The sequence below is a fragment of the Molossus molossus genome, unplaced genomic scaffold, assembly GCF_014108415.1.
Source record: "Molossus molossus isolate mMolMol1 unplaced genomic scaffold, mMolMol1.p scaffold_m16_p_2, whole genome shotgun sequence".
In the NCBI taxonomy this organism is placed as follows: Eukaryota; Metazoa; Chordata; class Mammalia; order Chiroptera; family Molossidae; genus Molossus; species Molossus molossus.
In genome coordinates this window covers 88,426,789-88,570,967 of record NW_023425355.1, presented here as the reverse complement: position 1 = coordinate 88,570,967, position 144,179 = coordinate 88,426,789, and the positions used below count along the sequence as shown (strand labels likewise).

Genomic DNA, 144,179 nt, shown 5'->3' with positions numbered 1-144,179 from the left:
CAGACATATAGATTAATGGAAAAGAACAGTGATCCCAGAAAAGGACCCAAGACAATATGCTCAATTAATATTTGACAAAGGTGGCAAGCACATGCAATGGAGTAAAGACAGCATCTTCAATAAATAGTGTTGGGAAAATTGGACAGCTACATGTAAAAAAAAATGAAGCTAGACCACCAACTTACACCATACACAAGAATACATACACAAAAAATACTCAAAATGGATAAAAGACTTAAATGTGACACATGAATCCATAAAAGTCCTAGATATGTAGGCAACAAAATTTCAGACATCTCATCCAGCGGAATTTTCACTAATACAACACCTAAGGCAAAAGAAACACTGGATAAAATGAATACATGGGACTACATCAAACTAAAAAGCTTCTGCACAGCAAGAGAAACAACCATCAAAATGGAAAGGGAACCTACTATAGTGGAGAGCATAACTGCTAATGATACATCAGATAAGGGATTAATTTCCAAAATATACAGAGTACTCATACAACTCAACACAAGGAACCAAAGAATCCAGTTAACAAATGGGCAGAGGGCCTAAATAGACATCTCTCCATACAGGACATACAGATGGCCAAGAGACACATGACAAAATGCTCAACATCATTAATGATCAGAGAGATGCAAATTAAAATGGCTATGAGGTATCACCTGCCTGAATGGCTGCCATCAACAACTTATCAAACAACAAATGCTGGCCAGGGTGTGGAGTAAAAGGGACTCTTGAAAACTTCTGGTAGGAATGCAGACTGGTACAGCCACTATGGAAAACAATATGATGTTACCTCAAAAAATTAAAAATTGAAGTGCCATTTGACCCACTGATCCCACTTCTAGGAACATACCCTGAGGAGCCTGAAACAGTAATCAGAAATAATATATGTACTCTTATGTCCATAGCAGCACTATTTACAATTGCTAAGATCTGGAAACAGCCCAAGTGTCCATCAATAGATGAGTGGATAAAAATCTGTGGTACATATACACAATGGAAGACTATGCAGTTGTTAGAACGAAAGATATCTTATCCTTTGAGACCACATGGAGGGACCTAAAGAGTATTATCCTAAGCGAAACAAACCAATCAGGAAAAGGCCAATATCACATGATTTCACTTTTTTGTGGAATGTATCTAATAACAAGCTGATGAACAAAATAGACCCAGAGACATGGAAGTAGGATACAGACTGACAAACCTCAGAAGAGGGGGACAGGGTGGGGGGAAGGAAGAGATAAAACACAGAACTTATATGCATGTATGCGTAACCATGGACATAGACAACAATGCAGATGGGGGGCACGATTGGGAGGAGCATTAAATTAGGGGGAAATGAGAAACATCTGTAGCACAAATAAACAATAAATAAATAAAAGAAGATAAGAGGAATTCTAAAACATGCTAAGAGTAAAAAAATTTTTTAAATAATTTTATTTATTTATTTATTATTTATTAGAGAGAGAGAGAGAGAGAGAGAGAGAGAGAGAGAGAGAGAAACATCAATGGGCTGCCTCCTGCATGCCCCCTACTGGGAATGGAGCTTGAAATCCGAGCATGTGCCCTGATTTGAAATCAAACCAGAACCTCTCAGTTCATGGGATGATGCTCAATACACTGTGCCACACCAGCTGGCAGAAGTTTTTTTTTTAATGCAACTTAATGTGAAAATGAATGAAGAAAGCCTCATTTGAAATGGAGTTGGGAAGACATAGAGGGGAGCTCTCATGTACTGCTCCTCCTTATTCACAGACCTCAGCAGGAAGAAGCTTGCTTTACTGCCCCAGCAGAAGGAAGGAGGTTTTTCTCCTTGCCCAGCAACAACCCAGTCAATGAGAAGCCACAATAACCTCCAACTCTCTCTCTCATCAAATGGACTTTCATTTGAAAGCACTCTCCCAACCCCTTCCTTTCTTCTATGAAACTAAGCCCCTCTCCTTTGTTCTCCAAACTTGTGTGTGGTTTTGCCATAGTTGCAATTCCCAAGTTACAGGTCCTCTGATATTTGCAAATAAACTCATTTTGCTGGTAAAAACCACCACAACAATAACAAAAACCACTGCTTTGAATTCTTTATCTGAAAAACTGCTTGCCTCCATTTTACATAGTTCCTTTTTTGTGATTCCTGCTTTTCTTTCATTTGTGGGTTATTTGTCTTGCCATTTTAGCAGTCTGGTAGTTCAGAGTCTGGTGGGGCATGTGGGGATACATAGGCAGGTCAGTGTGTATCAGATAAGACTGCTATGCCTTCCAGTGTTGGTGGGGTTGCCTTCTTGTGTGACCCAGTGGAGTAATCTTCTTGATTTTCTGAGCTGGGTGCTCTAGGAATGACCCTTACATGGGTTATGTGGGCTCTCCTGTTGAATATGGGTTGATTACTGTTGTCCATTTGTGGGTGAGCTCAGCCCTCAGGGTTGTTAACTGTGAGTCTTAACCCTGGTCCTCTTGACTCTGTCATGCCAACTTTTATATAGGTGTTGAGAGAACAAAGCAAAGCAAAAACAGATCAAACCAAAAGAACCCCACAAAAATCTATCAGCATCAACAATAATAAAATCAACCACCTCAACAAAAGATCATAAGACACACAAACAAAATACACACACACACACACACAGAATAGGTGTGAGTCCAAAAGAATTAGAAGAGGGAAAAACAAAATGAAGGTAAAGAAGGCAAGGCATCCCAGCCAGAGTGGCTCAGTGTTTGAGTGTAGGCCCATGTACCAAGAGGCTGCCAGTTCAATTCCTGGTCAGGGTACATGATCAGTTTGTTGGCTTTGTCCTTGGAGAGGGTGTGTAGGAGGCAGCAATTGATGGTTCTCTCACATTGATGTTTCTATCTGTTTTTCTTTCTCTCTCTCTAAAAAATCAATAAAAATATAAAAAAAGAAAGCAAGGCAATACCAAACCAAATCTAAAAGAACCCGGGGGAAAATATATCAGCATCAACAATGATAAAAGCACCAGCCTCAACAGAAAGATTAAAAGACAAACAAACTGCAAACTCATACCCACACCCATACCCACATGCACACACACAGGTCCAAAGAATACTAGAAGTTGTGAGACCAAAAGAATTAGAAGAGGAAGAAAAAAACTGTGTATGCAAGTAACAAAGGCAAGGCAAAACCAGACCAAACCAAAAAACACCTAAAAAAATTATCAGCATCACACACACACACACACACACACACACACACAGAGAGAGAGAGAGAGAGAGAGAGAGAAAGAATACTAGAAGGTGTGAGACCAAAAGATTTAGGAGAGGGGTGAAAGAATAAACAAAAGAATATAAAAGCAAAGAAGACAGAGACCAGAAATAGGGTAAGTATAGAAAACAACTGGTAGAAAATAATGACTGAAATAATATTAATAATTTCAAAAAGTAATTATGCTAAATTGTATAAAATACAAAATAAGAAAGTAACAATGGGAAATGAAAAGAAGAAAAAATTAAATTAAAAATAAAGCTTATGAGAATTCACACACCAAAACAACCATCACAACAACAAAAAACCTTGGATCTGCGGAGCTCACTGGAGTTTGCTCTGATGTTGTTGGATCTGGCCCATTGATGTGTGCTTCCCTGGCCTTCTTTGGCAGTTCTCTGGTGCAGGCTAATGTGAATCTGTCCCTGCCTGGCCCTAGGCCTCCTGGTTGAAGCCTTGCAGGGCAGGATCCCAGGTAGTCCTACAGGCGGGGCTCCCCTAGACCAGAAGCAGGGTCGCTTTCGCCTTTGGGGCTGGCCACTTGTATGTGTTTGTTCTGGGCTGCTTTACCTTCCTGCAAAGAACTGGGATCTGTGGAATATCAGGTCCAGTCAGGGTGGTTTAAACAGATTTGTGTTGTGGGTGGTGCCTGTAGCTTTCAGGAGGGGCAGGCAATCACTTTCTCTTCTTCCAATACCTCAGCTCTGCCTGGGTTGCTGTCAACCCCTGGTCACCACCCTAAGCAGCAGCGGATAGAAAAAAAAATGAGAAAAGAAGAAAAAAAAAACATCCTGCTTGGCTCTCTGATCTTTCAGCATGGCTGGCTTTCGCTGGGCGGGGCTTCTGCCCAGGCTCGACCTGGCTAGATGTCTGAATCCCAGGCAACAGCTGCCTGGGTGCTAATTTGCAGTCCAGAGCTGTTCCACAGGTAGGGAAGGGATGCCTTTTCTTCACTGGAGGTGCGGAGAAACACACCTCTTTCCTTGGGCACTCTGGCTAGCCCCCACAAAAGTTCTTTCAGCAAATACCTGACTCCTCAGATTCATAGCTGTGTGATCTACTCAGACCCCTCCCCAGGTCTTCCATTCTGCTTTGTGGCCTCTTCCAGCACCCAGAATCAGGGCAAGCTTCCCAGGCTGATGTTGTAACCAAACACTCACTTTAAGCCTGGGATAGAGCTGAGTCCCCCTGGTGGACCAAATCACCTCTGATTCCCACTGTCCACTGTCTGATGCTACATGGGGTCCCATTCCCTTCTCTGTTGCTGTTGTTTGGGATCACTTTTGGAGGCTGAGTGCCCCTGCTTCCAGGGGGCAGGAGCTGCTCTGCAACACCTTCCCAGCCATGCTATACATCTGTGTGAGTTCTCTCACCCACTTCGCATCTTTTCGTGTCCCCATTCCATGCTCCTCACTTGCAGTATTTCCAATCAGCTATTTTCAGGTGTTTTTTTTTTAAGTTGAATGTTCTGCAGTTTAGCCTCAAGTCTGGTCTTGTGCTTGGATCAAGCAGACGAACTTCCTTAGGCTTCAACCATCTTGCTCAGCACCTTCCTGAGTTTGGGGGTTGATTTTTAGTTATTGGTGTTGACGTTACATGTTTTTCTGTTTGTTTAAAGATTTGAGGTTATAGATCATATATCTCTTAGTTGTTAAACATCCAGTTTCCCCTATTATTAATATAGTATATTTGTCACAATTAATGAACCAGTATTGATATACTAATGTGAACTAATGTTCAAATTCTATTAATATTTTTTCAAGATTTTATTATGAAGATTTTAAATATTAATAAAAGTTGAAATAATTTTACAGTAAATACCATCTACCCACTTACTAAATGTTACAATTACATTGTACTATTCATCCATAAATTTAAAAAAATTATTAATTTATTTATTTTGGTTACAGATGGTTCTCCTTTTTCCCCATGGATTCCCCCCTCCCTTTCCCTCCCCAATCTATCCCCAGCTTTGTTGTCCATGTCCATTGTTCATGCATACATGCATATAAGTTCGGTGGTTTATCTCTCTCCCACAACACCCTCTTCTGGGGATTGTCAGTCTGTACCCCAATTCCATGTCTCTGGGACTACCCCATTCCTCAGACTGTTATGTTCATCATATTCCACAAATAAGAAAGATCATATGATACTTGTCGTTCTCTGTTCAGCTTGTTTCACTTAGGATAATACTTTCCAGGTCCCTCCACATCATCTCAAAGAATAAGAGATCTTTCTTTCTTACAGCTGCAGAGTACTCCATTGTGTATATGTACCACAGCTTTTTTATCCATCCATCTACTGATGGACACTTGGGCTGTTTCCAGATCTTAGCTATTGTAAATAGTGCCACTATGAACATGGGGGTACATAGATTCTTTCTGATTGGTGTTTCAGGCTTCTAAAGGTATATTCCTAGAAGTGGAATCACTGGGTCAAATGGGAGTTCAATTTTTAATTTTTTGAGGTAACACCATAGTGTTTTCCATACTGGCTACACCAGTCTGCATTCCAACCAGCAGTGTACTAGAGTCCCCTTTTCTCCACACCCTCACCAACACTGGTTGTTTGATGATGTGTTGATGATAGTCATTTTGACAGGTGTGAGGTGATACCTCATTGTTGTTTTAATTTGCATCTCTCTGATGATTAGTGATGTTGAGCATTTCTTCATATGTCTCTTAGCCATTTGTATATCCTGTTTGGAGAGGTGTCTGTTTAGCTCCTCTGCCCATTTTTAAACTGGGTTCTTTGTCTTCCTTTTGTTGAGTTGTATGAGTACTCTATATATTTTGTAAATTAACCCCTTATTTGATGTATCATTGGCAATGATGTTCTCCCATAGAGTGGGTTGCCTTTCCATTTTGATGGTTGTTTCTTTTGCTGTGCAGAAGCTTTGAGTTTGATGTAGTCTTGTGTGATCATTTTCTCCTTTGTTTCTATTGCCTTAGGTGATGTATCTGTGAAAATTCTGCTGTGTATAATGTCCGAAATTTTGTTGCCTACATTTTCTTCTAGAATTTTTATGGATTCACAGGTCACATTTAAGTCTTCTATCCATTTTGAGTTTATTTTTGTGTATGGTGTAAGTTGATGGTTTAGTTTCATTTTTTTGCATGTAGATGTTCAATTTTCCCAACACCATTTATTAAAGAGGATGTCTTTACTCCACTGTATGCTCTTGCCACCTTTGTCAAATATTAATTGAGCATACTGGCTTACCAGGCTGTTTTGATTATGGTCGCTTTGTAGTATAACCTGATATCTGGTATTGTGATCCCACCTACTTTGTCCTTCTTTTTCAAAATTGCTGTGGCTATTTGGGGTCTTTTCTGGTTGTATATGAACTTTTGAAGTATTTGTTCTAGTTTTGTGAAATATGTCATTATTTTTATGGGGATTGCATTAAATCAATAGATTGCTTTGGGTAATATGGACATTTTAATGACATTAATTTTTCCAACCCATGAACAAGGTATGTGCTTCCACTTTTTATATCTTCCTCTATTTCTTTTTTCAATGACCTGTAGTTTTCTGCAAATAGGTCCTTTACTTCTTTGGTTAAGTTTATTCCTAGGTATCGTAATTTTTTTGCTGTGATAGTAAATGGGATTGTTTTTTCAGTTTCTCTTTCTGTGAGTTCATCATTGGTGTATAAAAATGCCGTCGATTTCTTGACGTTAATTTTGTATCCTGCTACTTTGCCAAATTCATTTATTAAGTCTAGTAGATTTTTGATGGAGTCTTTAGAGTTTTCTATGTATAATATCATGTCATCTGCAAATAATGACAGTTTGACTTCCTCCTTTCCAATTTGGATCCCTTTTATTTTTTCTTCCTGTCTGCTGTGGTTCAGACATCCAGGACTACCTTAAATAAGAGTGGTGAAAGTGAACATCCTTGTCTTGTTCCTGTTCTTAAGGGAAATGTTTTTAATTCCTGCCCATTGAGTATGATGTTGTCTGTAGGTCTTTCATATATGGCCTTTATTATCTCGAGATATGATCCCTCTATTCCCACATTGCTGAGCGTTTTTATCATAAATGGATGCTGGATTTTGTCGAATGCTTTTTCAGCATCTATTGATAAGATGATGTGGTTTTTATTCATTTTGTTTATGTGGTGTATCACATTTATCGATTTGCGAATATTGCACCAGCCTTGCATCACTAGGATAAATCCCATTTGGTCATGGTGAATAATTTTTTTGATGTATTGCTGGATTTGATTTGCTAGTATTTTGTTCAGGATTTTGGCGTCTATGTTCATCAGGGATATTGACCTGTAGTTGTCTTTCTTTGTAGTGTCTTTTTCTGGTTTTGGAATTAGAATTATACTGGCCTCATAAAACAAGTTTGGAAGTCTTCCTTCTTCTTGAATTTTTTGAAATAGTTTGAGGAGAATGGTGTTAGTTCATTTTTGAATGTTCAGTATAACTCCCCCATGAAGCCATCTGGGCCTGGGCTTTTGTTTGCTGGGAGAGTCTTAGTTGTTATTGGTCTGTTCAAGTTTTCTATCTCTTCCCGGTCCAGTTTTGGGAGACTGTGTGTTTCTAGAAATTTGTTCATTTCACTTTGATTGTCGAATTTGTTGCCATATAATTGTTCATAGTAGCTGTTAATGATCTTTTGTATTTCTGTGAGTATTTTGTATTTTAATAGATTTTTCCAAAATGAATTTACCATTATATACTCCTACTGACGTTGTTATAAGAGTACCTTTTATCTCAGACCCGTACCACTACCAGATTTTACTAGTGAAAAACATTTTACCAATATGATGGACAAAATAACGTATTGGTTATTATACATATCCTTGATTATACTAACATGAAGAATTATTTTATATATTTATTGACCATTTATATTTTCTTCTTTGGTGAATTGTTTGTTCATATTCTTTTCCATTTTTCTGTTGGGTTGTTTATCCTTTTTTTTTTTTTTTTTTTTTTTGTTATGGGTTTGTGGGATCCCTTTGCATATTCTGAATTGAGAAAAGCAGGACCTCTGTAGCCAGATTTCCTGTGTCTGAATCCTGCCTCTGCCACTTATAAACTATCACCTTTGGTATGTCACCTGACTTCTCTGCTCCCCTGTTTCCTCATGTATTACATGAGGCTAATAATAAGCCCTACCTCCTAGGATTATTGCAAGGATTAGATGAGCTAGCCCATGTTATGTACTCTGCACAGGACTTGATATTTGGTAAGTGTTCAGTAAGCATATGTTATTATTGATGTTCTTTGACTGATTTGATTGGAATAACTGGGTCTCTAGTGTAAGAGTCAAGCATACATGAGGCATGTTTACCTACTTAAGTTGATCAACAGACTCAATGCAATTCCTGTCCAAATCCCAGCTAGAATTTTGCAGAAATAGACAAGCTGATCCTAAATTTAAAGGACCAAGAATTACTAAAAATAAATCTTTCAAGGGAAGAAAAAGTTAGAGGAGTCACACTTCTCAATTTCAGAACTTACTATAAATCTGAAATAATCAAGCAGGATGGTACTGGCATAAAGATAGGCATAGAGCTCAATGGAATGGAATTGAGAATCTAGAAAGAAACCATTGTATCTGTGACAATTTGATTTTTGACAAAGGTGCCAAAATTATTCAATGGGGGAAAGAATAATCTCTTCCATAAATGATGCTGGGAGAACTAGCTAGCCACATGCATAAGAACAAAGTTAGACCCCTGCCTCACACCTTATACAAAAATTAGTTCAAAATGGGTCATAATACCTAAAACTATATATCTCTTAGAAGTTCATTTTTATGTATGCTGTGAAGCAAGATCTTAGGGTATTCTCAGGTCTTTGGTGAGCATGCACATAGTCCTATACATCCAGGTAGCCTTTTAGATTCCTAGGAAAGTAAATATACCTAATTTATTAACAGTGATGGTTTTTAATGAAATTGTTAATATCTCCAAAAATAAACATGACTTAAAACAATACAAAACAGAAAATTTGTTAAGTATAAACAGACCACCAATTAGTAAATTTATTAACTTCCTGATGGAGGGCTTTTAAATATTTACATCACTTTTTTAGTCTTGTGTCTGTCCATTTGATCTTACTCATCAGCACCCATCAGCTGGTGTGTCTGGGACCCATAGGACCACCAGTACATGATGTCTTTGGCTAAATGATATCCTTTAAGATCATATCACTCTGCCATCCTTTTTTTTTTTCTTCCTATTTTAGCTTTACACTTTATGCAACTAAAATTTCAAAACTATAGGTCTGTCCATCTCTCCTTGGCTCAATTACTTTTCTGGTAGACAATGTTCTTATTTGTATACTGTACATTTCTTTCTTTAAAAATCCTTGAACCACCTAGGTAAAGTTGTTATAAAAGACTTTTAATCATCCATTAAATGATGTTTATTAAGTGCTTGCTTGCTGCCAGGCACTATTCCAGGAGTTGGGCTTACCATGTGACCTAGGTCAGTTTCCTCATGAAGTTATTTTTTTCTGGAAGGACACAGGCAGTATATAAAACAATTTCAGCTATTGAATAATCTGGAGTGAATACAGCAGGGTGATGGGACAGGGAGGGCCCAAGGATAAAGTTTATGGTAAAGAACTCTCTGATGAAAGTTGATATGCATGGAGCTGGAAAAGACCCTTAAAAACCAAGGTATTAGGTAAAATAACCCTGTGGTAGAGAAGAACTGGGTTGGCTCTATGGCTTGGAAGGTATCATATGTGGCTAGAAGTGTGGAGAATGTTAGAAAAAAGGCAGAGAAATTAGCGGGGGATTGATCATAATAAGTCTCATAGGGCATAGTGGCACTTTATTCTAAGTGCAAGGGGAAGCTCCTGGAGTATATTTTAAAACAGCTTTATTGACATATAATTCACATACTATACAATTTACCCATTTATAGTATACAAGTCAATGATTTTTAGTTCACAAGGTTGTGCAACCATCACTACACTCTATTTTTTAAAAATTCTGTCATGATATTATACATAGAAAACCCCAAAGATTCCATCAAAAATATGCTAGATTTAATAAACAAATTTGGCAAAGTAGCAGGATACAAAATTAACGTCAAGAAATCAATGGCATTCTTGTACTCTGATAATGAACTCACAAAAAGAGAAACAAAAAAAGCAATCCCATTTATAATTGCAGCAAAAAAATTAAGATTCCTAGAAATAAACTTAACCAAAGAAGTAAAGGACCTATTTGCAGAAAACTACAGGACATTGAAAAAAGAAATAGAGGAAGATATAAAAAAGTGGAAGCACATACCTTGTTCATGGATTGGAAGAACAACATTATTAAAATGTCCATACTACCCAGAGCAATCTATAGACTCAATGCAACCCCTCCCCCCTCACAATACCAACCGCATACTTCACAGAAATAGAACAAATACTTCAAAAGTTTATATGGAACCAAAAAAAGACCCTGAATACCCATAGCAACATCGAAAAAGAAACACAAAGTAGGTGAGATCACAGTACCGTATATCAGGTTATACTACAAAGCTACTATAATCAAAACAGCCTGGTACTGGCACAAGAAGAGACATATAGATCAATGGAATAAAACAGAGAACCCAGAAATTGACCCAAGACATTATGCTCAATTTATATTTGACAAAGGTGGCAAGAGCATACTGTGGAGTAAAGACAGCCTCTTTAATAAATGGTGTTGGGAAAATTAAACAACTACATGCAAAAAAAAATGAAACTAGACCATCAACTTACACCATACACAAGAATAAACTCAAAATGGATAAAAGACTAAAATGTGACTCGAGAATTCATAAAAATCCTAGAAGAAAATGTAGGCAACAAAATTCTAGACATCATACACAGCAGAATTTTTATTGATACATCACCTAAGGCAATAGAGACAAAGGAAAAAAGGAACACACGGGACTACATCAAACTAAAAAGCATCTGCACAGCAAAAGAAACAACCACCAAAATGGAAAGGGAACCCACTATATAGAAGAGCATAATTGCCAATGATTCATCAGATAAGGGGTTCATTTCCAAAATATATAAAGTGCTCATACAACTCAACAAGAGGAAGACAAAGAACCAAATAAAAAATGGGCAGAGGAGCTAAATAGACACCCCTCCAAGCAGGACATACAAATGGCTGAGAGACATAAGAAGAAATGCTCAACATCACTAATCATCAGAGATATGCAAATTAAAACAACTATGAGGTATCACCTCACACCTGTCAGAATGGCTGCCATCAACAAATCATCATCAGACTTCTTCTGGTCAAGATGGCGGCATAGGTAAATGTGGTATTGAGTCCTCTCACAACCACATCAAAATTACAACTAAACTACAGAACAACCATCATGCAGAACCACCCGAAATCAAGCTGAATGGAAGTCCTACAACTACAGAATTAAAGAAGCAGCTGCATCGAGACTGGTAGGAAGGGCCAAGGCGGACAGGCTGGTCCCATACTCATGTGTGGCAGATAAAAATCAGGAGGATACCTCATCTGGGAATGTCCTCTCTGAGGACTGAGGGGTCCCAGTCCCACACCAGGCACCCTGCTCAGGGTTCCAGTGCCAGGAATAAAAGTCCCCACAACTTCTGGCTGGAAAAACCAGCGGGAACTGAGGCTCAGGTGGCTGGATCCCCAGGCAGCTCCTCTTAAAGGGCCCGCACATTATGAACTTATCAGACTCACTCCCTCTAAGCTTGCAGGGGAGGCAGCTCAAGGGGCGCCAGAGACATACAAGGAAGAACTGAGCTGTTTGGCTTTGGAGTGTGGGCTGGAGAGGGGGCTTTCTCTGGAACAAACGTGCTGTCAGAGGCCTTTGTTTTTTTGGTGAGACCTTCCATGGGGTGGCAGACAGCTGCCATATCTGGGACTCCAGCAACCTGGCTCAAGCTGTTTGACCTCCCTGGTAATTCCCTGAGTCCCTGCCCTACCCAACTTTCAGGCCCACCCAATTGTTGGCAGTTGCTTAACCATAGGATTGGCCTGTCTTGGATCCTGCTTCAGGTATTCCTAAATTCTTTCCAACAAGCAGCATCTGGTCTCAGGTAGCCCATACCTCTTGTGAAGTAATACATAGAAACAAACATAGGGAGGCAGCCAAAATGAGGAGACAAAGAAACAGGTCCGAAATGTAAGTATAAAAAAAAAATCTCCAATAAAAGAACTAAGAAAATGGAGATAAGCAACCTGACAGATGCTGAGTTCAAAATACTGCTTATAAGGAGGATGCTCAATGAACTTAGTGAGAACCTCAGCAAACTTAGTGAGGGCCTCAAGAGCATAAAAAAGGACCAGTCAGAAATGCAGGCGGCGCTAACTGAAATAAAGAATAATTTACACAGATTCAATAGTAGAGTATGTAAAGCCAAGAAGCAAAATGTTGATTTGGAATATAAGGAGGAGAAGCCAAAAACACCTATTCAGAACAGGAAAAAGAAAAAAGTAATCCAAAAAAATGAGTATAATGTAAGGAGCCTCTGGGACATCCTCAAGCATGCCAACATTTGCATCTTGGGGGGGAGGGGCAGAACAAGAAGAGAGAGAACAAGAAATTAAAAGACTATTTGAAACAATAATGGCAGAAAACTTTCCTAACTTGGTGAAGGAAACAGACATACAAGTCCAGGAAGCACAGAGAGTCCCAAACAAGATGAACCCCAAGAGGCCCACACCAAGACACATCATCAAAATGCAAAAGGTTCAAGACAAAGAGGGAATCTTAAAAGCAGCAAGAGAAAAGCAGTTAGTTACCTACAAGGGAGTTCCCATAAGACCGTTAGCTGATTTTTCAAAAGAAACTTGGCAGGCCAGTAGGAAGTGGCAAGAAATATTCAGAGTGATGAAAAGCAAGAACCTACAACCAAGATCACTCTATCTTGCAAAGCTGTCATTAAAATCAATGGCCATATAAAGAGTTTCCCAGACAAGGAAAAGTTAAAGGAGTTCATCACTACTAAACTATTATTATATGAAATGTTGAAGGGTCTTTTTGAAGAAAAAGGTAAAAAATATGAACAAACAAAATTGCAATAAATACATATCTATTGACAATGGAATCTACAAACAAAATAAACAGGCAGAACAGAAACATTCTCATATATACAGAGAATATTTTGTTGGTCGCCAGATCGGAGGGCGGTTGGGGGAATGGGTGTAAAAGGTGAAGGGATTAAGAAGTACAAAATGGTTGCTAGACTGACAAATCTCAAAGAGAAGGGGGTTGGAGGGTGGGAAGAAATAAACCAAAGAACTTATATGCATAATCAATGGACACAGACAACAGTGTGGAAAAAGGCAGGAGGGGGTAGAAGTGGGGAGGAGGGGATCAATGGGGGAAAAATAAGGAACATCTATAATATATTCAACAATAAAGGTTAAAAAGGGGGGGAAAATCATCAAACAACAAGTGCTGGTGAGGATGTGGAGAAAAACGGACTCTAGTACACTGCTAGTGGGAATGCAGACTGGTGCAGCCATTATGGAAAACACAATGTGTTGCCTCAAAAGATTAAAATTGAATTGACATTTGACCCAGTTATCTCACTTCTAAGAATATATCCTAGGAAACCTGAAACACCAATCAGAAAAAAATATATGTACCCCTATATTCATAGCATCACTATTTACAATCAGTAATATACAGAAACAGCCCAAATGTCCAGAAATAGATGAGTGGATAAAAAAGTTGTGGTACATATATACAATGTAATACTATACAGCTGTAAGAACAAAAGATCTCTTACCCTTTGAGACAACATGGAGGGACCTCGAGAGTATATGCTAAATGAAATAAGCCAATCAGAGAAAGACAAATACCACTTGATCTCACTTATTTGTGGAATATAATGAACAAGGTGGGCTGATGAACAAAATAGACCCAGAGATATAGAAAGGAGCGTGGTTCAGACTGACAAACCTCAGAGGAGGGGGCGGGGGGTATGAATGAGATGAACCAAAGAACTTATATGCATGTATGCATGACCAATGTACATAGACAACAATGCTAGGAGGGTTGGGGGGTAGGATGGGGAGGAAGTCTAGGGGGGAAAATGGAAACATATCTGTAACAAAAATAAAGCAATAAAAATTGGAGGAAAAAAAAGCAAATTGAAAATGAAAAAAAAAAAAAAACTATTGGTCACAAAATGAAAAACAAACAAACTTCTGTCATCTCAAAAAACACAAAACAAAAAACTGTATCCTTTACTATCACTCCTGATCTCTGATTCTTCCTTACCGCCTAGCCCCTGGAACTCACTGATCTTCCTTATGTCTCTTTGGATTTCCTATTCTAGTCATTTCATATCAGTGGAGTAATAATAATATGTGGACTTTATATTTAACTTCTTTCACTTAACATGTTTTCAAGGTTCATCCATGTTGTTTTCAGAACTTTGCTCCTCCCTCTCTCCCTTTCTCTCTCCCTTCACTCTCTCTTTCCCTCTCTCTTTCCTTCTCTCTCCATCTCTTCTCTGCTCCTCTTCTATCCCTCCATCTCTCTCTTTTTCACCATGTGTAACCATTTCACAGGGGAATTCACTTCTGTTGTTTTCAAATAAAGCTTTGTATGAATGTTTCCATTTCCTTGGGATACCATGGGTAACATCATTAAGCCAGGCCTGGGAGAACCTGACCAGTTTTATTTACTGTTTTACTGTAGCACATATTTTAAAGAATCACTTCTGGTAGGAATGTCATATTTCTGACAACATTTGCTGACCAGCAAATAATTCTTTCTAAGTTCATTTTGAAAAAGGCTTTGATGAAATTTACCTACTCTTCTAATTCCTTGTAAAGTAGCTAGACTTTCCACATCTTACTTATAGACAATAATAAACCCCATTTAAAGGCTAACAACAAGAAAATCTGTAGTTAATAATATCTTAAATAGTACACAGATTTGACATTTTTTTGCTGGAAGATGGAGGCAGGCAGGCAGGACTGGAGTGAGGGTGAGTTTGTGAGAGAGTGAGCAAGTGTGACAGAGAGTGTGAGTGAATGTGAGTGTGGACGACCAACCTCAAGCAGTGCATAAATGCGGGGCAAAAGGTTCCTGTGCTGTGGACAGAAAGCAGACAACTACCATGGTAAGCAGCTCATCAGCGAGCTTCTCCCTGTGAGGGCAGGAGGCCCCTCCATTTTGCAAGATCCCTGGTCTTCTCTGGGAGGAGGAAGCAGGAAGCAGCTAGGGCTGAGCTACCTGACTCCATCAGAGTGCCTTGCATCATTTGTCCAGTGGACCCTGCTGTGTCAATGTGGACCAGTGCACAGTAGCGGCACTATCAAGGTTCTTGCTGCAGTAGCCAAAACAAGCTGGGAGCCGAGCACCATCTCCCACAACAGAAGCATGATTAGAGCTCAGCACCTTCCCTTACAGCAGCAGTGACTGGGCGGGAGTGAAGCCCCACCCCCAACAGCAGCTGAGGTTCGGGAGCAAACATCCATCCCCAGGCAGCAACATCACAGATTGGCAACTAAGACCCATCCCCAGTGGCATCAGCTGAAACTCATCAGGAGTGGTGCCTCAGCCCAAGCAGCAGCAAGACTCGGGTAGCCAAGACCTGCATGACAGACCAGTACCAGCTGCCAGTTGTTAGTCTTTCAGGACGCAGAGCAGGAAAGAGGCACCATACATCAAAACAGTCTGGGAGGCACAGCAGCCTCATTTGATACATTCCAACACATTCTAACATCCCTTACTGGGCCTATTATTACCAGATTGCTAAAATGGTGAAACAAAGGAACAACACCCAAATGAAAGAAAAAGAGGAATCATCAGAAAAGGATCTACAGAAAATGGAAGAAATCAACTTGTCAGATAAAGAATTCAAAGCAATGATTTTAAGGGTGCTCAAACAATTTGGTGAGAACTATAAGCAACTTAATAAAAATTATGAAGAGCTCAGTGGGAACTACATCAGCTTAAATAAAGAGGTAGAAGCTATGCATAAAAATCAAGAGGAAATAATGAATGACATAGCTGTTATGAAAAATACCTTAGAACGATTCAATAGTAGATTAGAAGAAGCTGAAGACCGAATCAGTGACTTAGAAGACAAGGTAGAAAAAATAGAGCAGCAAATGGGGGAAAAATTAAAAAGCAGGAGGAGAGTTTAAGGGAGTTTTGGGACAATACAAAACATAACAACATTCGCATTATAGGGGTACTGGAAGGAGAAGAATCAGAGAAATGAATAAGAGAATGTGAAGAAATAATGACAGAAAACTTCCCTAAACTGGTGAAGAAAATTGTCACACAAGTCCAGGAAACACAGAGAGTCCCAAGCAAGATGAACATCAAAAGACCCACAGCTAGACACATCACAATAAAATTGGCAAACATTAAATACAAAGAAAGAATCTTAAAGGAAGCAAGAGAGAGACAGAAAGTAATCTACAGGGAGCTCCCATTAGACTGTCAGCTGATTTCTCAATAGAGACAATGCAGGCCAGAAGGGAATGGCGAGAAGTATACAAAGTAATGAAAAGCAAGGGTCTGAATCCAGGACTACTCTTCCAGCAAGGCTATCATTCAAAATTGAAGGAGAAGTAAAGAACTTTACAGACAAAAAAACAAAAAACAAAAAAAAACCTAATAAAATTTACCACCACCAAACCAGCACTGCAAGAAATGCTAAAGGTACTGTTGTAAGAAGAAACAGAGAGAGTAAGAGAGGAGCACAGGCACAAAATAAAAATGGCAACTAATAACTATCTATCAATAATAACCTTAAATGTAATTGGCTTAAATCCTCCAATAAAAAGACAAAGGGTAGCTGATTGGATAAGAAAACATGACCCATATATATGCTGTCTACAAGAGACCCACCCCACAACAAAACACTCATACAGGATGACAAGTTAAAGGATGGAAAAATTTTTTTCAACCAAATGGAATAAAAAAAAAGCTGGTGTAGCAATACTCATATCTGATAAGATATACTTCAAAACGAGGACCATAATAAAAGACAAGGTCACTACATATTATTAAAAGGATCAATTCAACAAGAGGATAAAACCCTGGTAAACATATATGCACCAAACACAGGAGGACCAAAATATATTTAAAAAATTGTGGAGGACTTCAAGGGAGAGATCAATAACAATACAATCATAGTGGGAGACTTTAATATCCCACTGACACCACTTGATAGATCTAAAGAAAAACTTAACAAGGACACAGAGTCCTTAAATGACAAACTATATCAGTTGGACTTAACAGATATTTACAGAGCATTTCACCCCAAAGCTGAAGAATATACGTTCTTCTCAAGTGCACACGAGACATTTTCAAAGATAGACCACATATTAGAACACAAAGTAAATCTCTACAAATTCAAGAACATTGAAATAATATCAAGCATCTTCTCAGATCACAATTGCATAAAACTAGAACTCAATTACAACAAAAACACACAAAAAGATTCAAACATTTGGAGGATATATAGCATGTTATCAAACAATGAATGGGTTATCAAAGAGATCAAGGAAGAAATTTAAAAATTTCTGGAAACCAATGAAAATGAACACGCAACAACACAAAATCTATGGGACACAGCAAAAGCAGTCCTGAGAGGCAAGTTCATAGCACTACAGGCCTACCTCAAGAAACAAGAAAAAATTCTAATTAACTTTCTAACCCTACAACTTAAGGAACTAGAAAGTAAACAACAACAAAACCCAGAGGAAGTAGAAGAAAAAAAAAAGTATGTCAGAGCAGAAATAAATGACATAGAGACTTAAAAAAAATTCAAAAGATCAATAAAAAGAAGAGCTGGTACTTTGAAAAGATAAACAAGATTGAGAGAACTTTAGCCAGATTCATCAAGAAACAAAACAGGGGACCCCCCAAAAAAACAAAATCAGAATGAAAGAGAAGTAACAACTGACACCACAGAAATACAACAAATCCTCAAAATATACTATGAACAATTATACACCAACAAATTGGACAATCTAGGAGAAATGAACAATGTTCTAGAAACACATAGTCTCCCAAAACTGAACCAAAAAGATATAGAAAACTTAAACAGACCAATAACAACAAAGAAAATTGAAGATGTAATTCAGAAACTACCAGCAAACAAAAGCCCAGGCTTGATGGCTTCACAGGGGAGTTTTACCGAACATTCAAAGATTTAATACCCATTCTCCTCAAACTACTCCAAAAATCCAAGGCAGAAGACTTCCAAAATAATTTTATGAGGTCAGCATAATCCTAATTCCAAAACCAAATAAAGACACAACAATGAAAGAAAACTACAGACCAATATCCCTGATGAACACAGATACCAAAATCCTTAACAAATCTAAGCAAATCAGATCCAGCAATATATTAAACAAATCATTCATCATGACCAAGTGGGATTCATCCCAGGGATGCAAGGATGGTACAAACTCACAAATCAATAAATGTGGTAAACTACATACCCAAAATGAAAGATAAAAACTATGTGATCTTTTCAACAGATGTTGAAAAAGCATTCAACAAAATCCAGCACACATTTCTGATAAAAACACTCAGCAATGTAGAAATAGAAGGATCATGTCTTGACATAATAAAGGCCATATATTAAAAACCTACAGCCAACATCATACTCAATGGGCAAAAACTAAAAGCATTTCCCTTAAGAACAAGAAGAAGACAGGGATGCCCGCTTTGACCACTCTTATTTAACATAGTACTAGAAGTCTTAGCCATAGCAATTAGACATAAAGAAAAAATGAAAAGGATCCAAATTGGAAAGGAGGAAGTGAAACTGTCATTATTTGCAGATGACATGATATTGTACACAGAAAACCCTAAAGACTCCATCAAAACTCTACTAGATTTAATAAATAAATTTGACAACATAATAGGATGCAAAATTAACATCAGGAGATTGATGGCATTCTTATACACCATTAATGCACTCACAGAAAAATAAACTAAAAAACAATCCCAACTACAATTGTGGCAAAAAAATTAAGATACCTAGAAATAAACTTAACCAAAGAAGTAAAGGACCTATTCACAGAAAACTACAGGTCATTGAAAAAAGAAATAGAGGAAGATATAAAAAGTGAAGCCTATACCTTGTTCATGGATTGGGAGAATTAACATAATTAAAATGTCCATATTACCCGAAGCAATCTATAGATTCAATGAAATCCCCATCAAAACATCAATGACATATTTCACAGGACTAGAACAAATACTCCAAACGTTTATATGGAACCAAAAAAGACCTCTAGTAGCCATAACAATCTTGTAAAAGAAGAAAAAAGTAGGAGGGATCACAATACCAGATATCACATTATACTACAAAGCTACTATAATCAAAAGAGTCTAGTACTGGCACAAGAACAGGCAGATAGGTCAAGGAAACAAAATAGAGAACCCAGAAATTGACCCAAGAAAACATGCTCAGTTAATATTTGACAAAGGTGGCAAGAACATACAGTGGAGTCAAGACAGCTTCTTCAATAAATGGTGTTGGAAAAATTGGACAGCTACATGCAAAAAAATGAAGCTAGACCACCAACTTACACCATGCACATGAATAAACTCAAAATGGATAAAAGATTTAAATGTGACTTGTGAATCCATAAAAATCCTAGAAGAAAATGTAGGCAACAAAATTTTGGACATCATACACAGCAGAATTTTCACTGATACAACGTGTAAGGCAAGAGAAACAAATGAAAAAATGAACACATGGGATTATATCAAACTCAAAAGCTTCTGCACAGCAAAAGAAACAACCATCAAAATGCAAAGGGAACCCACTATATGAAAGAGCAGCACTGCCAACGATACATCAGATAAAAGGTTAATTTCCAAAATATATAGAGTACTCATACACCTCAACAAAAGGAAGACAATAAACCCAATTAAAAAATGGACAGAGGAACTAAATAGACACCTCTTCAAACAGGACATACGAATGGCCAAGATACATATGAAAAACTGCTCAACGTCACTAATCATCAGAGAGATGCAAATTAAAATAACAATGAGGTATCACCTCACATCTGCCAGAATGGCTGCCATAAACAAATCATCCAACAACAAGTGTTGGCGAGGGTGTGGAGAAAAGGGGACTCTAGTGCACTGCTGGTGGGAATGCAGACTGGTGCAGGCACTATGGAAAACACTATGGTGTTACCTCAAAAAGTTGAACTGCCATTTGACCCAGTGATCCCACTTCTAAGAATATACCCTAAGAAGCCTGAAACACCAATCAGAAAGAGTATATGTACCCCCATGTTCATAGCAGCACTATTTACAATAGCTAAGATCTGGAAACAGCCCAAGTGTCCATCAGTAGACAAATGGATAAAAAAGATGTGGTGTAATATACACAATGGAGTACTATGTAGCTGTAAGAAAGAAAGATCTCTTATTCTTTGAGACGACATGGAGGGACCTGGAGAGTATTATCCTAAGCGAAACAAGCCAAGCAGAGAAAGACAAATATCACATGATATCACTTATTTGTGGAATATAATGAACAAAACGAAGTGATGAACAAAGTAGACCCAAAGACATAGAAATAGGGTACAGAACGACAAACCTCAGAAGAGGGGGTGGGTGAGCGAAAAGATAAACTACAGAACTTATATGCATCTATGTGTGACCAATGGACATAGACAACAAAGCTGGGGATGGGTGGGGGAGGCAATGAGAGGAGGGTGTCAATGGTTGAAAAGGAGAAACATCTGTAACAAAAATAAATGAATAAAAATAATTTTTTAAAAAAAGTACACAGATCCAAACTCATGTTTCACATCACCGCAGGTTCAGGCTCTGACAGAACAACTGGTTCCACATGTATGTAAAGAGCACTCTCTCTTGGGATGACACTGCTCATAGTAGGACAGAACTCCCCAAAGCTACAGTAATCAAGACTGTGTGATTCTGACATAAAAATAGACATGTAGATCAATCAAACAGAATATAGAGTCCAAAAATAAACTTTTACATCTACTGCCATTTGATTTTTTAACTAGAAATGCAAGTATTTTTACACGAGATGTTTGTCATACAGATTTTAAGCTAAAATTACATAGTAATGGTTTTAGTAACATGATGCCATGAGTGAAGATAAAATATCACATTTAAATAAATTGTGCTCTTTGGCCTAAAAACAATCATAATTCATGTATTTCCCAACCTTGGTTCTTAGATACATAGACTCAACTATAGTTTTGGAGTGTATTTCTGAAATACTGTTATTTGTTATATATTTTTTCTCGAGAAACCATTTCTGCTGGCCTTATAAGAACCCCATATTTTGTCTGTAGGTAGTAGTGACAGTCTCTTGTCAACAGCTTGCATCTGTCATCTCACCACCCACTTTCCTATTAAATCCCTGTTGAGTTTACTGGCTGGTGGCTTGCTCAGGCTAGATAAGCTACTGGCTCTCCCTTTTCACTTGCCACTGAGATTGCCACATTAACTGACAATGCTGCAAGTTACATGGGTCCCCTTTAAAAGCCTCTTTACAGTTGCTGGTTTTTATGGCCTCTTCACTCCTCCGTAGTTGAACTAGTCTAGGGGAAGGGAAAATGAGAGCAATCGGGCAAAAAGATCACAGGCTCCAGCTGTTCTCACTGTTTCCTGAAATGGCTGTCTTTGATTGTCCAGGGTTAGAGTTGCTATTTGAGGAGATGATTTATTGAATTCCGCATTCCCTCATGCCAGAAATCCTCCCCTTTAGTATCTTTTAGAATCTGGAATGTTCTTTCTCTTTGCCTCCCTCAAGCCCAGGTCCATGTCATCTCTGCTTGGGTCATTACCTTCTTAATTGGTCTCCTGGATGCAGTTTGTCCTCCATGCAATGGCCAGATAGAGCCATCAGGAACATGAAAGTGATCTTGTCAGACCTCTGCTTAAAACTATTGTGTAATAATGAAAAGATAGCCCAGTTAAAAAATGAGCATAAGATTTGAACAGGAACTTCATAAAGGAAGTTACATGGATATGCTCAAATAATTTTTCATTAAGGGAATGCTGATTAAAACTACAATGAGATAATCACAACACACCCATAAGAATGGCTAAAATTAGACTGACAATACCAAATGTTGGTCTAGATATAGAGCAACTGAAACTCTCATATGTTGTTGATGGAAATGTAAAGTTTCTTATAAAACTGCACATAGTCCTATCCAGTGACCCAGATATTTCACATATAGTCAGGAGAAATGAGAGCTTATGTCTAAAAAAGACCTGTTAAAAATGCTCATGGAAATTATTTATATAAACAAAACAAAAACAAACAACTGGGAGCAATCCAAGTATCATTTGGAGAATTTGTGGATAGATAATTTATGATATACACTCATATAATGGAATGAATTACTGATACACATAAAAACATAGATAAATGTCAAAACATTATGCTGAGTGAAAGAAGTCAAAGGAAAAAAGAGTACAAACTTAATGAGCCCAAACATACGAAGTTGTAGTACTTGCAAGCTGATCTGTTACATTAAAAATGAGCCACATGGCTGCCAGGGCTGGGATGTGGACAGGAAATGAGTGGTCAGGGACATTAGAGAACTTTCCTGGGTGAGGGTAACATTCTTTAGTTTAGTGGGGGTATGGGTTTTGCCAATACATTCATCTACCAAGACTTATCAAATGGTATATGTAAGATTTGTATAGTAAACTTTACCTTAAAAAGGAATCATAAGAAAATGTGGAACTCTAAATATGTTTAGAGGTGAGTGTATTGATATCTGCGAGTTACTTTGAAATGCAACACAAAAATATACAAAAGGGATGGATGGACATATGATAAATCAAATAATACAAAGTGTTCATTATAGAATCCAGATGGTGAATATGAGCATGTACGCTCTATAGTGCTTTCAGCTCTCTTGAATGTTTGAAAATTTTCTTAATTAAATTTTGGGGAAATTTTTTTTAAAGAAGCAAAAAGGTATCTTTTGGTTCCCCTCTGCCTACAAGATAAGTTGAAGTCCCTTAGCCTGCTGCCCTATCTTTCTGCCCTGGACCACCAGGTTTCTTTCATCTCCAAATGTACAAATGAACTGGTAGTACATATCTTTGTGCCTTCACATTCTGTTTCTCTGTCTAAAATGCCTTGCTTCCACCAGATGAATCCCCATTCATTCCCCAGGAGTGCTAAGCTACCCACCCTTCAAGAGAGACTTCAGAGATCACTTCTTCTGTAGTGGCTCCTCCCCTATATGGCCCTATTTCCCCTACCATAAATTGGCCCTGAGCGCAACATACATCTCCTGCCTCTGTGTTCTCCTAGAACCTCTTCTTCCTGCTGGTACAGGATAGCACTTACCACACCAATTCACACTAGAGACATGTATATTTTTTTCAATCCTCTTAGATTTGGCTTCCTGAAGGCAGGCACCTTTTTTCTTGTGTACTCTTGATGCCCCCAATAAATGTGCTGAAATGGGAGGATTGAGATGGAACAAACACCTGGCTTTGCTCTCTACCCTGTTGTGCACACCTCCCCTTGAAGGAAAGAGTGAAACATTTGATTCGCTAGGCTGATGACCCTCTGAGCCACATTAGTGATGGAGTAATAGCATGAAATGCTTTTTCCTGGATCCTAAAGGGAGTGAAGGAGCCTTGGGTAATCCATGTAGTTGTCTGACTACGTGTGCACACTGGTCTATAAACTCAGCTCCGCCCCCCCACAGGTAACCTCTAAGGTGATTTTGTTAATTTTTTGTTTGTTAATCTTCACCTGAGGATATTTTTCTATTGATTTCTAGATAGAGTGGAAGGTGGAAGGGAGGGAGGAAGGAAGGGAGAGAGAGAGAAACATTGATGTGAGAGAGACATATTGACTGGCTGCCTCCCACATGACCCTGACAGGGGCTGGGGATTGAACCTGCAACCAAGGTATGTGCCATTGACCAGGAATCAAACCCGCGACCCTTAGGTCCACCAGCCGACGCTCTAACTGCGAAGCCAAACTGTCCAGGGCTCTAAGGTGATTTTGTGAGAGGGGGGAGAAATAGTAGGAAACATCCATCTGACTTCAGATCATGTTTTCTAATACGGTACACAAAAGCCCTGACCTTGAGGGTGCTGCTGTACTTGTCTAACCCCTTCATAAGGTACATGCCTTACTTGATCTTCCTCTGGCTCCTTGCACCTGTTCTCAATTGGTGAAGGACCTGGAGGGGAAGAGAGGTGTTAGCAGCACCCTCATATTACCACCCCATTGGCACGTTGGTCAGAAAACTCTTAATAAGTTGACCCACAAAATCATTTGGGGAGAAGAGGGGGGCTGGGCTGTGGTGAGAGAGTGGGTCAGGAGGGAGCAGAACAAGAAAAGCCATTGCTCAGGTTTTTCTTTCTCCAAGGCAACAGCCTTTCTGTCCTCAGGGAGAGTCCTCCGGCCCTCCTTAAAGATCATTCTGGGATAGCAGTTATTCATTGCTCTGGTTGGATATTTTATCCCCTGCTTGTTCTCTCAGGACCTTCCCTAATTTCTGGGTCTGCTCAAAGCTAGCATTTGGGTGATTGGCTTGTTTGTGGTAGTCATTGGAGCCTTGGATCATAAGGGATGGGTGTCTTCAGGGAGGACCTTTCATCTGCTTCAATCACAAATAAAGAGAGGATCCTCACCTGAAACTTTTTCTTAGAGGTCTAAAGATGAAACTTGGTGTGCATCATCCAGCGCTCCACTATGCTGATGCCTTTCTTTGTGTCAACATCTTCTGCTACTGGGTCTACCAGCCTACAGGCTAGGTTCACTCTCTTATATGCTACTTGTTTGTAACTACTTTGGGCTTCTGGGGCAGAAAATACTACACCTTTTTTTAGTCAGAAAAGAAATTTTAATGTTAGAATCAAATTAAGTGACTTTTCACTCCCAGATGACAATTTTTAAGGCCTAAAGCATGTAGTTCTTCAAAACCCATGCAAAAATCAAAACCCATACTTATTTTTTAATCCTCACCTGAGGAGATTTTTTACATTTATTTTAGAGAGAAGAAGGGTGGGGGGAGAGAGAGAGAGAGAAACATCAATGTGAGAGAGAAACATTCCCAGCTGGGGATTAAACGTCGCAACCTAGGTATGTGCCCTGACTGATAATCAAACCTGTAACCTTTTGGTGTATGGGACAACACTCTAACCAACCAAGCCACCTGTCCAGGGCAAAACCCATACTTTTAAAGAGATACAATCATTCTCTTACAGATGTGTCTGGGTCATACATATTGTCTGTCTGAAGATGTGTCTTAGTGTGAAGCATGAATGACGTTACCTTTAGTTCCCAGGATTAAATGAGAAGATGGTCTTGGCTGTTGTCAGTTAATTGACTTTAACTTTAAGTGCTATCTCCCTTGAAATGCAACCATTTTGGTTGTCAGGAGAAACCTGCAGGAGTCTCCATGTTTGATTTCCTTGCAGGGCTTTTCCTAAACAGCTGCTCCTGCTCTCCCCACTCACCTAGCAGTTACCTAAACTCAGAAGACTACTTCCTGCCTTTGAATTTTTTTTTAATTTCTCTTATACTACCACACATGGGAAGACTTGCTTAGTCCTCTGTGTATGTTCCCTGCCTGGAACCTCCAATGTTCTGGAGTTTTTCAGGCCTCCAGATTTTCTTTCTGTTTTTTTAAGGAATTTTTTATTGATTTATTGGGGTTATTGTGGTAAGAAATACATAAAATTTAAGATTTTAACCATTTTAAGTGTACATTTCAGTGGCATTAAGTACATCTGGAATACTGTACAATCATCACCATCATCTATCAATTAAGCAATTATGCCTCATTCTCTCCCTCTAGTCCCTAGTAGCCACCGTTCTACTTTCTGTCTCTGAATTTGACTACATTAGGTACTTCATATAAGTGGAATCATGCAGTATTTGTCTTTTTGTGGTTTTTTTTTTCACTTAGCATAACGTTGTCAAGGTTTATCCATGTTATAGCATGGATCAGTACTTTATTTCTTTTTATGACAATAATATTCCATTGTTTGTATAGACCACATCACGTTTATCCATCCTTCCTACTTGTCCTTTGAAGAAAACATTTTTCTTCCATTTTTCTGTATTCACAGTCACTCTCTCAAGGTATCTGTGTCCTCTCATGATCCCTCACAAGCCATTAAGTTAATCTTATGTAACAGGAAACTGAGTCTTTCTGGGAACATAATCATGGCAAAATAGCTTACATGGAAGAGCTTACCCCAGAAATATTGGCTAAAACCCATCAGACATCCACTGGATATTTGGTGACCACTGACTCTCTCAGTTGGTCTGCCCAGACTAAGCACAATGAGTACAGTTGTAGCCTTCCATCAGAAGCTAAAAAGTAAGGGATTTTCTCCCAGACAGCCCAGGTTCCATCTGAACACCCCTTTCTAGATCTCTCATCTATGTCTCTCTAACTTCTTCTTTGCATTCATTTCATATTTTTTTCAGCGGTTGTAATGTGAAGAAATAGGTTGTTTCAGATGTGAGGATCAGCTCTCTGGTTCCAGTGTTTTAGAGTGTAAAGAGACCCGCTAGCTCCCTGAGAGCTCCTGCCCCTGAAAACACATATGCATGTGGATATATGTGCATGCATGCAGGCACACACACATATACACACACACACCCACAAACCCAGGAAGGTAGTGTGGACACAGATGTTTTCTCCAAGATAACCCCTTTAGTATCTTGAGAGCTTAACATAGGAAGGTGGGGTTTCAGAGCTCTGTGTCAGATTGGGACAGGGCACCTGTCATGTTATCTAGAGGGTGAGCATTTTCATCCCTGAAGTGGAAGGTGGAGGAAATCCTGGCTTTGAGACTTTCTGAAACAGTGAGGAATGGCATCACCAGTAGTTAGCCTAGGCAGCCATGTTCAGGCTGATTTTGTCAATTTGATTTGATTTTGTAACAGTGGGTCATTTGAAACAAGTAAAATACATTTATTTTTTATTTTGCATTTGCTGCAATATATATATATAGAGAGAGGAAGGAAAAGAGAGATAGAAACATTGATGTGATAGTGAAACATTGTGGAGATCAAGCCCACAACCTGGGCATGTGCCCTGACTGGGAATCAAACCAGCAACCCTTCAGTGCACAGGAGGACAGCCAACCAACTGAGCCACACTAACCAGGGCATGCTGCCCCTTTTTTTAAATAATGAAAATCAATTTTAAAAATGTGAAAGTCCCAAATGTGGCTCTTAGAAGTCTAGAATACTTATAAAATCCTTAAGTATTTGAATATTCCCCCTACTAGTTCTAGAAATAATATTTCCATGTTACATGTTATTCTCTATGTCTTTGGCAAATCAGATGTGTCAGGAATTCACTGTGAGCTCAGAGTAGTACTGTTGTTAGAGAAGGCAAAGCATGTGCATTGTGTCCTTGCCTCCCAGGGATGTGGCTGTGTAGGACTCAAGACTGACGTGTGTGTACGTGTGCATTATTGTCTTTTTGAATTTGAAGATGCTGAAGATATATAACACTTCTGTTGACCACAGGGCATATTTATGACTTCCTTACTGAGGTAATGCCTTCTATTCAATAGCATTCACTGTAGCCACAGTGGTCACTATAGCTATAGGAGTCCTTATAGCTATGATGGGCACTATAGCTGTGGGAGCTTACTATACCTATGGTGGTTGCTATAGCTACCGCGGTTGCTATAGCTATAGCAGTCAATATATCTATGGCAGTCTCTGTAAGGACAGAAAACAGCCCTTTCTTTTCTTTATTGTGACTTTCCCACAATTTATGAGAAGCACCTGGTAATTAAACATGAAGATTACTGGCTTTTCTGATTCAAGCTGCCACTCTATTCAAACAGCAGGACAGATAAGGGCTGAGCTCAAGGCTGCATTCCCCCTCATCCCCTCCTCCCTGCTATTTTATCAACTCTAGGATGATTCACACCAAAGAGTTTCTAATATACAGTTCCCTTGCCCTGGCTGATTTGGCTCACTGGTTAGAGCACTGGTCCGCAGACCAGAGAGTCCCGGGTTCAGTTCCTGCTAAGGGAGCATACCTCGGTTGCAGTTTGTACCCGCCCCCCCCCCCCCGGGGTTGTGTGGGTGACAGCCAGTCAATGTGTCTCTCTCACATTGATGTTTCTCTCTCTCTCTTCTTCTCTCTCTCTCCCTCCTGCTCTCTCTGAAGATAAATGCAAAAATGTCCTCAGGTGAGGATAAAAAAACAAAGAAAAAATAGATAGTTCCCTTCCAGCTTCCCTTCAGACAAGCCTCTACCTTTTGAACTCTTTGTGACTTTTGCTCTAAGCATGTTTTACAGGCTAGAGAAATGTTGATAAAGACACCTTCTTAGCACATCTGCCAGACTGTCTCCTGGAAAGCAAACAAACCTTAAATTCTCAAGACAACCCCCAGCATCTGGGCATCTGGTAAATTTCAACACAATCCCCCTCCCTGCCTCAGCTGCTGTTTACTCTCTAAACTCCCACAATAAAAGAGCAACTCTCCCTATCTTTGTTGCCCCTATACTCCCTATCAGTACAATTGGCCCTTTCCTTATTTAGGAAGGTAAAATAAAATTTCCTCTCTTCCTTTCTTCTCTTAGTTGTGAATTCTTTAACAAGCCCACATCATTGGTCAGACCCTAACAGTCACCATAGTTTCAGGGGTCCCTATTAGCTACAGTGTAGTTTCTATAGCTATGATAGTCACTATTGCTACAACAGTGATCCCTAGAGCTACAGTATTCCATATAACTATGTGTATAGGTTTATATACTCAAAGCAAATTGCAGTATGAGATATGTTGTATAGGTGAATTTCTAGTAAAATAGAGGGCTACTTCATTCTTTTTAGTATATAATTGTGGTATATAGAGGTAGGGACACAAAACACTGTTCTTGAAAACAGAGATTCTGCCAGTGACCTGTGAAAGAGTCTCTTTAAGCTGTCTTTCCACTCGTGGAAACAATGCAGGTGGATAGAGTTGCATGGCACTTGCATATTTTAAACATTGCATAAATTATATGAAAAATATTGTTTCAACATCTAGGAAGAATCAGCAGTAATACAATGGAATATATACTTGCAGTACTTTATGCATAAATATACATTGTAAATATTTGTGTTTATTTTCATAAAATGGGATTATGTTACCTTTAAAAAATACTTTTTATTTAATACTATTCTGAATATCTTTGTCATTAAAGAGTACTCTAAAATATAATGTCAGTGATTGCACAATATTTCACAATAATTTGTTTAACTGGTACTTATTTTTGTACCAGAGGTTTTTTTCCTCCATTTTTTCCTACAGTACACAGTGCTATGATACATCCTCAAAGCAAAAAAAAAAAAAAAAAGAGAGAGAGAAAGATGGTGGTGGACAGGACGAGAGGGAGGGTGAGCGTGTGAGAGAGTGTGAGTGGACTTGAAGGTGGACGAACAAACCCAAGCAGTGCAGAACCAAGAAGCAGAAAGTTCCTGTGTTGTGGACAGGAGTATCCAGCTACCATAGTAAGCGGCCCTTCAGGGCTCTTTTCCCTGAGCCTCAGGGAGGTCCCACCATTTGGGAAGATCCTGGGTCTTCCCTGGGAGAAGGCAGTGGGAAGGGCTAGGACCCAGCAACCTGAACCCACCAGCACACCTGGCATTATCAGACCAGTGGACACTCTGTGTCAACACAGACCTGTGCACAGTAGTGGAGCTCCCAAGGTGCCTGTCGCAGAAGCCATGGAAGCCCGGAACCCAGCACCATCTTCCATAGTAGCAGCCCAATCAGAGTCAAGATATACCCACAGCAACAGAGGCTGGGAAGCAGACATCCATCCACAGGCAACAGAAGCACAGACCAGCAGCTGATACCCATCCCCAAAAACTAAAGCAAAAGCTGATTAGGAGTTAAGACTCACGGGGCAGCAGCACTCCCCAAGCCACCAGCTGCAGGACCTGGGACTCCACAGAGGCCTATGTGGTCCAGCAGCTCACAAGAGCAGTGGGGAAGCTGGAGCCCTAGAGAGATTGGTGTGATCCAGCAGCCCACCCTCGGGATCTGCAGGGTACAGGGGCACCAGAGAGGCCTGTGCTACCCACCAGGGACTGGGCAATCTAGTTACCTGCAGGACCTGTGGGGTGCTGAAGCACCAGAGAGGCCTGCACCACCCAGCAGCCCATAACATAGACATAGAGCTGGGACTCCAAAGGGACTGTGCAATCCAGGTGCCCGTGGGACCTGCAGGTTGCAGGGGCACCAGAAAGGCCTGTGCAACCAAGCTACGCATAAGATAGGCATAGAGGATGTGAAAATGGAGGCGGAGAGAATAGAAGCTACACAGATGATCTCCCAGGACAAACAAGAATTACAACTAAAATAAAGACAAATCCTCCAAAAAATGCAACAGAAAAGCAGCAGGACAGGACCATACAAACAGGGACAGTGGTAGGATCTGTGGAGGCACAAGAGAGTGGCTGGCTGGGAGCCCACAAAGAGCAGCAGTCTTAGCTGTTAGCAGCGCCCTTGGGGAATAAAGACCAAGCCCGCTCCACAGCCCAGAGAGCTGGGACAGCCACTCACCTGGGGGCTACCGCAGAGGGAAGGCAGACTGGGCTGGAACTCTGTGGGGACACTCCAGATTTGGAGGGCACTCAGAGTTTTTGCTGTGTTGCAACCATAAAAGACTGTGGCAAGTGTGCTCCTTCCCAGAGCTGTGGGGGAAAGCAATAGCTCCTACCCTCGGAGATTCAGACTTTCCCAGGTGAGGCAATGAAATGCAAATTGAGGCTCATTAACAACCAGCATCTATCCCAAGCTCTGGAAATCGTCTTTTTCAGAACACCATGGCTACATTCCAAGGCACTGAGTAACTGAGACTAGTAGCCACCAGGAAAAAGCAAGAGGATAACTGAACCTTTCCTGGGCTTGCAAACCTACCCAGGAAAGAAAGACTTGACAGTGGTGTTTAACGTGGGACCACCCAGGCTCATCCAAACCCAGTATAGAGAGCCACAAACAGCAGAATACCAATACCATCAGGAAAAATTGGCAGGCTCCAAAAAGCACTGAGAGAACAAAAATGGTGAAATAAAGAAACATATCCCAAATGAAAGAACAAGAGAACTCTATCCAAGATGAGATCAATGAAATGCAGCTATGCAAATTGTCAGAAGTAGACTTCAGAGCCATGATGTTGAGGAAGCTCAACCCCATGAGTAAGGACATCAGCACCATGAGTAAAGTTATAGAAAGATTAAAAACCAACCAGGTGGAAATAAAGAATGACATAGCAGAAATTAAGAACACATTGGAAGAACTAACCAGAATAGTAGAGGAAGCTGAGGATTGGAGCAGTGAATTAAAAAACAGGGTAGAAAAAAATCAACCAATCAGAAAAACAAAAGGAAAAAAACAATTAAAAAACAAGAAGACAGCTTAAGAGAACTGTGGGACAACTGGAGACATACTAACATACACATCATAGGAGTCCCCGAAGAGGAAAAAAAATGGGCAAGGGTAAGAGAATATATTTGAAGAAATAGTGACAGAAAACTTTCATAACTTGGTGAAGGAAGAAGGCATTCCAGTTCAAGAAGCACAGAGAGCCCCAGGTAAGAAGAACCCAAACAGGCCCACACCAAGACACATAGTAATTAAAATGCCACAAGATAAAGACAAAGAGAGAATCCTAAAAGCAGCAAGAGATAAGCAACAAGTTACCTACAAAGGAAACCCCATAAGGCTCTCAGCTGACTTCTCAACAGGAACACTACAGGCTAGAAGGGAGTGGCATGAAGTAATCAAGGTCATGAAAAACAAGGATCTGAATCCAAGACTACTCTATCCATCCAGCAAGGTTATCATTCAAATTAGAAGGTCAAATAAAGAGCATCCCAGACAGAAAAAAAAAAAGAAAAAAAAAAAAAAAAGTTTAAGGGAATATATTAACACCAACCAGCACTACAAGATATGCTAAAAGGACTGCTGTAATTAGTAGAAGAAATAGGAAGAAAAATAGAACCACACTAAACAAAATTGTAATAAATAAGTACATATCAATTATCACCTTAAATGTGAATGGTTTGAATGCTTTGATAAAAGGACACAGAGTAGCTGACTGGATAAGAAAGCATGACTCACATATATGTTGTTTACAAGAGACCCACCTCACAACAAAAGAATCACATAGGTTGAAATGAAGGAATGGAAAAAAGTCTTTCAAGCAAACAGAAAGCAAAAGAATGCTGGAGTAGCAATACTCATATCTGATAAAGTAGATTTCAAAATAAAGGCCATAACTAGAGACAAAGAAGGCCACTACATAATATTGAAAAGATCTATCAAACAGGAAGATATAACCTTGGTAAACATAATATACACCCAATATAGGAGCACCAACATATATTAAAATTTTTCTGGAGGACTTCAATTGAGACATCAACAGCAATACAGTCATAGCAGGGGACTACAATACCCTGCTGACATCACTGGAAAGATCAGCTAGACAAAAAATTAACAAGGAAACACAGACTCTAAATGAAGCGCTACATCAAATAAATTTAATAGATATCTACAGAGAATTACACCACAACACCACAGAATTCACATTCTTCTCAAGTGCACATGGGACATGCTCCAAGATAGAACACATGTTAGGGCACAAACTAAGTCTCTACGGGTTCACGAAGATTGAAATCATATCAAGCATCTTCTCAGATCACAATGGCATCAAACGAGAAATCAATGGCAACAAGAACATGCAAAGACATTTGAAATCATAAAGCTAAATAGCATGTTATTGAACAATGAATGGGTTACCGTGGAGATCAAGGAAGAAATTAAAACTTCCTGGAAACCAATGAAAATGAAGACACAACAACACAAAATCTATGGGATGCAGTGAAACCAGTTCTGAGAGGGAAGTTCATAGCACTACAGGCCTACCTCAAGAAATAAGAAAAAAATCTAATTGACCCTCTAACTTCACAACTTAAAGAACTATAAAGCAAACAAAAAGAAAACCCCAGAGCAAGTAGAAGGAAGAAAATACTAAAGATCAGAGCAGAAATAAATGGCATGGAGTCCAAGGAAACAATTCAAAAGATCAATGAAACAAAAAGATGGTTCTTTGAAAAGATAAACAAGATTGATGGACTCTTAGCTAGACTCACCAAGAAACAAAGAGAGAGAACCCAAATATGCAAAATCAGAAATGAAAGAGGAGAAGTAACAACTGACACCACATAAATACAAAGGATTGTTAACAAATATTATGAACAATTATATGGCAACAAATTCAACAATCTAAGCGAAATGGACAAATTGCTAGAAACACATAGTCTCCCAAAACTGAAGCTGGAAGAGATAGATAACATAAACAGACCAATAACAACAAAATAAATTGAAGATGTAATCAAGACTCTCCCAGTAAACAAAAGCCCAGGCCCGGACGGCTTCATGGGGGAATTTTACCGAACATTCAAAGAACTAATACCCATTCTCCTTGAACTATTTCAAAAAATTCAGGAAGAAGGAAGATTTCCAAACTTGTTTTATGAGGCCAACATAATCCTAATTCCAAAACCAAAAAAGACACTACAAAGAAAGAAAACTACAGGGCAATTGGCCTGATGAATATAGATGCCAAAAATCTTGAACAAAATACTAGCAAATCAAATCTAGCAATACATCAAAAATAAGCATTCACCGTGACCAAGTGGGATTCATCCCAGGTATGCAAGGCTGGTACAATATTTGCAAATCAATAAATGTGATACACCACATAAACAAACTGAAAGATAAAAATCATATGATCATATCAATAGACGCTGAAAAAGCATTCAACAAAATCCAGCACGCATTTCTGATAAAAACACTCAGCAATGTGGAAATAGAGGGATCATATCTTGACATAATAAAGGCCATATACAAAAGGTTTACAGCCAGCCCTGGCCGGTTTGGCTCAGTGGTTAGAGCGTCGGCCTGTGGTCCTGAGAGACCCGGGTTTGGTTCCCACTAAGGGCACGTGCCTCAGTTGCGGTTTTTCCCCGGCCCTGGTCGGTCGTGTGGGTGGCAGCCACTCGATGTGTTCCTTTCACGTCGATGTTTCTCTCTCTCTCTCTGTTCCTCTCTCTCCCTCCCACTCTACCTGAACAAAAAATGGAAAAATGTCCTCGGGTGAGGATTAAAATAAAATAAAATAATAAAATAAAATAAAATAAAATAAAATAAAATAAAATAAAATAAAATAAAAAATAAAATAAAATAAAATAAAATAAAATAAAATAAAATAAAATACTTACAGCCAACATCATACTCAATGGGCAAAAACTAAAAGCATTTCCCTTAAGAACAGGAACAAGACAAGTATGCCCACATTCTCGACTCTCATTTAACATATACTGGAAGTCTTAGCCACAGCAATAAGACACGAAGAAAAAATAAAAGAGATCCAAATGGGAAAGGAAAAAGTGAAACTGTCATTATTTGGAGATGAAATGACAATATATGTAGAAAATCCCAAAGACTCCATCAAGAATTTACTAGACTTAATAAATAAATTTAGCAAAGTAGCTTAATACAAAATTAACGTCAAGAAATAGACAGCATTCTTATATACCAATGATTAACTCATAGAAAGAGAAACTAAAAAAAAAAAAAATCCCATTTACCATCGCGGCAAAAAAATTAAAATACGTAGTAATAAACATAACCAAAGAAATAAAGGACCTATTCGCAGAAAACTACAGGTCATTGAAAAAAGAAATAGAGGAAGATATAAAAAAGTGGAAGCACTTACCTTGTTCATGGACTGGAAGAATTCACATAATTAAAATGTCCATATTACTCAAAGCAATCTATAGATTCAATGCAACTCCCATCAAAATACCAACAACATACTTCAGAGAACTAGAACAAATACTTCAAAAGTTCATGTGGAACCAAAAAAGACCTCAAAAAGCCACAGCAATCTTGAGAAAGAAGAATAAAGTAGGAGATTAGCAGATTTCAGGTTATACCACAAATCCACTGTACTCAAAAAAGCCTGGTACTGGCACAAGAATAGGCATTTAGACCAGTGGAACAGAACAGAGAACCCAGAAATGGACCCAAGGCAAAATGCTCAGTTAATATTTGACAAAGGGGGCAAGAGCATACAGTGGAGTAAAGACAGCCTCTTTAATAAATAATGTTGGGAAAATTGGACAGCTACATGGAAAAAAAAAAAATGAAACTAGACCATCAACTTATACCATACACAAGAATAAACTCAAAATGGATAAAAGACTTAAATTTGACTCATGAATCCCTAAAAACCTTGAAGAAAATGTAGGCAACAATATTCCAAACATCTACGCAGAAGATTTTTCATTGCTCTATCACCTAAAGCTACAGAAACAAAGGAGAAAATGAACTCGTGGGACTACATCAAACTCAAAAGCTTCTGCACAGCAAAAGATACAATCATCAAAATGGAAAGACAACCGACTACATAGGAGAGCATAATTGCCAATGATATATCAGATAAGGAGTTAATTTACAATATATAGAGAGTGCTCATAGAACTCAACAAAAAGAAGACAAAGAACCCCATTAAAAAATGGGCAGAGGAACTAAATAGAGCCCTCTCCAAACAGGACATACAAATGGCTAAGAGACATATGAAGAAATGCTCATCAGAGAGACACAAATTAAAACAACAATGAGGTATCATCTCACACCTGTCAGAATGGTCGCCATCAACAAATCATCAAACAAGAAGTGCTGGCGAGGGTGTGGAAAAAAGGGGACTGTAGTACACTGCTGGTGGGAATGCAGACTAGTGCAGCCACTATGGAAAACAATATGGTGTTACCTCAAAAAATTAAAAATTGAACTTCCATTTGACCCAGTGATCCCACTTCTAGGAATATACCTTAAGAAGCCTGAAACAGCAATCAGAAAGAATATATGTATCCCCATGTTCATAGCAGCACTATTTACAAAAGCTAAGATCTGGAAACCACCCAAGTGTCCATCAGTAAATGAATAGATAAAAAAGTTATGGTACATATACACAATGTACTATGCAGCTGTAAGAAAGAAAGATATCTTATCCTTTGAGATGACATGGAGGGACCTTGAAAGTATTATCCTAAGTGAAATAAGCCAAACAGAGAAAGACAAGTATCATATGATCTCACTTATTTGTGGAATATAATGAACATAACAGTTTGAGGAATGGGGTAGTCCCAGAGACGTGGAAGTGGGGTCCAGACTGACAATCCCCAGAAGAGGGGATGGTGGGGGGAGATAAACCACAGAACAATGTATGTATGAACAATGGACAGGGACAACAAAGCTAGGGACAGGGTGGGGAGGGAGTGGGAGAGGCAAATTATGGGGGAAAAGGAGAAACATCTGTAACAAAAATAAAAAAATTAAATAAAAAATAAAAATAAAATAAAAAGATGATGCAGGTGTATATTAACATAAAAATAAAATATTTTAAAAATAGAAAATAAAATAAAATAAAAATAAAATAGAAAAAAAAGAAAGACTCTTAATTATCATTTAATCCTGTAGTATATTGTAAGGATGCTGGATCTGTACCTAAGTTAGGTGAACAGAAGCAATTGGATTTGAAGAAAAGCAGATAAAGCACTATGCACAGGAAGAAAGTGAATTGAAATATTAACCGTAGATCTCACTGGTTAGTGGGATTATGAATAATAGTTATGCTAGCCTTTCATCTTTTTTACAACAAAGTTTTACATAAGCATGTTTCTATAATCAGATAAAGAATAAATACTTCTGGTCGCTGTTTCTCCCCAGAGCCCTGTGAAGGAGCAAGATGACCACCATCCTGCATGGTCACAACTCCGCAAAAGCTTTGAGCGCCCTCCAAATCCTGAGTGTCCCCACACAGTTCCAGTCTAGTCCGCCCTCCCTCTGCCAAAGTCCAAGGGAAAGGTGGTATATTCCATGTTTATTTCCTGAGGATATTTGCCAAGAAGAATGTTTCTGGCCATTCACATCCAGAGCAGACTACGGAAATATGACTGTGCTGTACGGGTATCTGGTTCCCAGACTGTACTAGTTGACCATCGTCAGAGAGCCCCAAAGAAGTCAAATTATAAAAGGCAAAAGTTCTATATAGAAGCCAAAGAGAAGAAAAACAACCTCTATGTTCCAAGCTGATTTCCTTAACCCTTTCTATCAGGAGATACATGAGAACATTTGTGAAATTATGACAGCAGAATCATCCAAGTCACGTTTGTCCCTGAACACTGCCTTGTCAACAGTTGAATTGCCAATTGCTTAATCTAAGCATTTGTAATGCTTTTCACTGGTAAAATAATAATAATAATAATAATAATAATAATAATAATAATGTTTTAAAAAAAGAATAAATACTTCTTACAGGAGATAGTAGATACATGGGACACACATATTGTTATTGAGAGTCAGGCTTTCGTGGCACGGTCCCAGCTCAGCCACCTGTTGGCAAGTCCTTAAGCTTCTGCTCCATCCTCTGTAAGACGTGGATGCTACGTGATCTGCTGCACTTGAATGCAAGGAAATTCAGTGGAGTACAGTGCTTGAGGAGCCGGGATATAACATGCTCATGCCTAGTTGCTATCATTCTGAAAATAAAAAGTCCCACCTGGCATCCTTGGCTTTGCAAGTGACCACAAGGGGTTTACTGGCTGGGGCCTGTTCAGAGGGTAAACAGAAGGGTCAGGGAAGGGGCTGTCTCTCCTAACCCAGAGCTGGATGGTCAGACGCACAACAGACACTATGTGCTTTCATCCTTTCTCCAGGTGATGGCCAGTATGGCAGTAATGACTCCCTTGAAGCCAGTGGGTTTGAGTCCCAAGATTTCTGTTGGAAATCATAAGGAAATATAGTGCTGGCCCACTCTCATCTCAGAGTTAGCATCCCAGACCTTCTCCTGAATGTTTCTAATAAAGAACTACAAGGCCCACAGCAGAGGTACAAAGTGATTTAAAGGAATTAAACATGAAAATATGGATCCCTGGGGAGGTGGCCCCATAGGAAGCTCACTGGCCTCAGACCCAGAGACCTATTTAGAACTCAGTTAAATAGGGACTGTACCATTTGCATGTCCACCATTTAAGCTTCTCAAAATAGAAATCCTTACAGAAAATGAGAAGCATTTGGCAAATCCAAAGGGGCACTGTGTCATTTGAACCCCTTTGGACAAGTGGCGAGGCCTTTTAACACTGGCTCAGAGGTCCTGGGCGTTGGAACGAGCTTAGGTTAGTGTCTGAGTGGATCCTGTGGTACTGTTAGCTTAATCTCATGTATTCTCATTTTTCCCACCCTCTCCTTTGTCCAGAAATGTCACCAGAAACTGGCACCATTGCTGGTGTGGCCCGTTCCCTGGCCATGGCCCTGATTGGCACTGTCACCAGCTACATATCCTACCAGCAAAAGAAGTTCTGCTTCCACATTCAGCCTAAGTGGATCCACCCTGTTGCTTCTTGTGGCTGTGCCCACAGCATTGTCATTCCCCCAACAGCTGAACATGAATGAATGGTTAAGGTTTTTCCAGGGAAAGGGGCAGAAACATGAGCAAGTCTGTAGATCTATTCTACAGACTGCCTGAGAGCAACTCCAGATAAGGCTTCCTGGGGGGGGGGGGTGCACTTTTGGAAATCCTTGGGGTCAGATCTAGACAAAATTGAAGTGTAAACCAGCCTAGAAGAGAGGACGAGGCTGGACACATTGACCTCGGTCTTTCCAGGATTCCAGTTTCTAGAAGCTGCATTTCTGTGGGGAGAAAGCCAAGTGGCCTTTGTGACATTTCCTTGTCATAGAACAGGAAAGACCAGACCCTGGGATTTCTGTATGGCCTCAAATATTACCCAAAGGAATTTGGAGCCTTCAGAGATTCTGGGTTCAACAGCTCCCTCTCATACTGCCATTTTTCTCCAGAGCAAAAGGCAGTAGTCTCTGGGAATCACTAAGACCCAGCAGGCAGCACTGTTGGGCAAGCCAATACTCATTCTGACAACCCTTTCCTTCTTTTCAGATCCCAAGAAGTCCCTGCTCCTCCCTGTTTGGGCCAGAAAATCTTAAAATATGTGGACTTGTGAATTGTTTTAAAGGAGTAGGAATTCAAGACAGAGAATAGATGTGGTTTTGTCCGCTCCTTTACATGCTAGATTAGTAAAAGCTGGGATACTTCCATTTTATGCTGTGGCTCTCTATAAGATGTGTTGCAAATGGAATCCTATCTTGGAAGCTGTCAGGAGCCATGTGGGAATGCTGTTGTGGATGAACAGAAAGACTATACTTGGTTTTATAAGCACAGCCTGAATGTGTTACTGTTTGCTGAGAATGTGTCTACTTTAAAACTGGTGATTTTTAGTTCAAGTTACAAAATGACTCGGTGTTAGTTTTCCTCTTTCCTAAATCTTAGGATAATTCCCTATGAGGCTTCTGCTACCCTTACTCTGGGCCTCTGCCCTTAATTTTAGCTGGCAGCTGAGCTTCCCATAAAAGTAAACCAAGTCCCAGAATGCTTTGAATGTAAATGTTGCTGAAGTCTCCAACTACCTTTTCATCTGGCCATATTTGCTTCTTTTACTCTTACACAACATTCTTGACCAGATCCACCACATACAGCTACACAGGCTGTGCACAGTACTCCAGGGACACTATTCACATCTCAGTGCACAATCTGTACAACTATTTATGGTCTCCCTGAATGAGAATCTTGGCTGTAGACTGGTGTGAACAAGGAAGAGTCAGAAGGTGTACAGACCTGGAGGCTGGATTGTCCTTAGAGCTTTCCCTTGTCCCAGCTCAAAATCAAAGAAACTGAGTGGCTTAAAACAACAAAAATCTATTCTCTCACAGTTATGGAAGCCAGAAGTCCAAGATCAAGGTGTCAGCAAGGTTGGTTCCTTCTGGAAATCCTAGGGAAGAATCCTTCCTTGCCTCGTCCAGGTTCTGGTGGCTTTTGGCATCTGATGGCATATGGTTGCATCACTTCAGTCTCTGCCTCTGTCTTCACATGGTCTTTCCCTTTGTGTCTGTGTCTTTCTTATTTTGTCTCTCATAGGGACACTTGGCATTAGATGTAGGGCCCATCTGGATGATCCAGGATGATCTCATCTCAAGATCCTTAACTCAATCACACTTGCAAAGACCTTTTTCCAATGAAGGTCACATCTACAGGTTCCAGGGATGAGGATGTGGACATATCTTCTGGTTGCCACCATTCACCTCAGTATAGTATCGGCACCCTAATAGTGAGAACTCCCACAGCCCAATCGGGTAAGTATTCCATAGATGAGAAAACAGAGGCACAAAGGATTCTTGAAGGAACTTACTCCATATGGGAAGCCATGAATCCAGAAAGAGTGCCAGTAGGTAGAAACAAGGAGAAAAAGATTGATTTCCAAACCAAAAAAGAGATGTCTGGGTTGTATCTGTTTGTCTCTGCGGGGGTACTAAGGTAAAATTTAAAAACATTATTTTCACACTTGTTTCCTAAAACAAACACGTGTGAGGTTTTGCAAATTGGATTATCAGGGAAGCCAAATAAAACATGAGAACATGAAGACCTTAGTATGTAGAATTGAACAATTTATATAATATTTGGGAAAGAATGAACCCAAAAAAGGGGGTGTGGATGACAGCTGAAAGCTGTGTGGCAACAAAGATGGAGGACATGAATGTGACCTCTCTTTCTGGGGAGCAGCCTCAAGGTGAGGGTCTTGCTGGTTCTGGTAGTGGGGTTGAGCCTGCTGACAGAATGGTATAGGTCAGGGAGGCAAGTGGGCATGTAGGGCTAATGTTGGCTCCCAACAAGTTCATAGAACCCACTGGCCTCACAGATCCCTGAATGGGAGCAAACAGGCCTCTCCCCAGTATCCCCCATTCAGTCTAAGGGAAGGCTTCCCTCCCTGCCACAGGCTTCACACCACACCACTGGCCCCTATATAGGTGGCCCTCCCACCTGTGTCTTTGGTCCCCAGTTTTTACCCCTTCAATCTGTTAATCATGTCATCATCATTGCTTAACCTACACTGTCCTGCATCCCCTACCTGGACACACCTGTGCAAGTGCCATCATCACCTCCAGTTTACATAGAAGGGAACCAAGTGTGAAGTATCCCCCGCATTTGAAAAGGATCTCTTTTGCTTCTGTATCCACTCCCTGTACTGCCAAATTTCTCTTCAGAATTTTTAAGTTGTCTCCATCCTGTCTCTGTGGCCTCCCTCCACAGATTCCACCAGGCCTCCTGAGTCCTCCTGTCCCTTCACCCCACATCAGTAGTTTCCCAATCCTGGGGCTTGTGCTCCCTGCTCTGGGGTCACGCCACCACCATGGTCCCTGCCTTTCCAGAGCCAGGTCTCTTAGTCCTCCATCTGGATAGTTCCATCAGCCTCCTGCTTGCCCTAGTGTCCCCCATACTTCTCTATGCTTGGAGCAGCCAGAGGAACCTGCTTAAAATGCACAGGGTCAGCTTTGCCGGGACCTCTCATGTCCCTCACTGCTCTTTGGGTCATGGACGAGCCCCTGAGCTTGTCATTCAAAGCACTTCATGGTTCTAATCCAACCACAACCCTTCCCTTTTGTTCCCCTTCCCAGCTCTGGCCCCAGAAGCCTTTCTCCACAGCCACACTCATTTCCCTGAGTGTGCTCTGTGATCTCCAACATCCTCTCTGCTATCCCCTCTCCTCACCTAGCTGCTCTCATATTTGGGTCTGAACTATCATCCCAGGAAGCCTTCTGTTCTCCCAGCCTGAAGGCCCTGAGTAGATGCCTCTCCTGCATGTGGCCACAGCGCCCCCTGCTGACTGGTATGGAGATCATGGGGCAGGATTGGGCTGGATGGTTTGTTTCCAGGTATGTGACTGCTGCCCCCATTCACTCGCTTCATCCAACGATTTGTACCTGGTACCTAGGCCGGGTCAGAATCAGGAGGATGGATGTGGGGTGGATAAGTTCACTGTGAAGCTGGGTATTGGAACCTCTCATCCCTACTGTTTCTGGTGAGCCTCTGCCCAGAGTGGCTTCAGCCACCACTGCATGGAGGTCAGAGAAGGCTGAGCAGAAACTGCTCTGTACTGGGTGGACCAGGAAGCTCCAAGGGGTGGCACATGGCTGCTAGGAGGGCCTGTCTGCACTGTGGTGCTCAGGGGCTTTCAGCCTTTTCTACCATCAAAGGGGTTCAGGTTTTGGGGACCCTCTGCTTCCCCTCTCTGCCCTCAGTGCAAAGGGCTAGCATGTCTTGCTGAAAGCTCCTGTGCTTTGTTGCGGGGGGTTGAGTTTTTGCTCCAGCGTCTTAAGTTTTGTGTCTTGCCTTCACATATAAAAGAAGGTCAACATAACAACATGCTTTGACTTACTCATTTTCCTCTTCTGCTTTGGCCTCAATGTCTTGTCATCCCCTTTCCCCATCCCATTGCTCTTGTTCCTTCTCACTGCTCTCCAGCCCATCCCCTTCCCTGGCACTCTCCAACTTGGCAGCAACCACAACCATATTTCCCTGATAAGTGTGGGAGGGTGCTACCTGCCAGACTTTCTGTCCTTAGACTGGGTGTAGCTGGGTTCAGTGATATGTAGGAGGAGGTGGGGTCCTGTCTTGAATTCAGATGCCCACTAGCAGTCATCCCTGAGGAACAACCGGATGGCTGCTCACAGGTAAAAGCCAGTCCAGTGCATGCCAGGATGGCAGCTGGGCAGTGATTGGAGGTCAGGGTGGGTCTCCCATCTCCTGTGCATCAGCTGGGAATAGCTTCCTCCATCTCCATCACCTAACCTGTCCCATATGGGGGCCAGCTATACCTGCCAATAATTGATGCCCACATTTTCCTAAGCAAATCTGGTGTCTCTTTTGAGCCCAGCAAGCATCAGGGCAGGCAGGCGTACTTTTCTATACAAGGGGACTGAATGTAGCCCAGGAAGGTGAAGTAACTTACACTGGTACCTACTAATTTGGTTGGTCGGTTCCATGACCCAATTTCCCAGAGACCCAAAGCCCTGATGATATTTTCAGTCTCTTGCTCATCCAAAGATAAGACAGGGGCTCTTGGCTGTCCTTAAGCAGCAGCAGGGGTGGAGTCTACTCCAAGTCCTGAGTAATGGCCCTTGCATCCACTATGGTGCGGCTCAGTGGCCAGAGTGCTGGCATGCATAGGATGCTTTGTAGACTCCCAAAGTCCCTCTTGGAAGTAAGTGGGGAGAAAGTCCAAATGACTAACTATACTACAGTAGCTGTTAGTGGTCCCTGGGATCTGTGTGTGTGCTTGGGCGGGGACAGTGCTATTCTTCTTCATGCAGGTGTTGCTGGAAAGGCAGTACATTAGCAAGAGGCTTTGCTGGCATCTCCGAAGTGAGCCCCACTCAGCTATCTGCCCCTCTCTACTCAGCATCCATCAATTACTTGTGCAGTGCTTGGTTCCCTCTCTGCCTCCCTGGTCCTTGGGCCAGCATGTGGGCCTATGGGTAACACTGAACCCTGCCATTGGGTTCCCCCTCTGCTGAGCATAACTGCTGTCTGACTCACAATCTACATGTGGTAGCACCTGCCCTATGGAGATGGGGTGTGTGTCAGGGGCCCTTGCCACATGTCATCATTTCTGAGGATGATAACTCCTGGGCAGGTGGCACACTTCCAGCCAGCCACTCTTTACCTAGACAAAGACATTCAGATGGTTCAGGGTGCAGGGTCTGTGTCTGTTAAGGGAGGTGTGCTTTTTTTAACTGTAATGGAGGACTTGGTCAAGAGTGCTTGATCATGGTGGGAGACCCTTTGGTTCTGTGTCAGTCACTAACTCTGCCCTTTGCCCTTTGCAGAGGGTCTCAATGCAGACTACACAAAGGGAAAGAACCTGAAAGCCATTGTGTGTGAAGAACCCCAAGGTAAGGACTTCTTGGTCAGTGTCCCTTGCTGAAAATATCCTACTTGATGAATCTAGCACTGAGCAGTGCTGTGCTAGGGAAATGGGAAGCGCAGATGTGTGTTTCTAGAATTTGCAGCCAGAGCAATGGCTGCAGGGGCCCAGAGGTCTCTGCACTCAGCTCCTAATCAAATGACCAATATGGACAGTGATATCACAACCAGGTCCAGCCGGTGCCATGTCAAGGACTTCAGTGCTCTACTGGGACCCAGGCTGTGCTTCTGAGTCATCTGAGCATGAGCCACAGGCCTCTGTACTCCCTGCAATAAAAACAGATGACTCCCAAACAAATTCTGGTAGAGCCATGGGGAATCATGTAAGCTAGACCCATAAACTATCAGTTTGAAAATTGTCAAAGGCAAAATGGAACTTGGTTAAATACAGACTCAATTATTGGAGCCCGCCTCCTTCCTTCCCTCCTCCATGGTCATGAAGCCCTTTCTGGGTACAGGAGACATCAGTGATGAAGGCTGCATAAGGTCAGGCTGTTGGCCTGGATTGGCCAATGTCTCAGGGTAAATACCACCTATGGCACCAGAAAGTGAGTGGGGTGATCAGGAAAGGCTGTTTTCCTCATTAGAGGCTGCGGTAGGTGCAGATGGGGAAATGGGAGTGTGGTGCATCTTAAGGCTGAGCAGAGAGCAGCAGCGGTGAAGATGCATAGGGTGCTACATACCCTTTCTTAAGTTGGGTACTTGGCAGTAATGCACTGAGTGGCTTATTTTATGTTTAATATGTTTTTATTGATCTTTATATACAGAGAAATATCAATGTGAAAGAGAAACATCGATCGGCTGCCTCCTGCACAGCCCCTACCGGGGATCGAGCCTGCAACCCCAGCATGTGCCCTGACCAGGAATCCAACCAGGACCTCTCAGTCCATGGGATGACGCTCAATCCACTAAGCCACACTGGCTGCGCTGCACTGAATGGTTTAAAGAGCCCTGGATTACAACATGGGCAGACTGATTAGAGTAGCATTCACTATAAGCATTTTTAAAACTTTTAGCCACCATTGTGTGAGCATGTTCTGTGGACCAGGTACTGTGTCAAGTGCTTTATTTAAAATCCTTCTAGCAATGCAGTCAGGAGCATTCCCATGTTGCAGATAAGGAAATGGAGGCTGAGCTGTACCAAGATCCATCCAGCTTCCTCCCTTCCAGGGCCCAGTGCTGCCCTGAATGGGGACAGAGTGGGTGACAGAGCGGAGTTTGACCAGGAGGGGCAGGCCCTGGACAAGAAAGACAGGGAGCTAGATGGCTGTCCCCAGCAGGAGCTGACCTGTGTATTTGTGCCTTCTGTGCAGGGTAGACATGAGTCCCTTCTAATGGGTGTCTTTTCTTCCCAGTGAAATACTTAGAACTTCCACCACAGTCTACGGAGCACTGCAGCCCCAGCTAACCTGGATTTGAGGGCCCCTCACAGCAGCCAGCACATAATGGTCCTGCCACTGAGGACAAAGATCCTTATTTCATTTAGACCTGCAGCTGCTGTACTGCTGCTTTAATGTCATTAGATTCTTGTTCTAAGTTTTCTGGATGAGCTCTGGGTGTTTGTGAGTTTTGTTTCTGTGCCCTGCACACAGGGTAGGGTGCCCACACTGCCACAGGTACACTGAGGAGACTTGGTATTGAAATCCAGCCTCGGGAGCCACTAGGTCACCCACTCCCCAAAGCCAGCCTGTCCCAGTCTTGGCTTACAAACTGGCCTTAGTGAGCTGAGGAGGAAGACCAAGCTAAGGGAAGGCTAGGGGACACTTATGCTTAGGGCACAAGAGATTAGCCACAGGATAGTATGATTCCCCAGGTGCTGCATTGACTCAGTGGTGGGTTTCTGCCAATCGGCAGCCCTCAGTGTGACCTCAGAGAGCTGTCAGGGGGTCCAGCTAGCACCTGGTACTTAGAGCCCCTGCAAGGAACAAACCAGTGAACACCAGATAACACTGAACATATACAACACGGGGGTGGGGGTTGAGGTGGGGGGTCATTTTGGTCCCTTCCAATTTCAGCTTTGACACTTACTACTGGCCTTCCAGAGAGTTGGTCCAGGTGGAGACTTTTCATTTATTTACATGCAAAAATGCATGCCATGATAGTCTTGCCCTGAAAGTTTAGGAATCTTCTACACAAATAGAAGCTATGACTCTCGGATCTAATTCCCATCTGATTCCATAGGGGATTGGGTGTGGTCTCTAGGCTGACATTAGTTTTTAGAAATCATTTATGTACTAGAAATGTGTTTTATCCTGGGTGAGAGAGATGTTCACCCTCCACTCAGTGTTCTTATTTTGGTAGCAAAAGCTACAGACATCAAGAATAAGCATCAAAGCCAGAGGCATGCTTGTTGTTTGCTTAGAAATATATTTGAGGGGGAAGGGAGGAGAGGGGAAGGATGTTTGCTTAGTTCAGTGACATACTCCTGGCTTGGTAAGTTTGTAGTTACACTGCCTGGCCTGTTGATGATAAGCACTGGGGGCCTGCTCACTGTGGTAAACCCCAAAACCCAGGAATTGGCTCTTCACTTGACCCAGAGCTGTCTGGTTTGGGCTGGAATGTCCTCTTTGGCCCATATGTGGTTATGTTCCTGGGAATTCTGCTGTCAAAGGCTAAGCTAGAGTCTAGAGCCACCGTCTACTTATAATCAGTTTGCAGTGTCAAAAATCACCTCTGAAAACATAATATAGGTCAGCAGGAAGGTAGGGTCCTAGTTACACAAGTTCATGTGCCTTTGACCTACACGAGAGGCCCCATGAATACCAAATGCTGTATGTTAGCTCACTGTCCGCTGAGCTGGGAGAGACAACTCCAGCTTGTTAAGGAAACAGTTGAAATCTGAAGAGACCCTGTAGGTTATATAATGCATGCCTTGTGTGTTCATTTAAGCACTTGTTTTAAAAACATAGTCATTGTGGGATGGTGATCAGTTGTAGTGTGTGGCTCAATGCTGCCCTTCAAATCCATTCCCAGTGCAGGCCTACAGGCCCTAAAATGCCTTCTCCTGTGTTGAGATACATCCTAGTCAGGCCAGGAGTGTGTGTCTTTGTGGGGGGTGGAGTATGTGGAGTACTGAGAACACATTTCTGCATGGTACAGCTGTGTGCGGAATGAATGGCCTGTTTGGGATAAAGTGTGCTCTTGTCATGACCACACAACTTGGCTTACAAACTGAAAAGTCAGCCTGACATTTCAGCATAAGCAAGATGCGGTGGACACTAAAAGGGTTTTCACAGAGGTGGGTGGCATTTCAAACCTAAACCCACTCAGTGACTTTTCTGTGCAAAGGTTCTGCATAACTAGCTGGGACCTCGAGTAGTGGTCCTCCCATCCTTGCTACTCAGATGTCACTGCTGAGGGTTACTGCTACAGTGACTGCTCCATGGAGAAGGACAGGGACCCAGGGAACTTTTAAGAAGGGTGACCAGCATTCCTTCTGGGGACTCGGGGGCTTGAACTCGTGGCCTAGAAAGATAGCCCTACCTCCTCAGAGCTGCACCTGATTTTCAGGGATCTCTAGTCCTTTCCTATGTCCTTAACATTTTCTCGAGATTAAAATCAAGGGACATTTCAAATTTTTAAATCACAGTACTTACCTATTTCAGCCAAAATACTGAAGATTTATGATAAATTGCATTTACAATTTAGTAAATTAAGTAAATCGTGTAAAGGTACTTTATATATATTGTGCTTGGCATATAATAAAATAACCTGTATTGAATGTTTACCATTATTAATTTTCTCCAAAGGAAAAATCTACCAAAATACTTTAAAAAAGAAACCACAGAGCAAACATATTATCATTTTAATTACAGATTGTAATATAGTACATCAGGTGAGGCAAATATGATACTGTACCAGCTTTAAAAAATCTGAACCATAAAGTTTTTACATTCGAGTACACTTAAATAAAACTGAAAATCAGAATTGCTTAGGTAACAAAACTATACTTCAAATTGTTTTAGAAATAATTCTGTGTTAGAAATACATAAAGGAAAATGATCTCTATTGCTGATTTTAAATCAAATGGGAGTTTCTAGGGTTCCTCCTAGGGCCCACCATGCAGAGGAGGGTGGGGCAGCCAAGTCCAGGCCCCCCACCCTGCTGTAGCACCAAGCTAGCTGACCTGGGCAATAAGCCCACTCTGCTTCTCTGGTTCTGTCAGAAGCCTCATTCAGTCCCTGCCAGGTTTAATAGTCTTAACTCAGCCATGGGATTAAAATATATTTCTAGGGCAAAAGGGAAATGTCTCTATTTAGAAAACATCAGTGTATCAATGAATAATGTGGCTTATCCATTTATAAATAAAAGGTAACATCAATTGAACTATGATTTAGAAACAAATCCCCAGCTGATAAAAATGGAGAATTCATTTTAGGTGGTCAAATTACTTTGAAGAAGTACTCTTTTTTTTGAAGTATGTCTGATACCGTACAAGTAACAGAATTTTTTTTATAAGAATCAGAAAGTTCCAAGTTGAAAAAAAAAAAACTATTCCATAACTATTTGACTATAAAAAAAATCTATTTTAAGAATATGTTTTCAATAATAATGTCAATATGTGAGACTATGCATGGCATCCAGTAATTTGAAACAAACTAGGTATTCCAAAGCCGTTGCACTCAGTTCTGACCTTATGAACTTCTGAGACCCCCCGAATCAAAAGACAAGCTTAATTTCTACAGCAGTGGAGGTCCCAGTGATTGGCAAATATGGACTGTGCAGGGCAGGTGGGCGTTGTGGCCTGCTGGGGCAGGTGCACATGTGCAAGATTCTGTGACATGCCACACAGAGGAGCTCAGAGCTTTAGCTCTAGTAAATGGATCACCTGATTGTAAATTAGTTCCTGCCTATACTGATAAAGTCCCAGAGCCCAAAGTCAGTGAGTGGAGGTGCAAAACTGGGAGGAGAGACCTGGCTGGAGAGGTTGGCTTTGAGATGAGAAAACCTAGGGAAGTGTGTGCTATGCTTCTGGCAGCCGAAGCCACAGCACAATGGTTGCTTTAAAATATTGACATGAAGTTATATGAATAAACTGAGTTAAAAGGATCTTCAGACAGGCAGATAACAGGTAAGAGCAGACTCACTTTGATACAAACGGCCAGCAGCAGTAAAGAAGCAGAAGGCTGCAAGGTCAGAATGGCCGGGAGCTGTGGACAGCTCCACGAAGGAGCCCGCAGGGAGGCCAACACCTGTGCAGAGCTGCCAGCGTCTCCTCAGTTTCCCCTCTGCAAAGCCATCCCCAGGGAGACTACTGCTATTGCTATCAATGGCCTAGGCTACCACAAGAGGCAAGTACCAAAGTTAGGTAAGGCTAGAACACATTGTCATTTAAATGACTATTCAAATAGCATTTCAAATGTACCACATAAAAGTTAGCATAAGCTTTTTTTAAAAAGGATTTCTCAGTTAGCAGATACCTCCTGCAGTGACTAGTATAAACATAAAAAAAAAGGACATAGGAAAATAAATGCATTTCTCTTTTTAAAAAATACCTAACATGTACACAACGGTAATTGGTACAGAGGCCCCCTTGCAAGAAGAGAACTCTAGAACAGAGAGAAAATGGTCTGTCTTTCCCCCCAAAATAGCTCATTTTAAGACAGTTTTCAAGTTGGAGCTAAAAGAAGCTCTGCGACTGGTAATGTGGTCTAACTGAGTGGCATTTGTTTTAATGAAGGAGAGAAATGATATGATACCTTGTTGAACCTAGCACTGCATTCCATTCACTATGGCTTCTCCCAAGCTGCCTGGGTGGGTCATAGGGTCAATAGGACAGACAACCACCCTGAGAAACCAGACAGGATAGAAATACTATGTTCAGAAAACAAAGTACAGACAACAGTGGGAGCTGTCACCTAGTCACACACATGGTTACTGGTTGGATGTGCCACCCAGATGTGGAGGGCAATGGGCCTAGTCCTAAAAGACAAGATCACAATCTACAGCCAGAACAGGTTACAGGACCTTTGTGTGAGTCACGGGGGAGAGCATTGGAGCCGTAGGATGGCCTTGACGGTTGGACTGATCAGAACTGCTGCCTCCACAGCCTATTAGACCGAGGTATGGACAGGCGTGACTGAGTGGGAAGGCGAGGAGCCCCGCTCAGATGGAGAGGAGGCTCGAGTGGCCACCTCCCGCTGCAGGTCCTCCACCCTCTTCTGCAGCTCTGCCCTGATGGCCAGCAGCTCCTTGAGATTTTGGTGAATCGGCATCTGGGGGCAAGCAGGACACAGCTGCATTAGCGGACCACTCTTGGGCACTGTTTCTAACACAGCCTTTCAGTATACAGATACTTTTAACTGCAGGATGAGTTCACAACCAAGATGCCCCATGTGTCCCAAGTCTCCACCTGCAAAGCTACAGGGACCCCCCTACCCAGGAGCTGGGGGCTTCTTCAGCTGTCCCCATGGGAATGCTTTTTTTGTAACCCTATGTTCTCCTGCCAACTTAGCCAGGTTTCCAGAAAACACAAACAGACTCAGGTGATACCTCAACCTGCACATCAGGCAAGGCCGCAGGTACTGACTGGGAAAGGGGCAGACAGTCTTTCTCATACTGGCCAAAAAAGTTACTGGCTTCTGTCCCAGAGCTATGTTTACATGTATGCCCCCTGCACACACACATATTTCCATTACCTCTGATTTTTTGCAACTTTATGAATAGCCCTACTGACTAAAAATACTTCTGTTAAATCAGTACTTTCTACGACTTTAAGTTTTATTCATTTTCATCAATTGGAACAGGAACTGGCACAAGCCCCTAGAGAGGGCAGTGCCAATAGAAGGAAGCTTCCTGGAGAAACTGGATCCTCCCTCCCTCCTTCCATGCAACAAGGGACAACCACTTAACACCCTCCAATGGCTTCTTCTTGCTACCCTGAGGGCAACAGCCTGACTTGTCCTGAAGGCCCTGTGTGATCTGACCACCAAAGACTAAACTGTCCCACCAGGAATGCCATTGATGATCAGCTTGACAGGAGGAAGAGGGAAGGAGGGAGACAGAGATGAGAGGGATAGAGATCAGAGAAGAAGGAAATCGATGAGAAAGGGACAGATAAGAGGGAAAACAGGGACACCAAAGAGGGGGAGAGAGAGAGGGAGACAAGGAGATGACAGAGATAAGAGAGAAAGAGAGAGAGAGGCAGAAAACAGGAGAGCTGGACGGAGATGTGAATGAGAGAGCCAGAGACAAGAGAAGAGCGGAAGGGAGATGAAAAAGAGAGAGGGCACCATAGTAGGAGGAATTGGTGACTAGCACTGAAGAAGCCAAGAACAAATTCCTGACTTTGGCAGGTTAGAGGAAAAAGGGTGGGGACAGCAATGTGGGAGTCTGACGGCAAAGGCCCCCATTAACAAGAGAAAGTTACCTGATTTGTTTCTGATCCCAAAGCCACTGTGAGGTGGGCAACAGCAGTCCTGTTGGCCTTAGGACCTATTTGGCATTTTTCTGTTTGCAGGATCATTTGGTTCCAATCAAACGGACTGCTTTGCAATCAGGCTCCCATTACTAACACCCATGCACATGGCCTCAGAGAGAGGAGACTGTGTGGGGAATATGCAAGTTCACACACACCCAGGGACCAAGAGGAGCATCATACATCTCCGTACAGCCTTTCAGATCTTTTCTTGCATGTCATCTTCACTAACAATAAGTCAAGAGCATGCTTGCTCAAGAAAATGCCCACCTAGGGGCCAGTCACCCAGTGGGTGCTAGCATGCATGAAACACAAGCCAAGAGGCTCTCAAGGGATACAAAATATCTGCTGGGCCCTTGATGGATGCCCAGCAGCCCCTGTCCAGGCACTCAATCTAGGCTGTCCTCCACAGAGGAAAGCATGTGTCCCCTGTCTATCCTCCCTGTCCATCCTCCCTGTCCCTTCTCCTCTGCTCAGCCTGGCTCACTGTACCCTGTAATGGACACCCACATCAGCCTTCTTGCTGATCATTTTCCATAGTCTTCACAGCCCCTCTCCCTACTCCTGTCCATCTTAGTGTTACCAGAGTAAGCTTTCTAGAACATATACCAGGTCTCACCCTACAAACCCTGGCAGAGGGGGGTGCTCCCACAGCCCCTGGGATAAAGTGAAAACTCCTAGAGATACTTAACAAGCCCCTCTGTGCCTAGGCCTGCCAAGCTCTGGCCTCTGATGTCACCAAGGCCCACTCCCAAAACACTCTGTGTGCCTGGCACCTAAAAAATCTCCAAAGTGTGCCTATTGCATTAAAGATAAAAAGCTGTGACCTGCAGAATGCTTTCCAGGTCTCTCTTCTGTGTAGCAAAGTGCAGGAAAAACACAAGAAGTTGGATCACCTGCCAGCACCCTTCAAGGAAGGGATTCATTTTACACTTGTACACCCTCAGTGTCTCAGTGAGGCTAACGACCTTGTCCCACATCAGGCATCAGAGACAGTCACAATCAGAAACAGGATTTGGCCCTGGTTGCTTAGGGGCAGCCTTCCCCTCTATAACTGCCTGTGTCAGAGGGCCTTGTGTGACTGACTTTGGCCACTAGGGAATGAGTCACCCAAGGCATGGGACACACCAAAGAAAGAACGGGAATGGATCTGTGGAAAGTGCTTGTGAGGAAGCTTTCTAGAGGACACAGATGATTGCTGATTGATGTCATGGCACTCTACGCAGATGCCACAGAGCTAAGGATGGATGCTCAATGGTACAGTTATAAGCACTAAACATTTGAAATGAGTTACTAATGAAATTAAAAATTTGTATTTAAAACACTGACCACTGACCAAAGAAGTTGACTAAATGTATATTGTTTGTTTTCATGGGATAAAAAAGTTGAGGTTGTCTCTCTGAAGCTTCAGATGTTTTTTTCAATAAAAAATATTTTACAACTCTTAAAAGTTAGCATTTCAAACTTCAGAGGAGGGGGTAGGGGGAGGGTTGAGATAAACCAAAGAACTTATATGCACGTATGCATAACCAATGGACATAGACAACAATGCTGGCGGAGTGGGGGCAGGATGGGAAAGAGGATGTCTAGAGGAAAAAAAGGAGAAACACCTATAAGAAAAATAAATTAATAAAATGTGCAAAAAATTTTTTTCTAAGACTTAGTTTTTTAAAAAAAGTTCATGTTTCTGCTACTCAAAACACACACTAAACCCAGAACCCCTTTGGTATTTAGAAATGTGCTCTGGCTGCCTTAGTGCTAAGGTCCCCTCACACCAGTGTGGACATGCTTACTGTCCTTGCTGCTCCATGCTGTTGTAAAATAGGAAACAGCAAGTGGCCCCTTGCACCACATTAGAATTCTTCACGGTACACGGTAAGAGCAGTTGGGCCCTATATACTAAATGGAGGGGATTTTAGGTAAGAGAAAGTTCCCAAAGAAGGTTCTCAGACCACCAGCTATTGGCACCATGATACTCAGAAGGCAGGGAAAGCATTTACAGAGTTGAGGGGTGGTCCATCAACCTAGGGGGGCGGGTAGCAGAGGCACTGGTGCAGGGGAACCTGAGGGCTGGCTCTAGGGCTTTTGAAGCTAAAGGTTTGTGGAACAAATGGAATGAATCAGGAACAGGGAAAGAAGAAAGTGATGAGCAGCTTGGTTACAGAGAAAGGAAGCTTGGTCAGGAGATGAAAAGCAGTGTCTTTGGCAGTAATATGCACCTGTCAGACAAAACCTGGGACTAAGTCTACAGTGAGTGAACTTTCCAGTAGGGTGGGAAGGTTAGTGAAGCGACTTTACTTGAAGTTCAAGTGCCAGGCCAATTGAAAACGGAAATGAACAGTTTGATCTTCCCCTAAGTGGTGCTTAGGAATTGTTATGGGTTGAATTGTATCCCCCCATTCATATGATGAAGTTCTAACCCTCAACATCGCAGATTGTGACTGTATTTGGAGAAAAGGTTTTTACAGAGGTGATCAAGCCAAAATGAATTTATTAGGGTGGGCTCTAATCTGATATGACTGGTGTCCTTATAAAAAATGGAAATTTGGACACAGAAAAACACAGAAAGGGAGGTTGATGTTAAGAAACATAGGCAGAGGATGGCCATCTACAAGTCAAGAAGAGAGTCCTGGAGTAGATAATTTCCCTCATGGACCTCAGAAAGAACCAACCCTGCTGACACCTGATCTTGGACTTCTAGCATCTAGAACTGGAAGACAATATATTTCTGTTGTTTAAGCCACCCAGCCTGTGGTACTTTCTTATGGCAGCTCCAGCAGATTAAGACAGAGATAAAACATGACTGTAGAGACTGAAGACACTGAATAAGAGGGAAGAATTGAGAAGGAAGAGGGCAGGGAGGAAAGGCAGATTTATGTATCTGTGGCTAACAGAAGTGAACAAGGCCCTGGAAACACACTCCAGGTGGACTGCCAGGAAACCATAAAAATATTAAACTTAAATTAAAAAAAAAAAGCTTCGGCAGAAAGTCATCTGCCACAGAGGTAAGGGCTACCTCTATTAGTCTGCTCTCCACCCAGCAACAACCATGCCCTGGCCACCCATGTGGAGGAGACTGGGGGTGGAGAAGGACTGTGTAGAGTAGAGATTTGGGGGAGCACCTTGAGAACTCTCACTGATAGTGTCTGAGCCACAGCCCAAGCTCAGCCACTGAACACCATGGGTGACAACAGCTAGGCTGCCTGGCCTTGATGTGCACTGTTCTCTAATATTTTTTCAATCCCAGAAAACATTAGAATGAAAAAGTATGGCAGGAGGGGGAAACTTTACCCCTTCTTCAAGGGGCACCTGCTCTGTGACTCAGCACAGGCCTCCTTTCTGTTGTGCTACCAGAATCTAGAAACTGGAACCATGATGCATTTTTCAAATACCCTTCCACTGACTCTATATATGTTACCCTGCATAACTGGTACTGCTACCCCCATAACACCTTTGAGTCAAGTTCCTAGAAAGATTGAGTCAAACGTGGTAGCTGATAATACATAATCTATGTATTGTCAGCAGAAGACAAAGGTGCTAAGATTTTTAATTCTAACCCAACAAATGGCATCTGGGTTTGTGTGTGGAAGGAACCTGCTGGAACATGAAAACGAAGGGTTGAACCCTGAGAGGCAAAGGCAGAGGGCCTTCAGTATAATGTGCTAACACCTAGCACACACCTATTTCTGTAACACCATCTTTACTTGAACAGAAAGATAAGCTCTTTTGAAAAGAAGAAAAACAAAAAGATACCTGAGGTCTCATTCGTGGATTCCATCGCACATAATAGTTTACCCATAATTCCAAGTGACTCAGACTAGCAACAGGATATAAGATGTGGTTTTCATAATTCACAAAGAAGGGATTACAAAATTCATCAAGCTGGCTATTTATATAAGACCATAAGGATATAGTCTTCGTATGTACATCCTGAAAAAAAAGGGAATACATTGAAATAAATTCAGCTTTTCTTCATATCCTCAAGAATTTGTATTACATAAAGAAAATGACTTGCATAACAAATGAATTGAGTTCAAACAAAAATTCAGGAACATTTACTAAGCCCCGCACCCATCCCTCTGTCATGCATCACCTCATGCTAGGAATGACATGAAAAAACACACTGATTACTGTCCTGGAAAAAAATATATTGCTGAGTTAGTTAACATCTGGCAACTGCCTCTGTGTGAAGGCAAAATGAGAACTTTCTAACAACCACAGAATGATAGGGCTCATCCATATCAAATACATTTTAATTCTGGTTTGCTGTTTGCTTTTGTGACTCTTAATATTTAAGGACTATGAGTAGAATTTACTCATTGGAAAACCTTGGCTATCTTCTGAAAAACATGCCAGAGTGGCAGGCTAGAGAAGCCTTATATAAAGAAATAAATATATCATCAAATTATATCTCCCCACCACCTGATTTTCTAGTACACTGTTTAAAAATGTTATAACCATTTATTTATATTACATTAGAAATGCTATAATCATTTATATTGCTCATCTGAATGAAAGCACCCAAACCCACAGGCATGGTGGGGTAGGTAAACATTAAACATGGATCAGGCACAGTACAAAATCAAAACAAGAAAATGATGAAGCCAAGGGTGTTTTCTACCATTCTGCTCTTCCCAAGACAGCTGATTTCCTCACAAGCTATCCAGCCTTAGAAAATTCAATTAGGACCTTTTCATATTTTATATTTTGTATTTATAAGAGAAACACCAGCAATCATTCAAGGGATCCCAAGTAGCCAAAACAATCTTGAAAAAGAACACATTTGTAGGTCTCACACTTCCCAATTTCAAACTTACTAAAAAGCTATAGTAATCAATATAGGTGGTGATGACATAGGATGGATATATATGTGGGAATAGAAAAGAATACAGAAACAAACCCTCACATTTACAGTCAACTGATTTTCAACAAGAGTGCCAAGAAAATAGGGGGAAGATGATTATCTTTTCAACAAACGGTGATGGGACAACTGGATAACCACATGCAAAAAAATAAAATAAAATTGGACCCATACTATATACACAATAAATAAAAATTGATCAAAGACCTAAATTTAAGAGCTAAAATTATAAAACTCTTAGAAAAAAACCACAGGCCCAAATCGTCAGGACTTTGGGTTAGGCAATGGTTTCTTAGATATGACACCAAAAGCACAAGCAACAAAAGAAAAAATAGATAAATTGGATTTAATCAAAATTAAAGACTTGTTTCAAATGATACCATCAAAAAGTGAAAAGAAAACATATAAAATAAGAAAAAAAATTGCAAATCATATCTGATAAGGGACTTGTATACATAAAGAATATATAAGGAACTCTTACAACTCAATAATAAAAAGACAAATAACCCAACTAAAAATAGGGCAAAGGGTCTGAATAAACATTTGTCCACAGAAAATACATAGATAGCCAATAAGCACATGAAAAGATGCTCAGCATCATTAGTCATCAGGGAAATGTACATCGAAATCACAATGAGATCCCATTTCACACCCACTGGCATGCCTAGAATAAAAAAGACACAAATGTCTGCAAAGATGTGGAGAAAATGGACCCTTACACATTGTGGTAAAAATGTAAAATGTTGCAACTGGTTTGGAAAACAGGAGTTCCTCAAAAGATTAAAACACAGAGTTTACCATATGACTCAGAAATTCTATTCTTAGGTATATACCCAAGAGAAATAAAACATATGTCCACACAAAGTCTTGTACATGAGTGCTCATAGCAGCATTATTCATAGTAGCCAAAAGTGAAAACTCCAAAAAAAAAAAAAAATCCATCAGCTGATGAATGAATAAACAAATTGTGGTCTCCCCATACAATAAAATATTATTCTACTATAAAAAGGAGTGATGTACTGACACATGGTACAACATGGATGAATCTTGAACATATGCTGAGTAAAATAAGCCAGTCACAGGAGGACTAGTATTTTATTATCCCATTTGCATGAAATGTGCAGAAGAGGTGAACCAATAGAGATGGAAAATAGATTAATGTTTTTCATGGGCCTGGGACAAGGGATGGAAAGTGACTGCTAATGGGTAGAGGGTTTCTTTTGAGGGTGATGAAAATTTTATGAATGATGGTGATGGTTGGACACTCAATATACTAAAAACCATTGACCTGTACACTTTTAAAGGGTGAATTGGTATGGTATGTAAATTATATCTCAAGAGATCTTTTTTTTTTTATTTTTAAAAGAATACATTTTGGAAAAAAAAGTTAAGAACATAGGGTTAAATTCTACATATGAACTTCATTCTTCTGTTGCTGATTTAACATTAAATTCACTCTCTAATCTTTTTTCTTTTTATCAAACAGCTCTATCTTACTGGGCTCACAGAAATGTGGATATTATCCTGAGCACAGTGGCAAGCCATGGGGAGGTTTCAAGCAGAAAAGAGGCATATGGTGGGACTAAAGCTTGGGAATGCTGTCCTGGCTGCTATGTTTAAAGCAGACTGCTAGAGATAAGAAATGGAAGGAGTGAAGGTCATTCCTGAGTAGCTGCACTTAGTCCAGATGTGAAATGGTGGAGCTTGAACTAGGCTTGTAGCTGTAAAGCAGTGGGAAGTGGCCGGATTAAGAATGCATTTGGGGGAAGGGCTCAGCAATACCCGTTGATGGAATGGATGTGGCCACTGTGGTGAGATTGAGAGAGGAATTGAAGATGGCCTCTATGTATTTGACCTCAGCATCTCAATGGACAGAAGTGCCATTTACTAAGATGCAAAAGAGCTGGGAGAAGCTAGATGGCATTTAGAGCTCCAAGACAGATGAAGTCACCTAGAGAGAGGACACAGAATTTGGGGTGAGAAGAGAACCCAGGACTGGGCCCAGGTGACTCCAATGAGGTAGGAGATGGGTTAAAATGCAACAGACTGAGGGGGGAGGCCAGTGAGCTGGGGGAGAACCAGAAGTGAGGAGTATGGAATGAGGGAGTGGTCAATAGTGAGGAGGCAGCTAAGAAAGAGAGGTGGGTACTGGTAACCTACTGTTTCCTCCTAAATTCTATACTATTCTAATATATTTTTTCCTGCAGATGATAGTCCTCTTCTATTACCCACAGGATACTTTTTAAGCTGCCTTTCTTCAACACCTCCTCACTTTTGATCATTTCTTTTATACCAAAGTGAGGAGAAAAGGAAGAGGTGAGATGTAACTCTGAGAGGCTTGGCAGCTGCCTGCTGCTTTACCAGCTTGATGTAAAAGAAAGTTTAGCTTGCTACCCAGAGGGAGGTTTGGGGCTAATATACAGATTTCATTTTCCTAGGTCTTCAAGTACGCTTCTGCCCAACAGCACAGAGAATGATCAGCAGAATCATATCATTTTGGAGTTAGTGCAGTGGAAAGTACACGAGCTTGGAGTTTACAGGATCCTGGATCTACTACTGACACTTTAGACCTCAGAGAGCTGTGGGCTTGCTGCACCCCAGACCCCAGTCCCCAGAAAATAAGAGGCTTGTTTCAGACAACCTTGGAGATTAGACAACCTGCACTGTGGCTGATGAACCCAGGTGGCATCTAGTACAACCCCTCCATCTGCACACAGCAGCAGAGCTATGCCCAAGTCCCCTCTCCATTCAGTGCCCCTTCTACAGTGGCACTTAATGGAAAAGGCACATGAGCAACTGGGAAAGCAATGGACAGGATATAACGCACTTACCTCTTTGAATTTCTGCTGTTCACAGTTGCACAAGAAAGTCCCAAAGAGACAGCTATAAAGATGATCCAAGATTGTAATCAAGAATAGTTCATTAAATTCGAATGCTGAAGGAAACTTAAATGGAGAAAGAAATAAGGTTAAGGTTCAATGTCTAAGAAAGAGTGGTACCAATATTTTTGTGAAAAGAAAGCTGAACTGCAACTTGGAATATAGTCAAGGATTAAAAGGAAGACTGATCCCACATAACTATGTACTGTTTCAAATCCGAACTTATAGATATGGCTGAACCGGAAGCAACAAAAAGTGTATAAAAGCCTAAAAAAGTTTATGGTGCTCCCATTTCTCACCATGATGGTAGAACAAAGCCCACATTCATCCTTCTGCCAGAAACAACTAGAAAGCTGGACAAAATTTATGAAACAGCTGATTTCAGAAACTGGTAACAGGCAGCATGGGGCTGTAACCCCCCAAGAGAAAGGAAACAAGGAGGTGACCTCTACTATTGTCCCAGCTTTCTGCCTGGAGGCACATTCTGGACCATGGAGAAGGAGGGGGCATTGCAGGCAGAACATATACCAGAAATGACTGAAGACAAAATAGAAAGTCTATATTTATTAAAGGAACAACTCATACTTTAAAACCTTCCCATAGAGACAACTCCAGGAATATACACCATGCAAATACTTACCAATATACAAGCAAATTGAACCCAGTAATACATAAAAAGGGTACCAATACATGACCAAGTGAGGTTGATCTCAGGAAGGAAAGGCTGGTTTAACATTTGAAAATCAATAATGTCACAAAAAATCAATTAGTGAAATTCACCCTATTAACAGAATAAGGAAGAAAATCATATGATCATCTCAACTGCTGTTTTAGCTCCTTCTTTTTAAAAAAATATTTATTAATTTATTTTTGCTATAGATGTTTCTCCTTTTTCCCCCATTGACACCCTCCTCCTCATCCCCTCCGCACCCCAATCCTCAGCTTTGCTGTCCATGTCCATTGGTTATACATACATGCATATAAGTTCTGTGGTTCATCTCCACCCCCCCCCCCATGTTTTAGCTCATTCTTTTTTTTTTTTTTTTTTTTTATCCTCATTTGAGGACATTTTTCCATTCTTTGTACAGATAGAGTGGGAGGGAGAGAGAGGAAGAGAGAGAGAGAGAGAAACATCGACGTGAAGGGACATATCGAGTGGCTGCCACCCGCACGACCAACCAGGGCCGGGGACAAACTGCAACCAAAGTATGTGCCCTTAGCGGGAACCGAACCCGAGTCTCTCCGGACCACAGGCCGACGCTCTAACCGCTGAGCCAAACCGGCCAGGGCAGCTCATTCTTGATGGGGTTTTGGAGAATTCTAACAAAGATGTATCCTTTGCCAGGAGTTTCTAGCCAGTAGTTGGCATTTAGTAGCCATGAGAAAATGATAATAATGATCCTAGCAGCAGGCATGTACTGGGGTCCTACTCTGTGCCAGATTTCTAATTTTAAAACATAGTTAAATATTCATCATGTAATGAATGAAACAAAGCCAATTAGAGCAAAACCAAATAGAACTACCTAGCATGTTTTTATTTATCAGTTTACTTTAAAGACCTATCCCCCAATCAGAGTGATCTTTGCACACTATTATGACTAATCCTGTCATCTCTAATGTGACAACCAGGGTCACTGATAGACAAGTTTATTTTTTAGCTTAGATTTATTATTTTATTAAACCAAGGACAAGCTTCTCAATGAGAAACAACAACCAATCCAGGACTGTCCAAACTCCAACTGAAATGATTTTCCTCACCAGGATATTATATTATCCAATTTAACAAATACTTCTCAGCTGCCTTGTATTAAGGTCAGCTTCTCTAAATTTTAAGGATTATTCTTATAGAAACATACAACTCTGTTCTAGAAGCTCCATCAGAATACGACTTCTTCAGAAACCTCTGAAAACTAGCTGTAGTGGTTGTTCCTTTTAGCATTCTTGTTCTCAGATAACTAAATCAATGATGAATTAATCTGGCTGAAAGGTTAACTTTCTCTCAGAGCCTTTAGGTTTGTCCCTTACATCTCTGACAATGGTTTCATATTCCAAATGGCTTTTATTTTACTTTATTTTATTTATTTTTTGTTAACCCTCATGCAAGGATATTTTTCCACTGATTTTTAAATAGAGTGGAAGGGTAGGAGGGAAAGAGAAAAACACTGATGTGAGGGAGACGCATCCATTGGTTGCCACCTACACAGACCTGACCGGGTTCAGGGATCAAACCTGCAACCCAGGTATGGGTCCTTGAACAGGAATCAAACCCAAAACCCTTCAGTCTGCAGGCAGACACTCTAAGTGCTGAGCCAAACCAGCCAGGGCCCAAATGGCTTTTATTTTAATTTACTTTTAATTTTAATTTATTTATTTTTATACCTTTCTTTCTTTTCTTTATTGTGGAAAGTATTACAGATGTCCCCCCCTTTTCCCCCATTGATGCCCTTCTCCCTGTAACCACCCCCCTCCTGCTTTCCCCAAACTACTGTCTGTGTCTATTGGTTATGCATATATGTATATAAGTTCTGTGGTTTATCTCTTCCCAACTCCTCCAACCCCCTTCCTTTGAGGTCATCAATCTGTTCTTTACTTACATGTCTCTGGATCTATTTTGATTGACAGCTTATTTTGTTCATGATATTCCATAAATAAGTGAGATCACATGGTACTCGTCTTTCTCTGACTGGCTTATTTCGCTCAACATAATAATCTCCAGGTCCCTCCATGTTGTCTCAAAGGGTAAGAGATCTTTCTTTCTTACAACTGCATAGTATTCCATTGCGTAAATGTTCCACAGCTTTTTTATCCACTCATCTACTGATGGACACTTGGGCTATTTCCATACCTTAGCTATTGTAAATAGTGCTAGTATGAACATGGGGGTGGATATATTTTTCTTGATTGGTGTTTCAGGCTTCTTAGAATATATTCCTACAAGTGGAATCACTGATTCAAATGGCAGTTCAATTTTTAATTTTTTGAGGTAACACCATAGTGTTTTCCATAGTGGCTGCACCAGTCTGCATTCCCACCAGCAGTGTACTAGAGTCCCCTTTTCTCCACACCCTCGCCAACACTTGTTGTTTGATGATTTGTTGATGGCGACCATTCTGACAGGTGTGAGGTGATACCTCATTATTGTTTTAATTTGCATCTCTGTGATGATTAGTGATGTTGAACATTTTTTCATATGTCTCTTGGCCATTTGTATGTCCTGTTCGAAGAGGCGTCTATTTAGGTCCTCTGCCAATTTTTTAATTGGGTTCTTTGTCTTCCTTTTGTTGAGTTATATGAGTAATCTATATATTTTGGAGATTAACCCTTTTCTGATGTATCATTGGCAAATATGTTTTCCCAGAGTGTGGGTTCTCTTATCATTCTGATGCTGGTTTCTTTTGCTGTGAAGAAGCTTTTTAGTTTAATGTAGTCCCATTTATTAATTTTTCCTTTGTTTCTTTTGCCCTAGGCAATGTATCAATGAGAATTCTGCTACGTGTAATGTCTGAGACTTTGCTGCCTACATTTTATTCTAGGATTTTTATGGATTCATGAGTCACATCTAAGTATTTTATCCATTTTGAGTTTATTCTTGTGTATGGTGTAAGTTGTTGGTTTAGTTTCTTTTTTTTTTTCCATATACCTGTCCAATTTTCCCAACAGCATTTAATGAAGAAACCATCTTTTCTCCATTGTATGCTCTTGCCTCCTTTGTTGAATGTTAATAGCGCATAACATCTTGGTTTGATTTCTGGGTTCTCTGTTCCATTCCATTGATCTGTATGCCTGTACTTGTGCCAGTACCAAGCTGTTTTGATTACATTGGCTTTGTAGTATAACTTGGTATCTGGTATCTAAAGAACAACTTTGTTCTTCTTTTTCAAGATTGCTGTGGCTATTCTGGATCCTTTTTGGTTCCATATAAACTATGGAGTATTTGTTTGAGATCTGTGAAATATGCCACAGGTACAATAATACAAATTGCATTGAATCTGTAGATTGCTTTGGCTAATATGAACATTTTAATGATGTTGTTTCTTCTAATCCATGAACATGGTATATGTTTCCACTTTTTTATATCTTCTTCTATTTCTTTTTCAATGTCCTGTAGTTTTCTGAGGACAGGTCTTTTACCTCTTTTATTAAGTTTATTCTAAGTATTTATTTTTTTGTTGCAATGGTAAATGGGGTTGTTTTTGTTGTTGTTGTTGTTTCCTTTTCTGAGTGTTCATTATCGGTGTATAAGAATTAACATCGAGCCCGGCCAGTGTGACTCAGTGGTTGAGCGTACACCCATGCACCAAGAGGTCACTGGTTCGATTCCTGGTCAGGGCACATGCCCAGGTTGTGGGCCTGATCCCCGGGGGGGGGGGGGGGGGCATGCCGGAGGCAGCCAATCCATGTTGTCTCTCATCAGTAGTTCTATCTCTCTCCTTCTCCCTTCCTCTCTCTCTAAAATCAATAAAGAAAAAAAAAAAAAAAAGAATGACATCAATTTCTGGATGTTAATTTTGTATCCTGCTACTTTGCCAAATTCATTTATTAAATTTAGCAGATTTTTGATAGAATCTTTAGTGTTTTTCATGTACATCATCATATAATCTGCTAATAATGACAGTTTCACTTACTCCTTTCCAATTTGGATGCCTTATTGTTTTTTTTTTTCTTGTCTAATCGCTGTGGCTAAGACTTCCAGTACTATATTGAATAAGAGTGGCAAAAGTGGACATCCCTGTCTTGTTCCTGTTCTTGAGGAAAATGTTTTTAGTTTTTTCACACTGCGTATGATGTTGGCTGTAAGTATGTCATATACGGCCTTTATTATGTTGAGATATGATCCATCTATTCCCACTTTGCTGAATGCTTTTATCAGAAATGGGTGCTGGATTTTGTCAAATGCTTTTTTAGCATCGATTGATATGATCATATGACTTTTATCTTTCATTTTGTTTATGTGGTGTATCACATGTATTGATTTGCTAATATTGCACCATCCTTGTATCCCTGGAATGAATCCAACTTGGTCGTGGTGAATAATTTTTTTTTAATATATTGCAGGATCCAATTTACTAAGACTTTGTTGAGGATTTTGGCATGTAAGTTCATTAGGGATATTGGCCTGCAGTTGTTTTTTCTTCTTTGTAGTGTCTTTATCTGGTTTTGAAATTAGGATTATGCTGGCCTCATTAAAAGAGCTGGAAAGTCTTCCTTCCTCTTGAAATTTTTGGAATAGTTTGAGGAGAACAGGAGTTAGTTCTTCTCTGAATGTTAATAAAACTCCCCTGTAAAGCCAACTGGACCAGGGCTTTTGTTTTCTAGGAGTTTATTGATTACAACTGCTATTTCCTTAGTTGTTATTAGTCTGTTCAAGTTTTCTGACTCTTCCTGGTTCTGTTCTGGGAAACTGTGTAATCTAGAAATTTATCCATTTCACCTAGGTTGTCTAATTTGTTGGTATATAATTGTTCACAGTACTTTCTAACAAAACTTTGTATTTCTGTGGTGTCAGTTGTCACTTCTCTTTCATGTCTGATTTTGGTTATTTGGGTCCCCATATGGCTTTTATTTTATTTTTATTTTTTACACCTTACAAATTTATTGAACACTTTTTTCAACTTTATTGAGGAATAATTGTCAAATGTAATTGTATATAATTAAAGGGTACAACGTGATGATTTGATATACATATACATTGTACATTGATCACCAAGATCAATATAATAAACCCATCTATCACCTCACATAGTTAACTTTTTTGAAATTAATTAATTTATTTTTGTTACAGATGTTTCTCCTTTTCCCCCCACTGATTCCCCCTTCTCCCCTCCCCCCCTGTCCCCAGCTTTATTGTCCATGTCCATTGTCCATGCATATATGCATATAAGTTCTGTGGTTTATCTCTCCCCTACCACCCCCTCTTCTGGGGATTGTCAGTCTGTACCCCACTTCCACATCTCAGGGACTACCCCGTTCCTCAGACTGTTATGTTCATTATATTCCACAAATAAGTGAGATCATATGATACTTTTCTTTCTCTGTTTGGCATGTTTCACTTAGGATAATACTTTCCAGGTCCCTCCATGTAGTCTCAAAGGATAAGAGATCTTTCTTTCTTACAGATGCATAGTACTCCATTGTGTATATGTACCACAGCTTTTTTTATCCATTCGTCTACTGATGGGCATTTGGGCTGTTTCCAGATCTTAGCTATTGCAAATAGTGCTGCTATGAACATGGGGGTACATATATTCTTCCTGATTGGTGTTTCAGGCTTCTTAGGGTATATTCCTAGAAGCGGGATCACTGGGTCAAATGGAAGTTCAATTTTTAATTTTTTGAGATAACACCATATTGTTTTCCATAGTGGCTGCACCAGTCTGCCCATATGGCTTTTGAAAGGCCAAGTATATTATATCCACTTTCCCAGTCTTTTTCTTTGCATCTTAGTTATACCCTATTCATAAGTTATTGGAACCATGGAATGTATTAATTTTAAGCAAAAGATAACATTTGTGTACACTGCAGCTTTATTAAATTGACAATGGGAATAGAAAATCTATAGTTTCTTTTCAAACATTTAAAAATATATGTTTACTAACAGGAAAGCAAGGCTTTTATTGACATATTTTTAAGTCTTATGAGTCTTCATTCCTAAGTCTGCATTCTGGATCTGGGAGCTCGGTTGGGAACAGTCTAGCACCACTGACACTGAGCCTTATTCTGGCCTACTGCACACCAGTTATTGAAGGTGAGAGTAGAGTAGGGCTCAGCCCAAGCTCATCAAAACTCAAGACAATAATATACAAGAGCTCCATCTACTCATATCAACTGCTATTCACATACAAAGGGCATTGTGGTATTAAATTCAACTCTGAAAACATTTCATTAGGGTAAGTAGCAATAGGTAGAGTAATAAAAATGAAAAATAAAGTCTCTGTGATTCAGTTTGTTTTGGCCTCTTCTCCTGAAAACTATGTCATTTACCTAAAGAGCATGGTCTCAAAACGCCACAGAAATCCATTTAAAAATTCTGCACCTCTTAAGGGACAAAAAATATCAACAACTTATTAAGCCTATCCAAAATGGTAGTCTGTTAAAGTATGGCTATTGTAGAATGTCTTTGAGATTCTTTTTTAAAGAGTCCCTTGGTTACTTTTCCCCTTACTTCCTTTTATACCAATTTGTGCAGAGACTAGTTCATTTTATTCTGAGATTTCTGACAATTTTTATACTGATTTAGCTTTCTTGATTTAGCAGTACATAACCTAAAAATAAGTTAATATTGTTATATTAACACATCTTTTCTAACAAGCTACATCTTATTCACTTGCGACTTAATTGATAGTTAAAGACTAATTATTCTTGTCTCTGCATCTCATGCATTAACAATATCATTCAAAATAATTATACACATTTCATGGACAGTCTTAAATCTATGAAAGACATCTAAAATTTTCTAATCCAAACTCTTATTTTCTTTCTTTAAAAAAATACAAAAATGATACATATTAGACATGAAAATAGGCACTAATCAACATGACAGGTGGTAGTCAGATTGAAGGTTTTAATAACACATGCACATTTACCTAGACATTTGGGAGAAATAAGCTACTTCACATACACAAAATGGTGCTTATCCTTTCAGAAGCATCAGAATTATTGTGTACAATGTTTTTATGCAATTTTTCAAAGATGGATTTCATACTTTCTGGTCTTAACTGGAATGTAACCATTACTCAATTTTTTTTAGTGGCCTGGCATCAGCTTGAACAGGAAGAAGTACAAGGCACACAAAACAGTGAGACTTCTGGCCAGCCTTTTAAGTATGTGTTTACTTAACCTGTCACTCATACCAGGGTGCCTACCTGTGAGACCACCTATTTTACTCTAACAACCTTCAAACTGGCTGCTTTCAGTCAGCTATGACCTGCCACTCAGATGACTGTTGAGCCCAATCAGCTCACTGGCCTAAAAGTAAGAATGAGTTCAAAGGGAAGAACAAGGATTCTGGGAATTTACTTTGGTTGCTCTGATCCACCACCCCATTTTCCTTATTTCTGAAGGTATATCTATGCTACTCCAAGGGTGATCTGTGGACCTGCAGCATGACTTGAGTGGCTGTTAGAAATGCAGAGTCTCAGATCAAAGTCAATATTCTAATATAGTCCCCATGGGATTTCTGTGCTACCATAAGAGCGAGCTGCACTGGTCAATGGAAGAATCCTCTGTTTTCCCCACCATCTCATCACCTCTCTCTTTGCCTCTCCCCTTCCCCATCTCTCACTTTCTCTGCCTCTCCCCGACCACATCTCTATCTGCCTCACCCCTCTTACTGCACCGCTCTCTCTGCCCCTCTCTAACAGCACCCCTCTACCTACCCCAACTCTCACTGCCCATCTGCCTCTCCCCCCACCCTGTCCTTTCTTTGCCTCTCCATCTACCTGCTTCTCCCTCCCTCTATGCGCCTCTATCTCTGCCTCTTCCCCCCACCCTCTCACTTCCTCTACCCTCTAGCCAACTCTCTCTCTCTCCCCCTACAACCCCCTCTCTCTGTATGCCCTCACTATCTCTACATGTCCCCCTGTCTCTATGCTTTCCCTTTCCTAACTCCTCTTTCTCTGCCCCTTCAACTCCCCCCACCTCTCTCCCAGTCTCCAACTCTCTCCCACTCTGGCCACTCTGCCTCCCCACCACACCTCTCTATCTCTGCCTCATCCCCTCACTTGACCTTTCTTCTCCCTACCACTCTCCCTGCCTTCCCCTTTCACAGCTCCTCTCCCCAACTGTCTCTGTACCACTGTATTTCTCTTTCTCTAACCATGCTCTCCTCTCTCTTTACCTCACCCTCTAGCTGTCTGCTTCTCTATCTCCCTACTCCCCTCTGCTTCCCTCTCTGCCCCCACTCTTTCCTTCCTTTTCTCTGCCCTTCTACCCTACTCCTTGCCTACCTGCCCCCATCTCTTTTTGCCTCTCTGACTCCTTCCCTGACCCTCACTGCCTCTCTCTGTCCCTCTCTACCTCTCTCTCTGCCCAGCTGTCCCTGCCCCTCTGTCACGCTGATTCTCCCTGCCCATCTCTCTGCCCCTCCCCATCCACTCTTCTTTCTGCCGCTCTCTACCTCTCTGCCCCTCCACTTTTCTCTGTCCATCTCTCCCTGCTCTGCTCATGCTCCCCCCTCCAGATCTCTCCTCTCTGCTGCCTTTTTCCTACTCTTCTCTGCTAACATTCCTCTATGCCCCCCTCTCTCTTATCCCATTCTCTGCCACTTCCCTCTCTCTGCCCTCCCCTAGTGCATCCTTCTGCACCTCTCTGCCCCCATCACTGTCTCTCTGTCCCCCATCTCTGCCCCTCTCTTTCTGCCTCTCTCTGTCCCCATCTCTCTCTGTCCCCATTCCCTCTGTGCCTGTGCCTCTCTTTCTATCCCCCTTTCTCTGCCTCTTTCAGCCACTCTCTCTCTCTCTCTGCCCATCTCCCTGCCCCCGCCACCCCTCTATCTCTTTCTGTGTCTCTTTCTGTTCCTATGTCTCTCTTCCACTCTGTCTGTTTAGGCATCTCTGTGTACCCCTCTCTGAATCTCTGACCTCCGCCCCTTCTCTATCTGTTCCTCTGCCACTCTTTCTCTCTCTGCCATCCTCTCTCTGTCACTCCCTGCATCTCTGTCTTTCTCTCTCTGTCTGGCTCTGGCTCTGTCTTTCTCTGATTCCAAGTCCATTTCTGTGGCCATCATGATGGTAAATCCCCAAACTTGAGTTTGGATGTTGGACATGAGGAGAAAACCAGCACATGCCTCATGGTCTGCTTTGAACTAAAGCCCTCGGGCCCAAATGGCTTAGGGAAGAGTAGTCTATGTATGGCCTTCTTGCTTACCGGCGCCCTGTGTATTGGGGTTTGGGAACTAAGCACCAGGAGATAACAAAATACTCTGCAGCTATCTGCCATTAGTTCTTGGATAGTCATTTCCATCAGTGAACTTGGGGTTAGAGGGGTGTGGCCTGGGGCAGGGTGTGGATTTCTGGATTCCCTGGTCAAATCCACTTTGCTGGCCTTCAGTCCCATCCCCATTTTTAACACCTGGTGGGGATCTTATATTTCTGGCCCAGCAGGGGATTGTGTTTCCTTGCACTGACAGAAAGAGGTACAATGGCTGAAGAGTAGGGCCTTTGTTTGCAAGGGTGGGGGACAGGATGACTGACAAGAACCATTTGTACAAGAAAAGTAACTTTTGGCGAGAAGTTGTTTGTTTCTAATTTTCTGCTTATATTTCTAAATGAATTAGAATAAAGACTTAAATAACAGAAGGGGTCATATTTTATACACATACAGACATCTTCATTTTGAATGAACGTGAAAATTTATCTACTCTTCAACTTTAAGGTATGTTTAAATCAGATTATGTAGGTCAGAAATATATTTGAAATCTCTCACCTGTCTTGTCATTTGCCAAACACAATCAATAAACTGAAGAAATATTGGTGACCGGTCAGCATCTGCATGGTTGTCATTCCCATGGCCCACTCGCTGAAAAGAAATAAGAGGTTAAATGTTTTAATGTACGCCACAGTCCTCTCAAATGTCACTTTAAATTGCCTGGTGACAAGAATCATGTCTCACTTGTATGTCACAGGGCCTAACAGAATTCCTGGCACATGATAAGCACTCAAAAATGTTCAATGAATTGAACTGACTTTCATTAGTCTTAGGAAATAAAATTTCAGTGTACTATATTTCTACAGGTTGACTTTTATAATGTTTCTTATATAACTTGGATCAAGAATTATAAGCAAATAGCCAGCATTTTTCAGTCCAAATGATGGGACCAATCCCAGCCACCACACCAAGTGCACATTGTCACCATGGGACTACCAATTAGCAGCTCATAAAGCACCTTATGATTGCCATTTTCTCCACAAGTGATAAAAAAAAAAAGGTTTTTTTTTTTTCCATTGTTGAAAACTGTCAGGAAGTCTGAGAATCAAAATAATAATTAACAATGTACAAATTTTAAGCAATTCATTATGACTCAGAGAACCCAAAAATCTTACTCTTGAAATGGTATTGTGTAGAATATTTGCTCTAGGAGTCCAATGTTGTATTTTTTTTCCAGTTTTGAGATATAATTGATAGCTGGAATTGTCTTTCACACTTTTTGATATGTTAGAATATATTAATAGATTCATACTAAAAGTAAAACATTATTTCAAACATAAACAGGACTGACAAAAACATTGAAAATAAAGTTAAACAGCTCAAAAGTGAGCATTCTAAGAGAAGTTTCAAATAATCTGATGATCCAAATGAATTAAGCAAAAGGAAGAGAAAGAAAACACATTGTGAAGATACAACACAACCACCACACATTAAGAGTGAGAAATACTGGGTCTATGAAATTGCCACCAGGAAAGATATAAAAACAAGGAAATGACCAAGACAATGTCAACACCTCAGAGCAATACTATATTGCCTTTTTTTAAAAAAAAAATTTTAATGTGGTGAAATATACATTGCATAAAATTAACCAACTTAACCATTTTAAGTGTACAGTTCTGTGGTATTAAGTACACTCACATTGTTGTGCAGCCATCACCACACCCATCTCTAGAACTTTTTCATCTTCTTACATGAAAATGTCCCCATTGCACAACAGCTCTCTATTCCCCTTCTCCCAGCCCCTGGCAACAACCATCCTACTTTCTATGAATTTGAAAGCTCTAAGGATCTCATATAAGTAGAGTCACACATTATTTGTCCTTTTATGACTGGCTTATTTCCCTTAGCACCATGTCCTCAAGGTTCATCCATATTGTAACGTGTGTCAAAATTCCCTTCCTTTTTATGACTGAATAAAATCCCATTGTATGTATAGACCATACTTGTTTATGGTCTATTTGGGTTGGACATTTGGGTTGCTTCCACATTTCAGCTATTGTGAATACCATTGCTATGAACATGGCTGTTCAAATATCTGTTTGAGTTTCTGCTTTCATTTATTTTGGGTATATAACCAAAAGCAGAATTGCTGGATCATACGTTAATTCAATTTTTAATTTTTTTTTTATCCTCACCTGAGGACATTTTTTGATATTTTGTTCAGATAGAGAGGGAGGGAGAGAGAGAGAGAAACATCGACGTGAAAGGGACACATCGAGTAGTTGCCACCCGCACAACCCAACCAGGGCCGGGGACAAACTGCAACTGAGGTACGTGCCCTTAGCGGGAACCGAACCCGGGTCTCTCGGGACCGCAGGCTGACGTTGTAACTGCTGAGCCAAACCGGCCAGGGCTCAATTTTTAATTTTTTTAAAAGCTGTTTTCCATAGCAGCTACATGCACTGGCTATTTCTGTACTTCCCCTTTATAAAATAATTAATAAAACATGATCTTTAGTACTTAAGGCACCTAGGGAACAGGTTCACACTGACAGTTCACAATTTAGGAGTCATTTTTTAAAATGTATCTTTATTGTTGAGAGTATTACAGATGTTCCTCCTTTATTCCCCCTTACTTCCCCCCTTTACCTGGCTCCGACCCCACCCCAGGCCTTCACCACACTATTGTCTGTGTCCATGAGCTATGAATATATGCATGTAAGTTATTTGGTTAATGTCTTCCCACCCCCACCCCACCCCTTTCCCTCTGAGATTCATCAGTCTGTTCCATGCTCCCATGTCACATTCTTTAATAGACATTCACGGAACTCCAATGGTGTCTGTATCACATCTTGCCTGGCCCTTGCGATTTCATGCATTTTCATGGTGTCTAGTAGACACCTTGGCTAGGCACCTGGGGTACAAAGACAAATGAGATACAGAACCTTTGCTGATGAATAACTCATTTATGATCTAGTCATGGGGAAAATGCCTATAAATAACAAGGGCAGTAAAATGTTCCAAGGGAACAGTGGGGCCACAAAGGAGCAAGTGGCCATATTAAGATGGGGCAGAGGAGGGAATGAGGAGGGAGTCAAACAAGTTAGTCATGGAGGAGTCCCATTTGAGATACACCTTGAAGAACAGGAAGACGCCTGATTCCTGGCTGGCCAGAGAAATATATCAGAAGCAGTGGAGGTATCAGGGGTGCCATTATTAGCTGGGCACAGCTGAGACTCAGAGGATGACACATAGAAAGGGAGACAAAATGAGGTTGAAAAGGTAGACTAGGGCCATATCACCAAGTGCTTCAAATGCTATGCTGAAGAGTTTGCACACAATCCTATAGGGCATGGGAAGGCTCTGAGGGATTCATGCTGGGGAGTGACAGAATCAGATATCTTTTTGGAAAGCTCCATCTTGCTGCATTGAGGATGATGAATTGAAAGGGCATAGGCAACAGAGGCTAGTTAAGAGACTGCCATAATAGTGCCATAATAGTTCAGTTCTGAATTAAGGGAGCATCAGTGGCAATGGTGAGATGAAAGATTTGAAATACACGTATTAATGTGATGGGATTAGCTGAGATCACTGAGGGATTAAGCACAAAGAAGAGAAATAATCCAAGCAAGGACTGAACCCTGGAGAACCCCAAAATTAATAGGTTAGGGAAAGAGGACCAGAAGGTATGAGGAAATTCAAAACCTAGGAGCCAAGTGAAGAAAGTTGACAGAGGAAGGGAAGAAGCAACAGCATCAAATAAATACTCAGGCTAAATAGGAGAAGGACTTGGTAAAGTGGCTATCATTGATGACAGTGACAAGAGAAATTTGAGGAAGGAGTTTGTGAAGAGGAAGTCTGGCTGAAGTGGGTTACAGACAGACCAGAAGTAGGCAAAGTGATAGTATGTGTGAACAACAGCTTTTACTGAGGAAAGAAGCAACAGAGAAGTTTGCGATAATGTTTAAAGTAATAACAGGAGCTAAATCTTACCCACACAGCATGGGCCAGGCACTGTCCTAAACATCTGATATATATAAACTCACTCCCACCTTACGACACTCCATTTCAGAGAAGGGAAACCAAGGCGGAGAGAGTGAAGGCATGTGTCCAAGGATCTGACAACAGCTCCCAAAGGGATGCTGTGGAACTTCCCTTCCCTCTCCTCCCTGAGAGTGCAGGCACAGTGGGTGCACTCAGCACCCTGAAGGCTGGAGCCATTTACGTCCTTGAACTGTCCATCATTCTGCTTTCCACAAGCAGAGTCTGAATGGGGTTTTGGGAGTATTCTGATTCAACACAAGGTTCAGACATAATTCCCAACAGTTCAACAAGAATTAGCTACCATTTGGACTAAAAAAAAAAAATCAGCCCAAGAATGTCCTATCAGATGACGCAACAATCCCACTCCTAGATTTATACCCAAAAGTAAAAGCAGGCTGTTATGCGCTGGGCTGAGTTGTGTCTCCCCGAAATTTGTATGTTAAAACTCTAGCCTCCAATAATCTCAGAATGTGATTGTATTTGGAGACAGGGTCTTTAAAGAGGTGATTAAGTTTAAATTAGGCCATTATGGAAGACCTTAATCCAGTCTGACTAGTCTTCTTATAAGAAATTGAACAAATACACACAGAGGGAAGAGCATGAAAGAAGGCAGACATCTACAAGCTAAAATGAGAGGCCTCAGGAGAAACCCAACATGTCACAATCTTGATCTTGGACTTCTAATCTCCAAAGTTATAACAGAAATTTCCATCATGTAAGCCACCCAGTCTGTGATATTTTGTATGATGAAAACTTTTATACCAATGTTCACAGCAGTGTTATTCACAATAGTGAACAATCCAAATGTCTAGCAACAGATGAATAAACAAAATGTGGTATACACATACATTGGAGTACTATTCATCCATGAAAAGAAATTAAATTGATATATGCTACAACATGGATGAAGTTTGAAAACATTATGCTAGTGAAAAGCCAGCAACAGAAAGACATATTGTATAATTCTGCTCATATCAGGTAACCTAGAATAGGCAATTCAGAGACAGAATGCAGATTAGTGGTTGTCAGGTGCTGAGGGAGGGAGGAATGGAAGTGACTGCTTAATGTGTATGGGGTTTCCTTTGAGGATGGTGAATATGTTTTCGAACTACATAGAGGTGGTGATTGTACAAGACTGTGAATGTACTAAATGCCACAGAACTGTACACTTTGTTAATTCTATGTGATATGAAATTTACCTCAACTTTTATTTTAAAAAGTCATACCTATGTTATAAAAAAAATGCCCTACCAGGAACATACAATGCTGAGGTCCATAGTATTATATTAATGCAATTCAGGTCTGATACAGAGCAGGAAGCCTGTGCACAAGCATATGCGTGTGTGTGTGTGTGTGTGTGTGAGAGAGAGAGATGTTCTGATATACACATGTATATGACAGAGCAAAACAGTCAAAGCATGAATCTGTCTCAACTTACCAGTGCAAACCTATGTCCAAAACTTATCCACTCCTTTTCTACAAGAGTCTCAAATCCTTTAATGGTGCGGTAATAACTGTCCAGCATCAGCATAGCCAGAGATGTCAGCTGGGCTGTCCGGTCCCAACCGTCGCTGCAATGTACCACCACTGAGGTTTTCCCAGATTCTATTTTATCAGCAATTCTCATTGCCCCAGCAAGAAGCATCTTCAGAAAAGAAGGCACATCAGACCAAGCAACATTTAATTTCTATTATAGCAAAAAAAATTCTGGGGAGAACACTGGAGGTTCAGGTCAATAAACCAAACAAGAATGCAATCAATTGAAAATCACTAGAAAACATCAGCAGCATCGTGAGGGCAAAAAACTTCTAAGAAAAACTACAGCAGTAAATAGGGTCCTTTATTAAAAGGGCCAAAAAGTACTTTAAAACCCTGTTTTGAGACAAGCATTATCCCTTTTTATTATATCACAAATGCCCCCACAAAAGACCACAGTCTTCCCTGGTCTGTGTTGCTCACCAAAGGGTTGTGGGTTCGATTACGGTGAAGAGCACATAACTGACTTGCAGGTTCCATCCATAGCCCCTATTGGGGCTCGTGCAGGAGACAACCAATTGATGCCTCTCTCTCAAGTTGATCTTTCTATACCCCCCCCCCCGCTTCCACTCTCTCTAAAAGTCAATGGAAAAAATATACTCGCATGAGGATTAACAAAAGAAAAAGAAAAGGAAGAAGACCACAGTCTGGATGCTTCCCATGGAAACTAGGAAGTCCAAGTACACAGCAAAGATGTGCCTTTTTTTAATGTTGAGAAATCACTTGTTTTATGCCAACACAGAGAAATCTTATCCAGAACGCATATAAGGGATTGGCCCTCTTTACCCTTATATACTCCAGCCAATGTGTTCCATCCACATTGGATAGCCACCGTGTCTCATCAATTGAAGGGTACACAATCTCTTTTAATTTACGTAGTGACTCTCGCATCACATGAATGTTATGGATCTCCAAGAACACAAGTTCTGCATTTGGGTAAGCACTTTCACTTTCATATCCTCCACCCTTTGCCTGTGAAAGACAAAAAAAAAGACATCATTTCATCTGAGTTAACTTTTCTGTTCTCTCTAGTATTACCAAATAGAGACCATTTAAAGAAGCAGCAACTCATCTGTTTATAATAAACTTCCTACATCTTTGGTGTGAGTTTCCTGTGGCCACTGGAACAAACTGAGCAGCTTACAACAATATAAATGTATTCTCTCACAGTGATGAATGTTGGAAGTCCAAAATCAAGATATGGACAGGACCATGCTCCCTCAGAATCCTCTTGGGGAGGATCCTTCTTTGCCTCTTCCAGCCTCTGGTGGTCCTAGGTGCCCCTAGTTTATAGACACATTACTCCAATCTCTGCCTCATCATCACATGGCATTTTCCTTGTATCTGTGTCTCTTCTCTTAAGGACATCAGTCAGATGGAATCAGGGCCCAACCTAATCCAATATGACCCTCATTATAACTTGATTACATTTGCAAAGACCCTATTTCAAAATAACGCTACATTCACAGATACCAGGGGTTAGGACTTTGACATATTTTTTTTTTAATGGAGGTACAATTTACCCAAAACAATCTTCCATCACCCATCATCAATTTTTACACCATTAAGAAATGAATCTTACTCAAGGCAAATTAGGTTTAAAAAGTTCTGGTAGTGCCATCTATCTGAACACAAAAAAAAATGTACTACCACAACATTTCTGTATAATAAAATAGTTTGTAAATCCCTAACAATGAGATTTATTTATGAAAATTTAGTTAACTAAAATGCAAATGTCACAAAAGAGGGGAATGTGGTCCACCCTTTGGTAATCTCATAACAAAATCTGACCTAGCTAATATTTTGTAGAGATCAATATTCAAAACACGCCTGTGATGATAATGTACTGAAACCCTAATTCATTGCTGGTGGAAATTAAAATTGCACAGTCTATGGAAAAAAAAAAAGGTGGTTCCTCAAAAAGTTAACTATGGAGTCATCATATGACACAGCAATTCCAGTCCCACAGAATTGAAAACAGGTATTCAAACAAAACTTGTACACACATGATCACACCAGCACTATTCACAATAGCCAAAAGGTGAAAACAACACAGATGTCCATCAACGGATGAAGGGATAAACAACTTGTGGTCTAACTAAACAATTGAATATTTTTCAGCTATACAAAGGAATTAAGTACTGTTCCATACTATAATATGAATGAACCTTGAAAACATTATATTCTAAGTTAAAGATGCCAGGCATGAAAGACCAGATATTATATGACCCCACTTATATGCAATGTCCAGAACAAGGAAATCTAAACAAAAGTAAATTAGTGGTTACCAGGGGCTAGGGCTAGGGGTGGGGGCATGGGGGTGGAGGGAGAGAATGGGCAGTGACTTCCAATAGGTACAGGGTTCCCATTTTGGGCTATGAAAGCATTCTGGAATTAGAGTGGTAATTATTGTACAACATTGTGAATATACTGGAATTCACTGAATTGTAAAACTTTGGAATGGTGAAAATGGCAAATTTTATGTTATATAACTTTTATATCAATAAAAGTAATAAATGCATCTGTGAACCCAAAAACCACACTCATCATTTAATGTCCAACCATTTACCCAGTGGGTACTAATGCTTGGCCCTGAGATAAATACTGGAGCAACAATTATGAACAAGTGTAGACCATAGTCCCTGTGGTCCTCAAAATCTATGGAGTAAGCAGGTGAGGAGAAGGGCATGTACAGAACAGAGGGTAAGTCCTTTGCTGTAGGAGAGCATGAGGCTGCTGGGGAGGGCAGAAGAGACATCTACATTGATAAGAGAATACAAGTCAGGAAAGTTTTGCTGTGGGGAAGAAGGCAAAAAATACACAAGGTAGAGAGGCCATCATGTTTAGATGGCCAGAAATGGGTGAAGATGTGGTTTCCTAAGAGGCCAGCAAGAAGTTCAGCAGAGAACACTAGGGCAGTGGCGAGAGCAGGGAGAGAAGAGGCCAGAGTGGCCAGATCCTGGATAAGACTTGTACTATAGAATCATCACTGGCTACCTAGGGGCAGAAGGGACTGGAGGAGGGTTGGGCCTTGTGCAGGTGGACCAGCTCAGAGACTGGCAGTCATCTGGCTGAAGGAATCATGATGGAAACAGCAGGGCAGAGATATGCACCTGATTTGAGATCTTTAAGAGGCGGGACATGGTGGCTGATTGGGGCAATGGAACTGGGTAACACAGGAGGTGTCAGTGATGCCTATTAATTCTGGACTGGGTGATCTGAGAAATGGTGGTATCATTTACTGGGACAGACTATTGGAGAAGAAACAATGTTTGGCTTTGAGTCTAGTGAGCACAAAATGCCTGTGAGAAATTAAAGTGGAGAGGTCTACAGGCCATGGGATACACTTGTCTGGAGCTCAGAAGAGAGTTCTGAGTTGTGCCTATTAATATGAAGTCATGGGCATGTGGATAATATTGGAGGACAGAGGTCTGGTACATGGTGCTCAAGGACAATGTGTAATGTGAGGAGAGAAGTAAAGGCCAGGAACCTGAAGAAGGCCAACAGTTAAGGAATATAAAGCAAGAGACTGAGAAGAGCAGCCAGAGATTGAAGAAAAAAAGAAAAAAGGAAAAGGTACTTTGAAAAGGAGGAAGCACTGAACTATGTCAAAAGCTTATGAGAGCAAGGGAAAAAAAACTAAAAATACACGTTGAATTTTGTGACAAGAAAACACTTGGCAACTTTATCAAAAACAGCCTGGGCAGAGATGGGGATAGGAGCTAGTTTCACATAACTTAAGGGGTGAGAGAGAGTGGCAGTGACCACCGAGGGATATCAAGGTAATGCTCTTCCAAGAAGTCTGCCTGTAAAGGGTAGGAGAAGGTGCTAGCTGGAAAGGGACAGTGACGATTCCAGGGAGGGCTTATTTGTCTAGATGGAAATGACTTCATGGGAAGGAGTCAGTGGAAGGGAAAAGTCAAGGATCCCAGAGCAGGAAAAGGGATGACTGAGCAGGTGGAGAGGTTTGGGGCTGATGGCAGGGCGTAAGGAGGAGGCCACCCCTTCCACAGTAACAGGAGGCAAGTGGCTGCCACAGACAGCAATACAAGCTAGTTTCCAGGTATTGTGGCAGAAGCAGAGGGAGTTCCTGTCTGAGGACTGGTTTACTCTCAGTGAAGAAGGAAGGTCAGCTGTTGAGGATGAAGTGGATAGAGCAGGGTCATACATTAGACAAGAGTCATCAAGAGGTTGAAACAGCTCCTGGGCAGACTGAGGGGTGGTTGGGGAGAAGACAATTTCCAGCAGTGCTGAGGACCCAGTCTGTAGAGTGTGAATCTGGAGTGGCTCCAACCTGCCCATTATGAGCCTCTTATCCTCCTGGAACACTTAGCAGCCCACATTGTGGGCATGAGAAAGGTAGGCAAGAGAAGTGAACTGGGCCAGGCAGAAGTGTTGAAGGGCTAATGAGCCAAGGTGCTGGCCAGGGGACCCTGGACCAGACAGCCTAAGGAGGCCAGGCTGGGAAGGATTACAGAACTGAGGCAGCGAGCCAGAGCCAGAAGTGCAGGGCCTGGGGGCCCATGCACTGAGGACAAGCTGTGGAGCAGCCTGTGAGCACTGGTACAAGCGGCTGAGGTCTAAGAGGGCTGTTTGCATCGGAGAATTCAGAAGGAAAGCCATTCTGGGGAAGACTAGAGGCTATGTGTGGCTCAAAGCTCAGTCACCTGGATGTAGGAGCAGCTACTGAGGATCTTATAAAGTCTGCAAGTAGCATACATGACTGATGGAATATATTTGTATATTTAGATGCCAGTTTATATTCCAAGTTTTTCTACAGAATTATATGACACATTTTAACTTCATTAAAACACTTTTTGAACTCCAACTCTAGACAACCCAGTTTAGAATCCAGTCCTATTTCCTTGGCATAATTATATTTTCATAAAAAAATATAAACCTAAGCACCTGCTGAATATGCTGCTGACTAAGGTAGGAACAGCACAATGTAGTAGTTAAAGGCACAGGCCTGGGAGGCAGGGAGAATGGGTTTGTAATCCTAGTTCGGCCACCCAAATGCCACCTCAGCTTTCTCAATAGTATAAACTTCAAAGGGTCCCTATGAGGATTAACTGCTAAGTAAATAAAATAAAATAGATTATCTTAAAGGTAATCCATGCAAAGCTTGGTGCTTGCCCACCATCCCCCAAATATACTTGACCACTGATACAGTATTACCTCATGAGCACCTACCATGTCTGAAGCCATGAGCTAGGTGCAGGAATGGGCCCCAAGCCCTTCCCTGAGGGAGCTCTGAATGTTGAAAGAGGCTCTAGGTCCTAGAGTCTAGAAGGAGTGGTGTTGAGCCTAGTGCTTATCAAGCACTTCACCACGGAGCCTGTGGTAAGAGTTGGTGTTAAACAGGAGAACTATTTGTTGCCTAGAAACTGACTACTAAAGATCCAAATGACAATCAGAAAATGGGGTTATAAAAGAAAGAGTGTGAGTACCTACTCCAAGCCAGGACGCAGAGAACAGACACCTGAAGGTCTTGAGACAGAAGAAAGGGAAGAAGGGTGAGAAGTGGCCCCACCTATACCCCGGCAGGAACAGAGAGAGGGTTTCAGAGAGTTCTGAAAGACAAGAACTTGCTGGCCAGACCTCTCTCTATGTGGGCAAGCAGAGCTCTGGAGAGAAGCTAGTGACATTGGGGCACTGTTACCTACTAGCCTTCAAGTTTGTAAGAATAAGCTGACAGCAGCAGAGACAGGGCCATCCCCAGCTCTCTTGGGAAAAAGAAACCTGAATACCAGAAGCCAGCTGAAGGATGGAATCAGATTTCCTTAATTTCAAACCAACTGTTCCATGCTTATTGAAAGCCCATGTCCCCAGATTCGGAAATCCACACAGTACTCATTATGGACTGCATAATTTTGCCCCTGCAAAAGTCGTATGTTGAAATCTTAAGCCCCAGTGTGATGCTATTAGGAGGTGGGGCCTTTGGGAGGAGATTAGGTGATGAGGTAGAGCCCTTATAAGAGACACCAGAGGGTTTGCCTCTTTCTCCTTTCAGCTATGTGAGGACACAGCAAGAAGGTATCTATCTACAAGCCAGGAAGTAGGACTTCACTAGACACTGGATCTGCTGGCACCCTGATTTTGGAATTCCAGCCTCCAGAACTGTGAGAAATAAGTGTTTGTTGTTTATAAGCCATCCAGGCTAAAGTGTTTTGTTATATCACCCAGAGCTAAAACAACTCCTCTCAACCTAGGACCCTTCTTCTCTCTGGGGTCTCCTCCCTCCATTTGGAACCTTCCTTCCTTCACAGAGAATCTCTCTATTGCCCTCCACAGATGATATTTCTGAAGGTTTGGTGCTTGCCCCCTGCTCAAGAGACCCAAAGTCCTTCAGTGACATCACCTCCTCCCCCTACTGGCTGCAACCACCACCCAACAGGCCAATGGGCCTGTTTAGATCACCTCTTTATGAGCTCCAGAGCTTTATCTTCCCCCAAAGGCTCCTCAAATGCAAATTTAGTTAAAACTAGAATCCATCCCTCTATCTTCACTTTCTGAAACAGAAATCTGACTCTAAAACATTTTGTGTTGTCACACTGTTTCCATAATGGAGTCTGGACTTCTGAATTAACCTAAAATGCTACACACCATTAGGTCCTCTAAATGGCAATTATCCATTGACACATGGCCTGACCCACTAGCCAGCCAGCCCTTCCTTCCACAGTCATGGAGCAGCTATTATGTGACGGCCAACTTCTGGGGATCTAGGTATACTCAAGATCTTCACAGTCCCTGCTATCATGGATCTGAAGGCCTAGTGGCTAGATACATACTGTATAAGGAATCAGAAGTGTGCTGAGGGTTACAAAAAGGGAAGTGCAGAGCAGCACAGCACAGGAGAGGACCTCTGCTCATCTGAAAAGACCTCCCTGAGGAAGCGACTTTTGGAGTGTCAGCTGAACGATGAGGGTGTGGTTAGCTACGAAAACAAAGGCTCTGAGGTGACAATGAGATGTGCTTAACTGAAAGAAGCCTGACACAGCTGAGACATGAACCTGGGAGATGTGATGAAAGAAAAAAGAAAGGACTCATGGGTGGAGGGGTTTAAAGCCCCTTTAGAAATTATACGTCACTGTTTCAGGGGACTGAGGGCACGCACACAGCTGTACATTTAGATCACTCTGACCATGACATGGATACTAGATTGAAGGGAACCTTTACAAGATACTAGCAAACTAAATCCAGCAGCACATTAAAGTGATTATAGACCATGAACAAGTAGGATTTATCCCAGTAATGTAAGGTGATTGGATAAGTTTCCTAGTGCTATAGTAACAAAGGACCACAAAGTATGGGGCTTAAGACAACACAGATTTATTCCCTTACAGCTCAAGGTGTTGTTAAGGTAAGTTTCTCCTCAAAGCTGAGGGAGAATATATTCATGCTTTGCTGCTGGCTTCTGGTGGCTTCTAGAAAACCTTGGCACCACTTGGCATGTAGCTGCATCACTTCAACCTTTGCCTCCATCATTACATGCCCATCTTCTCTGTGTGTGTGCCTGTGTCTCTACACAGCCTTCTTATAAGGATGTTAGTCATTGGATTTAAGGCCTATGCTATTCCAGTACGATCTCATCTTAAATAATTACATCTGCAAAGACCCTATTTCCAAACAAGGTCACATTCTGAAGTTCCAGATGGACATGGATTTTGGGGAGATGCTATTCAACCCACTACAGTGGTCAATATACATAAATAATTCAGTGTAATACACCATATTAACAGAATAAAGGGGGGAATAGCACATGATCATTTCAATTGATACAGAAAAAGCCTTTGAAAATCTAATACCCTTTAAATGATGAAATCACTTAACTAAGAATAGAAGAGAATTTCCTTAACATGTTAAGGGCATGTTATCAAAAACCCGCAGCTAATATACTGAATAGTGAAAAGCTGAAAGCTTTCAACCTAAGATCAGGAACAAGACAAGGATGCCCAGTTTCACCACTTCTGTTCAACACTATATTAAAGGTTCTTGCCAGGGAATTAGGCAAGAAGAAATAAAAGACATCCAGGTTGTAAAGAAAGTGAAACTATCTCTGCTTGAAGATGACATGATATTGCCCGGCCAGTGTGGCTCAGTGGTTGAGCATCAACCCATATACCAAGAGGTCACTGGTTCAATTCCCAGTCAGGGCACGTGCCCAAGGTTGTGGGCCCAATCCCCAGTGGGGGGCATGCAGGAGGTGGCCAATTGATGTTCTCTCTCATCGATGTTTCTATCTCTCTCGCCCTCTCTCTTCCTCTCTCTCTAAAATCAATAAAGAAAAATAAATAAATAAAATGACATGCTATTATATAGAAGAGCTAATGGGAAGTTGGGCAAATAAATATCCATGTCTGATTCCAAGACACATAGACCACTATAGGTAAATTCATTCTAGACATGCAATTTGGTGTCCTGCTTCTGTCTCTTCCACACTGGATAAAACAATGAACTGTCCTTGCTCTGTTGAGTGTTTAAAAGATTGCCTCTGTGAATATGGCTTTCCTCATGTGTTTTATTTCCTTGGGATAGTATTACAGTGGTGACAGGGAGTGTGCTGAGACACAGAAAGACTGACAAGGGTTAGTGAGCCACCAGATGACATGGGAAGCAAGAGGAAGTAACTAAGACATCCACATCAAATCCCTGGCAACTGAGTATAACCTTTTTTGGAAAGGGGGTATTTGCAGAAGTGATTAAGTTAAGGATTTTAGGATAAGGAGAAATCCTGGATTATCTTGGGTGGACCTTAAATGCCATAGCAAGTATCCTTAGAAGAGGAAGAGAGGATACAGAAACACATAGGGGAGAAGGCCATGTGAAGACAGGGGGAGATTAGTGTGCTGTGGCTACATGCACAGAGCAGCCAGCAGAATCTGCAAGAGGCAATGAACAATTTTCCCCTGAAGCCCTTTAAGGGAGCACAACCCTGCCAGATTTCAGACATCTGGCCTCCAAATCCATGAGAGAATACATTTGTGTTGAGGTGCCAAATGTGTGATAATTTGTACAGCTGCCTTAGGAAACTCATATACTACTCATGTCCTTCTCTGCCCTGTTCCCCTCCCAGTCTCCCCATCTCAGTAGCCAACAACACCCTTCACTTCCCAGGCCAGACATCTGGGGTGGTGAGTCTATCAACATCAAGTACCGAGTTCTGAGGATGTACCCTGCATGGTGCTGAGTCCGTTATGTGCATTCTTCTCATTTAACTTCAATCCTTAAACAGCCCTCTACATGAGACACTTTTATCTCCCATTTCAGAGAAGAACAACCTGAGGCTTATGAAGAGGTCAGGTAATTGGCTGAGAGTTCTACATAGCACCAAGTGGAAGAACATGGAGGAAAACCCAGGTGTAACTGATTGCCAACCCAAAGGTTCCTACACCCTGCCTCTCAGGCCAGTTTGGATACACTGAGGTTGTTACCTGGGAGACAGCCAAATGGAGATGTCAACCAAACAACGACGGAAATTCAGTTTAGACCTCAGGAGGGATTAGGGTGGAATAGAAACTTGAGGGTCACATTCAGTATATAGAAAGTTTAAATTCACGGCATCAGAGGAGATGGTTCAGGAAGATTACATAAAGTAGAAAAGAAGACCCCAGAATGAGTTAGAGGAGCACTGCCATTTGCAGGTTGGGAAGAGGAAGAGAAAGAGGAACCAGTGAAGGAGACAGAGCCAGCTAGGTAGGAGAGAGAAAAATCAAGGGGGTGGGACGTCATGAAAGTCAAGAGAACGGAGCGGTATACTCTGAGGTCAGTAAAAATGACAGCTAACTTGAACCGAATGCTTTCTCACAGGGACAGGTACTGTCCTAGGCCCTTTACAGTAGTCTCACCTCCACTCCAAGAAGTAGGTTTACTGTCATTGTCATTTTAGAGACAAGGTTATCATGGTGCAGAGAGATAAAGTAACTGCGCAGGGTCATGTAGCAAATAACCAGTTTCCTTCTGTGCTCTCTCAGAGCATGTTTCATGTTCCTCCATGCCTCAGAGGATAACCACTTGTCAGTTGATACAACTGCTTGTTCAGTATGTGCCTCTCCTGATGCCTAGCAAATGCCTGACCCATAGCAGGCACTCAAGTACTGAGGGAAAATGGATTGTCTGATGGGTTATTTGCTCCTTGAAGTAGATGGTAGTGGCTTCTCTCGAGAGTGAGACAAGGGAGGTAAAAGGGTGGGGTTTTTCTTGGAGATTGTGATCAATGAAATAATCACTGAGTAAACAAAAGGGTCAAGTTGCCCAGAGAAACAAAGACCTCCCCCAAGCACTGCTGAAAGGAACATGAGGGTTTGTGACCATGCCCTCAGCCATCTTCCTTCTCGCCTCTTGTGAATTGCGTGCTCTGGCACACTGTTGAATAGGTACATGTGTTCTCTAGAATGCTGTGATTGTTTCTTCCTGCTAATCATCCGAAGCTAATGTGAATGTAGCATGCTTCATGAAGCCTTGCCCAGCTTCACAAGCAGGCCTGGCCAGTCCCTCTCCTGGCTCCTCCAGCACAATGAGTTGATACTTGTATATAACAAACACCTCACCTGGTCTTTTATGGTATTTACTCCTAGTAGGTGCGCATTACATACATGGTTGTTACCCAAGTGGCATGCAATGGTAAGAGCTGTCACCACCTTCCTGATACCTGAAATTACTTGTGGAATAGGCCAAGCACTGGGATTGCCAAATACCCACTAATATTAGCAACACATTGCCAGAAGGTCATTCATGGAAAGTAGAAATGACTCAATTCAGAGCCTTTTCTATTTGGATAGTGGGTACTTGAGTCTTGATGTCATAGCTATTGCTAGGTATGAAGGATCCTAACCCCTTCAGCTAGTGGGAATCAAATGGAGTGGTCTACAAATGCTACTGTTCCATGTGATTTATGGAAACTTTGTATATTTGTCTAGTTTCACATAGTTGACTACATTCTAACAGAGTTTCAGACCAGATATAAATTTATCAAGCAATCACCACATTTCACAGGTTAAGGAAACTTCCGAGGGTCTCACAAGCATTTCATTAAAATACTTGATTCTTTAAGTGATATTTCTCTTTTTGGGTCTTTGCTTAATTAATTCAGAAAAAAGGAGTGTGGAGGGACAATGAGAAAGGCAAGATCCCAACTCACATGAGACATCCACAGGCTATATCCCAGGAACGGATAGCTATGGCGTACATGGAAAGATTCTACCTTCAGCCATAACTAGAGACAAAGAAGGGCACTACATAATATTGAAAGTATCTATCCAACAGAAAGATATAACCTTGGTAAACATATATGCACCCAATTTAACATATATTAAAAATCTTTTGGGGGACTTCAAAGGAGAAATCGACCGCAATACAATCATTGCAGGGGACTTCAATACCCCGCTGACATCACTGGATAGATTTTCTAGACAAAAATTTAACAAGAAAACACAGACTCTAAATGAAGCTCCAGATCAAATGGGTTTAATAAATATCTACAGAAAATTACACTCCAAAACCGCAGAATTCACATTCTTCTCAAGTGCACATAGGACATTCTCAAACAGAGACATGTTAGGGCACACACTAAGTCTCTACAAGTTCAAGAAGATTGAAATCATATCAAGCATCTTCTCAGATAACAATGGCATGCAACTAGAAATCAACTGCAACAAGAACATGCAAAGACATTTGAAAACATGGAGGCTAAATAGCATGTTAATGAACAATGAATGGGGTACGGTGGAGATCAAGGAAGAAATTAAAAACTTTCTGGAAACCAATGAAAATGAAGACACAACAACACAAAACCTATGGCATGCAGCAAAAGCAGTTCTGAGAGGGAAGTCCATAGCAATAAAGGCCTACCTCAAGAAGCAAGAAAAATTTCTAATAGACTATCTAACCTCACAACGTAAAGAACTAGAAAGCAAACAAAAAGAAAACCCCAGAGCAAGTAGAAGGAAGGAAATAGTAAAGATCAGAGCAGAAATAAATGACATGGAGAGCAAAACAATTCAATGGATCAATGAAACAAAGAGCTGGTTCTTTGAAAAGATAAACAAGATTGCTGAACCCTTAGCTAGACTCACCAAGAAACAAAGAGAGAGAACCCAAGTACACAAAATCAGAAATGAAAGAGGAGAAATAATAACTGAAACCACTGAAGTACAAGGATTGTTAACGAATATTATGAACAATTATACGACAACAAACATGACAATCTAAGTAAAATGGACTAATTTCTAGAAACACATAATCTCCCAAAACTGAACCAGGAAGAGATATGAAACTTGAACAGACCAATAACAACAAAAGAAATTAAAAATGTAATCAAGATTCTCCCAGCAAACAAAAGCCCAGGCCCAGATGGCTGCACAGGGGAATTTTACCGAACATTCAAAGAAAAACTAATACCCATTCTCCTCAAATTATTTCAAAAAATGCAAGAAGAAGGATGACTTCCAAGCTCGTTTTATGAGGCCAGCATAATTCTAATTCCATAACCAGAAAAAGACACTACAAAGAAAGAAAACTACAGGCCAATTAGCCTGATGAACATAGATGCCAAAATCCTGAACAAAATACTAGCAAATCAAATCCAGCAATACATAAAAAAAATTATCCACCATGACCAAGTGGGATTCATCCCAGGGATGCAAGGCTGGTACAATATTTGCAAATCAATAAATGTGATAAACCACATAAACAAAATGAAAGATAAAAATCATATGATATCATTAGATGCTAAAAAAGCATTCGACAAAATCCAGCACCTATTGCTGAGAAAAACACTCAGCATTCTTTGAACAGAGGGATCATATCTCAACATAATAAAGGCCATATATGAAAGACCTACAGCCAACATCATACTCAATGGGCAGGAATTAAAAACTTTTCCCTTAAGAACAGAAACAAGACAAGGATGTCCACTTTCACCACTCTTATTTAACGTAGTCCTGGAAGTCTGAGACACGGCAATCAGACAGGAAGAAAAAATAAAAGAGATTCAAATTGGAAAGGAGGAAGTGAAACTGTCATTATTCGCAGATGACATGATACTATATGTAGAAAACCCCAAGACTCCATCAAAAATTTACTAAACTTAATAAATGAATTTGGCAAAGCAGCAGGATACAAAATTAACATCAAGAAATTGATGACATTCTTATACAACAAGGATGAACTCACAGAAAGAGAAACTAAAACACAATCCCACTGACCATAGCAGCAAAAAAATTAAGATACCTAGGAAAAAACTTAACCAAAGAAATAAAGGATCTATTCACATAAAACTACAGGTCATTTAAAAAAGAAATAGAGGAAGGTATAAAAAGTGGAAGCACATACCTTGTTCATGAATTGGAAGAATTAACATCATTAAAATGTCCATACTACCCAAAGCAATCTATAGATTCAATGCAATCCCCATCAAAATACCAACGACATACTTCACAGAACTAGAACAAATACTTCAAAAGTTCACATGGAACCAAAAAAACCTTGAAGAGCCACAGAAGAACAAAGTTGGACGGGTCACATTACCAGATTTCAGGTTATACTACAAAGCCACTGTAATCAAAACAGCCTGGTACTGGCACAAGAACAGGCAGATAGACCAATGGAACAGAATAGAGCACCCAGAAATGGACATAAAGCAATATGCTCAACTAATATTTGACAAAGGTGGCAAGAGCATACAGTGGAGTAAAGACAGCCTCTTTAATAAATGGTGTTGGGAAAATTGGACAGATACATGCAAAAAAATGAAACTAGACCATCAACTTACACCATACACAAGAATAAACTCAAAATGGATAAAATACTTAAATGTGACTCATGAATCTGTAAAAATCCTAAAAAAAAAATGTAGGAATCAAAATTTCAGACATAATACACAGCAGAATTTTCACTGATATATCACCTAATGCAACAGAAACAAAGGAGAAAATGAACACATGGGACTACATCAAACTCAAAAGTTTCTGCACGGTAAAAGATACAATCATCAAAATGGAAAGGCAACCCACTATATGGGAAAGCATAACTGCCAATGATATATCAGATAAGGGGTTAATTTCCAATATATATAGAGTGCTCATACAACTCCACAAAAGGAAGACAAAATCCAATTAAAAAATGGGCAGAGGAACCAAATAGACACCTCTCCAAACAGGACATACAAATGGCTAAGAGACATATGAGGAAAAGCTCAACATCATTAATTGTCAGAGAGATGCAAATTAAAACAACAATGTGGTATCACCTCACACCTGTCAGAATGGCCGCCATCAACAAATCATCAAACAACAAGTGTTGGCGAGGGTGTGAAGAAAAGGGGACTCTAGTTCACTGCTGGTTGGAATAAATGCAGACTGGTGCAGCCACTATGAAAAACACTATGGTGTTACCTCAACAAATTAAAATTGAACTTCATTTGACCCAGTGATCCCACTTCTAGGAACATACCCTAAGAAGCCTGAAACATCAATCAGAAAGAATATATGTACCCCCATGTTTGTAGCAGCACTATTTACAATAGCTAAGATCTGGAAACAGACCAAATGTTCATCAGTAGACAAATGGATCAAAAAGCGGTGGTACATATACACAATGGAGTACTATGCAGCTGTAAGAAAGAAAGATCTCTTATCCTTTGAGATGACATGGAGAGACCTGGCAAGTATTATCCTAAGTGAAACAAGCCAAACAGAGAAAGAAAAGTATCATATGATTTCACTTATTTGTGGAATATAATGAACATAACACTCTGAGGAATGGGGTAGTCCCAGAGACGTGGAAGTGGGGTACAGACTGACAATCCCCAGAAAAGGGGGTGGTGGGGGAGAGTTAAACCACAGAACTGATATGCATGTATACATGAACAATGGACATGTACAATAAAACTGGGGACAAGGCGGGGAGGGAGGGGAAAGGGGTTACAGTGGAGGGAAAAGGAGAAACATCTGTAACAAAAATAAATAAATTAATAAAAAAATTAAAAAAAAAAAATAAAGATTCTACCTTCAGGTGGGGAGGAAGTCTACAGCTATTTGAACTGCATAACGTTTTACAGACAGTATATAAGACAAGACCTAAGGGTTCTGCAACGTCATCAATAATGTACCTTGTTGGTATCGGCGACACTGTTTTGTCGGGCATCAAAGATGATAAGTTTGTGAGACTGTGCATTAGCATCCATTATTGTCTGCAAGTATTTTTCATCTTCTTTGCAGCGTTTATCACTGGGACCCACAAGTGGCTGGCTGCACCGAGTGATTGTTGCCTGACTTTCTGGATGAATCCATGACAACACCTAGTGTTTGTAAGTAACAAATAAATACAGTTCCTAAAACAATATCTGCTTTAATTACCAGGTAGTAAAAACCAGTTCTCTTGTAGAGCCCAGATTCTTCTGCATATTTTCCTCAAACATGGGGGGTCAGGACAATCACAGCATGATAGTGGCTATGAGATACAATATTTAGGTCAGGTTGAAAGAAATCTGACTAGATGAGCTCTAAAAATCCATCTTCCACATCTAAACTTCTATGATTCTAAGAAAAACAGAAACTAAGTCAAAGCATTACTAACATCAAGCCCCATTCCTATTTGATTGACTAATTTTATTTTGTCTCCTAATTTAAAAACATCTTTGTATCTCAACAATGATACGTGGGTGAGGACAAAGTTTCTTATAAAATCTAAAGCTATATCCCCAAACCTCCTGTTTTCCTCCAGTGGCCAAGAGAATCAGGATTGTCCAAGACTGAAAAATCTGGGTTCAAAAACATTCACTCCCTCCTGGGTTGTGGTAACAGCATCATGGGGGTATGCATATGTCCAAATTCATCACATTGTACACATTAAACATGTGCCATGTTTTTGTATATCGAACCTCAATAAAACTGTTTAAAAAAATCCATCCCCTGCCCTGGTCAGTTTTGCTCAGCAGTTAGAGCATTGGCCAACGAACCACAGAGGCCCAGGTTCGGTTCCCGTTAAGGGCACATGCTTTAGTTGAAGTTTATCCCCGGCCCCGGTTAGGGTCACTCGATGTGTCTCTCTCACATCAATGTTTCTCCCTCTTTCCCTCCCACTCTCTCTGAAGATAAATGCAAAAATGTCCCCTGGTGAGGACTAAAAAAAAAAAAATCCATCCCCTGCTGGCTCCTATGTTTCTTTTCATAATGGTGTCCCTCCCATGCAGCTGTAGCCTTGCACTCAGCATCTAAGAAAAAGTGTCTTTTCTCTAGGATGAGGCGGTCAAACCAGTGACACAAACCATTAAAGCAGTAACATGCTAATTCTTTCTTGCTATCCTTTGTTATGCCCTACTACATTTTGAGAGCTAAACTGAAATTACTATTGTACCTAGTAATGTGAAGTCATACAAGGCAGAGTCAGCAAACATAATGTTTATATAATTAGGTAGTTCTTGAGAATCAAATATATGTTCAGGTTTTTAGGCTTATTTTTCTACTTTCCATTTTGTTCACTAGATTTTTTTCTATATTCTTTCCATATTAGATCTAATACAATATATGTTTATAACTAAATGACAATGTTTATTACTTACAGGGACTCTGCCTTTTGCTCGAAAGGCTGCCACTTTTGCAAGATCATCATCTTTTACATTAGTTGGCACGACAATGATGGCAGGGTAAGTGTCACAGAGCTCATAATTACTGTTTACTTTGGATATTTTCCAACTCTCATTCGGCAAGCCCTGCAGGGTGTTAGAGAAGAAAGAAGTGGGGAAAAGCACACTTTTACAATTTCAAAAAGTACTAAGTATGAACCACATCCATTTCTTATTTTGTACTAAAATCTGTTTAAAATTTGTTCAGTGCTAGTTAAAAGTTTAAGTATACATTTATCTAATATGACCCATTTTCTACCCATTTAAAAATTTAATAAAGCATAAGAATTTCCAAACATACTAAAAAATAAACACTATATACTAGAATCCCAGTCCTATACATTTCTTGTAGTGTTTTTACAAAAAATGAGCATAGTATTGTTTTTTAAAATACTCATGAAAGTCCTTTAGAGGTACAGAAATTTCTTACAAATATCTAAAGTAAGTAATATATATCACCATACGAAATACAAGCTGGAGACAAATATTGAATGTCATGAAATAATCTTTTTGGAAGATCTTGAAGCTAATAATGCACTAAATAGGTTATGATAGAGAAACACCATAAGAAACTGATGTAGCCATGCCATATATTTAAAATATAATTTAAGCCATCCGTTTTGATCCTTACTTATCAACTCATTACCAGAATATCTAATAAAAGTCATCTGATCAATTTGCTTTTTAAACCCCAGCCCTTGTACTTTACTTGTCACTGGAAAAAAGATATGGCATAGTTAAGGTTTGCCTTAGAGAGAACAGAGATGAAGAACCTACAAGCTAGGTAAATTATACCTATGTTCAACTTGCTTCAAAAGGTTTCTTCTCCACACCATTTATACCCTTTTAGAAAAGAAAAAGATGCTCAACCTATTATTTTTAGTTTGATAAGCAACACACTTTACCTGTCTCTTATATTCAGCCACTGGATCATAAACTTTCCATCCATTAATTGGAAATTTTTCTTTATAGTTGAATGCAAAGAGAGTCTGCATACAAAAAAACACAAAATACATATGTTAGCATTTCTTTACTATGTCATATACCCAACATTAAAGTTTTTCATTCAGTTATGAGGTGAATGTATTAAGATGAGTTAAATGTATTAAGATTCCTATTTTAAGTTGTAAATTTTGAAGTAACAAAAATGCACCTTTCTTAATCACTATACAGAACTGTCGAATTCTAAATATTCTAATATTAGTTACCAACAGAGAGAAAAGAGATAATGGTAACTTCTGGAAAACAGAATTATTAAACATAAAATTTCTGGACCCCCACAAAGGCATGCAAAAGGGTTTATTTTGGTGTACTTACCTGACCATTGGAAAGAGGAAATGCATGTTTGCTGAGGTTTTCAAATATTCCCAATTTACTCTGTTCTTCTTGTTTATAAGCAAGTCGCAAGTTTCTCATATCCTGTTAAACAATTAGCAAAACTCATTTATTCAATGTGTATTGAGTACCTGTGAGGGAGACACCATGCTATAAGGTCAATAAAATATTTTTATTCATTTCTCATGTTATACTCTATCTTGCTCCAACTAACAAAAGGCAATTAACAAAAACACCTCCAACAAGATTTTTTAAAAATTAAGTGAGGAAATTGTAACAAAGGGAATGCGTTGGGGAAAAATACTCATCAGATGGAATCAAGAATAAGGTTAGTACATAAAAGACATGCTATCAAGTTCTGTGCATTTACTTCCTAAAGATATACCACAGAATCAATTGTGAGCTTTAAACTATTGAAATAATCAATGACAGATCCTGTACCCTCCATAAAATAGAAATGTGACAAAGATTTCTTCCCAGTACTCATAGCAAGGACTATGTAACAGAAAGACTATGGCCCTTGGTGACTTCCTTGCAAAAATTACATTGCTCTTTCTTAAGATCAGTTTCTTAAAATGCCACACCATGCAAACTGCCATCCAAAAGCTCAAGTGCAGGTGGGAGGAGCGATTCCAGTGAGGTGGCTCTAATGGTGTAATTTCTTCTCAGGACTTGTTTGAGCAGTGCACCCTACCTTCTTAAACCACTGCTGTTAGTTAGACACAAAAATCTCACTCTTCTTTAACATTATTTGAAATTAAAAAATAAATATGACCACAAAAAAATTAAAGGCAGGGTAATTTGGAAGTTAGGAAGTTATTGTTGTGATATTGTATATAACAACAGCAAAAGAATGAAAATAATCTAAATGTCAATAGAGGCTGACTACAATACAATGAACTACAATATAGCTAATGGAATACTAGAGAGCTGGGAAAAACAAGATAAAGCTTGTTATATATTGATGTCAAGGAGTTCTGAGATACAGTGTTAAGTTAGAAAAGAAATAGGCAGAATATTTTCAAAGACTATAGATACATCTTATGTACATAGGGTATCTGTGGAAACTGGTAACAGTGGGTGCCTGCAGAGACTGCAAAAGGGTGGATGGGTGCTGGGTGGAGAGAGACTTACTTTTTCCTACACACAGTTTTTTTACCTTTTAAATTGTATATCACCTGTTTAAAAAACAAACCCCACATCTTACAAGGCTCTCAGGCATGAACTGAGAAGGCTGGGAGCACAGCCCTAGGAATTCTAGGCTGGAAAACATTTTAAATGAGCTATTAGCAACTGCTCAACCCAGCCATAAAAACATTTCATTACAACAGCCACAGGACACCTACCTAAGTGACAGAACTTCCTGGTGTGCCCTCCGTCAAAGCTTCACTGGCTATACACATACACCTTGGTAGCTGATTGAGCTGACTTGCTATTTAGGATTGCTTGGAGAGTAAAGTGTTGCAAGCAAAGAAACGCTATGCAAAGACCTCAGAGTGTGTAAGGGAAGGGGGGTGGGTGAGGGTTGAAGTGTGAGCAACAAAGGACCTGGGATAGCAAGGAGGGGAGGACAGCTGGAGATGAAGCTGCAGAGGAAAGTCAGTCAGGTTCAGACCTGTGGGGTCTTGATAAGTTTTCCCTCTAGCTTAAGGATAATTGGAAGCTACTGAAGAACTCTGAATAAAGAAATGACATGTTTCAAAATTGCAGAACTGATCAAGTCACTCCTCTACTTGATTTTCTGCAGCTGCTTTGCACTGTTCCACAGGTAGAACCATGGCCTGAAAAAGACATCTGCACTTTATCAAAGGCAAGCATGGCCACACAGTGCCCAAAGCAAGCCTAGTAAGCCCACAGATTTGTGACTTGGAAGAGTAAAGGCTTCTTTAAAACAGAGTTTTCAACTGCAGTCTAGGGCCAGTTAGAGGGAGTTGTTGTTCTCAGAGATTTGACCAAAGCAAACAGATGGGCAGGAATCCAAACCCCAAGTTTGAAAGAAACTTTGACAATTCTGTAGGCAGGGTCTCTTTCCTAGTATTTCAGGTAGAGTTGTTGATAAACTGTATTTCCAATAAAAGCATCAGTTGGGTGTTTCTTAAGTGACTAGTTATCAATTAAATTATCACATACATTTCTAACACGTTGGAAGAAGAGTATAAACCAAAAATAAGTACAGCTCAGATGAAAATTCCAACAGAGCCAAGAAACTTAATTGTGTTTTTAACCATAGAATTTATGAATATAGTTTGACCCTTGTACAACATGAGTTTGAACTGTGTGGGTTGTCGACTTATACACAGATTTCTTTTCAATAAATACTGTAAATGTATTTTTGCTTCCTTATGATTTTCTTAATAACATTTTCTTTCCTCTAAGCTTACTTTATTATAATAATACAGTATATAATGAATATAACACACAAAATATGTTAATCAATTGTTTCTGGTAAGGCTTCTGGTCAAAAGTAGGCTATTAATAGTTAAGTTTTAGGGAAGTCAAAAGTTATAGTACATGGATTTTCGACTATTCAGGCAGTTGGTGCCCCTGAGCCCCACATTGCTCAGTGGTCACTCTATTTTTGCCCCTTTAGGAAGGCTTTGATTATCCATTGTTCTAAAGATTAGTCTTAAAATAATAAACTGGAAAAATATGAATCTATAATTTCCACTTGATTTCTCTGAAATGTAATAATATCAGCATATAGGTTATACAGGTCCATGCTAATTAGAATACTTCTATAGAAAAGAGGAGGTTTACTTCAATGGCTTACATAATGATATGAATAGACTGATAAAAGATTTGAAGAGGTTTCTGTACTAAAACATTTGAGTTACTAACAGTACAAATTACTCTGACTGTCCAAAGACCAGCAAAAATGTGTCAGTAAAAGTTTCCAGCTAACTACTTCTTGCAGTCTTACGAGTGTTGGTACCATACCTTGCACACTATCTCTATACCACAAGAATTGTCCCCATGGCTCTGTGCTCCAATCTTCTCAACTCTGCTGATCACTCCCAGGGGAACATCCAGGATGAAATGTGGGTCCTGAGTTTACAAATTAAGATGGATGCCTATTAGTGTCAGTCAACAGAGTTTTCATATTTTAAGTCTTCCCTGCCTTAAAACTCATTTGTTTACTTCACATTTCCTCTCTGTCCCAACTAAGAAACTGAAGTCTGATTTATAGCATGCTTTCTCAAGTAGATGTTAAGACTACAATTAAACTTCCCCTCCAGGTATAAGTGCTACTTTAACAGTTTTATTCTCAAGATACAAAATCTGGTTATAAAAGTACACATCTTAAAACTCACCTTCTGGTTTCTCAGGGTGATGGGATTTAAGGGTACTTCTTACTTTTTTCTTTATTGTTTACTTTATTCTGAAGTGTTTTAAAAAATAAAATGCATTTTTAAAAACTCACCCTCTCTACATTTTTGAAGTACATCTTAAAGTCCGTCACTGTCAGTGTTCCACTCACAGCTCCCATAAATGGGCAGATATACATGACATCTTTCACTGAAAGAAAAAAACTCAAAGTAGCAACTACTGCTGTAGACTTGTGTTTCAATAAATATTTTTCTTTATTTTTATTTTTATTTTTTATTTTTTTATCCTCACCCGAGGACATTTTTGCAATTTTGTACAGATAGAGTGGGAGGGAGAGAGAGAGAGAGAGAGAAACATCGACGTGAAAAGGACACATCGAGTGGCTGCCACCTACACGACCGACCAGGGCCGGGGACAAACTGCAACCGAAGTACGTGCCCTTAGCGGGAACCGAACCCGGGTCTCTCCAGACCGCAGGCCAACGCTCTAACCACTGAGCCAAACCGGCCAGGGCAAATATTTTTCTTTAAACATTTTTTTTTTCTTTATTGATTTTTTAGAGAGAGAGGAAGGGAGAGGGAGAGAGAGAGAGAGATAGAAACATCGATGAGAGAGAACATCAACTGGTTGCCTCTTGCATGCCCCCCACTGGGGATCAGGCCCATAACCTGGGCATGTGCCCCGACTTGGAATCAAACTGAGCCACACCGGCCAGGCTGCTTGAATAAATCTTAACATGAGTTTCCAAATTATATAAATAAAAATATATATATATATATATATATACACACACACACACACATACACACACACACATATACACACACACATACACACACACACACACACACATATATATAAATGATTCCAGTTTTCTAGAAATTTTAAATTTGTTATTACTTTAAATGAAGATATAGATGGATAGTCTTAGAATAAAATTCCTTTTTTCAAACAAAATTCTACTTTGGTACTTAATGCGGTTTTAATAAAGGGCTTCATAATAAGTTACATTTTGTCATTTTTTTTCCAGGTGGCTAATTTTTTCCCCGAGTGAAAATTAATCATATCAAAAACATATTAATTAAACTCTGAAGACACTGGACTACCAGTTAATAAATTACTACTAGTGAAAACTAACTAAACCTAAAAACTGTCCCCTAATGCACGTCCTAAAAGCAACTGCTTTATATATAACAAAACCTAGAACTATATCAATGGAGTGGAAAAATACTTTTTTGCTTCAAATTCCTTATCAGCTTCCATATCAATTTTTATTTTATTACTGTGAATATCAATATCAGCATATTTACTACATCAAGAGCATATTTGAGTCCTATGAGTGTTCAGAACCTCACACCTATCACAAAGATATCACACATTCACAATCTTCCCAAAGCCTCATTCCACTGGCATTACAGGAACATACATAGCTGATGAGTCCAAGTGGATCAATTAAAGGTATTAATGTTGTCATCCAGCCAAACACTTCCATTGAAGTTTTCTATAACTCATTATGTACTGAGTGCCTTCTATTGTTGTGGTTCTAGTTCCTGCCTACAAGCAGCCTGTGACCCATGAGCGACATTACACAGAAAATGACCATTACACTATAGGCTGATAAATGCTATCATAACCATGTGGACACAATGTGATAAGAGCTCAGGAAAGGATTAACTCAATTCAGCAGGGAAGCGGGGGGGGGGGGGTAGAAAGAGCAGCAAGTTGTTGGAGGTTAATGTGGTTGGATCAAAGAGTACATGAGGATGATAGGACATGAGGCCAGAGAAGACCTGTTTGTGAATGTTCACAGCAGCTTTATTGGTAATAGCCAAACAGCAGAAACAACCCAAATGTCCATTAATAGATGAAGGGATAAGCAAACTGTGGTGCATCCATACAATGGAATACTATTTAGCAATAAAAAGGAATGACTGTTGGCCCATGTCACAATATGAATGAATATCAACATAATGATGCTGAGTGGAAGAAGCTAGACAAAAAAGATAATATACTCAATAATTATATTTAAAAAAAAAACTGTAGAAAATATAATCTAGTCTATAGTGCTTGGGAATGGGGAGAAGGCCTGGGAGGGAAGGTTTATAAAGGGGCCTAGGGAAACTTCAGGGAGGTGAAGGATATGTTCATTATCTTGAATGTGATGATGGTTTCCCAGGTATATACTGTGTCTAAACTCTTCACATTCACTTTAAATCTGTGTTGTTTGCTGTCAGGAGAAGCAGAGGCATGACATGATTAGCTCTGCATTTTCAACAAATAATTCCCAAAGTAACATGGAGGCAGGGCTTTTAGAATTCTCAGGAAAAGATCATCCAGAGAGGCCAGAGGACCACCAGCTGTGAATGAAGTACTAGAAGCTAAAGAGAGAAAGAATGCTAAAACCAAGGACAGGATAAGCAGGGTCCAGAACCACAGAAGAGGGTATTTAGTGAAGTAACTGTTTGCAGGTCCTAGTATGACAGTCCAGCTACTCAAATGTTCTTGACACAAGATGACCATACTCTGAGACTGAGCACACATCTCTGGAAGGGAGCCATGAGGGAAGAAGGCAATACTTAACCTAGCAAAGCAGACTGTTCTATCCAAATCCAGTAATTGTGAGGTGAAAAGGTCTCACCCAGCTGTCCTCTTGCCACCTATGGTACAGTGGCCTATCTGTTGAAATGTGTGCTAGTTCACAGTGGGAAAATGTGGTAGCCCTTAGGCCATTGCCCTTACAATCCAGGGTAACACATGCCCTTTTCTTGCACTAAAATTGTACTTTCTTGACACATTTTCCTTGTACTGAAGGATTCCAACAAAGCAATGAACTGACATTATAGCAAGTATCTAATCAGTCTTTAGTTCATCAGGAAAAGTTGGGCTCTTCTTCTGTTGGTAATGCCAACTAATACTCTCAATCAGAGTTTAAAGAGATTCTCTATATTCTTCTATATCTTTAATTTTTTTTTCCTTTACTGATTTTAGAGAGAGAGGAAATGAGAGGGAGCGAGAGAGAGAAATAATGATGAGAGAGAACATCTACTGGCCGCCTCCTGCATGCCTCCCATTGGGGATCAGGCCCATAACCTGGGCATGTGTACTGACCGGGAATCAAACTGGTGACCTCTTGGTGCATGGGTCAACGCTCAACCACTGAGCCACAACGACCAAATAGTCTTCTATATCTTAAGGTCATAAGGACATTAATAGTCCATTTGTCCCCTAAAGAAATTGGTCTGACTGATCTTTAGCACTTACATCACCTGTGCTCACAAGGAAAGTGCCATGTCATCTTATGGATTGCTATAAGTGAAGTGTATGCATTAAACTTACCAATGGCCTTGATTGATTCTCCTGGAAAAAGTGGCGCTTCCTCCATCTGTGCCAGCTTATTTCCATCCCTTAGAGCCTGGAAAAAATATAAACAGGAGTAAATATCACTTTCCATCTGTATATATGAGAATAATTGTGGTGTTCTGTGCTCTCACTATAAAGCTACAGAAGCGTGCAAAATGTATGCCCCCTCCCCTTACAAGACAATTTCAAAGCTCAGCATCACAGGACACCATGCTGTATATTCTAGCAAATTATTACACATATTTAAAGTTCACAGTTAGAAAGCATTAATACAGAAATGGCTTGACATAGAGAAATACTCTAATCACTACACAGACAGCTATTACAAGGTGCTTCCAGAATTTGAAAATAAAGTTCAAAAAAATTACCTTTTGAGCATGAAACTAACACAAATAAAATCAACATTAGATGTAGGTGCTTAACTAGCTATAGAAACAACCCAGCCTATTAGATAGTGTAAGAAACCTAAAAGCCTAAAGTAGTCAGGGTGGGGTCTTCAGGGCAGTGATATTACTAAGGAAAGCTCTAGGCTTTTGTACTGCAGCCCAGCTACAACATGTGTGTACACAAAGCTCAGGACCTTATCAGGGTGCATTCCATCCAGACCACGGGAAAGGGCACCCTCATCTGGCAGACAAGAGTATTCAAATCAAGACTGTGGAGCAGAGCATGCTAATCAGACTTGGCCAAAATCAATTAACTCTGTGCTGATTCCATGCTCACCAAGCAAATTGTTAATGAGATATTAGATTTCCTGGCAACAATGACACTAGGAAAAGAATGTCTTTGATGGATGGCTAATATAAGGTACCTGGGTATAAATGTGGGTACATGCACACAGTTCTCCAGATTGGCACTGCGGTCCAGTAGCCAGTCTCTTGTGAGTTTGGTTGGATAGTGCCAGAGAACTCAGAGGAACTAAGAAAATGGTGCTCTCAAACGGCAAAGCCGGGGACCAGAGCCTGAACTCTGGGGCCTATTCCAAGGTACTGCTAACCCCTGTGATGCTGCCAAGCAAACTGATTACTTTCTCCTTGGCATCTTTGACACAACGTATCACGAATAAGAATAAGGTGTTCAAAACCCCAGAAATCCCAAAGTTGTGTTTCATTGAGCATTAAATACTCAAGAGACATGAACAGGTTTTATTTTGTGTGAAAAGTTTGGGAAATGCAGGAATAAAGAAAACAAGTGAAACATTTTTTTTTTTTTTTTATTGGGACATCTTTAGCGTGTTAATGCACGCCAAACCAGCAAGAGGGTGCTAGAGTATGTTGCATTTCCCATACTTATTGTTCAGGGGCTGCTTTCTCCAAAAAACTATTACCTGTTAACATCAGGAGGCCACTAGTGTTCAGAGGAAAACAGGTTGAGCAATACTAAGTTTTCAGCATAATTTTGTGAAGCAAAACATTAAACCTGATAACTTTTTAAATCTAATAAAAGGTACTGAAAATTCAAAATAACTAGTTTTCATAGTTATAAGAATATTTCATTATGATTTATTAAAGGGACTCAGTTTAAAACAATATATATATACTAGTTTCATCAAATTTTTGAAAATAAAGAATGGTAAAAGATAAAAATATAAAGAACAAATTCAATGCTAAATAGTTGGTCAGGATATGTCTACTCTATGGGGAGGGCACAAAATAGCATGGTCCATCCTCCTCCTTATCAAGAACACAATTAAAATAATGCAGATTATCTCCAAACAATTTTATTTCCTTTGAATGTTTAGTCCAGATTGGTTTTTAAGACACTTTTCAGCCAAAAAAATTTACGGACTTAGAGAACTGCTAAAGGGGATGTGGAAAAGTGTTTTTGGATTCATTTTTATACTCATACCTGATTTGAGAATATATCTTTTACACACTAAGAGAGAAACCAGTATTTATATTTTTAAATGTCTAGTTTTATAAACACTAAAAAAATCACAAATCCTTAATAGATGCCTTAATTTAAAAGTCACCTTCTTTAATTTACTGCTTGAACTAGAGGCTAATTTTATAATATAGTTACAATGTAAGAAAGCCATTTTAATCAATATTCAAGTTTTGCATTACTTCAAATAATACATTGTTAAAGCTTATTTTAATGGCTAAATATTATCTTATATTATATACTTAAATTCCTTACCTCATTATTTTAAAATAAATAGGGATAGGGTATTTTGAAATATATTTACTAAAGCAAGCTGTTCTAACTGCATCTGGAAGGGGTAGGGAAAGTGTGGCTCACTTTGAGCCTTAAATAGAGCCACATCAAACACTTTAAAATCCTCAACCCAGGACTAGCTAGCAAAATGTTGTGGATGGGAAACAGCAGTGATTGGGCTCTCAAGGTAGAGGTTGAAGATCAAACGTTTCCCTTCTCTTCTGAAAGCCACATTGAATTTGGCTTGAAATACCAAATTATATGAAGCATAGCTGTGTTGGTGAGATAGTAAGACAAATCTCTCACTAATAATAATTAAATCTGGGATATGCTTTTTAAGTGATGAGAAAGTAATTGTCAGAACAAAACAAATAAATGACCCTACTGCTTTAGATTTCCCCATAAAAGGTATATTTTGTACAGAAAACACATTTAGCTTTAGCATAGGAATTCAAGAGAATAGTTTTTAAAGGCTCATTATTTGGTGAGTATAGTAGATTCCCTTTATAAAGCTGGTGTTAGGAAACAGGACTCACACTTGTGCTACATTAAGCTTTTATTGCAACTACCAAGTTGCACAGGACATGATTTGACCCTTGATTTATCCAACCCATGTACAGCATAATCAAAGAAGAATTCCTGTGAACAAAATTTGATCTCATGAACACACTCATTCCTTTTGGTGCCTTTGCTCCAAGTGTTGCCCAGTTGAGGAATTTCCTCTGATGACCCCATCTAAATCCTGTTTCGTTGACCCTGAAGGTCCTGTTCCAGTGAGCCTGAAGGTCCTGTTCTGGTGACCCTGAAGGTCCAGCTGAAGGCCCACCAGCTCCCTGGTACCAGGTACCATGCTGGGCACAGACCATGCACATTTGAAGAAAGCAAAGACTGCACCCTCAAGGAGCAAAATTAGCATATGCATCTGTCCCCTCTAAGTCTCTGTAAAGGCACTTCAGAATCCTGTTATGACTGAGGCTCATTAGCACATCAATAACCCAATATGGGAAAACTGAGAAGTACAGATAAACAAGTTTCTTGTTGACAAAATGTTGGATAAACCAATTTTTGCAAATAATGTCATCATGGAATCTATCAAACTTGGACAGGAGGGCACTACTCTATTGGTAGAAGAATTTGCTTATAGTCTAGAAATCTAGTATGAAATGGCTTCAAAATACACAATCTGTAGCTACAAACAGATGAACACATAGAACTTGCCACCTGATCAGCTTCAGCTTCAGAAGGGTAGCCATTGTATTCTTCCTGAATCTCCTGCACAGCACCAGGAGCATGGACAAGAAAAGGCAAAGAGGAGAAAGAGAAACACGTGCAAACAGACAGGTGAAAGGACAGTTCTTTTTTTTCTTTTTTAGGGCCTTCTGGTGAAAACCAGAAGACCTACTAGACAAATTCAAAAAGAGCTGTAAGCACTCAGAAGTTCTTTTTTAAAGGGACAATAAGCATGTAAAAGTCGACACACCTTTCAAGGCTTTGCAAATCACATTTCACCCCTTGGAGGTAAAAAAAAATAATGTGTAGGCCTTCTATAGCATCCTAAGCCTAAAATGGAGTATCTATTCTGTATTTGTGTCAGGGTAAAAAAAATGAAAAGCAAATAAACATCATGGATTTCAAAGAATGTACTGTCTTTTAAAAATCAAGCAATAGGTACTATAGCATATAGTAAAGGAACAAAACAACAGACACACAATATGCTCATAGAAAATAAAGCACATCACAAAAACAAAACAAAACAAAAAAACAGGTAAAGGGCAAAATCAAGCCAAAATACAAAGGCAGTTCATAGACATGTATTTTAAACATAGTAAGTATTCATATACTCTCAAAAATTATGTTATTGTCCAGAGACCAACTCCACTGGTATTACCAAAATTTCCACAAAACATGCAGATGCACATATCATATGCTGGAGCTATACATATACGTATATAATCTGGTATTTATTGCTTATTGCTAATTAAATATTGTGAATTATAAATCAATGCCATATTAAATATTTCTAATTACAGTATCAATGTGCTTCAAAGAAACAGCTAAGAGGTCACATACCTTTATTTAAATTTCTCCAATCCCTTTAAGATATACTGTTCTTAATTTAATTTCTTCATAGAATCAGTTTTTGAAACTTTAAAAATTGGCCATTTAGTTCAGCAGATGGTATAAAGAATATAAATACTGAATATAAGAAGATTATAACCCCTTTTAAAAGCTGCATCATTTCTAAGACGGAAAATATTAAAATTTAGCATAGATCAATATTTTTCCTTCATAAGACTTTGGTTCCAATGACTACATTACTTTGAAAGGCAATCAGTGAATAAGTAATTTAAAAGAATTTATTATTTTCCTTCTTGAATTTTTGTTAATAAAGTGAAATTGTTACTTAGTACATTTTTACACTTTATATAAGATTCAATTTAATACACAATTGGTACTGCTACCATTCAAAGAAGAGTAATTTTTTAAATGCAGCCAGTGTTTCAAAATTCCCATTTTTAAATACAAAGGAAATAGAAACATTCTTTGACAAAAAAATTAAAAACAGGAAAATGAATGACTAAACAACAACAAAAATACACACAGCATTTCAAAGTCCATGCAAGTGTGAAGCCAAACACTAATATTTAGCAATGTGAATCAGGGAAAGACAATGATTCTCATGAGTGAAAGAAAAATATGGTGAAAACAAGATTAAACAAAGATAAACCAACTAGAATCATAAGAATTTGACTTAACCTACTTATTTTTTTATTACTTCATTGGCTTTAATAAGATTTAAAATTCGGGAGGAGGAGGGGGGAATCAGTGGGGGGGAAAGGAGAAACATCTGTAACAAAAATAAATAAATTAATTTTAAAAAATATTTAAAATTTAAAACTGAAGTTACTACATTATTCTATCAAAATCCACATTGTTTTCATTTATTGGAAATAGGTTAGTTTTCAACATCTGATACTCAGGCTTAAATGCATGCACATTACCAATCTTTGTCTTGCTTTATGAATATTCTGAAATAAAAGGAAGGAAAATAATGAAGAAATGTAAGCTATAATCCACTAAATTTAACAGTTACATCTGTGTTTTAAGAAATACTAAATGGGAATGATTTTGCTAAACTTATCTTTAGGATTAGCACTTCTGCTTTTTGGATTCAGCATGCAGACATGAAGGTGACTAAAAATCTTACTTAGATAGTATACACAACAACTAACCACTTTGTTGTTGTTGCTAAATTCTTTAGCATGAATTACATGATAAACAAAGCTAAAAGAGGACTCTGTTGACCTAGCCTTGTAAGACCCTGCCAGGAAGATCCATTTGATCACAATTTATGTAACACAACAAAAGTCAGTATTACACACTGGTAACAATTTTAGCATCCTGCCTTCATATACACTGGCTTTCATTGCACATAAAAACATTTTAACAAATAAAGCGTTTCCAGTGAACACTTAAAGCTATGACACAGCAGAGCAAATTGATTTGAGTGACTCATAAAAACCAGTGAGAAGGTAAAGAACACTAAATAGACTAAGTGTTCGATGAAGCACAGAGACACACAGATAGGAGGCCCATCTGCCAAACATCCTTACCCTTATATCAGGCCTCCTGAAAACCTGTTAGTTAAAATACAGAACATCATCATCACAAACATGTTACTATTGACCTGTGCAAAATGTCATTAGGTTCACCAGCCCATTCCCTAATAAACATCATAATCCTCTATATAAAACCAACCAGAACAATCTTAACACATTTGCCCTCTAAGTTTCATTCAATATTAAATCAATCTTAACACATTTGTCCTATAATTTTCAGGCAAGTCTATGGTTTGAAGAAACTTATTGGCCTTAGACTAAGACAAACATTATTTTAAACACAAACCCCTTTGGTCAAGTGCTATTACAAGCCATTGTAACCAGTCAGTGTTTGAAAAGTTCATGTGTGTGTCTGTTTGAAATATTGAAAATATTTTCCCCATAGAAACAATGATATAAAAAGGCAGTTCTGCTCCCAAACCAGCCCACAAAAACAAAACAAAACACAAAATCCACAAAAGCTCCCACATTTGACCCAAAACAGCTCAGCTACAGCATTAATGGTATCATGAAACCTAGATAACCACAAATCATAACCTGGTTTCCACAGAAATTATATTTCCAACTCAAATTTTGTACTCCAGAAAATGACTCCCAGATGTGGCCACCCCACCAAGAAAAGGATGTCTGTCTTGTCCCTCAGGCATCACTGCCTGGGGAAGGGCAGCTCCAGGTGGAAAGAGGTAGCTGGCTGGTCTGGGAGGGCAGTGGAGGGGTGAGGAGGCCTGGGCTGCTGCCCCTGCAATGGAAAACTAAGCTTTATTGAATAGGAACACTGGTTTCAGCAATGTTCTTCCTGCACCAGTAGCCTACGGAGAGTTAACAGATAATAAACTTGAACATGCAGTGTATGCATTTTGGAAGCCCAGGATAGAGGAAACATTGCAGAGAATAAAAGGAACCTTTGAAAAGTAATTGTCTGAGGAAGACCTGAATCATCTGTTCCCCATTCCAAATTCTCATTTCCGATCATGTAACCACTGGATGTTCTACAGAAAACAGATCACTAAAAAAAGTCACCAGAGGTCCTTATTAGCTGTATAGGTTTTCCTCAGGATAGATAAGAAGAGCACATGAAGACTTCATAATTTATCATCATTAAATGAAAATACACTGAAGTAGAAAAAAGTTTTCTGAATTAGGTGATGCTGTAGCACAAAGAGATTTATTTAAGCGATTTATTTATTTATTTATTTAAGATTTATATAAGTTCCTAAACATACACTATTTAGACTAAGAAGCTTAAACCTGGCTTTTTTGGGGGGTGGGGTGGGGAGAGGTGATGGATATGTTTATCATATTTATCATCTTAATTATGGTAAGCTTCACAAGTGTATGTATACCTATCAAAACTTGTTACATTATATGCTTTCAACAGGTGAAGTTTATCATCTGTTAATGACAACTCAATAAAGTTAGTATAAATATGCATACTTATGTTAATAAAAAACTCAATAAAACTCAAAATAGAAAGTCTCCTCTCCCTGAGATTCATTCCTCAGTGATAACCACGCTTAACTAGGTCTATTTTTTATTCTAAGGATCACCTCCATAACCATAAATACGGTTACAACATCAACTTCTTGATTTGTTTACTTTAAACAGTAGCTAGTTACATCCCATGTTAAAAGATGAGAAAATAAGCTTTCTCATACTACCTCTCTCTTCCTAATCTCTGCTGGTTGAAAATTTGATTTTTAGTTCTTTCACTGTCTTCCTTAAGTAGCAGTTGCACCACAACTATCTTGACCTGCCTCACATCCCCTCTCTCAACTCCTACACATGCTAAGAACTTAGGAGAAGGTGCAAAAAAGTTAATAATAATCTTAATCTGTTTCACAAAGAGAGCCAACTACCTGAAAGTTAACTAAAAATTTACCTATGTCTAAATGGCTTTCACTAAATCAAGTAAAAGCACTGTGAAATGATCCCCATTCCCAACATAGAGCTCCTAAATTCCTTGTAAATAAGAGTGCTAAGACCATATTTTGTTCTAGTATTTGGTCTTTGACCTCAGTTCCTGACACAGAGCTCCTAAAACCCTTGGAATGTCCTGGATGATAGGAGTTTCTTTGTTCTAATGAGGTGACTCTAGGTAAAACCCTGGCTGAGTGCTTGTGGAAAGACCAAGTGATGATTAGATGCTAGGAACTTTCAACACCACACCCCCATCTTAAGAAGAGGGGAGAGGAACTGGCAAATCAGTTTTATTGACCAGGCCTGTGATGAAGCCTCCATAAAAATCCCAAAAGTATGGGCTTCAGAGAGCTTCTGGATTGAACACATCTACATGCTTGGAGGGTGGTACACCCCAACTACATGGGGACAGAAGCTCTTGTACTTGGAACCCTCCCAGACCTCACCTTATGTATCTCTTCATTTGGTTGTTTATCTTTGTGTGTGTGTGTGTGTGTGTGTGTGTGTGTGTGTTTTATTTCTTTCCTTTATTGAGAGAGAGAGGAAAGGAGAGAGAGATCGAGATAAAAACATTGATGAGAGAACATCAATTGGCCACCTCCCGCATGCTCCCCACTGGGGATTTGGCCTACAACCTGGGCATGTGTCCTGACCGGGAACTGAACCAGCGACCTCTTGGTGCATGGGTCAATGCTCAAACACTGAGCTACACTGGCCGGGCTATCTGTGTTCTTTATAATGTCCTTTAATAAACTGGTAAACATTCAGTGTTTACCTGAGTTCTGTGAGCTGTTCTAGTAAATGATTAAATTGAATAGGGGGTCATTGAAACCTCTCATTTGTAGTCAAGCCTGGCAGAAGTTGTAGGGAAACTGGGCACCCACTATTTGCTATTGGCATCTGAAATGAGGGACAGTCTCATGGAACTGAGTCCTTAACCTGTAAGATCCACACTAACTCTGGCTAGTGTTAGAACTAAATTGGATTGTAGGACAGCCAGCTGGTGTTGGGAGAACTGGTTGGTGTGTGTGGGCGGGGGGGGGGGGGCAAAAACATAAAATACACATCTGGTGTCAGAAGTGTTCTAGGAGTATAATGTGAGTAGCGGTGAGAGAAAGAGTGAATTTTTTCCCCAGAGAAGCACCAAAACTTAAACTCATATAAAAGTTTGTTTTGGGCATAAAACTCCCTTCCTCTGGCCCCAGTCTTCCTTTCAGCACTCCCCACTAGAGAGGCAAGGGCTTGGAATGACCACTTGTTTTGGGTGGATTTGGGTAAGGAAGCCACTGTGCTCCCCTTTGCCTCTCTGGGATCTGTGTGCCAGCCTGCCCAGAGGGTACAGCTTGGTCTCGTTGGCCCATGAAGAATTTGCCCATGTGGGCCCTGCCCCAAAGGAGAGGCTAAAGTTGTCCAGGGCTGCCTTTGGGAGAGTGTGTTTAATTCAGGGCCCACTGTGGCCTCACACCTGAGCCAGACCCTCGAAGCCAGCTTTAGTCAATTATTATGGTCTAAGTCTGTTTGGCTTCTGTCTGAATTCTTCAGGTTATAGTTGACACCCTTAAATCCTCAACAGTGTGAAAGTTATTTCAGAAAGTTTTCAAACCCAGCCAGTACCAATAATATAAATATCAACAAGGTCCACTGTATGCCCGGTGCTGTGGTAAACACTTTAAGTGTTATCTCAACACTTTCAGCCACTGGGGAAGGAAATTCTACTATTATTCCCATATGATAAATGAGGAAACCAAGGCAGCAAGAGGTGAAGTAACTTACCGAAGGTCATAGAGCCAGCAAGAGCAGAGTGGAGAATTCAAACCCAAGCTGGCTTGTTTTAGTATCCATGCTCTTAAGCAGGAAAAGGCCCCACCTAAACCTGTTCCCCTTCCAGAGAAGGCTGATAAAGGCCCTCAGGCTTAATGCCCAGAATGTCCTGTTCTGCCCCCTCCCCTTCTCCCACCACACATTGTTTACTTGTCCTTTGAATGCTCACCACAGTTCAATTCGTACTATATTTTTTAGTGTCACTTTCCCCTACTATGAATTCCATGTAGCTCAGCCCAGCCCCATAAAAATAACTGGTGCTTATATCATATTTATAGAACTGGATCGGTGCTCAACAATTACAATACACTCCTCTTGTATTTGTTTTTACATATCATAGCATAACTATGTTTCATTTAAACCATACTTCTGATATGTTTTTATCTTTTTATTTTCATTTTTTAAGTACTTAAAAGTGTATTTATTAAATTTATCTGCATGTCATATCGCTTTATTTTTATCTTTACTGTTGAGAGTATTACAGATGTCCCCTCCTTTTTATCTTTATTGTCAAAAGTATTACAAATGCCCCCCTTTTTTCTCCCACTGACCCCCTCCTCCCTGCTCCTGCACCCCTCCTACCTTCCCCACACTCTTGTCTATGTCCACTGGTTATGTATATATGAATATAAACCCTTTGGATGATCTCTTCCTGACCCCTCCCCCTTCTCTTTGAGGTTCCTCAGTCTAACAATCAATTTGTATTTCTTAATTCCTTCATCTTTTCTGCCCATCCCCTCAGCCCCCCTCCCCTCTGGCAACCAACAAAAAGTTCTCTGTATCTATGAGTCTGTTTCTGTTCTGCTTGTTCATTTTCTTTGTAGATTCAATTGCTGATATTTATTTATTGCCATTTTATTAGTCATATTTTCTTATCTTCTTCAAGAAGATAAAAATAATTATCTTCAACATTTCATATAATACTTGTTTTGTGGTGATGAGCTCCTTTTTCTTTTTCTTGTATGGGAAGCTCTTTATCTGTCCATCGATTTTAAGCAATAGCTTTGCAGGATAGAGTAATCTTGTCTGTAGGTCCTTGCTTTTCATCACTTTGAATATTTCTTGCCACTCCCTTCTGGTCTGCAAAGTTTCTGTTGAGAAATCAGCTGACAGTCTAATAGGAGCTCCCTTGCAGGTAGCTAACTGCTTTTCTCTCGCTGCTTTTAAGATTCTCTCTTTGTCTTTAACTTTATGCATTTTAATTATGATGTGTCTTGGTGTGGGCCTCTTTGGGTTCATCTTGTTTGGGACTCTCTGTGCTTCCTGGACTTGTGTGACTGTTTCCTTCACCAAGTTAGGGAAGTTTTATGTCATTATTTTTTAAAATAGGTTTTCAATTTCTTGTTCTCTCTCTTCTCCTCCTGGCACCCCCGTGATGTAAATGTTGGTAGCCTGAAGTTGTCCCAGAGGCTCCTTACACTATCCTCATTTATTTGGATTCTTTTTTCTTGTTGCTGTTCTGATTGGATGTTTTTTGCTATATTCCAAATTGATGGTTTGCTTCTCAGCTCCACCTATTCTAGTATTGATTCCCTGTAAATTATTCTTTTTTCCCCATTGATTTTAGAGAGAAATATCCATTTGTTGTTTCACTTATTTATGCATTTATTGGTTGATCTGTATATGTGCCCTGACTGGGAACTGAACATGCAGTCTTGGCATAAGGGGATAATGCTCTAACCAGCTAAGCTACCCAGCCAGGGCTAAATTATTCTTTATTTCAGTTAGTATACCCTTCATTTCTGACTGGTCCTTTTTTATGCTCTTGAGGACCTCATTAAGTTCCCTGAGCATCTTTACAACCAGTGTTTTGAACTCTGCATCTGTTAGATTGCTTATCTCCATTTTGCTTAGTTCTTTTCCTGTTTTGTTCAGTTCATTTGAGACATGTTTCTTTTTGTCTCCTCATTTGCCTGCCTCTCTGTGTCTGTTTCTATGTATTAGGTAGAGTTGCTACATCACCTAGGCTTGGTAGGGTGGCTTATTGTAGTAGGGGTCCTGTAGAGTCCGGTAGCACAGCCTCCCTGATTACCTCAGCTGGGCACTTGAGTGAACCTCCCGTGTGGGCTGTACACCCTTCAGTTGTAATTGAGTCTTGATTGCTATTGGCACATCAATGGGAGGGATTTACTCAGGCTGATCAGCTGCAAGGACTGGCTGTGCCCACTGACCTCTCATGACCTTGGAGGATCAGCTGTTCAGGGGCCCACCACACAGAGCAAGACTTACTTCAGCAGGGATCTGGTACCCACTGAGTCCACTCCTTGAGTGTGTTACTTGTGATGGTGGTTGAGTGGTGGTGCTTCAATGTGGTCTGAAACTGTCCACCGGGTCTGTTGGCTCTGGGGCCTCCCAGGAGGCACAAGCCAAGATAAACCATTGCCTGTGTTTTACCCAAGGCCACCAGGCATAAACTAGAAAGTGATCAGCAGATGGCTGCTTCTTGTGCTGGACTTTGAGGTGCCCAGGCAAGGCCAAGCTGTGAACCAAAGCCGGCTGCTGCTAATGCTAGGCCTGGGGCACTTAGCAAGAGGTATGGGGCTCACTGAGGCCAGATACTGCTTGTTTGATTTTAGGAAAATCCAATGCATGAGCCCAGACAGACCATTCCTACAGTAAAGCCACTGGAAACAGCTTGGGTAGGCCCGAAAGTTGGGACAGGGCCTCTGGGAATCACCAGGGCAGGACAAACAGTGTGAGCCAGGTTGCTGGAGTTCCAGATATGGTGCCTGTCTGCCAGCTCCATGAAGGAAGGGCTCACCAAAGGAACAATGGCTTCTGCCAGCACGTCTGTCCAGGAGAAAGCTACCTCTCCAAATCTCGCCCCCACACCTAACAATTCAGTTCTTCCTCATATGTCTCTTGTAACTTTCAGGCTACCTCACCGATGCTAGGGCCCAGAGGGAGCGAGTCTGAGTAAATCTGTGTGCAAGCCCTTTAAGAGAAACTGCCTGGCCTCTGGGAGCCTCAGCCTCCTTCAGCCTCGATTCCCGTTGATTTTTACAGCCAGAAGTGATGGGGACTTATCTTTCTGGCACTAGAACCCTGAGCTGGGAGCCTGATGTGGAATTAGAGCCCCTTGCTCCTAGGAGAGGGCCTTCACAGCCAAGGTATCCTCTCCTGATTTTAATATTCCACAAGTGGGTGTGGGACTAGCCCTTCTGAGCCTCTGTCCGTCCTACTAGGCTTGATGTGGCTTCTTTAATTTCATAGTTGTAGAACTTCTATTCAGCTCAATATCAGGCAGTTCTGAATGATGATATTCTGTAGTTTAATTGTCATTTTGATGTGGTTGTGGGAGGAGGCAAGTGCCACGTTCACTTATATCACCATCTTGACTGGAAGTTCTCTGCTTATTTTTCCCCATTGCCCCCCTACACCTAATTCCCACCCAGCCCTAGGCCTTCACCACCCTATTGTCTGTGTTCATGGGTAATGCATATATGCATATAAGTTCTTTGGTAATCTCTTCCTGACCGCCCTCCCCACTTCCTTCTGAGATTCCATGTGATACTTGTCTTTCTCTAATTGGCTAATTTCACTTAGCATAACACTCCCCAGGTCCCTCCCTGCTATCTCAAAGAATAAGATATCCTTCTTTTCCTACAGCTGCATAGTACAGTATTCCATTGTGTAAATGTACCACCGCTTTTTTATCTACTCATCTACATTAATCAAAATATTTTATATGCAATAAGGAGAGATTGCATGTACTATGTACCATGTCATCTGATTTCCCTGATAGGAGTATATTACAAAACTATACTGCCATATCAGAACCAGGATACTGAGACTAACACAGTCAAGATACAGAACAATTTTCCTTCCCCTCCCTTTTATTTTTTTTCCTTTATTGATGGAGAGGGAGACAGAAACATCGATGAGAGAGAACATCGACTGGCCGCCTCCTGCATGCCCCCGACTAGGGATTGGGCCCACATACTTAGCATGTGTCCTGACTGGGAATCGAACCGGTGACCTCTTGGTGCATGGGTCAACGCTCAACCACTGAGCCACACCGGTTGGACTCACCTCCCCTTTTTATCTTTATTGTTAAATATATTACAGATGTTCCTCATTTTTCCTCCATTGACCCCCTCCTCCCCACTCCGGCCCCCCTCCTGCCTTTTCCCACACTGTTATATGCGTAACCAATGGACACAGACAAGTTCTTTGGTTTATTTATCCCCCCCAACCCCCTTCGCTTTGAGGTTTGTCAGACTAGCTACCAATTTGTACTTCTTAACCCCTTCACCTTTTTTACCCATTCCCCCAACTCCCTCCCATCTGGCAACCAACAAAATGTTCTCTGTATCTATGAGAATGTTTCTGTTCTGCTTGTTCATTTTGTTTCTAGATCCAATTGTCAATAGATATGCACTCATTGCCATTTTGTTTGTTCATATATTTTATCTTTTTCTTCAAAATGACCCTTCATTTCATACAATGACGGTTTGGTGGTGATGAACTCCTTTAACTTTTTTCTTCTCTGGGAAACTCTTTATATGGCATCAATTCTAAATGACAGCTTTGCAGGATAGAGTAATCTTGGTTGTAGGTTCTTGCTTTTCATCACTCTGAATATTTGTTGCCACTCTTTTCTAGCCTGCAAAATTTCTGTGGAGAAATCAGCTGACAGCCTTATGGGAACTACCTTGTAGGTAACTAACTGCTTTTCTCCTGCAGTTTTTTAGATTATCTCTTTCTCTTGAACCTTTTGCATTTTGATGATGATGTATCTTGGTGTGGGGCTCTTGGGGTTCATCTTGTTTGGGACTCTCTGTGCTTCCTGGACTTGTATGTCTGTTTCCTTCACCAAGTTAGGAAACTTTTCTGCCATTATTGTTTCAACTAGGTTTTCAATTTCTTGTTCTCTCTCTTCTCCTTCTGGCACCCCCAAAATGTGAATATTGGCATGCTTGAAGTTGTCCCAGAGGATACTTACACTATCCTTGTTTTTTTGTATTCTTTTTTCTTGTTGCTGTTTCAATTGGGTGTTTTTTGCTTCCTTATATACCAAATCGATGGTTTGCTTCTTGGCTTTACATACTCTACTATTGAATCTGTATAAATTATTCTTTATTTCAGTTAGTGCCTACTTCATTTTTGATTGTGCATCCTTCATATCTGACTGGTCATTTTTTATGCTCTTGAGGCCCTCACTAAGTTCACTGAGGTTCTCACTAAGTTCATTGAGCATCCTTATAAGCAGTGTTTTGAACTCAGCATCTGTTAGGTTGCTTATCTCTATTCCACTTAGTTCTTTTCCTGGGGTTTTGTTCTGTTCTTTCATTTGGGAACTGTTTCTTTGTCTACTCATTTTGGCTGCCTCCCTGTGTTTGTTTCTATGTATTACTTAACAAGAGGTATGGGGCTAGCTGAGACCAGATGCTGCTTGTTTGAAAGAATTTAGGAAAACCTGAAGCAGGATCCAAGACAGGCCAATCCTATGGTTAAGCAACTGGCAACAGCTTGGGTGGGCCTGAAAGCTGGGTGGGTCAGGGCCTCAGGGAATCACCAGGGCGGGGCAGACAGTGTGAGCCAGGTTGCTGGAGTCCCAGATATGGCTTCTGTCTGCACCCCCCCCCCCCAGGGAAGTTCTCACCAAAAGAACAAAGGCCTCTGACAGAACGTTTGTCCCGGAGAAAACCCCCTCTCCAGGCCACACTCCAATGCCAAACAGCTCAGTTCTTCACTTATGTCTCTGGCGCCCCTCAAGCTGCCTTCCCTCCAAGCTTAGAGGGAGTGAGTCAGATAAGTCTGTGTGCGGGCCCTTTAAGAGGAGCTGCCTGGGGCTCCAGCCGCCTCAACCTCCCTGAGCCTCAGTTCCTGCTGGTTTTACAGCCAGAAGTTATGGGGACTTCTATTCCTGGCACTGGAACCCTGAGCGGGGTGCCTGGTGTGGGACTGGAATCCCTTACTCAGGGAGAACCTTCCCAGCCAAGGTATCCTCCTGATTTTTATCTGCCACACGTGAGTGTGGGACCAGCCTGTCCACCTCAGCCCCTCCTACCAGTCTTGATGGGGCTACTTCTTTAATTCCATAGTTGTAGGACTTCCATTCAGGTTGATTTCAGGCAGTTTTGAATGATGGTTTTTCTGTAGTTTAGTTCTAACTTTGATGTGCTTGTGGGAGAACGCAATACCGCGTTTACCCATGCCGCCATCTTGACCAGAAGTCCCCTCCTTTTTTTTTTTCAAAAGTGATTGCAATGTATTTTATTTTCCTTATAATTAATTTATTTATTCTTGTTACAGATGTTTCTCCTTTTACCCCCACTGATTACCCTCCCACCCCACCCTGTCCCCAGCTTTGTTGTCCATCTCCATTGTTCATGCACACATGCATATAAGTTCTGTGGTTTATCTCTCCCCCACAACCCCATATTCTAGGGATTGTCAGTCTGTACACCACTTCCACGTCTCTGGGACTACCCCATTCCTCACACTGTTATGTTCATCATATTCCACAAATAAGTGAGATCATATGATACTTGAATTTCTCTGTTTGGCTTGTTTCACTTAGGATAATACTTTCCAGGTCCCTCCATGTCGTCTCAAAGGATAAGAGATCTTTTTTCTTACAGCTGCATAGGACTCCACTGTGGATATGTACCATTGCTTTTTCATCCATTTGTCTACTGATGGACATTTGGGCTTTTTCCAGATCGTAGCTATTGTAAATAGTGCTGCTACAAACATGGGGGTACATATATTCTTTCTGATTGGTGTTTCAGGCTTCTTAGGGTATATTCCTAGAAGTGGGATCACTGGGTCAAATGGAAGTTCAATTTTTAATTTTATGAGGTAACACCATATTGTTTTCCATAGTGGCTGCACCAGTCTGCATTCCCACCAGCAGTGCACTAGAGTCCCCTTTTCTCCACACCCTCGACAACACTTGTTGTTTGATGATTTGTTGATGGTGGCCATTCTGACAGGTGTAAGGTGATACCTCATTGTTGTTTTAATTTGCATCTCTCTGATGATTAGTGATGATGAGCATTTATTCATATGTCTCTTAGCCATTTGTATGTCCTGTTTGGAGAGGTTTCTATTTAGTTCCTCTGCCCATTTTTTAATTGGGTTCTTTGTCTTCCTTTTGTTGAGTTGTATGACCACTCTCTATATATTGGAAATTAACCCCTTATCTGATATATCATTGGCAATTATGCTCTCACATACAGTGGGTTGCCTTTTTATTTTGATGATTGTATCTTTTGCTGTGCAGAAGCTTTTGAGTTTGATGTAGTCCCATGTGTTCATTTTCTCCTTTGTTTCTGTTGCCTTAGGTGATGTATCAGTGAAAATTCTGCTGTGTATGATGTCTGAAATTTTGTTGCCTACAGTTTCTTCTAGGATTTTTATGGATTCATGAGTTACATTTAAGTCTTTTATCCATTTTGAGTTTATTCTTGTGTATGGTGTAAGTTGATGGTCTAGTTTTATTTTTTGCATGTAGCTGTCCAATTTTCCCAACACCATTTGTTAAAGAGGCTGTCTTTACTCCACTGTATGCTCTTGTCACCTTTGTTAAATATTAATTGAGCATATTGCCTTGGGTCCATTTCTGGGTTCTCTGTTCTGTTCCATTGGTCTATCTGCCTGTTCTTGTGCCAGTACAAAGCTGTTTTGATTACAGTGGCTTCGTAGTATAACCTGAAATCTGGTAATGTGATCCCTCCAACTTTGTTCTTCTTGTTCAAGATTGTTATGGCTATTCAAGGTCTTTTTTTTGGTTCCATATGCACTTTTGAAGTATTTGTTCTAGTTCTGTGAAGTATATCGTTAGTATTTTGATGGGGATTGCATTGAATGTAAAGATTGCTTTGAGTACTAAGGACATTTTAATTATGTTAATTCTCCCAATCCATGAACAGGGTATGTGCTTCCACTTTTTTATATCTTCCTCTATTTCTTTTTTCCATGATCTGTAGTTTTCTGCAAATAGGTCCTTTATTTCTTTGGTTAAGTTTATTCCTAGGTATCTTAATTTTGGGGGGGGGGGGGGGCGATGATAAATGGGATTTTTTTTTTTTTTAGTTTCTCTTTCTGTGATTTCATCATTCCCCTCCCTTTTTTAACCCCTGTTAACCGCTAATCTATTTTCCATTTCTATAATATTGTCATTCAAAGACTGTTATATAAATGAAAACATACAGTCTATGATCTTTTGAGAGTGGTGTTTTTCCCTTCTCTCTGTCCTCTCTATTCTGCTGTTAAACCTATCCATTGAGGTTTTTTTTCCAAATTTTAGTTATTATATATTTCAGTTTTAAAATTTCCAGTTGGTTCTTCTTTGTCTCATATTTCTTTGTTGAAACTTTTCTATTTCTTGTGTCTGGCTCTCTATGCTTTCATTATTTCAAGCATATTTGTAATTGCTTATTGAAACAATTTTATGATGGCTTCTTTCAAAACTTTTTCACATAATTCTAACACCTCTGTCATCTCAGTTTTGGCAACTATTCTCTTTTATCATTCAGTTTAATATCTTTCTGATTCTTGGTATAATGAGTGATTTTTTAATACGAATCAGAACATTTTCAGTATTATTTTATGAGCTCTTATTTAAACCTTCTATTTTAGCTGGCTTTCTCACACTGCTCCAGCAGAAACAGAGGGTGGGCACTGCCTCATTACAGCCTGGCAAGGGTGGAATTTAGGCTCCCTATTTGGCCTTGCTGGAGGATGGGTATACGGCCACAACTTTTTCTATGGTGTTTGGCTACAGTACAGTAGTTAGTGTTTAACTGCCTCTTCCATGTTTCTTTGGTTAGACAGAGTAGGCTTTTGTTGTCTGCGCCTCTTGGCATTTTTGGGTTGCTGGCTTCTTCAGCAATAAGTCACAGACATATGTGGTAAAAATAAATCCCATAAACTGTTGTTCCTTGGGTCCTGAGATCTCTGACCAGTTTGCCTTCTTCTTTCTACCTTCAGGGAATTCTTATGTTTATTTTATAGATTATGCCCAGGGTTTCTAGTTGTATTTAGCGTGAAGGATAATAAAAGGTATATCTTCTCCATCTTTCTAGAAGCAAAAGCCCAAATCTTGATATTTTTAAGCAACAATTCTTCCCCACATGTAACCCTGGGAGACAGGACAGCACTCTTCTGTTACAGTGGTTACAAACTGGATGCCTATTGCTCAAACAGGCAGCAGGTAGTTTTCCCCCTAATTTAATTGCTTTAGGGGGACATGCTGTATTCTCCAGTTCTCCACAGTGCCCTCCTATGTCTGCCTAGCATGTTAACTATCCCATCTAGACATTTGCATTTGCAAACTCTGATTTAATAGATCATGACGCCAAGCTATCAACAACAGATTACAGCCATGGATTCTGAAAGATCATGCTCAAGCTGCCCTTTTCATAGACTAGCATTCATTTTAAGAAATATTTGTTAAGGCCCAGCCGGTGTGGCTCTGTGGATTAAGCATCATCCCATGGACTGAGAGGTCATGATTTGATTCCTGTCAGGGTACATGCCCAGGTTTTGGGCTCAATCCCAAGTAGGGGGAGTGCAGGAGGCAGCCAATTGATGATTCTCTCTCAAATCGATGTTTCTATCTCTCTCTCCCTTCCTCTTTCTCTAAAAAATCAATAAAAACATATTTCTCCCCCCAAAAAGAAATATTAACTAAGACTTAGTTCAAGCAATAATAAAGCCTTCCTGATACACTGCATTCCACTTCCCTCCAAAGCCCTTCAGGAAATTTTTGTGGAGTATCCAGTATTTAATCATGGCACTAATCTGTTAAATGATTAAACATAGTACAGGCCCCTCTCCATTTTCTTCACAATGTTTAAAGAAGATATCTAGCTACTGTGTGTGCATGGATGAGGAAAGGAAAAACAGGAGGAGGAGATGTACAGAGGTGATGATAATAATGATGATGATGGAGTCAGAGGATGGAGGATGATTACATTAAAATGACAATGTCTACTTTCCTGAAGGCTAGCCAGAATGTTCTAGAAAGAAAGGAATTTAGAGTCTTACAATCCAATCCAAACTCTCCTATCCTTACAGATAAGGAAACTGACAGAGGTTATACAAGGTCATAAAGCTAACCAGTACTGTTTGTACTATTCAATCATGTTCCCTCTTCCTGGTCTAGTTCTACTTTCCCAGCAATGTAAACTAATCAACTGTGTCGCTTTAATAGTTCCTAAAAATGTTTCAGTACAATTCTTAGCTGTATTATTTCATCTAATTTATGGAACATTACATTCTAATCTTGTTCTTAAATTTACTGACAAATTCAAGAGCGAATTTGACTCTGTTAGTCCAGTAAAAATGAAAGCAATTGAGTAGTAGTGGGGCAAGGGGACGGGCACAGCAAACAAAACAAAACATTTTATTATGACCAGAGGGTGTGGTTCAGTGGTTGAGAGTCGACCATGCACCAAGAGGTCAGTCACAGGTTCAATTCCCAGTCAGGGCACATGCCCAAGTTATGGGCCAAATCCCCAGTGGGAGGCATGCAGGAGGTGGCCAATTGATGTTCTTTCTCATCGATGTTTCTATTTTTCTCTCCCTCTCCCTTTCTCTCTCTCTAAAAATCAATAAAGAAAAAATATTTTAATTTTATTATATTTCTCCTAGGAATCTTAATTATTGGGCAAATATTCAGGATGACTTGGAATTAAAAGCATACATTTATTAATTTAGTTGATCCATAAATCAACATAATAGCTATCTACTCTTCCATCTGTGACAGTATTTCTTAAACTTATATCATTTAATATATTGGTTTGAGTTTGGTTTGCTGTATCTATACAGCACCTGTACTAATATTAGTATTTGTCTTTATATGGACTTGAAATCCACTCTTTTTTCATACTTTTCCTAGCTCTAAGCAATAACATCTACTAAATTATGTTTTATGTGCTAATTTGTTTCTAATGTTCATTAAAATAATTATATAACTGTTAAAAATGTCCATGGACATACCATCTAAACTCATCTCATGTGAAACAGTGATATTCTTACCATACTTTAGGTGATCTGATCCTGAGCTGTCAATTTATGATATGAGTAAATAATAAAACAATTGTCTCCAAAATCTAACATGAGTTGCTAATTATTCAGATTTGTGGACATGTACCAGAAATGTACAGTTCCATCACCAATTTCAACAGATATTAACCTTGGAAACCTAGCTTTCAGATTTTATTGTATGTGAGAAAGATATGAAGCAATGGGCTCCCCGCCCTCAGAGATTCTGATTCACAGGGTAGGATGGGGTCCAAGGAAACTGCATTTTTGCAGGCACCCCCGTGAGTGTTGATGTGAGAAGACGCAAAGGCCACATTTTTAAAAAGAGTGGCTGTGGAGGTAGGTAGGAAAAATTTTAAAACTCACTCTTGCTCTTCAATAGAATAACATGGGTTCAAATCCCATTTCTGACTGTGTGATACTAAGCAACTTAACTAACCTCTTTGAGGGTTGGTTTCCTCTTCTGTTAAATGATGACTATAATAAAAGCTACCTCACTAGATTATTTTGAGGCTTAAATGGATGATATGTTAAAACCATAGAGACCTGTATATGCTATAAGTTTGATGAAGATAATGATGTGGAACTACTCTCAGTAGCCTAACTCAGAAGACAATCAGCATTTTAAATCAAGATACAAGCGCTCTTCTCCATATAAACATCTGTTCCCATTTAATTATAAACCTCGAATTTAACCTATAATAAATTAACCCCCAATATTGAGCATGTATTTTAAATAAGATATTTGCACAATAGACAATTTCAAATATTATTGACTGATGACTACAAATTAAATTCTCAAGAAACTGTATCTGGACCTTAATGGAAAACCCCATGCAATGGTTCCCAGGCCAGAGGTGTCTCAAAAGTTCATCTTGGTTACTCTGATTTTAAGAACTACTTAATAAGTAGCATGTAAAACTATCCTTGTGGTTTAGAATAAAAAATATTTATTATTTTTAAAAAAACTTGCTCCTTAAAAAAAGGTAACTCCTGAATAGTAACTTTAATGGCAACTTTGCAGATTTGACTACAGGGCAAATATAACAGAAACAATTGTAAGACATACTGTTTTACAATAATTCATCAAAGGCTATGATCTGATATAGGTACTTAAAATTCATTTTATAAAATATAGAAAAGCCTTAGCTTTTTATGAATACCATCTGTTAAACCATTCCAATATGAGCCAATTCTGCTACACAAAATTTATAAATAGACTAAAATTGAAAAAAAAAAAAAAAAACTTAGTTGCTTTATGTTAAAGTACAGACTCGGTCTGATCTATTAATGTAGAGATCAGAAAGCTATGCACAGTCATCAGTCTTTTACAGACCCATACAGCACTAACAAATATTCAGCCAAATGAAAACATTACAGTTAACTCATAATTGTCCATGCAGAAAATCATTCCAAGGCCTGGGGACTATTCTCTGTTAATATGGGTCCTTGACCCTCTCCACTCAACAGGGCTGTTTTTCAGCTAAAGTGGGAGCAATAGGGTGACTGGGACCAGTGGGATCAGCAGCTGCTCAGTGACCAGCCACTCAGGCATCAGTGATGCAGCAGATGTTTCTCTCACCTGGAGATGGCATATTCACCCAGCTGGGTTTTGAGGACCAGAAGCCCTAGCTGCTCCTATGTGGGCAAATAAAAAAACCATATAGCAAGGAAACCTATTATATACTGTCACTCTTCTGGCTGGGCCCATTACCCAATTTCTACTAATGCACAGCCATGATTTCCTTCAGTGGGTGTAATCAAAAGCACTCGACAACTTATATAAAGCAAGTCTAGCATGACAGCCAAATTTCAATTACATGGCCTCTTGACAATCTTTGCATTTGCTACGTTACAAGCTAAAGAGGAACTGAGTCCAATGCCCTTAAACAAGGAGCAGCTATTAGGAATGAATTAGGATCTTTATTGTAGTTCTTGAATTGTTTGTAAGATCCGATACCTGTCAAGGACCATGATTCTGAGAGATTGTTGACTGACTGAGGGTAGTCCAGAATACTAAATGTAATTTGCACATACTTGAGAATCAATTATCTCTTACCAGCAGGCAAAATTTACTATAATAAACTGAAACCTCATTTCAAGCAAACATTATGACCTGAAATGTAAACATAGTTTCATTTAATGTAACTGTTAAAAGTTTATTGACATTAAAACAAAGTTAATCTTTAACCTAAAAGATGGAGCACTAAAGTTTTTTATTTGTTAATTGATTCAACAAATATTTATTGAGCACCTGCTAAGTTCCAGGATCATGCTAGGGAAGTAGTGTTGCATAACAGAATCCCAGCCCTTCTCTGCTGAAAAGGAGCTTATCACTCTTAACTTTAGAATAAGCAGGAAATCCAACTTTAAAATAAACAAGAAGATATTTCTTAATTCAATAAGGACTAAAAAATCAGATTTCCCATACAATATTCTTGAGATTTTGCAATTTTTTTTTTTACATTCTATTATCACCTGTTAATGCTGAATATTCACAGGTAGTATCTAAATACAGAAACAAATTGTGACATTAGAGAAATACTGTACATCAAACATCTTCTAAAATTCAGCATATTAACAAAGAAGATATAGATATTTATTATAATAAAATAAAAATATAATATATAACAAAATATATATTAAATCATAGAATGAAACTTGATTTTTCAAAGAATAATTATAATCTAAAGACAGCTTTTCCTCTCAATTACAAAATTATGACCACATATAATATATCCTAGTAAAATTTCTCTTCTAAAGTTCAGGTCTAACAACACAGAACCTTTCAGCCTTGTTCCCAAGCAAATGGTCATCCAGCAACAAGGGGCCAAAGTCTCACTCACATTAAAATTGGAAAGTTTCTTGGCTACTTAGCATATTGAAAATGAATTAAGGACTGAATTCTGCTTACCTTATAATCTCTGGATACATTTTCTGATGTCACTGAACCTGAAATCTGACTAGAAATTGTAGCAGCTATAAGCTGTTTACACCATTCAACATGTGATCCTGTAGGACTAAAAGAAATAGTGTGATTAAAATATGTTGACATAGGCTCTTGGTGAGAAAAATGTTCACTGACGGGCATATCTGTACAATTTTTTTTTTTAATCCTCATCCGAGGACATTTTTCCATTTTTTGTTCAGGTAGAGTGGGAGGGAGAGAGAGGAAGAGAGAGAGAGAGAGAGAGAAACATCGATGTGAAAGGGACACATCGAGTGGCTGCCACCTGCACGACCAACCAGGGCCAGGGACAAACTGCAACTGATGCACGCGCCCTTAGCGGGAACCGAATCCAGCTCTCTCGGGACCGCAGGCCAATGCTCTAACCACTGAGCATAAAACTGGCCAGGGCTGTACAATTTTTTTCAGATGAACTTTTATTAGACTATTTGGTTACCTTTACATTTAATATAAGACTTGAAATACTAACAACTAGGAAGTAAGATTAGCTTCCAGGGTATTTGAAATGAATCAAAATTTTACTTTTAAGATGCTAAGCAAGTGATTCCCTATCATTTAATGGAATTTTATTCTTACAGTGACAAGGGTGGGCAAAAGTAGGTTTACAGTTGTGAGTACACAAAAGCTTATTCTTGTATTATTTATTAATTATTGTATTACTTTCCATACAAACAACTGTAAACCTACTTTGCCAACCCCTGTATACAGAGTGGATATTTTTAATCTGATATATACAGAAAATTAATTCTAAAGTGAAATATTCAATCGATTTCATGTTGGTAGTTTTAAATCTAGAAAATAATGTAATTTTGAATAAATCAAAGTGACTCTTAATGTAGTAAAGTTGATTATGTGATTTTTCAACGAACAGAATGGAAAAATGACATCCTATGTCCTGTAATAATACTATCTTATATTTATATAAGGGCTTTGATGACTTACAAAAGGCTCTTACAGTCCTTATTATATCAGAGCCTCACAACTATGGTGTGATAAGAAGACACAACAAGAAATTGCCAACTTGTTTCTGAGATGAGAAAACTGAGGCACAGAGGAGACATGCCTGGTCAGAAAGTGCCAGCCCGGCCTTCCGCTCCATTAGGGCTGTCCTGCCAGAATATAGTACAAGCAATAGTGGCCAACTCACTAAGCTAGATGGCAAAACAGAGGCCAGCACCACAGATGTTAGCCACTGCCTTATATGAGAACACTACAATGCAATGAAAACGGCACCTTCCACTTGTATGATGCGCTAAAGTATTTAATACATTTCTATACACAGCCTCACCCCAGCCTCACAGTGACCTACCTTACAGAAGAGAAAACCAAGGGCACATGACTGGTAAGTGTTCGGGCTGTGCTCTCCTGACTTCTAGGACCATATAAGCTACTAGGCAGAGAGGAAATTAAAAATTGCCCCTAAAAGCCAGTTTTTCTCTCAGCTGGTCAAAGCACTGAAGAAATCAAGCAAAAGGGCTAAATATGCTTATGAAAATTTACCTTTCAGGTAGATTTCACTGTAAACAATGTTCCAGACCTTTAAAAATCTCATCACTAATTCAATCTACACTCATATATTGAAAGGATAGAAAAACCTGGATTCCCTAGGCAGTATGTAAAATAATCTAAATAGTAAAATAAAGATATTTAGTGTTCTCTACTAGTAATCTAAATTGCAGTCTCTGACCATGATAACTCAGAGGATATGTGTGGAACTGTAAATATAAGTAATAAAGATTCACTGGATGCCAAAATGGTGGCAGAGTGAATGGAAGCTACACAGACCATAACCCAGGACCAAACTGGAATTACAATGAAACTAAAGACAAATTGTCAGGAAAAAGCAACAGAAAAGCAGATTGGAGGACCACATAACCAGGGACACCAACTCCATTCTGGTAGGCTTGTGAAGACACGAAAGGGGGCCGGGAGTCCATGGTTGGGCAGCGGCCTTAGCTGTGAACAGCGGCCTTAGCTGTGAGCAGCGCCCTCGGGTTAAACTACCAAGCAGCTCCACTACGCAGAGCTGGGACAGGTGCTGAAATATCCACATACACATACCTTGGGCTCCGGCAGAGGGAGGGCAGACTGGACTGGAACTGTGTGGGCACACTTGGAATTTGGAGGGCGCTCAGAGCTTATGCTGAGTTGCAGCCACGCAGGACTGTGGTCATCTTACTCCTTCCCAGGACTCTGGGGAAAGGAGGCGGCACCTCCCTCGGAGGAGATTCAACACCACTTGGTTGACATTTAAATGCTAATTGAGGCCCATTTCCAACCAGCATCTGCCCCACCCTCGGGAAATCTTCTTACACTGAGCACCTGAGGGAGTTTTTCATTCAACTAAGAAGACTAGGTTCTTCAGGTAACCTCTACTGATAGCCTCCAGGCAAAAAGCTAGGGGATAACTGTACCATCCCTGGGTTACCAACTCTAACCAGGAGAGTAAAACTTGACAGTGGTGTTTAACTTGGGTGCTCCCTGGCTCATCCAGACGCAGGAGAGGAAGCCACAAACAGCAGAACACCAACACCCACGGGGAAAATTTGGCAGACTCCAAAGGCCACTGTGATATCCAAAATGGTGAAACACAAAAACAAAAGCCAAATGAAAGAACAAGAGACCTCTACCGAAGAGGAGATAAATGAGGTGCAGTTAAGCAAGTTAACAGAACTAGAATTCAGAGCCATGATCTTCAGGAAGCTCAACAACATGTGTAAGAACATGAGTACCATGAGTAAAGACATACACATGTTGAAAATCAACCAGTTGGAAATTAAAGACCACCAAGAAGAAATGAAGAATGACATATCAGAAATAAAGAACACATTGGAAGGTCTAAATAGCAGAGCAGAGGAAGCTGAGGACCGGATCAGTGAATTAAAAGATATGGTAGAAAAAAATCAACCAATCAGAAAACCAAAAGAAAAAAATAATTAAAAAACAGGAAGACAGCTTAAGAGATCTGTGGGACAACTGAAAATGTAATAAGACTTGCATCATAGGAGTCCCCAAAGAAGAAGTAAATGAGCAAGGTTAGACAATATATCTGAAGAAATGCTGACAGAAAACTTCACTAAGTTGGTGAAGGAAGAAGGCATTCAAGTTCAAGAAGCACACAGAGCCCCAAGTAAGAAGAACCCAAACAAGCCCACACCAAGATACATAGTAATCAAAATGCCAAAAATTAAAGACAAAGAGAGAATCCTAAAAACAGCAAGAGATAAGCAACAGGTTACCTACAAAGGAAACTCCATAAGGATCACAGCTGACTTCTCAACAGAAACACTACAGGCCAGAAGGGAATGGCATGAGATAATCAAGGTCATGAAAAACAAGAATCTGAATCCAAGACTACTCTATCCAACGAGGCTATCATTCAAAATAGAAGGTCAAATAAAGAGCTTCCCAGACAAAAAAAAAACTAAGGGAATACATTAGCACCAAACCAGCACTGCAAGAAATGTTAAAAGAACTGCTGTAATTAGCAGGAGAAATAGGAAGAAAAATATAAACACATTAAACAAAAATGGTAATAAATAAGTACATATCAATAATCACCTTAAATGTAAATGGATTGAATACTCCAATAAAAGGACACAGAGTGGCTGATTGGATAAGAAACCATGACTCATCTATATAATGTTTCAAGAGACCCAACTCACAACTAAAGACTCACATAGGTTGAAAGTGAAGGGATGGACAAAATCTTCCAAGCAAACGAGAAAAAAAAAAAAAAAAAGCTGGGGTAGCAATACTCATGTCTGATAAGATAGATTTCGAAATGAAGGCCATAACTAGAGACAAAGAAGGCCACTACATAATATTGAAAGCAACTCTCCAACAGGAAGATATAACCTTGATAAACATATATGCACCCAATATAGGAGCACCAAAATATATTAAAAATCTTCTGGAAGACTTCATAGGAGAAAACAATAGCAATACAATAACAGCAGGGGAATTCAACACCCCACTGACATCACTGGATAGATCTTCTAGACAAAAAAATTAGCAAGAAAACAGAGACTCTAAAAGAAGCACTAGAACAAATGTATTTAATAGCTATCTACAGAGAATTACAGCCCAAAACTACAGAATTCACATTCTTCTCAAGTGCACATGAGACATTCTCAAAGATAGACCACATGTTAGGACACAAACTAAGTCTCTACAAGTTCAAGAACATTGAAATCATATCAAGCATTTTCTCTGATCACAATGGCATGAAACTAAAAATCAATTGCAACAAGAACATGCAAAGACATTTGAATATATGGAAGCTAAATAGCATGTTATTAAACAATGAATGGGTCACCGAGGAGATCAAGGAAGAAATCAAAAACTTACTGAAAACCAATGAAAATGAACACACAAGAAAATCTATGGGATGCAGCGAAAGAAGTTCTGAGAGGGAAGTTCATAGCACTACAGGCCTACCTCAAAAAACAAGAAAAATCTCTAATAGATTATATAACCTCACAACTTAAAGAACTAGAGAGCAAACAAAAAGAAAACCCCAGAGCAAGTAGAACAAAGGAAATAGTAAAGATCAGAGCAGAAATAAAAGACATAGAAACCAAAAAAACAATTCCAAGGATCAATGAAACAAAGAGATGGTTTTTGAAAAGATAAACAAGATTGATGGACCCTTAGCTAGACTCACCAAGAAACAAAGAGAGAGCCCGAAATACACAAAATCAGAAATGAAAGAGGAGAAGTAACAACTGACACCACAGAAATACAAAAGATAGTTAACAACTACTATGAACAACTATATGGCAACAAATTCGACAATCTAAGCGAAATGGACAAATTTCAAGAAACACATAGTCTCCCAAAACTGGACCAGGAAGAGATAGAAAACTTGAACACACCAATAACAACAGAAGAAGTTGAAGATGTAATCAAGACTCTCCCAGCAAACAAAAGCCCAGGCCCAGATGGCTTCACGGGGGAGTTTTACCGAACATTCAAAGAAGAACTAGTACCCATTCTCCTCAAACTATTTCAAAAAATTCAAGAAGAAGGAAGACTTCCAAACTCGTTTTATGAAGCCAGCATAATTCTAATTCCAAAACCAGAAAAAGACACTACAAAGAAAGAAAAGTACAGGCCAATATCCCTGATGCACATAGATGCCAATATCCTGAACAAAATACTAGCAAATTGGATATAGCAATACACCAAAAAAAATTATCCACCATGACCAAGTGGGATTCATCCCAGGGATGCAAGGCTGGTGCAATATTCACAAATCAATAAACGTGATACACCACATATATAAAATGAAGAATAAAAACCACATGATCATATCAATAGATGCTGAAAAAGCCTTTGACAAAATCCAGCATCCATTTCTGATAAAAACGCTCAGGAATGTGGGAATAGAGGGATCATATCTAGACATAATAACGGCCATATATGAAAGACCAACAGCCAACATCATACTCATACTCAATGGGCAAAAACGAAAACCATTTCCCTTAAGAACAGGAAAAAGGCAAGAGTGCCCATTTTCACCACTCTTATTTAACATAGTACTGGAAGTCTTAGCCACAGCAATCAGAGAGGAAGAAAAAATAAAAGGGATCGAAACTGGAAAGGAGGAAGTGAAACTGTCATTATTTGCAGATGACATGATACTGTACATAGAACACCCCAAAGACTCCATCAAAAGTTTACTAGACTTAATAAATGAATTTGGCAAAGTAGAAGGATACAAAATTAACGTCAAGAAATCAATGCCATTCCTATACACCAATGATGAACTCAGAGAAAGAGAAACTAAGAAAACAATCCCATTTATCATCGCGGCAAAAAAATTAAGATACCTAGGAATAATCTTAACCAAAGAAATAAAGGACCTATTCGCAGAAAACTACAGGTCATAGAAAAAAGAAATAGAGGAAGATATAAAAAAGTGGAAGCACATACCCTGTTCATGGATTGGAAGAATTAACATCATTAAAATGTCCATATTACCCAAAGCAATCTATAGATTGAATGCAATCTCCATCAAAATACCAAAGGCATACTTCACAGAATTAGAACAAGTACTTCAAAAGGTCATATGGAACCAAAAAAGACCTCGAATAGCCACAGCAATCTTGAAAAGAAAGAACAATGTTGGAGGGATCACATTACCAGATTTCAGGTTATACTACAAAGCCACTATACTCAAAACAGCCTCGTACTGGCACAGGAACAGACATACAGACCAGTGAAACAGAACAGAGACCCCAGAAATGGACTCAAGGCAATATACTCAATTAATATTTGACAAAGGTGGCAAGAGCATACAGTAGAGTAAGGACAGCCTCTTTAATAAATGGTGCTTGGAAAATTGGACAGCTACATGCAGAAAAATGAAACTAGACCATCAACTTACACCCTACACGAGAATAAACTCAAAATGGATAAAAGACTTAAATGTGACTCATGAATCCATAAAAATCCTAGAAGAAACTGTAGGCAACAAAATTTCAGACATCATACACAGCAGAATTTTCACTGACGCATCACCTAAGGCAATAGAAACAAAGGAGGAAATGAACACATGGGACTATATCAAACTCAAAAGCTTCTGCACAGCGAAAGATACAATCATCAAAATGGAAAGGCTACCCACTGTATGGGAGAGCATAATTGCCAATGATATATCAGATAAGGGGTGAATTTCCAATATATATAGAGTGCTCGTACAACTCAACAAAAGGAAGACAAAGAACCCAATGAAAAATATGGGCAGAGGAACTAAATAGACACCTCTCCAAACAGGACATACAATTGGCTAAGAGACATATGAAGAAATGCTCATCATCACTAATCATCAGAGAGATGCAAATCAAAACAACAATGAGGTATCACCTCACACCTATCAGAATGGCCGCCATCAACAAATCATCAAACAACAAGTGTTGTCGAGGGTGTGGAGAAAAGGGGACTCTAGTGCACTGCTGGTGGGAATGCAGACTGGTGCAGCCACTATGGAAAACAATATGGTGTTACCTCAAAAAATTAAAAATTGAACTTCCATTCGACCCAGTGATCCCACTTCTAGGAATATACCCTAAGAAGCCTGAAACACCAATCAGAAAGAATATATGTACCCCCATGTCTGTAGCAGCACTATTTACAATAGCTAAGACCTGGAAACAGCCCAAATGTCCATCAGTAGACGAATGGATAAAAAAGTTGTGGTACATATACACAATGGAGTACTACACAGCTGTAAGAAAGAAAGATCTCTTATCCTTTGAGACGACATGGAGGGACCTGGAAAGTATCATCCTAAGTGAAACAAGCCAAACAGAGAAATTCAAGTATCATATGATCTCACTTATTTGTGGAATATAATAAACATAACAGTGTGAGGAATGGGGTAGTCCCAAAGACGTGGAAGTGGAGTACAGACTGACAATCCCCAGAAGAGGGGGTGGTGGGGGAGAGATAAACCACAGAACTTATATGCATGTATGCATGAAGAGTGGACATGGACAACAAACTGGGGACAGGGTAGGCAGGGAGAGGGAGGGAGAGGGGGGAATCAATGGGGGAAAAAGGAGAAACAACTGTAACAAAGATTAATTAATAATAAAAAAATGGGCAGAGGAACTAAATAGGACATACAAAGGGCTAAGAGACATATGAAGAAATGCTCAACATCACTTATCATCAGAGAGATTCAAATTAAAACAACAATGAGGTATCACCTCACACCTATCAGAATGGCCGCCATCAACAAATCATCAAACAACAAGTGTTGTCGAGAGTGTGGAGAAAAGGGGACTCTAGTGCACTGCTGGTGGGAATGCAGACTGGTGCAGCCACTATGAAAAACAATATGATGTTACCTGAAAAAATTAAAAATTGAACTGCCATTCGACCCAGTGATCCCACTTCTAGGAATATACCCTAAGAAGCCTGAAACCCCAATCAGAATGAATATATGTACCCCCATGTTTGTAGCAGCACTATTTACAATAGCTAAGATCTGGAAACAGCCCAAATGTCCATCAGTAGACGAATGGATAAAAAAGCTCTGATACATATACTCAATGGAGTACTATGCAGCTGTAAGAAAGAACGATCTCTTATCTTTTGATAGGACATGGAGGGATCTGGAAAGTGTCATCCTAAGCGAAACAAGCCCAACAGAGACAAACGAGTATCATATGATCTCACTTATTTGTGGAATCTAATGAACATAACAGTCTGAGCAACAGGGTAGTCCAGAGACTTGGAAGTGGGGTACTGACTGACAATCCCCATAAGAGGGGGTTGTGGGGGAGAGATAAACCACAGAACTTGTATGCATGTATGCATCAATAATGGACATGGATAACAACGCTGGGGACAGGGCTGGGAGGGAGGGGGCATGACGAATCAGTGGAGGGATAAAGGGGAAACATCTGCAACAAAAATAAATAAATTAATCAAATAATAAAAATAAAAAATTTTGAAAAAAAAAGATTTACTGAATGGGCAGACATTCCTATGATATATCAAGAATTCATTTACCACAATTTCTACGTAAGAGGAAGGAGGAGGCAAAAGGGATTTTAGTCTACTTTTTAAAGGCTAAGTCATTTTTATTGCCCAGTTATAGCATAATTTTCTTATTATGTAGCCTTGTTCTCTGCCAGCACCTACCCCTGATTGCAAATCTAATCGTAGAAATCCGCCTTTTACCTACCAGGGTGACATGCTGTTACCATCTACCCAGCATCCTTCCTCACTTCTTCTGATAAGGACACTTCTCTCTACTGTGGGGAACAAATCCCCTCAACTTCATAGGCCTCTGTAGGGGAGGGAGGAGAGTGGCTGACCTCTTACTCCTCCTGCCCCTACTTGTAGGGAAGTAACCCAGGCTGGGCTGACAACACTTTTGGCAACTCTGGCACCAAATGTGCCCGTGACCATTTATCCTCATCTGTAGCAGTAATGTGTACCAAGACAGTTCCTTTTTGGCTTAAGCTAGAATGATCTGTTTCTTGTCACCTGCAACCAAGTGTCCTGCCCAACAAAGTTACAAACTGTGTGGTTTAGTGGGCGGGTAGACAGAAGGCCTGGATCCAAGTCCTATTTCTGTCACCTGCTAGCTCTGTGACCTTAATTAAGCAAGACGCATCCTCTTGCTGGACCACAGATTTGACATCATTAAGAGAAGTACACTATTCAGAAGACAGGAGAGGGTCCCACAGTCCACAGAGTGGGGCTGAACCATGGCCGGAGAGCCAGGTTCCACTCTCATGGTCACTTAAGTGTGTGAATCAGAACTGTGAATGACAGACCTGAGAAGAGAGGGCATGTATCCTCTCCCCAACCTCTTCTCAGTCTGTGAAATTTCCCTCCACATGCCTGGTATCAACTACTTGGCACCTCCCAGCCTTGTTTCTCCAATCTGAACTGTCTCTCTGGATGTGGATGCCCATAATTCCAGGACACAGCTCCACTAATCGGTCCCAGAGACCATGCCAACTCATTCTCTCTGAACCAGCATCAGCCCCATGTTTTCTAAATTAGGGAAAAGCACAGCCAGATACCCAGGCCCCTAAGGCCTGAAATCTGGAGTTTACATTGGAGCCCACCCTGCCACTTCACTCTTGCATCTGTTATCATGAGAATTTCACCTTGCTAGATTCCTATTCCAGTTTCCTTTTTCCAGACACCCATCATTCTTGTGTTCTCCTCCTCATGAATTTAACCCCATCTCTATGCTGATAGTTCCAAAATTTAATTCTGCAGCCCAGACATGACCTAACTCCAGGTTCACATAAACCAACTGCTTCCAGGACATACAACCAGCATCTAATATATCCAGAGCTGAGAGCCAGCCAGTCTCCTAAAACTGTTTCACTTAGAGGCTTCTCTTTCTCAGCAACACCACTTCCTAAAAGCCAGAAACCCTGGGATTTTCCTGGATTCTTCTTCTATCTTACCCAACAACAAATAATCAGCAAACCCTATTAACTCTACTTTGGAGCTTTTCTTCAAATTATATCCAGAATCTATCACCTCTTTCCTCCCCTCTTTCCCCACTGCTCCTGTGTAAGCCACCATCCTCTCTCACTTGGATGACTGAAATAGCCTCCTACTTGCTAGTCTCTGCTTCAATCCCTTCACCTATTCGTCTGTTGTCCACACAGCAACCATGGAGATCTTACTGAAATCTACATCAGATTATGTCATTCTTCTGCTCCAAGACCTCTAATAGTTCCCCATGACTTTCCACCCTGTGACCTTTCTGCCCTTTGTCCCCTATTGTTCATTCCCTAGCTCCCTCCCCTCTAGTGTCACTGGTCTCCTTGCTGACCCTTGAACACTTCATTCACACGCCTATCCCAGGGTGGACAGACCTCTGCCTCGAATGAAATCATCCCAGATATTGGTATGACTGGATCCCTCACCTCTTTAGAGACATTATTCAAATGTCACTTTCTAAGCTAGGCTTTCTGTGACCACCCTACATAAAATTCCAACCACTCCTGAAGTGCATATCACTTGTTTTTTGTTTTTGTTTTTTTTTGTTTGCTTGTCTTTCTCTACCAAATACATGTTCTTCGAGGGCAGGGATCTGTGTCTGTTTCCTGCTCTACCCTCAGCCCAACACAGTGCCTGACACAGAGTAGGTACATGTATTTGCAAAGAAATGAGTGAGTGATTAGTATTTCCATAATCTGCTAAATAAAATTCCCATTTCCAGTCCATTTGCCACACTACTGCAGAGCAATCGTTCTCAAATATCAGTCCCATGCTGTAGCTCATCTGATGGAAATCCTTTTGTGGTCCCCACAGCTATGGTGACCATATAATTTCTTGTTCAAACCAAAGCACTACTGTGAGTTGAAGGAGAACACTATTAATAATTACACTAGCCCAACTAGTAACCAGTACCATCCTGGGCAAAAGAAACCACATGGCCCACCCTACATGTAGCACAGGCAGTTATTAAAAATGTAGAATTCCAGTCTCCACCACAGAGGTGGATGGACTAGATTTAATGTGGGACCCAAGAATCTGCATTTGAACTAAGCACTAGAGGTGATTCTGTGGCAGGTTATACAGAACCATGCCACAAGAAGCATTGGCCCAGAGGATAAGAGCATGTCCTAGGAAGGCACACAGGGCCTTTCAAAATCTGGCCCGTCTTCCCATGAGTCTTTCCCCTTACCAGTTCTCCACATACAATGACTCCACACCCACCTACATGACCACACATTATACTCCAATGTCCCTAAAGCCCTCCTCACCCTTTCCCCCTGGCTAACTTCTCATTCTTCACCATTCAGTTCAAATGTCAGCTCCCTCAGAAGGCCCTTGCTTACTGCCCATAATCGCCAATCACCCCATCACTAACAAATCTAGTAACACACTTCTGTGTGCCCACAATGTAATAGATCACAACTGAGGCTGCAAGCTTTTTAGAAACTATTAACTCCTGGCCCTCACCCCAAATCTCCTGAATCAGAAGCCTTGGGAGTGGGGCCTTGCCACATGCAATTCTTTAAAAAGCCTCTCAGATGATTTACACACATACCCTATCCAGAGTGCTTTCATGGTCACCCTATTCTACCACTCAATTTAAACTGCTGGTTTGTCTTCTCCACTAGACAGTAAGAGAGCAAATATTCTCTGACTCTCCGTCCTCAGACATTATAAAGTATCTACAATTAGTGAAATCCTGACCATTCCAAGTACTGTCTTAGCTGTGTTTAGTTTTTAGTGAAGCTTACCATTTTGGTAATTAATTTATTAAAATACACTGTAATGCCTGGCTGGTGTAGCTCAGTGGTTGAGCACTGACCCATGCACCAAGAGCTCACCGGTTGGATTCCCAGACAGAGCACATGCCCAGGTTGTGGGCACAATCCCCAGTGGGAGGCATGCAGGAGGCAACCAATTGATGTTCTCTCTCATTGGTATTTCTGTCTCTCTCCATCTCTCTCTCTCTCTCTCTCTCTCTCTCTCTCTCTCTCTCTCTCAAATAAATACAGAAAAAATTTTTAATAAAATAAAATACACTATAATTACACCCAGGCAGAAACAATGTGTGTGTTTCTTGTTGTTCCCATGCCTTTGGAAATGCCCAAAAGTCAGCTCAGTGGTATGACTAAGCCAGGCAAGAATGAACATCTGAACCTGTTGGAGCTGTCTCTCTGGCCTAACTGTGAAATGGCCAAGATGTGGAAATACTGGATATTCTGGAGGTGGAATAACCCATCCCTTGCACTAGGGGCATTAGGGTGGGCCTCCCAGTTGGACAGGATCAGTTTATGCTTCTAACGGATGGATCTTTGTTCTGAAACTACATAAGAAGCAGTAGGCTCATGTGTTCATGAAAACACTGAACCAGTTCCTTCCAAGCATGTAGAACTGAAAGTAAACAATTGTGTTCTGCATCAGGAGCAGTTTGGACCGTATTTCATCCCAATTTTTCAAATCAGGGTATCTTTGCCTCCATGTGAATTAGCTCCAATACCCTTGGGGTTCTACACCCTAGTCCTCATTCCCAACCCTAGCATCAAAGACTCCAAGCACCTTGCTGCTGAGATATGTTGGTTTTCAGATCACATGAGGCAAGGGCACTCTACAAGAGGAGAGCCGGGTGAAATGTCCTCCCCAGTGATTTGTGGCTGGGGTAAGGCTGGCAAAGGCACAGTAGGAGGTGGCAATAGAAGTAGTTTGACAGCTAGGAAGCTCTCAGGGGTGCAGGGAGTTCCTGCTCGCAAGGCGGAAGTGAGCCAGGTGAGGGACCCAGGATGTTGGAAGGAGATTCGGAATCTCCAGGTGGGATAGAGGACCAAAGAGGGGGACGCTGCACCCGGACATCCGGTCGGCGCGCGCGGAAGGGGCGGCCGGGCTTACAAGGGGCTCAGGGGAGTCAGGGCACTGGACGTCCTGACGAGCCAGCCTCCGCTTACCTGTCCAGGGTCTCCACGCTGGGCTGCCGGGAGCCGGCGGCCGGGCCTCCAGTAACCCGAGAGGGCCTCCAGCCCCCCGCCAGCCCCGGGCCCGGACCCGGGCCCGGGCCCCCGGCACCCTCGCTGCCCGCTGCTGCCGCCGCCTGCCTGTCCATGGTGTGCCGAGACCGCCGCCACCGCGGGGAAGTCGCAGTCTGGAACGGAGGAGCTCTTGGAAAGTCCCACTGCGCTCCTCCTGAGGCCCCGTCTGCCGCCAGCCGGCTTAAGCGGTCGCCGCCATTAGCTGTCACCTGGCGGCCCCGCGTTACCCACAAGGCCAAGCGCGGGGGTGGGGTTGGGGGATTCCAAGTGGGGCCCAACGCGGTCGCTATAGAGCCCGGTGCCTGGTCGCACCACACACCCGCCTAAGCCCACCTGTGCTCCCGCCTGGAAGGCGAAACTAGGGGCAGAGGCCCTCTGGCTTGAGCAACTTGGACAGGACTTAGGGTAGAAATCTATAAACGGATGATGCACAACGTGCTTTGCTCAGGGAACTACCAGATTGACTATGGAGATACAGAATTTAAAAACAAAGTTCAGGGAAATTCAAGGATTGAAAATAACTTATTTTCTCTCAATTTTCCTTTCCAGAAAATTTTTGGGGTGGGGAATCTCAGGCTCCTGGCGTCCTTGTGAAAGGGGAAGGAGAGAATATTGGAGAACTGATCATAATGGGGTGCTAGCCATAGTTATAAGAAATGTTTAACGTCCTTGCTCTTAATCATAATTGCTTTGTTCTGATTAAAGGAAGCCCATTCTGACCTGGCTGGGAGCTGTACACCCTGGGAGTTTACCTGGGGAATGCTGTCCATTCTCCTTATAGGAGAACTGCCCCCTTCCCCTCATCATGGATAAATGAACAACCTCAGAGTCTTGGAGGCTTGCACTGGAGACAACCCACATTCCCCAGATCCCATTACTTCCTGGCACCTGTAATCTGTAACTATTTTATCCATTGTTACTCCCTTTTCCTAATTCCCCAACCATTTTACCCATTGATATTTCCTTTGCCTGTTTCCCCAACCATTTTATCCATTGGTATTCCCTTTGCCTACTTCCCCATATAAGCAACCACTATGCAAGGAGTGCACAGCAGATTTTTGCAGGATGACCTGGCTGTTCTCCCATACTGCCAGCAATATTGGAATAAATGCCATAAACATTCAACCTTTTCTCCGCTTAATTGGCTCAAGTAGTGACAGGCAGCTCAGACACACTATTGTCCAGTTTCACTTGGTCTTGACATTTCCAAGTGGGAGTAATTCCATACATTTTAGCAATTCCATCTCACCCTGTTCCTCCCTCACTCCAATAAAACCCACCTCCCATCACGTGCAGGGCAGCCAAGTGTTCTAATGCTGCCCTCAGAACTTCCACCCTTAGTTTACATTAAGAATAACATTTAATTGATATTGGTTAAATCAATGCTATGAAAATCAAGCCAATATCTGATCCTGGACTAGACTTATGTCCCTGCTCATTTTGCTAGGGTTCACATATCCAACTTCTCATTTCTTGTCAGCTAACCTCTGATTGTTGGAAATCATGACTAAACCCCTTCACCTATGATTGCCCTGGGTATGGACAGCAGGCTTATGGCCCTGATAAAAGGCAGGCCCAGAGATATGAAGTTCCCACTTCCCATCCCAGACCCATCCTGCCCTACCGACCTAATAACTTCAAACTGAACCTTGGCATGTGATGCCTGGAGCCCCAGCAGCCACATTACACACAGGAGGAGGTGAGCCTAGAGTGAAAGGAAGGAAAGGAAGATCTCTAGACACACTTGGAGACCTACCTCCTGCAAGGTTCTGTTTTTCCAAAATTGTTAAGTCAAATGTTTAACCCACTATTATAGGCTGAATGTTTGGATCTATCCTCCTCAAATTCATATGTTGAAGTCCTAATCCTCAATTGATGATAATTGGAGATGAGGCCTTTGGGTGGTGATTAGGTCATAAGGATAGACCCTTGATCTGATGGGATTAGTGCCTTTATAAGAAGATAAATTTGTTTCACTCTCTTCATGAGTAGTCACAGAGGAAAGCCCATGTGAGGACAGTGAGAGGGCAGCTTTCTGCAAGCCAGGAAGAGGGCTCTCAACAAACCTTGCCAGAACCTTGATCTTGAACTGTCTAACCTCCAGAACTGGAAGAAAAAATATTTATTGTTTAAGCCACCCAGTCTTAGGTATTTTGTTACAGCAGCCCAAGTACACTAAAACACCCACTTTTGTCAAGCACTTTGTTACAAGGAGCTTGAAACATCCTAACTGCTTTGAGATTTGTCAAAAAGAAAATGGTGAATTTTAGACATATTTGAAGTACCATATTCTTCAAGGAAGATTGGGCCAAAGAGGAATTCACTGTGACACTATCAGACTTTCAATTCAGTTAAACAAACTTAAGACTTACAGGAAGGAGATAGAGTCTGACATATTCCTGTCTAAGAAGTTCACAGTCAAGTGAAGGAGACAGACAAATTAACAATGATATTACAGGTTGGTAAATGCTATGATGGCGGCAAGCACACTGGCTGTGGAAATGCCTAGCCCAATCATTGAGAGAAAGAGGATTAGGATGACTTATTAAAAAAGGTGACACAAAGCTGAATCTTAAAGAATGCATAAATCTTTGATCAGGTGAAAAAGTCAAGGTATTTCAGGCAGATGGAACAGTTATGGACTAAGGTGTGGTCAGTTAAACAGCTTGTTATGTGCAAGGGAACTCCAAGACATGTATTGTTCCTGGAGCATAGAATCAGATAAGACAAGTGAGGAGGTCAACTAAAGGCGAACAAGGCCAAGACATAGAGCATCTGGAATGATAGACTAAGAAGTTTGGAATTTGTTCTGGATTCTGATACTGGCAGGGCTTACTGCACATGGAGAAATACTTCTGTACAGTCCCTCTGTGGTAGAGGGTACCTCCAAAGACAGCTGCAATAATATTCGCCAGCCATATGGAGAGTCCCACATAAGTGAAAAACAAGGCTCCTGGCCACCAACTTCAGTTAAGTTCCTCAGCTAGCAGCTAGTACTAGCAGTCAGCCATGTGACTGAAGCCATTTCTTCCAGCCATTCCAGAGGCCCAGCCAACACCATATGAAGCTGAAGACTCATTCCAGATTGTTGAGAAAGAATAAATTGCTATATTAAGCTACTAGGTTTTAGGGTTTGTTTGTTTTGGTTTTGGTTTAGTTTAGTTTTGTTTTTTGTTTGTTTGTTTGTTTGTTTGTTTGTTTTTTGTGCAGCAACAGAGCACCAAAACACTACTCTTGGTATCTGACCCAGAGAAGTAATCCCCCCTTCTTAGCCCCACCCTCCACTCAGCTGGGAATCCATGCCCAAACCATTCTCACCCTGTAAGGACTGTGTTCCCCCTATTTGTATGCAGCTCTGGAGGGTCTAAGATTTTCCCATACTAGCAAGCTAAAAAATGTAACCTGCCAGTATGTTCTGACATTGACAGAAACAAAGGCTGTTTATTATTCACAGCAAAAGCTTCAGCCAGGACAAAATCTTGGATCTATTTCCTGAACCCCAATCTCCACAGGGTAACATGCTCTTTTGCAGTGTAACTTTGCATACCCACATCAAGAGGTGGAGTATGTTCCCCTCTTCTTGAATGTAGTCTGGCCCTGTGAACTCATTTGACCAATAGGGGGGTAGATGGTATCTGCACATGCAATGGGGAGAGTAATACCAAATTTGGTAACTCTTATCTTCTATAGTGTTGCTAGTGACTTGCCCATTCTCTCTTCTAAGGAGCGCAATTGCCCTGGAATGCAAGCAAATCTCTTTACCTTTATTACTCTAAACTGGCTATAGAGAAGGAGACTTCTGTAAGCTTTACTACCTGGGAATGTCTCCTAATACCAATGTTCTTAACTTAGCTCTAATTTCATTCACTCAGAGGTCCTGGAACACGCAGAAACCTAAGGTAGTTATAGAGAATTGTCTCTCAACACACAAGTGCCCCAAGCCATATCAGGGTTGTTTGGTTGACCACCCTTCCTTCCCAGGAATCACTTAAGGGGACATATGTCCACCTGTGTGGTAGGAGGCAAGGTGAAAAGTGAATTGTCAGGCTCACACTGGTGAGATACTAGGACACCAGCACTTAAGAGGCAGGTGGAAGAACCTGAGATGTTTCTAGAGACAAGCAAAACAGCCAGGATGGAGGGAACCTGAGGGCCAAAAGAGTAGAGTTTTAAAAAGAAAGGAATAATCAGAGAAAGACAAATATCACATGATCTCACTTATTTGTGAAATATAATGAACAAAACAAGCTGAGAAACAAAATAGACCCAGAGACATGGAAGTGGAGTGCAGACTGACAAACCTCAGAAGAGGTGGATTGGGGTGGGGGGAGAGATAAACTACGGAACGTATAGGCATGTATGTGGAAACAAGGACATAGACAATAATGCTGGGGGGGGGGGGCAGGATTGGAAGGAGTGTGTCAATGGGGGAAAAAGGAGAACTGTCTGTAACAAAAATAAATAAACATTAAAAAAACATACAATTAAATTAAATAAAAAAGAAGGAATGGTTCAGAGTGTCAAGTGGTGCTGAGACATATAGTCAGATGGAGCAGAGAAGTGGGCCCTGGAACAAAGAAGTGGAGGTGGTATGGACATTGATAAGAACACTTCCAGGGGACAATTGGAGCTGGAGGTAGGGATTAAGAAATGAATAGGAGGGAGTATTAGTTAGGCTTGTTCAGAGAAATAGAATCTATCTCTCCATCTCTATCTCTATCTTGATCTCTATCTCTCTATATAGCCATGTGCCACTCAGTGATGGGTATACGTTCTAAGAAGTGCACAGCTAGGTGATTGTGTTGCTGTGCAAACGTCATACAGTGCACTTACACAAATCTAGAAGATATAACCTGCTACACACCTAGGTTCTATGGTGTAGCCTATTAATCCTAGGTACAAACCTACACAACATGTTACTGTACAAAACAACATGAGATTAAATCAAGCCCAAGAGAAAATGATGCAATCAAGACAGGCAGTGAACACAAGGTGTAAGAGCCTGCAGCTGGCATAATATGACATACTGTTTCACAACAAACTTTTTCTTTTACGTGAAAAGAGCACACTGTAAAATGATAATAAAAAGTATAGCACAATAAATACATAAACCAGTAACCTAGTAATTTATTATCATTATGAAGTATTATATATTGTACATAATTGTATATGCTATACTTTTATATGAGTGGCAGCGCAGCAGGTGTGTTTACACCAGCATCACCATAATTGTGAAGAATGCATTGTGCAATGGTGTTACAATGGTTATGACATCACTAGGTGATAGAAATTTTTCAGCCCCATTATAATATTATAGGACCACCTTCATATATGCAATTAATCATTGACTGAAACATGACTGTAATGAGATTTATTATAAGAAATTGGGTCACTTGATTATGGAGGCCAAGCAGTCCCATAACATGCTATCTGTAAGCTGGAGTCTCAGGAAAGCCAAGTGCTGTATTTTGAAGGTAGATCCTAGTCTGGCTCTGAAGACCTGCAAATGAGGAGCACTAAGGGCAGAAGATGGATGTCTGGGCTTTAACAGTTAGGCTGAAAGAGAATTCCACCTTCCTCCACCTTTTTGTTCTATTCAGGCCCTCAATGGATTGGATGAGGCTCCCTCACATTGGGGAGGGACATAGATTCACTGATTTGAATACTAATACCATGCAAATACCCTCACAGACACACCCAGAAATAATGTTTAAAATGATATCTAGACATCCTGTGGCCCAGTCAAGTTGATACATATAATTAACCATCACAAAGAGGAAGAAAGGGAGACACTGAGTTCAAATCAGTTATTCCCAGACTTCTGAATTGCATGGACCAATAAAATGAAAACAAAAACAAAACTTACAGGATTCCCACAACCCCCACCAGGGAAGTAACATGGTTGCCAAGCAAGAACTTTATACATCAGCTTCCAGCGCAAATGTTTAAGCATTCTATTGACCTGTTCATTGTGCAGAATTTGGGAAAATTGTTTTCATTTGGAACACTATCCCATGGGGCTCAAAAAAGTGGGACAAAATCATGCAATTTCTTTGCCACCTATGGCAGCTAGGTGCCATCACAGTTAGGCCTCAGGCAGAGGTATTTTCCAGTCCTAAGGTGGACTGGGAAGAAGCAAAGCTGGGTGGCAAAGGTAGATTGCTTTTGCAAGGCCTTCAGTGGAGGGTTTTAGCAATCTGTTTTGAGGGTTATGAATTTTTTGAATGCTAAAGATGTCTATATTCAAGTATAAGTTAAAATATCAGCTATTATATAAGGATTATCCATTTCTCTTCCCAACTCTGAAATAGCATGGACAATTGGCTTGGTGTAATTAGGGGCTTAAATTTATAGAAAGTAAACACTGAGGAGTGGAGATATGTTTATTTAAATACAAGAAAGATATTCTGAAATGCTTTACTTTGACAGGATTCTGAGTCCTTTGATGAGGCAGCAGAATAGAGTACACCAGAACACAGACCCCAGCCATAGTGGTGTGGATGAAAAGGGGCCACATGCTAACTTGATAAGCTCAGGGAAGGCCTGTGTGGTGGCCTTGCAAACTCAGACACCTAAAGTAACCACAAAAGATGCTCTAAAATGAAACCTTTTTCATTAAATGCAGTTTCTTGTGGGTAGTCTGTCTTAGGCCAGCACCTTCCACGACAAGGGTCAACTTTCACCTTTATTGAGCCTATTGTCTTTTTGTATCTATGATAACATACCTTTGGCATGTCAGGGTAACTTCTCTTTTTCCAGACCCCTTTGGGCACAACCAATGCACTAGGGCAGAAACCACAAATCTCCTCATTATTATTATCATGTTAATTGTTGACTGTTAATTATTCCTGCTCCCACCTAAGTAAAAGAAGTATGTGTCTATCATTTTACTTTTTTTTTTTTATCCTCACTCGAGGATATGTTTCCATTTTTTGTTCAGATAGAGTGGGAGGGAGAGAGAGGAAGAGAGAGAGAGAGAGAGAGAGAGAGAGAGAGAGAGAAACATCGACATGAAAGGGACTCATCGAGTGGCTGCCACCCACACGACCAACCAGGGCCGGGGACAAACTGCAACCGATTTACTCGTCCTTAGCAGGAACTAAACCTGGGTCTCTCTGGACCGCAGGCCAGTGCTCTAACCGCTGAGCCAAACCGGCCAGGGCTCATTTTACTTTTTATCCAATCCTAGAATTTTCCCCCCTTTGCTCTCTCATGCCTCCCTAAACTATCACCAATGGATGTTATGTAACCTACTTAGTTCTGCTCTTGTCACTGTAATGTATAAAATAAGGTGCAAAACTGCCATTCTCTGGAGCATTATCTCAATCCATTGAGATTTTGCTTCCTGGCAATTGTTGTCAGTTTGGCTCAAATAAACTCACTAAAATTCTTCTCAGGTTTGAATGTTTCTTACATTGACAGTGGTTTGGGTTGAAACTGGCTCCACTATCCAGTACCTGGGTAACTTTGGGCAAGTGACTTCTCTGTGCCGTTTTCTCCTCTGCAAAAGGGGATGATGATGATGATGATGATGATACAGCTAATCAATCTCTTGAAAGCAAAGATGAAGTAGTATTAATGTTGATGAGGACCATGGTGGGGCTCTGAGTGGATCCATTCTGGCAGCTTTGCCCCACCTGCTGGGAGTGTTGGATATTAGGGACTCCCAGGCACCCCATTCTGTGGAGAATTACCCTCAGGTATGGGAGCTATCTTTCCTAGAAGGTTACACACACTCGCTCTCCCTCACTATCCCGGGGCAGCTCACAGTCAATGACTGGCACAGGAGAACCAAAGCCTACCCCCTTGTATCAAAATGAAACCACTGGTGAGGTGCAGTTTCCTCTCCAGAGCTCCTCATGAGATCAGGCTGAAGCCAGAGCCCAGCTGCTGCCATGTCCTTGGTCAGCCCCTTTCTCTGCCTTCTTCTGCGTAGGAGAGGCAACCAATCGATCTCTGTCTCTGTCTCTGTCTCTGTCTCTGTCTCTGTCTCTGTCTCTGTCTCTCTCCCTTCCTCTCTCTAAATAATAAATATAATAAACATATAGTTAGGTAAGGATTAAAAAATAAGAATTAATTTTAAAATATTATTTTCTTTCTTGATTTCAGAGAGAGAGGAAGGGAGAGGGAGAAAAAGATACAAACATCAATGAGAGAAAACATTGATTGGCCACCTCCTCCATGCTCCTAATTGGAGATTGGGCCCACAACCTGGCCATGTGTCCTGACCAGCAATCGAACAAGCAACCTCTTGGTGCATGGGTCGATGCTCAACCAGTGAGCCACATGGCCCAGGCAGAATAAGAATACATTTTAAGATACAATAGCCAAGATCTGGAAACAGCCAAAGTGCCCATCAGTAGATGAGTGGACAAAAC

At 40.5% G+C, this 144,179-nt stretch overlaps 1 protein-coding gene and 1 non-coding gene across 5 annotated transcripts; both read right to left on the bottom strand.

Moving 5' to 3' along the window:
- Window positions 1-48,595: 48,595 nt before the first annotated feature.
- Window positions 48,596-136,024, bottom strand: MTMR1 (myotubularin related protein 1). Of its 4 annotated transcripts, none has more exons than XM_036270958.1 (16): window positions 135,721-135,798; window positions 122,741-122,846; window positions 105,085-105,108; window positions 99,290-99,365; window positions 96,048-96,142; window positions 95,564-95,671; window positions 92,609-92,710; window positions 92,197-92,280; window positions 91,229-91,378; window positions 89,777-89,965; window positions 75,454-75,639; window positions 74,570-74,776; window positions 69,647-69,739; window positions 59,177-59,290; window positions 55,238-55,414; window positions 48,596-50,282 (listed from the first exon to the last, which is right to left on the bottom strand). In XM_036270958.1, exons 4-16 carry the CDS (start codon window positions 99,333-99,335, stop codon window positions 50,121-50,123), a joined length of 1,713 nt encoding a protein of 570 aa, XP_036126851.1. In that variant the 5' UTR covers window positions 99,336-99,365; window positions 105,085-105,108; window positions 122,741-122,846; window positions 135,721-135,798; the 3' UTR covers window positions 48,596-50,120. The 4 variants fall into 4 exon arrangements, with proteins under 4 accessions (XP_036126851.1, XP_036126853.1, XP_036126854.1 ...); XM_036270960.1 differs by lacking the exon at window positions 135,721-135,798 and adding an exon at window positions 122,305-122,334 and having other exon boundaries at window positions 122,741-122,799; XM_036270959.1 differs by lacking the exon at window positions 105,085-105,108 and having other exon boundaries at window positions 48,597-50,282; window positions 135,721-136,024.
- On the bottom strand, window positions 102,841-102,903 carry LOC118636805. Its single transcript, XR_004960782.1, has one exon. It is a non-coding gene; the product is annotated as a U7 small nuclear RNA (small nuclear RNA).
- Window positions 136,025-144,179: the final 8,155 nt, after the last annotated feature.

Excerpts from the sequence above, each read along its gene's own strand:
- MTMR1 (XM_036270959.1), bottom strand. The coding sequence starts at position 135,875 with ATGGACAGGCAGGCGGCGGCAGCAGCGGGCAGCGAGGGTGCCGGGGGC. Across the intron at positions 74,777-75,453 it reads ATTGGCTGGAGTATATAAGG|ATGCTTCTTGCTGGGGCAAT; the intron begins GTAAAGAGGGCC and ends TCTTTTCTGAAG. Across the intron at positions 55,415-59,176 it reads AACAGCAGAAATTCAAAGAG|GATGTACATACGAAGACTAT; the intron begins GTAAGTGCGTTA and ends CTTTTTTTTCAG.